Genomic DNA, 144,179 nt, shown 5'->3' on the forward strand with positions numbered 1-144,179 from the left:
GGAAAAAAGACCCTAAGGAAGTGACTCCCCAGAAATATGAGCATGGAGCAACTACTTAAATGTATGGTGGAGTACAACATCCAACCCTGCTAACAGCAACAGTAGCTCCTACTACAGATGGCCACACAGCGGCAGCAGGTGATCCAGCGGCAACAGCTGGTGCAACAGGGTCATGACCCTCTTGTAACCTTCTGGTTGGCTGGGCATGGACTTGGCAGCGGCTATGGGGCCAGTCAGACACACGAACATGGAGCCTGAACATGATCTAGAAGCTTTACATGAAACTTCTGAACAAGTGCCAGTGGCAATGTGGTGGCTGTTGTAGCAATAGCCTCAGACTTGACTAGGACGGCACAGGCTGCCAATCATGGGCTAGACCCAGTGACAGCACAGGATTATATCCAAGTTAAGGAAGCCAAATTGGATATCCAGAGGAAATGTTCTGCCAGTGGTTTCGGGAGGAACTTGAGGTGTCCAGCTCTCCATAGTCGCACAGAAATTGTGAGACTTGTGATGGTGGTAGCTAAAACTCAAGATAAGGATGGGGTACAAATGAATGAAATGGTTTATCTTGAACAATTTGCTCAGATACTCCCAGCTGGGAGAAGGGACTGGATCTTATGGCATTGGCTGTAGACAATGGCTGAAGCCATACAACTAATGGAGAACTATATGGCAGCTAGGACAGCTGCAGGGACATCCAGAGTGGAAACCCCCTGAGGTCAAGAGATCATCTCAGCTGATTATGGGGGTTGACATCCTCAAGAGCCCCTCCCAGATCCTCCCTTGTCAGGGTTCAAGAGGCCCAGGAAGTTGTGGGGATCCTGGACAGCTTGGACCAAGGAGCTGGGGCAACTCAGGCTGGATTTAGCTTGAGAATCCTCAGACAAGCCATGAACAGGGACAGGGAGGGCCCAAGTAGAAGGGTCTACCTGCGATATGGTGTTAGATCCTGATATCATCCACCAGGCTCAGGATGTTCATTGTTCATGTGGCCACGCTGGGCACAGGTATTGAGACTGCCCTTCGTGGAATGCAGTTATGGGCAAGTCTGGGCTGCAGAGGCCGGGACCAGCTAAACTGACCATCCCTGTTAAAGTAAATGGGGTAGAAGTAATTGTCCTAGTGGACTCAGGCTGTGACCAGACCCTCATGAAGGAATCTTTGGTACCGACCCCAAGGCAACATCTACCTAAAGTGTGTGGAATGCATAAAGCCATACCCCTGAACACAGATTCAGCTCACTGTGGGGGAACATACCAAAGCCCCTCATAGTCACTTTGGCTGCATCTCTCCCCTTACTCTGTCTTTGTAGGCTGAGACTGAAAATATTTTGGGGACCTCCTAAAGAAGTTTTTGAGAACCCCAGAGAACTGGGGGGGGGGGGAGGGCACTGACTTCCCTGCAACAGAAGACTCATGGTTCAGTAGACCTTGCCAGAATAGGAGAGGGAGCCAGGCCAGATGAGGGGAATTCCAGACAGCCAGATACTACTTTAGTACTCTGCTCCCACCCAGAGCTCAGAGTCACCCCCTTACCTGAATCTGATAGCCTGACCAGGTTCTCTAACTTTGTTGAAGAGCAAAAGGGAGATGAGACTTTAAGCTGGAAACTATGCACACATGGCCATTGTTACATGGGAGGATAGTGACCCCCCAGCAAACAGATTTTTCCCCATTTTGAAATCCAGGGTGAGGGGTTGTATTGCCTGAAAAAGAACCACCAAATAGTGTAGGTCTGAACCCAGCTCCTGGTTCCCTGACCCTACCCCAGGGAAATCTTCCACTTGGCCGATGCCCTACTATTTGCTGGACACCTGCACAGAGGGGAAAAAAACCTAGCTTGGATCCTGGCCTGGTTTTTCTGGCTCAGAAATTATAAGGAGGTCCTGAACTTCAGCCTTTTGCTCCAATTGCCAACTATCTTCACCATGAGGAGTGGGAAAAGCTACATTAGTCCCTCTCCCCTTGGTCAGCATTCCATTTGAGAGAATTGGAATGGACCTGGTCTGCCCACTTGAGAAGAGTGCAGCCAGGCGTTAATACATCCGAGTAATTGTAGATTATGCCACTAGCTGTCGCAAGGCTGAACCATTACACTCCATGAATACAAAAGCCAATTGAGCAGAACTACTAAAGATCTTTGCTTGGGTGAGTATGCACCAGGAGATTCTAACAGATTGGGGAACCAGCTTTCTGTCCCAGGTACTAAAGGAGTTCTGCAATTCTCTCTGAACTTCTGTCCCCAAACAAATGGATTGGTAGATCACTTAAATGAGACACTAAAAAGCACATTAAAGAAGTTCGTTGCTACAGACCCTCATCACTGGGACCATCTGCTCCCTACCACTCATGTGTGGGTGTGGGAGATGCTGCAGCCATCCACAGGCTTCTCCCCATTTTGAACTGTTGTATGGGAGGCAACCTTAGTCACCAAATACCTTCGAAAATATGGCCCTGGTTAAGGGACCTGAGTTTCAGAAATAATTAAGCACCCATCCACTAAAAATCATGCATCTCAAGTTGGGCACCCAAAATTGCTAGTCCCTTTTGAAAATCTTGGCTTAGGTACAAGTTGAGGCTCCTAAATCTTCATGTAGGTGCCTAAATAAGTGTCCTGACATTCAAAATGCTGAGCACTCAGCAGTTTCCATTGAAATCAATGTGAAAATTACTCTTGCAGTTGCACAGATGTGATATGGGGGAGAAAGCTTCTTCCAGTCAGACATGCCAGTGAACCTATTACAATCTGCATAAATCTTGTTCATCATTCTTATTAGAAATTCAGCGGGTAAAGCACTGGGCATTTATATGATCAGTTTATGGTTTAGAATGTTAATTATTACATTTTGTTATTATACTTTGGGCCTAATGTGAGAATAATTACTCTATGTTTATTGCTATTATCATTGCCCCCTTGTGGCTTACTTCTCCAGTCGTTGGAGATATAAAACACGTATAGCACTGGCTGTGAAGGAAGTAATGTGAGAAGGCAGGGCTCAAGGCTGGAGGAGAACTCTGATTATTGCACAAGGCATAGGCTGTGGCTCTTTGTAAAAGGCTTTGATTTGGCTAAAGAAAAAAAAAACTAGAAGTGGTTTGGATCAAACGTGCTTTATAAGGGCCTGATCCAAAGCAGATTGAAATCAATGGAAAGACTCCTGTTGACTTTAATGGGCTTTAAATCAGACCAGGCTCAGATTAAAGAATTTTGGGGTCTTGTGTGCTATGTAAATTTGGGCAGGGTGGGGCACCTTCCTTAAAGTTCCCCTGCCCATATACCCCACCACACACACAGACCACCAAATGTCTCTCACACGCCCCCTGTACTCCATCAGGCCCCACTTATCCTGGCAACCCCCCCCCCACACACACACACATCCCAGGAGCCCTGAAATACATTCCCTCACTACAGCCCCCAACACCTTAGCCACACCTGCAATAGCCCCCACTTCACTAAATCTTTCCACTGTCCCTCTCAAAGAACTCTACTTTCATCGATAAACTTGCCCTCAGTGCCATGTTAGGTAGATATTATTATCCTCATTTCACAGACAAGGAAACAGACATGGACAAATAAAGGCCTTGATTTTAGCTAGGCCTCATCCTGGCCCCCAAAGTTGAAATGAAATATGTTGCTCCTGCATGTGCACCCATTTAGGCCCCACTCCTCCAACAACTTAGGACCTTACCCCACAAGACAAAGTTAAGTATGTGTGTGTGTTGAGAATTAGACAACTCCTGTGTAAATTTCAGCATGCGCACAAGGGTTTGAAAGATCAATGCATTAGGATGAGGTCAGGTGTTTAGACTTCTGAACTAGTGCACAGATGTGTCTGCAGTATTGGAAGCGGTTTCTAAATATCCAGTCTTAAGTGATATGCCCAAGGTCCCCACTGAGGCTGTGGGGGAACTGGGACCAGAGTCTACGTCTCCCGACTCGCACTCCTGTGATTTTACCACAAGGCCATCCCACTTCCCTCATAAACCAATGGAATAAAGTTGTGGTGCATTTGTCCCATGAACTCCAATAAAAGGTGTGCTGGAAATATATATTAGTAAGCATGCACCTTTTAATATGCTCTACTCATGCTATTGAATACATGCTACTCTTAACCTACACATGGCCCTCTACATTAATCACAAAAGAGGTTAAATTTGTTTAATAAATGGTCTGTCTTGAGTTATTTGCTGAGTTACAGTGCTCATTACATCACAAACAGACTCACCAATAAAACTGAAAATGGTTCTAGCTAGACAGATGTCCATCAAAACACGCTGTATACTGTGGTTGTAAGTCCATTAGCATCTAGGTATTTCATTTTACTGTCGTCTGATCACCATGCAGACACCTTGCAAGTGAACAAGGCCTCAGTGCCTGATTTCTAAAACCTGAATCCAATTACTCGAACAGCTTAGCATCAATGAAATGTAGAAGGGCTGTAGCATTGTGAAATCAGAACAGTGAGTTCTGAATGCTGATAGCTGGAAGGGACTTGATGGGCTACCAGATCACAGCCAGCCAATAGTGACCTGAACAATCCAGAGAGAAAAGGTGACATACATACAATGGTCCTAAATCTCAAATTAGATCTGTCTTTGATTCCAGATGCTTAAAATTTATACCAGGAGAATTCACTATCAAGGGAAATGTTCTTATCACAATGAGTGTAAGACAATGAGATTACTTCCTTGTTAGGATGAAACAGGGATAATGTTAACAGGTCTCATTACTCAAAAAGAAAAGGAGAAAGTGATGAAGGGAGCTGTAGCTCACGAAAGCTTATGCTCAAATAAATTTGTTAGTCTCTAAGGTGCCACAAGTCCTCCTTTTCTTTTTGCGGATACAAACTCGGCTGTCACTATGCAAGGTCTCATTACTGATTTTCAGAGGCTGCCCATTGTTTGAGCTATACTGACCTCTAGAGGCTCTCTCCTCTCTTTAATCATTTTATTTTTCTATACAATTTCCTCTACGGTAAAGTTTCCATCTTCAAAAAGGGGGAATTAGATGAGAAAGGGAAAGTTGAAATCAGTGTGAAAATCTATGATGAGGAAATCTGAGCCAAATATGCCATGCTATTTTTTAGTAGCTGTGGCTGTGCAAGATAATCCTGCTCCAAAGTAAGTGAGAAACTTGGGAACATATTATGAATCTTAAAAAAATCTCAGGTTCCTGCTTTTAGCCACTTGACTACTTCTGTATATCCCAGCAGAGCTGTCAAATGGACCAGGAACCTCCTGACATTCTGTAGGGGCCAATGGAATGTTCATGGCTGGTGGAGATACAAGCAGGAGCAACAGAGAATGAGGACTGGGAAAGTCATTCATAATGATCCTTGTACCTAGAAAACAGCCTGTTTTCAGGTTAAAGCCAGGGGGTGGAGGGAGATATTTTTGTCCCTTTCATCATATACCCATCTGCAGGGACTCCCAGGGAAGAAATATCCACAAGGAGCCCCTCACAGAGCTTTCCCCCCATTCTTTTATCAGGGTGAGGATCTGTGGCCCATCCTTGTAGAAGCCCTGTGCCTCCTCACAAGTTCTGACCCTGGCATCCTATTCCTTGGTGCCCTGGCAACATGACTCCATTGGACCCAAGCTTCCGTGTCAGGGATTTCCTCTGGCCATGATGGCTTCTAGAATTCTAGAAGGTCTAGAAGGTCTCTCTGCAGAAAAGAGAGCACAGAGCCCTGATTTATTATCCTTTGCTGCTTAAGCTGCATGGGGCTGGAAGTAGTGAACCAATGTACACCCTTCCCACCACTGCCCATCCACATCTCCCTCTGGTTCACCAGTCCTTGTCCCACAGGGACACTGGACATACAGAGTGCCTTCTGAGAGCAATGGTGCTGTGGGGAAGATGTGAGACCAATACCCTGGAAACTGTTTGTTTCCCACCCTCTTCCTCTTGTGAATGAGGAGATCCACACAGAGATATTCTCTCCACGTGCAGGCCTAGGGAGAATAACGTGGGCCAAAATTTTTCAGGTGGCTGGATACCACCTTACCTGGGCTGTTTACCGATAACCAGCTAGAAGACCAGTAGCAATGCTGGCAATCAGCCAGCTGGCAGATAAAGGCCTTCCCCAACACTGAATATCCAATGCCACAACCCTCATTAGCTGTTGCCAGAACCTTATGTTGAATGTAACGATTGGGCCAAATTCACCACTGGCATAAATGGATGCAACTCCATTGATTTCAGGAATTACATGTCAATGGAGCTGTCAGTGGTGAATTTGGTCCATTATTATATAAAAGTTTGCCTAGAGTCTGAATGCAGCAACACAACAACAACAACAACAACAACAACAAAAAGCATTAAAGATGCAACCAATGTCAGCTCACTGAAGTTAGAAATTTCTTTTTAAACTTCTCGGAGAAGTTATCAACTTTTACGTAGAACATGGGGAAAAAATTCTAGGAATACAAATGAAAGATGGAATACTGGCCTCACCAAGGTCAATGGCAAAAACCCCCATTGACAACAACAGAGCTAGGATTTCACCCTAACCGTTTTAGTCCAGAAAAAAGACTCGTCTGCATTATTTCACCCTATTTTTCAACCTGAATTTTACAAAGAAATAGATGGTGCAAAAACAGTGCTTATTCATCTGCCAAAACATGAGCATCTCTCTTTAAATTGCAGCTCTGATGTCTTTATATGGAAAAAATAAAACTACAGTTAGAACATGAGTGGTAAAATAAAATATAGTTTGTAGGGTTCTCAGTTACTCCACACACATTCAAGGTAAAAGATGATTTCTAGTGACACTGCGGCTCTGCCGACTGAAAATGTAGAATGAAGAAAACAAATGGCAGTAGGCCCCACTCACAAGTCAAATGAACCATAGCATAAATTTTAATGCATACTATTATTAGCATTTGGGAAGAGTCCTGACTGCATCCTACACTCCTTTCCCTGTCAGTTTAAGTAACATTACAGTATCTGTCATAAGTTGGAGAACAAAACACCCCACCTCCCAGTTTTAAGTAAAAAGGTCTGAAATGCAGAGCATCAGCCACCTGAAGCATTCACTACGTGTTAACAGTAGCATAAACAAGCCATAAACCACTAGTTAAACAATTACTATTAAGAACAACCTTCCTTCTGAATGAGCTGCATCTGCATTTAGGTCTTACATTAAACACATTTAGTTGTGATAGTTTCCTTAAAGTCATCCCTGTGCTGGTTTTATTTCATTTACTTTCACTGTTCACATGAGTGCACATCATGACTTTGTATTTTAGTCTCTATAATGAGACTGCATTGCACAGCAGCACAGAACTAAGCCTGGATTGGATTTCTGTAGGATTTTTATGAGCTTCTTGCTCAATAAAAGTTATCTAGAAACCAGAAAAACTGCATTAGAAATGGTGGAATTTAAGATCAACTCCTAAAACTAGCAGAGTTTAATACACATTCTAAAGCCCCTAGAAATTTTATTCACCATCAAGTCTTATATTTTACATAAAAAGTTACTGTGTAGAACAGCATATTTTCACCTCTTGCAAAGAAATCTTAGTAATCAGATTTAACAGCTCTCAGACTGATGAGGTTCTGATCTCACAGGAGTATAGGTTAGAAGTAGGCCCCAAATCTCCTCTCACTATCATCCTTCTCAAAAAGAAAAGGAGTACTTGTGGCACCTTAGAGACTAACAAATTTATTTGAGCATAAGCTTTCGTGAGCTACAGCTCACTTCATCGGATGCATTCTATCCTTCTGAGCAAATCATCCTTCTGAGCAAATAGGACAGTTTGGGTGGGAGGAAAGAGATTAAAGGAAGCTGCTGTATCCATGACACTTTTCTACATGTCTTTTGACCCCAGGAGGTTCCTTCTAAAGTTGAACAGGGAAAAAGCTCTGCAAGGCAGGAGGAAACAAAGCCAGGAACGGGGCCACTGAGCACTGGTCTCCACTATGCCCCCAGAAACTCAGGGGGATTGCTCATGTAAGACACTACTGACCCCATGTGCATTATCTTAAGTGTAAAGAGACACTAAGTAAAATAAAAAGAAAAGCAGTACTTGTGGTACCTTAGAGACTAACAAATTTATTTGAGCATAAGCTTTCGTGAGCTACAGCTCACTTCATCGGATTCATGTAAAATAACTCTCCCAGCCTGAACAACAGGTGTGTGGCAGTTGCCAGCAGACAGCTATAAGGAAGCCAGGGAAGCGAGGAGGCAGTTGACCTTCAAACAGCTCTGGCTTTCTTCAGGCAGCTTAGTCAAGAGGGAAGGAGGGGCGGGGAGGAACCCATTCCCTTGAATTGATTCATCAGGACCAAGACAAAGTTCCCAAAGTTAATCCACTTAAGTAAGGAACGCTGTTACATCTATCATTAGAAGTCCTTGCAATTTGTCTACTTAGATTGTAAATATTGTAGGTCAGGCACTGTGACACCTGGTGTATTTTGTATTGCATTGAGGATGTTGTTACTGCTCACCCTTTGCCATTACAGTTTATATTTAACCTCTGTCCTTTCAAAGCAGGACCTCGTGAAGCCATGTTGCCTACTTATTTTTTCTATTCTTTCTCAGAAGAAATTTAGTCTGTTGTACTTTAGCTGTATTTGCTTTCAGGTGAAAATCCTGCAGCTGCTGTTAAGTTCAGACAAATTTCCCCCAGGCCCTGCTTTGGGCAACAAAAGCATATATGGACATATATGCCTTTCCCCAGCCTACCAATCTCAGCTGAGAGAACAAGGAGGCAGTAGACACTGGAACTGGGAGCAGGGACACAAATTCGGTGCTTGCTCTACCCCATAACAGAACAATTTTCAGTCGCTCTGAATATAATCATTTATTTATCTTTACAGTGATGATGGAAGAATGTACAGGTGTTTTCACTCAACAGCAGTATAAAAATCTGTTTATATACATTGAGTCACAATAATCTTTAATTCTCCTGATCCATCCTTGTTCTCCTGATCCATCATTATTATAAACCACAGGAAAAACAAATATTAAGTACAGGCAATATAATTCCAGTAGGTTTGCAACCTAGCGTCAAAAGCTCAGCTTTAGTTTAAGGGTACAGTTTGATATTTTAAAAAAGACTATTTTAAGTCGTAGGACACAAAATAAAGTTTGCTTTTCAAATAAGATATATACATCAAAAATAGGAGTCTAAAAAGGCATTGGTTTTAATGCTATTAGAAAGCTATATAAATGTGCATGGGTCCATTTCTTCTTACAATGAAAGACCGAAGGAGAAAGTGCCTCTGTTTTTTTTAGGAAATTCCTCCTGGGACAAGTCAGTGAAAGTACCTGTAAGTTAGAGAGAGGGGTAAACAAATCAAAAGTAGAAGTATTTCTTTGGAGAAATGATAGGTTGATCACAATATAAATAAGAATAACTTTGTTGAAACATATAGCTGTGTTTCAGTCACATTTCACATTAAGGGCCCACTTAGAAATAGTTGACAAAAGGCTAATAAATAGTTGATGTTTTAATAAATGGTTAATCAACTGTTAGAGTCCAACAGGTCAGTAAGTTACTTGTAACCATCTATAAACACTTTAAACTGATGCGCTTATAACCATCTAACTTTACTCACATATATAATATATTTATAACATCTAACCCTTTACAAACTATTTACAAATATACCCTTAAATGTGACCTGCATTTCTATGGCATTTAGTTACATTGCTCCTTAACCTAATTTTTCATTTTTTTGATAAATAGCTTCCATTTTATATATATTACATAATATATAAAAATTCATCTCAATAACACATTTTCTTCCAGTTTAAAGTTTTTAACCCACCAACTATATACACAAACTGATCACTTATTCAAAAATCCTACTTAAGCATGCAGTTAAAATGGCTGTTAGAAGAAAACAGAATAGAAAGATAGCATGCCGGCTATGTATATATAACAAATCCATTTTTCATGGAACTATAAAAAGGTCTATTAAGTTTAAATAAGTCAAATTTCTGCAGAATTATCCAATAAAAATAAGGATAATCATTATAAAACACAATAGGTCTATATTATAACCTCATTAATATCCATTTCAAAATAATTATTTGTTAGACAAAAATTTCATACTTCTGACTTATGTTTCTTGACTCCATAACTTTGACGTTTCGCAAATAAAAGAATGCTAAAGTTAGAGAAGTATCTGAGTGCTTACAAAAATATTTATAAAATTTGTTAGAAGAGGTGATTTGAGTAGAACTAAGCGAAGGATGAAAAGTATGATCATAGTAATTCATTTAAATTGAACAAAAATAATTTCACACCTAGCCCATCTATTTCTCCTCCCCCCCCCCCAAAAAAAATCAAAAGTGTAGCTTTATATATTTTAGAAAAGTCAGTAATCTCACTCAGTACAAAGGACTAAATTCACTCTTGTGCAGTAGTAAGTGGTTCACTGGGCTTAGAATAGCACTTTCTGCACTAGGATGATTTTTACTTAAGTATTTTATTATATTGCATGTTTCTATTATTTCAGGACTTTTTTAAAAAAAATCTAAAGTCTGAGAACCTTTAATATGTACCCAACTCCAACTGGCTTCAGTGGAAGTTGTGAATGTTCAGGAGAGCAATGTGGTTGCCCTCAAAGAGTTAAATGTTTGCTAAATCAAAAATGCACAAATACAAAATGCGGAATAACTGGCTAGGCAGTATACTGCAGAAAAGAATCTCAGGGTTATACTTGATCACAAATTGAACGTGAGCCAACAGTGTGATGCAGTCACCAACAAGGCTAATATCTCTCTGGGATGTATGTAAGACTCGGGAAGTAAGAGTTCCGTTCTGCTTGGCACTGGTGAGTCCTCAGTGAGGTATCCAGTTGTGGATGCCACACTTGAAGAAAGATGTGGACAAACTGGAGAAAGTCCTGAGGAGAGCAACAAAAGTGATAAAAGGTCTAGAAAACCTGACCTATGAGTAGGGCCCTACCAAATTCATGGTCCATTTTGGTCAATTTCAGAGTCATAGGATTTAAAAAATCATAAATTTAATGATTTCAGCTATTTAAAGCTGAAATTTCATGTTGTCGTAATTGTAGGGCTCCAGATCCAAAAAGGAGTTGTGGGGGCAGTCACAAGTTTATTGTAGGGGAGGTTGCGGTACTGCTAACCTTACTTCTGCACTGCTGATGGCGGCAGCACTGCATTCAGAGCAGGGCAGCTGAAGAGCGGCGACTGCTGGCTGGATCCCAGCTCTGAAGGCAGAGCCGCCACCAGCAGCAGCGCAGAAGTAAGGATGGCCTGGTGTGGTATTGCCACCCTTCCTTCTGCACGGCTGCCTGCAGAGCTGGGCCCTCAGTCAGCAGCCGCCACTCTCCAGCTGCCCAGCTCAGAAGGCAGCAGAGTAGAAGTAAGGGTGGCATGGTGTGGTATTGCCACCCTTCCTTCTGCACGGCTGTTGGCACGGCGCAGCCTTCAAAGCTGGGATCCCGGCCAACGGCTGCCGCTCTCTGGCAGCCCAGCTCTGAAGGCAGCACAGAAGGACGGGTGGCAATACCATGAACTCCCTAAAATAACCTTGCGACCACCCCCTGCAACTCCCTTTTGGGTCAGAACCCCCAGTTTGAGAAATGCTTGTCTTCCCCATGAAATCTGTATAGTATAGGGTAAAAGCACCCAAAAGACCAGATTTCACAGGGGGAGACCAGATTTCAAGGACTGTGACTCTTTTTCATGGCTGTGAATTTGGTAGGGCCCTACCTATGAGGAATGGCTAAAAAAAACTGGGCACATTTAGTCTTGAGAAAAGTTCACTGAGGGGGGACCTGATTTCTTTTTCTTCCCTTTATCCCATCATGTGGGGTTAAGTCCTCATACAAGCATCTGCCATCTTCACTTGTCCGAGACAGCACTACGGTCTACCTGCTTACCATCATCTTTGATGTAATCCATCCAATGCTTCCTTGGCTTTCCTCAGGGTCTCTTTCCTACTACCCTCTCCTACCACTTACCAGATCCTCTTCTTTCATCCTCTGTATGTGTCTGAACAGGAAGGTTGTGCTTGCTGAATTTTGTCAGCCATATCACAGACTTTGACTACCCTCCTAATGCTTTCATTTTGAAATCTTTCTCTTTGTGTAGCTCTTTTTATAGCATAGAGACATCTCATCTCAAAATACCTGCAGGCGCTGAACCTGCCATCTCTTTACTGCCATGGTTCTGCATCACACAGCACTGTGGGGCACATCATTGTTCTATACTGTTAGGCTTCCAGTTTCAGTGGCATATGCTTGTCATAAATAACACCTGAGATGTTATTCCACTCTTCCAGCACTGCCCAGTCTGGACTCTATCTCAACGTTCAAGCTTGCTGTCTTCCATAAACCAGCCACCATGGCACTTTAACTGGTCAGTCTGGTTTAATTGTCCTCTGTTAATATTTACATCCACTTTCCCTGTACCGTCTCTATTAACCCACACAATATCAGTCTTAATTGTGTTCAATTTCATAACTATGCCTGCTTAGCTGGTCACATCTCTGGTTTACTATTTCCTGTAGGTCTTGTTTCCTCTAGGGCAGGGGTGGGCAAACTATGGCCCATGGACCGGATCCTGCCCCTCAGGGCTTTGGATCCGACCTGCAGGATTGTTACCCCCGTGGCACTGCGGGCCCCACACCACTCTCAGAAATGGCCGGCTGGCCCCTGGTGGGGGGGCAGAGGGCTCCGTGTGTTGCCCCCACCTCCAAGCACCACCCCCCACAGCTCCCATTGGCTGGGAATGGGGAATTGCGTCCAATGGGAGCTTCGGGGGAGGTACCTGGAAGCGCAGCAAGGGCAGCATGCGGAGCCCTGTGCCCCCTCTCCACCAGAGGCCACAGGGATGTGGTGCTGCCGTTTCCGGGAGCGGCGTGGCGCGGGGCCAGGGCAGGCAGGCAGGGAGCCTGCCCTGGCCCCAGTGTGCGCCGCTGCCATCCCGGAGCCGCTCTAGGTAAGCGGCACTGGGCCGGAGCCCGAACCCCTCCTGCACCCCAACTCCCTGCCCTGAGCCCTCTGCCTGCATCCCACACCCCTCCTGCACCTCCTGCTGCACCCCACACCCCTCCTGCACCCCAACTCTCTGCCGCACCTCGCACCCCTCCTGCACCCAACCCCTTTCATACATCCCGCACCCCTCCTCTGCCCCAACCCCTTGCCCTGAGCCCCTTCCTGCACACCTTACCTCCTCCCACACCCCACACTCCCTCCCGCACCTCAAACCCCTGCCCCAGCCCTGCATGCAATTTCCCCACCCAGATGTGACCCTCAAACCAATAAGTTTGCCCACCCCTGCTCTAGGGGGACCTGATAACAGTCTTCAAACATGTATAAGCTGTTATAAAACAGACAGTGATCAATTATTCTCCATGTCTACTGAATGTAGGACTAGAAGAAATTGGCTTAATCTGCAGCAAGGGAGATTTAGAAAATTTTCCCTATATCTAACCTAACTATGAGGATATTTAAGATCTGGAATAGGTTACCAGGAGAGGTTATGGAATCCCTGTCATCTGAGATTTTTAAGAACAGGTTAGACAAACACCTGTCAGGGAGGGTTTAGATATACTTGGTCCTGCCTCAGCACAGTGGGATGGACTAGATGACCTCACCAAGTCCCTTCTAGACCTACATTTCTGTGATTCTATACATTATATACAATCGCTGAGTGAAAGAATTAGAACCCTTTTGTCCTGTGGTATGGGAAGTTATTTTAGAAAAAACACCAAATACATTTTTATAAAAGAAAAAAAAATAGAACTGGATGAAATGTAAGCACTTTGTAGTTCTGCAAATTCTGTACATCAGATAATGGTTAGGGACAAATGAAATCTAAGGAGGAGGAAATTATGAACTCAAGCAATTTTCACAAAAAAAAAGAAAAAAAATGGAGAAATCATTAATTTTTGTAGAATGTTCAAAAATAAGTTTGAAGCCTTCTTAGATGTTAATGTTGCAGAATTTGACCACTATTTTGCATCAATACCCACTTTCTATTCAAACAGACTATTCGCTTGAGTAAGGGTTTTCAGGACCGGGCCAAAGAGTCATGTTTTCTTCTTCTGTTGCACTGGTATCCTGGACAGCATATTTCTGATATTCTGTGTTTTAACATGCATGCAGAGATAGCAATTTAGTATTTTGTCAGCCACAATGTATGTTTCTTGATACTTGTATGGGACAAAACAGGGCTCGACTTTTGAGTGAGATGTAAGTGCCCATTGGGTGACTCAGTAACAGTGTTAAGATGAACAGCTGTTAAGATCAACACTGCTAATAACTACAAAGTTTTCCTATCTCACAGAAAAACCACCTGGAGTTCTGGCTTTACCTGATCCTCTTCTTATGCATCATCTCCATTGTCCATTTCCACATCCGTATCTTTTGTTGTATCAGCAGCCCGCGACAAGATGTCTGCCATAAGTGCCTCCTCCAGTTTTTTACGCACCTGTTGCACCCGCTCTTCCTGTTTTCTGTTTCAAAAACAGAGCGACAAACATTTGAAACAACAGCAATCCGGTGTGTATATTAACATAGGACTATAACATTTGCCTAACCTTCACTCATAAGAAAGGGTTTGCAAGACTTGGTTTTTAGTCTAAACGGAAACATTTTAAAGCTGAAGTCATGAATCCTACTACAAAACTGACTTTTCACAGCATCAGGTAAAAGGATTTTTTGGATTTTTTTTGTGTACTGTAAATATTCAGCCACCAATTTAGCTCTCACAGAGCCATCACTCAAAAACATAATTGCATAAGTTCTCAGGGCTCATCGGTTGTCACACAATAATACACAACCTCCTGTATCACAATATGGAACAGAGGAAAGAACTATAAGTGCAATGCCAGACTACATTTTTTTTCTGAGGCTTTATCAGTATGTACAGCAAGTGTGTAAGAACACCTTCCAAGTATTCGTTTCTAAAGTAGATGTTAAAAGCACTACAGAAATCATGTTTTCTGAGATGACAGTTCAAACTTTTTGTCCATAAATGTGAACTCTAATTTAGAGAGTTATAGTTTGATGGAAAAATTCCTCTAGGTTCTAAATGTCACTCCACACCTGAGAACATTTTTAAATAGCCACTAGTTTACCAAACCCCATAAAATATATTGGTCTTGTTTAATTATTCAACCTAAGTATAATGTAACAAAACAGTACAGTGACTTTTAAAAATTTTATATTATCAGAACTGAATAAATTGAAGTGCTAGTACAACAGGCAAAATTTTAAAAGTACAGTTTTTATCTGGACATTGTCTCTAATTGAAACTATTCCAAGTTCTATTCTGACTTCAGATAAAAATGTTAGTTCGAAAAGCGGTTTGATGCTACGGAAGAAGCTGCTAAACAGACAACTGTGTTAATTTCAGTTTCTTTTAAGAAAAAGAAAACAAGCCACCAAATACACAGACAACTTACATCTATTAAAAATAAGTATTTTAAAACAAACTAGATGAGATTCTGTCCTGTGCCTTGTAGAGTTTTTCAAATTTTAAGAGAATGTTACAAAACCCAATTTAAACAGATCTCTTAGAGCCACAGCATAGAACTCTTAGCCCAGGGGGAGGGTGACACTAAAGTGTCTGCCCCCTTCTGATCCTGGGCTGCTCCTGGAGGCTGAAGGAGCCCCCAGCATAAATTAGATAGTCTGGGGGTCTAAGTTACAGAAACCTCTCTATATTGCCCTACGGGCTTCAGTGCTGCGTCCCCACCCCTACCATACCCCTCCTGGACTCAGCCCCACCATTACTTTGTGAGGGGTTACTCAGAAGGCAGTCTTTTGTCTGTCTTCTGCAGTGCCTGAACCAGGGGATTCTTTCCCTGGATACATATGGGGCTTTTAAGACCCTTTATGCTGCTCTGACCCTGGCATGAAGATCTCATTCTGCATTAACTTAGGTACTTTATTAAGCCACAACCTGCATATGGATACAATGTTAGAAAAGTTTGAGATGCAATAAGCTTCATTTCATGTTTTATGTCAAGTTCACATTGTGGGTGAAAGAAGGTCTTGTTAAAACTTGATTAAATATCTTTCTGCTCAGCACATCACATTAGGTTGGACTTTAGCAGTGTTGGGTACAGTAACAATGCTAATTAATGTGATTTATTTTTAAGCAAGGTGCAGGCAATATGAACTAGCTCTCCAAAGTATAGGTCAGGAAATTCAAGAGATATAGCCAGTTAGGCAATGGACCTAAAATTTTTCTCTTACATTAGTTTTACATTGGTGTAGTTCCATTTCCTTCAGATTTTCACTGATATAAATTGGAGCAGAATCATTCAGAGTCCAGTGCATGTCCAGATCCTCTGATGATGGCACTCTATGCCTTATAACCACAGCCACACCTAGGAAGTGTTCTCACTTGAGTAGTTCTGATCACTGAAGACTGTATTTTTCTCTACTTTCTCCCCACATTTTCCAGTCAAAATTTCTTATGTGAAAAATTTTCATTTTCCCATGGGAACTTTTGAACAGATTCAAAACAAGAATTTTTAGTTTCAAACTGACACTAAAATCAAAATGTCATTTTGTTTTGATTTGTTTTTTCAAATTGAAAATGACAGTTTAAGTCAAAATGAAAGAAATTTCTCATTTACATTCCAAAGTGTTTGTCTGAAACAAAAAATTCTTTTTGAAGTTTCTCCACAAGAAAAAAACTAATTTTGCATCAGAACTGACGTTTTTCTGGGAACACTTTCAGCTTTGACAAGATCATATTTTTCAGCAGGAAAGCATTTGCACAAAAAATGTATACCTAAATCACTAGAGCTGGTCAAAGGTTGAAGCCAATCTGGACTGTAAGAAATGTGTGCTAGATGGATACACAGAGGATCCAGTGCCTTTGTTTCCATTTGCGGTGGCAGCAAAGATACTAAGAAATCTGCCTCAAGCAAAGATGGAAGCAGGAGAACTGTGAGGATGTCACTGGCACTGCTCAGCTGAACAGATGCAATCCCAAAGTACGTCCCTCTCTTCCACAGAGAGCAAGAGGAGAACAAAACAAAGCAGCAGAGGTCAGTAGAAAAGCTGATGTAAAAGCAGAGGCAAAACTGTCTTTTTACTCTAATTTTCTTACTTCTCTCTAGCACGTTGACTCAGGCCTGGTCTACACATAAAAATTAGATCAGCACAGCTGTGGTGCCCAAGGTTGTGAAAAATTCACATCCCTGAGTGCCGTAGCTATGCCTACGTATCCCCTGGTGTAGATACAGTTAGTCAACAGAAGAATCCCACTACTTGGAAAGGTGGGTTACCTACAGCGATGGAAAAATCCCTTCCACTGCTGTAGGTAGTGCCTACAGTAGGGTGCTACTCAGAGATGAGCTGCCAAAATCTTAACAACCAGTTTCCTATAAAAAATTCTTATTTAAGGGATGTGCCCCAGTATGTATTTTTTGTACCAACAGGGCTACCATACGTCCGTATTTTCCCGGGAGGAATTTTTAAATTTTAAAAATTCCTCCCAGACGGCGATTTAAGAACCAAAAAGCCTGACCCGTCCGGGAAAATACAGATATATGTTAACCATGCCTAAAGTTCTTTTTTAAAAAGATGGGCCTGAACTAGAAATGACCTCCGTTTCACATGTGTCGGTCCCCGCCACTCCCTGGGGGTGTGCTAGGGTGACCAGATGTCCCGATTTTATAGGGACAGTCCTGATTTTGGGGTCTTTTTCTTATATAGGGTCCTATTACCCCCCACCCCCTGTCCTGATTTTTCACACTTGCTGTCTGGTCACCCTAGGGTGTGCACATGTGTGGGTCCCAGCTGCTCCCTGCCCCCCTCATTGAAGCAGGTGTGCAGGGTTACTGCCCTGGGAACTGCACGGCACCAGTGGATGTGGGGCCAGCTGCAGACAGGGGCGTGGGGCACGGCTAGCTGGAGGCAGGGGGTGCAGGGCTGGCTGCGGGCAGGTCAGGGGGTGCGGAGCTGGCTGGGAGACAGGAGGGTGCGGGGTTGGATGGAGGCAAGGGGGTGCGGGGCTGGCTGCGGGCAGGGCAGGGGGTGCGGAGCTGGCTGGAGGCAAGGGGATCTGCACAGATCATGTGAAGCAGTATCAACCAAGAGTTTTATACTCTGATGCAGGTCAGCTCTTCTGTACCTACTGTAGATGACAAACAGTGCCTTGTCAGGCATTTGCCAAAAGAGAAAGGCACAAACCCAAAGTGAAGCGAATGCTTTACTTGAGAAGGAAAAAAAAATGTTGACTTTCTTGTTTCAAAATTCCACTGAAAACCCAGAAACATGTAACTTCCTACTTTGACTAACAGAGGTATTTATTTGCACAAATATCCCTCTTAAAAAACTGGACAACCAAAACCTATGGGAATTTTTCAGACAGAATGTAGCAAATGATGGAAAAATTCCTTCATCAACTCAGCTGTGACCTAAAGTGTCACAAGCAGGAGATTATGGAATTGGTGAAGCAGTCTAGATGCTTGTCCTTGGCCACTGACCTATTAACTAGTACCCAAGATCAGTTGTGTTACATATTTTGTTTGTTTTGCAAGGCCTAAATGGTGAAGACACATCTGACTTGGAACTGAAAGCTGTCCTCGCTGATCCAATTTACCTACAGTCTGTTAATTATAACATCATTGCATAAACTATTGCAAGTGCTTGAATACCTTTGGGGTGGATTTTGATGGTATCAGTGCATTTATCTCTGATAATGCATCCTATAATCAACTGCTTCAGAGATTAATGCCTAACTCAGTTCATCTTACCTGTAATGCTGGTGATATCTGGAGGCCCAATTTACTAGATTCATAGATTCATAGATATTTAGGTCAGAAGGGACCATTATGATCATCTAGTCTGACCTCCTGCACAATGCAGGCCACAGAATTTCACCCACCACTCCTGCGAAAAACCTCTCACCTATGTCTGAGCTACTGAAGTCCTCAAATCGTGGTTTAAAGACTTCAAGGAGCAGAGAATCCTCCAGCAAGTGACCCGTGCCCCATGCTACACAGGAAGGCGAAAAACCTCCAGGGCCTCTTCCAATCTGCCCTGGAGGAAAATTCCTTCCTGACCCCAAATATGGCGATCAGCTAAACCCTGAGCATATGGGCAAGATTCACCAGCCAGATACTACGGAAAATTCTTTCCTGGGTAACTCAGATCCCACCCCATCGAATATCCCATTACAGGCCACTGGGCCTATTTACAATGAATATTTAATTACCAAAACCATGTTATCCCATACTAGATATTGACAAGCTAATAGGCAACAGTCAAAAAGGTTTTAAACATTGTCTGAGCAGAAAATTGTGTTTTAAAGAGCAATGTGCAAATCACAGTCCAGGCTGTGGGTTCCAATCTTCCTATAAAATTGCCTCTGAGCCCAGGTGAGCGAAGATGGGGAAGCTGGTATGCTGCTACTAAACACCATGCACAGTACATTACTTTTTACTTCAGTTTTGTGGAGGAGCAAATGAAAAATACGCCAAACACAGAAGTGTTAACGGAGCTGAAACGTCTGTTGAACCATTCAGGAAAGTTACAGATTCAACTTGACTTAATCGCAAGGAATGGCAAAGAGCTTGTTAATTTAATCAAATAGTTTGAAAGCCATGAGATTTGTGTTCATCAGTTATACAATAAAGTTGCTGACTTAACACTTATCGAGCACTTACAGGTGAGCAACGCAGCAGCAGTGCAGGGATTCAAAACCAATGTATTAAAACTTTTATGGAAATTACAGACTTAAACGACCAAAGTAAGATTCTTTAGCCTTTTTCTTAAAAATCAGTACTTTCTACCGATGGAAAAGCAGAACAGCAATGCAAAAGTGCCCTCTGCTGGTAGTTATACAAAATATTAATTACACATAAGCAGCTTGTAATTATTCATAATTAAACCTCTTTTCCACTAGGAAGAAAAAGTAAAAACCCTGACTCTAGGTTATTTGACATTCTTGCTGCAAGTTTCCTAGTGAAGCTGAAAAATGTTTAGTCCTGAATACTAAAGATGTTAGATAACTATTATGAAATGCTTTTGTAAGTGATACTTTGTTTTTAATTTAAGGATTTTGGATTGAGTTTCGAATATGGCTGCATTTCTCTCTTTGGAGCAAATAAAATATAAGGTTGCCTGTTTTTAAATAAATACCTTTCCCAGTTTCAATGAATTCATCTTTTAAAAAAATAAATAATAATAGAGTACATGTTGAAGGCAAAATACTGGCTCTACTGAAGTCAAAGGGAGTTTTGCCATTGACTTCAATGGAGCCAGAATTTCACCCTAGGAGCTTTTGTGGATCAAGACAGGACACACAGGCCACTGAACATATGTTCTGGTGGCTATTTTTCTTAACTAGAACCACACAACACGGCTACTTGTATATGTATCTGGTGGGCAGAGGAGGTAGGAAAGTATTACACTGAAGAACATAAACTGTAAGAATGTGAATGGCTGGGGGAATATGAAGAAGCCAAACTCTCCAAAAATCAAATTACAATTAGGTTATACTAGTTTTAACTGTAGCAAAAATGCTACGGCAAGAAACCATGTCACGCCTAAATAACGGCAATCCAAGAGCAACAGTTTCAAACTCTGAACATACTTTAAACAGATTGTTTTGTTTTCTTGTACAATCAACTATCTAGCTTTTTATACAATGGGCCTAGCATGATTTTTACCTTTATATACTTTGTTCCATAGATACAGAGGAGAACACAAAATAAAGTGTTCTTTTAGGCAAATGCTGGTCCAAATAACTGTACATAACCACACTACAGTGTTGTTTGAACTTCCACCTATGATTTCCCCCCTCACTTTTTCCATACTGTGAAGGCCAATACGGCTCCATTTGATTTACTTTCTTGTTTATGTACCAGCACTGCTGTATTTGTTCTGTCAGCAAAAATGTACACAGCTCTAGAAATAGCAGTTAGCTGCTGTTATAGCAGAAGCACAAAATATGTCCCACAAAATTAGTGCCTTTTCATTTGAGACCAGTTTTTGATTTACAACCCTCACCCCATCCCAAACACACAAAGCAGTATATTCTTCATCCTAACATACAATAGGGATGGATATTCCACTTCTAGGCAAGTGTTTACAATTTCTGTAGGCTCTAATACCTGGTAAGTAGCCTCTAATAAATTTGTAATGGTGGTAATTATCCTAATAAAGAGTTACCCAAGGCTCAAACTGGCAATAATTTTACTCTGTGGAGGTAGCTGTTATGCTTGGTCTTCAAAATTCATAGCCATTACTTGCCTCTGACCAGGTGTGACCAAAGCTTTTTCTCTTCATCCCTTAATTTTTCAATGCAATTAGTGTTTTTTAGAATTACCACCTTTTTTTGCAGTGTTATAACAGATAGGCTATATTAGGATGCTACCTTTTACACTGTTTTAGTTTCATAAATGGTCTTTGTGTGAAGTTTGCTTTTCATTTCTGGCAGTAATAAAGGTTAGTTAAAATAATCCTACACAAATGAGCAGGAAAGCATTCTGTGCTTGCCAGTGAACACTCAAAAGGGCCACCGTTGAGTTACAAGTAATTTCAATTACTACACTTGCCGCTGCCCTCAGTCCTCATGGCCAGCTGTTGTGATTTATAGTTTTCTAAGAAGTGTATCTTCTCCTTTGTTAAGCTGAAAAAACCACACCTCACACACTGTCAATAAAGGAAAAGCTGCCCTACTATGAATAAAATGCTGTAATTGTAACAATAACAGGTAAAATATTTTCAGACAGAAGTCTTATTTTTTAAGTTGATGTTCCTTTAAGGGGAAAAAAAATAAATCAAACAACATGGTCTAGAGCTCTGGACCATGGACTGAAAGTCAGGAACTCCAGTGCCCCATGCTGGCTTTGAATCCAGCTCCCTGGGAGGACTTCAGCATGTCATTTTGTCTCTCTAACTCAGTTTTCTGATCTATAGAACAAAGGCAATAACATCACATTCAGATTATATGAATGTAATATTTGTTCACGGTTTTGGAAATTAAAAGCATGACAGTGAATAGAATAATTAATCATTAATGAATCACTCCTAAAAAAGAAATCCGTTTTATACTACCCTATTCAACAGTATTCAGGAGACATCTTAACTGCTGGAAGAAATGTTCAGAATTCCAGGAGTTGAAATGCTTAAAGTGGTTAGAGCACAAAACTGGGAGCCAAAACTCTTGGATTCGATTCCCAGCTCTGTCAATTAGAAAAATTGGAGTGCAAGGCTACAAGGTGAAGAGCTTGTCAGCAAAAGGACCCAGACTCCAGCTTTTCCAGTCCTGCCTACTTTATATATTGCAAAAAGCTAAATGGTGGCTAAAATAGAGCTCAGATTCTTTGTGGCTCAAAAACCATATAGAAAAATGGGTATTCATGTTTTACAAACAAATTTATCAACAAAAATCTACCCAAGGTACTTATTTGGGGCCCCCATTTCCATTGTATCTGAATGCCTCATAGTTTTCTGGTAGGGAAGTGCTATTATCCCTACTTAACAGACCGGTGACTGAGGCACTGCATGACAAAATGACTTGTCCAACGTCACAGAGGAAGTCTGTGGCAGAGTAGGGATTTGAACCCAGGTCTGCCAAGGCTCAGGCTAGCACTCTAGCCATAAGAGTATTTTTTTTTATTCTGTTAAATGCAAATATATTTAGGAAGCAACCATTTTATTCTGCAGTTTAACAGATACACTTAACAAGTTCCAATGGGAAAGTACATGATTCTGTTTAATGTTTTGGAATATGCTCTGGTTTTTCATTAGAGATGAAGAGCAAGCTCAGGATATGAAAATGCACATTTTACTGAAAATTTCATGTCTCAACTCCCTTACCTAATGTCCTCATCCGTAACAATGAATGCTTTGCAAAGGGGCTGAGATGTATTGAGCCACACTGCTGGGTTCTTTTCCACTGCAGCAGAGAGTTGCCCTGTGATAGGTGCAGAACTGGTGTGCAAAGCACTGGCGACAGCAGATAGGAGGGTCTCATCATTGTTGCCTGGTCCAACTCCTAAAATGTAAATTACAACACAATTAATTTATTTATGTCTTACTGTACACATGGTATGTATGACTTTAAATGGCAGACTTTCTCCTGTTTGCAAGACAACTATGTATAAGATGTCATCCAGATGTATGAGCATACACTTTAAGACAACATATCTAATGGCAATGATGACTATGAAATACAAATGACTTTGAAACCCTGTTAATGCAATTTTAACATATAGTAAAAACCGCCAAATATCTTCTATATTTGCTATTTGTAAAGTGCTAACTTACAAATTGGCTACAGTTTCCTCAAAGGTCAACCAATTTAATGATCTGGGTTCCTTCTCCAGCAATTATCTTGTCTTCAAGTACATTTATTAATGTAACATTTGATCTTGAAATACAATTTCTCTTTGTAGCTTTTAACGTTAATCTATACCAGTATCTCAATTCTCTTTACTTCAGTGCCACAAGGAATGAAGCCAATGCTGGCAAGTAGTAGTGAAGTCTTTCACAATTCTTTCAAATTTCTAGAGAGGTCTCCAATGTGGTAGAATAAACAGTTACTAACTGTGACCTACAACTTATTGAATTTCATATCAATTGCACTTGTGCCAAGAAAAGAGTACAACTCTGAAGTGTTCTTTATATTAGTTAAGTAAGTAACTCAATAAAAGAGAAAACCCTTTTGAGGAGACAGGTGTTTCTGCCAGCAAGTACATGTCAAGATCTGAGGGTTACTAAAGTAAATTAAAGTCAGAGATACATACTGTAACAGCTTAAGAATATTTGAAAAGCTAACTATCTTTTTTTATACATTCTGCTTACTAGGCATAGCGTAGTTACTAAAGGCATACAGTACCTTGAAGTCCTTTAGGTAGCTCCATGGATTTTATAATTTGTTCACTTACATCAGATGCACTTAGGCCTTGTAGCCTCTTTTCCCAGAAAAGCTGAAAGATGGAAAGTGAGATTGCTTGTTAGCAAAGAAAAATATATGTGGAAGCATAGCACAAACAGAATCATGTTTATATTAACATAGAGTTTATTCACAACTAAAACACGTAGGACACTTAAACAAGGAAAGTGATAACTGGTGACCTACAACTGCACCCTATTAAATAAAAAGGAATAATATCACTTTTAATATCCACACCACTTACTACATAAAGACTGGGGCATGTTTATTCTTCCACTGATTATTCCATCCAGTGATAGGAGCTTTGTCACTGACTTTCATGGGAGTGGGATCAAACCCTTAGTATTTTCTAATGAAAAAAGTTATCTGAAATACAACTCAAATTAAGTCCACTTTCTCTACCTCTGCCACCTGTTTGTCAGGACCAAAAATGGATTAGTAGCCTGAGATACTCCCACGGAAGGGTACAGATTCCTTCTTTCTACTTCTATCTACCAGTGTTATGACTTTTAGGAAATGTCTACATTACGTTTTAAAATCTGCGGTAGAGTCTCAGAGCCCAGGCTCAGGCTCACAGAGCTCGCACTAAAAACAGCTGTATGGATGTTGAGGCTTAGGCTGGAGCTTGGGTTCTGAAACCCACCCCCTCCTTAAGCTTCAGGGCCCACACTCCAGTAAAGTCTACATTGCATAGCACAAGCCCAAGACTGTAGACCCAGGCTTTGAGTCTCGCTGCTGAGAGTTTTAAAAACACAGCATACACATACTCTTAGGCTCCTCCTGCCAGTACTACTGAGTTCTTAATACAATACTAAACCAGCCATATTAGTGAAGTTCATTCAAAAAATGAAAAATTCTCAAAAAATTGGCTAGAGGCAACCTGTCCACTCACTGTGGTCTTCTTATACATGTATGAGTAGCCTACACTCCGGTTACGATAGAGCACTGCACAACTGGACTTATAGTCTCCACAGCTATCACCTCTGAACACTGAAAGCAAGTAGGAATAAGTTCCATTTTAAATAAAATTAGGCATTGACTTCATTCTTGGCAAGTTAGTAATGTACCACTTAGTTGGGATCTCCGATATAGAGCACAAACAGTAAGGGATTAGTGGCTATAACATTTGGTTTTCCCCCTCCTTCACCCACCACCTATCTTTGGAATTAATGAGTGTACTCAATGTATTCAGGCTTCCTTCATTAAAAAAAACAATCAAGTTCATATTGAAATGCAATAAACTTCTGAACAAGAATCATTAAAGAGAAACCATTTTCTCAGGAATGGAGGGCACTATCCATGGGGAGGAAAAGCTTAACGAGAAAGTCAACTGTTTTTAAGCACTGACAGGAAAATGTGACAAGCAATTGCTGTGGGGATTCTTGTGCTTGTTCCATCATGACATCTGGACCAGTGGGTGAATGATAATTTACCTACTCTGAAGGTTGCAAGTAAAAAGAGATTAACTTTCTACAGATAGTCATCCAACACCACTGCTCTCTCAACTGGACAACAAAATATTCATGACTGTTTTACAAATTGGATCTTAACTGAGTAAGACCTTTGGATCATCCAGTTTGACCCAACACTTGTGCTGATTGTAGGACTATTTGACTACAATAGTTCCACTGACAGATTATTCTAACCTGTTCTTGGACATCTCTGTGACTCAACAGTTTCCTTTGATATCCGTCATTCCTCGTTTGCTCATACAACTAAGAACACTTAATCTGAATCCTAAAATTCTTCCTGTGAACTCTCCCCCAATTTCTGAACTCTTATTTCTAGCTGAAGCTTTCTTTTCCTCATTTTCAGGCCAGGGGTTTCCTGTCTCACCCTTTTGTGAAAAAGATTCCCTCTTTAAGTTATAGCTCCCTCCCTTAAGTTATATTGTTACCTTGATGGTAGTCGAAGACAGATTATTTCCCTTGCATCTTATTTTTTTAACTGTATACATTTAGCATCCTGAGTCTTTTGTGTGTATTATTTGACACTCTCTGTATCATTAAAACATTGTATTCCAAAGAAGTGTAATAGATTTCCTCTAAGAACCAATACCGCTCTTTGGATAAAGTGACAATGCCTTTAAAATTCTAGAACACTGAAGAAATCCATGTTATAGTTACTACGAAAGTGTAAGTAGCAACTCTATAACTAAGAGTACATTGAGATATGCATAAGCAGTGAAAAAGAATTAAAATCCTTCTCATTCAGTTTAATCATTGATTTTAGTCTCAGTTTGGCACAATAACTCTTCTGAGGACAAATGAGTTATTTTAGTAAAATAACTACCAATTTCTGCAAAGGAAACTTTTTAAAATGCTTCCTTTCAAAAATTGTGCCCTGTTACTCTAGCTAAACACTCAAGGCCCAAGAACTTCCATCTCCACCCACAGAGATTACATCACAGGGTATGTCTATACTGGAAAGAAAAACCTGCAGCGCCAGGTCTCAGAGCTTGGGTCAACTTACGTGGGCTCCCAGGGCTCAGGCTGCAGGGCTCAAAATATCAGTGTAGACATTCAGGCTTGGGCTGGAGCCTTGGCTCTGAAACCTGATGAGGGTCAGAGTAGGAATATCTACACTGCTATTGTTAGTCCTGCAGCCCAAGCTGTGTGAGCCCAAGTCAATTGACCCGGGCTCTTGAGATTGGGGTGATGGACTTTCTTTGTAGGTAGATGTACCCTCAGATACTATTGTTCTCTGATGCCAACAGCTTGCTTCCCCAGATCACTCTCTCTACTCCTCACATAGACCATGAGGTGCCAGGGAGGAAGGTTAGATAATAGGGGATATACGGATGTGTGGAGGCACTGGGAGAAACATGGTTGCTCCAGGATGGATATCTGGAGAGCAGGGATATGCGAAGAACTTGGAGTAGGAAGCCCAGTGCCCAGGGAGATTAACAGTACTTCCCTACCTCACAGGAATGTTATGTGGATAAATACTTTAAGAACTGTGAGGTACTCAGATATTATGGTGATAGGGACTGTATAAATACCTAAAATAGATAAATCATTCTAGTCTGACCTCCTGCATATCACAGGCCATAGGACTTCCCTGCATTAATTTCTGCTTTAAGTCCAATAGCTGTGGATTGAACTAAAATCATGTCTTTTAGAAAAACATCCAGTGGGAAAGATTGCTAGTGATAGAGAATCCACCACAATCTTTAGTGAATTGTTCCAATGGTTATAAACCCTCAACATTACAAATTTGCTCCTTATTTCCAGTCTGAATTTATCTAGCTTCAACTTTCAGTCATAGGATCTTGTTATATCTCTTTCTGCTAATTAAAAAGCCCTCTATTATCAAATTTGGGTTACCCATATAGGCAGTTGTAGACTGACCAAGTCACCTCTTAACCTTCTACTTAATAAGCTAAATAGATTGAGCTCCATGAAACTTTTGCTAAAAGGCATGTTTACCAAAACTTTAATCATTCTTGTGGCTCTTCTCTGAAGCGTCTCCAATTCATCAACAACTTTCTTGTATTGTGAACACTAACACTGGACACAAGATTCCAGTAGCTGTTGCACCAGTGCCAAATACAAAGGTAAAATAATCTCCCTACTCTGACTCAATATTCCCATATTTCTACACTAGCCATGTTAGCCACAGCTTCACACTGGGAGCTCATGTTCAGCTAATTATCCACCATTATCCAAGTCTTTTTCAGAGTCACTGTTTCTCTGAATAGAGTCCCTCATCCTATTAGTATTGGGTACATTCTTTGGCCATTCTCCCAGCACTCCAGTGAAATAAGGAAGTATTCTTTTACAGAGAGGGAATTGAAGGAAAGAGATTAAGTGACTTGCCCAAAGTGACTCAGGAATCTGTGGCAGAGCCAGAAATTCAGCCCATATCTCCTGACTCATCAGATATAACCTACCCTTCTTCTCTGGTGGGAGAAGTAATGAGGGAATGTGAAGCCACAGTTGCAAGGATGGGTAGAACTTTATTTCCTTGCTAGGTTTCTGTTGGTGATCCTTTGCACGTCCTTTGCACTTGTACAATTAGTTTATTTGGATTTTTTTAAGTGAAGTATTTTGTTTGGCAAATCATAATAAACAATAGTTTTAAATAATTTAAATAATTTAAAATAATTTTTAAAAATTTAAAAAAAAAACAATTTTGCCTCCCTGATATTCTTTCACTTTTCCAAGAAAAATTTTGGATCATGTCTCTGTCTGGCCCAATGATTGAAGTATTTATTCACAGTGGAACAGACACTGGGCCAAGAGAGAGCAAGACCGTGAAAACAGTCCCTCTGCTTCAATCACTCTTTCATTGTTTATCCACAGAGGAAGAGCTTCAACAGGAGAGATTAAGGAAGCCTACATCAGACTATCAGTGATCAGAGCACTCTCCTGAGAGGTGGGAGACCTCTATTCAAATCTTTCTCTCCCTCTGAGAATTGAGCCTTGCTCTCTCACATTCCAAGTGAGCAGTTCTAACCACTGGGCTTAAAGTATATGGTGGCCACACACACCAGCTCCCTGTTTTGTGTAGAGTCAGGCAGGCACTTAACTCATTCCTGCAGGAAATGCTTTAGGTATCTAAGATGCTGGACTCCAGGTGACTGGTTCTTGTTTGTGGATTGCTAAGCAGATACAGGCACCTCCCTGCAGCACAGACTTATGAGCCTATCTCTGAGAGAGAGAGGTGGGGCTTAGCACACAGCCTCTGGTCAGCATCTCCCTTTGGCTAGCTGAGGCAGCTCTGTGACTAGTGTGCTTCCTCCTGTGGATAGCAGTCTAAGGTGTCTATCTCTTCCTATTCTACGTATAGGAAGCTAGGCGCCTTGTTCGGCTTTGTGGATCACAGTGTTGTTCCTGTGATTTTTCTAGGCACCTAACAGTTAGGTGCTGTAATGTTCAGTATTGGAATGCCCAAATCCCTGTGCAGATCCACTGATAGATTAGTCTCCCTATTACTGTAACCACTGAATACAAAGTGTTATGAGCTGCCAGTTTTCCTTAGCGCAATAAATGGAAACAGCCTGTTTTACACAGTTGCCCCAAAATGACTAAAGAGTAACATGACTGCATTGGCCTTTTCCATGTCATTCCTCATATTAAGTGTTACTTTTAAAAAGGTATGTAAGCATTGGAATCACTTTGCTAATAAGTGATTGCACATCCAGTTAGAACAAGTAGTCCAGAACAAAGAAAGACTAAGGGTCTCAGGGTATGTCTACACTGCAATTGGACACCATCAGCTGGCTCAGGCTTGCAGGGCTCAGGCTAAGGAGCTACTTAAATATGATATAGATGCTTGGGCTCTGGCTAGAGCCTGGGCTCTAGGATCCTCCCACCTCAGAGGGTCCTAGAACCCTATCTCCAGCCAAAGCCTGAACATCTAAACCACAATTAAACAGCCTACAAGCCTAACTCCAGAAAGTCTGAGTCTGCTGGCATGGTCCCATCACAGGTTTTTAACTGCAGTGTAGACATACCCTCAATCTTGCAAACCCTTAGCATTGGAAGTACTCGCATGGAAGTCAACAAGACTGCCTACAGGAGTTATATTGTGCAAAATTGGGCCCTAAGAGGACAGGGCAATCTTGCATATTATAATGTAAAGCATAAGATAGTTTGCAGCTTAATTACTGAAAAGCTACACTTTAATCCTTCTATGGTGACAGCTACAGAAATGATTTCTCTTTCTGATATTCCTTGCATTGGTAGTTAGAAATTTAGATTCCCCCCCAGTTACTATACAGTTTAATAGAGAAGAAAGAGGGACCAGTTGGTTGGGGCACTGGCCTGGGATACGGGAGACTCAGGTTCAATTCCCTGCTCTGCCACAGAGTTCCTATGTGACCTTGGGCAAATCACTTAGTCTCCCTGTGCCTCAGTTCCCCATTTGTAAAAAGGGGGTCGAGCAGACAGGAGCCTCTGAAATAAAACTGCACATGGAGAGGTCATGAAAATGACACCCCTAAAACCATGTCAAACTTTATGTGTGTATGTAGTCTGTGCTTAATAAGACATATTTTACCAGGTATCACAAAATGTGTGAAGTTGTTCAATACTGTATTAAATCAAGAAGTGCAATACATGATTTAGAGTCTCCACAAAAGGTTTAGCTGGAAACAGGAACTCTGCATGGAAGATGCAGGGAAGCCCTTCTTTCTCCAACTTCTTAGAGTTAACGATCCAACAATCCAAGGGAAAAACAGAACAGGCAACTCACACATTTACAAGCTCTTAGGAGTACTTGTGCTCCGTTAGTATATATTATCAGTTTTTGAGAGTTGTTTAAAAAATATCTTAACAGAAAATGGCTTTGGAAAATTGTTACAATATAATCCGTAGGTACCACTGATCAGCTAGTCAAAGTTCAGGCCCTGGGACAGAGGCACTGACTTTCTAATGTGCCGAGGGTTGTGGGGGGGTGCTCAACCCCCAGCTCTGCCCCAGACCCCGCACCCACTCCACCCCTTCCCTCAAGGGCCTACCCCGAGCACGCCCCACTCCCTCTCCCTCCCCGCGCCTCCTGCATGCCGTGGAATAACTGATCCGGGGTGGGCAGGAGGCACTGATTGGCAGGACTGCCGGCAGGTGGGAGGTGCAGGAGCAGCTGATCGGGGAGCTGCCGGTGGCACCAACCAATTTTTTCCCTTGAGTACCTGAGGAGTCTGCGCCTATGCCCTGGGGCATTTCCAGTTGGAAAGTGGAAGTCCAGTATTCTGTTTGATGCAATCATATATTTACACAGAATGTAAAAAATGCTGCTTCTCCAAATGCAGGAGAAACTAAAAACAAAAGGAGCAGCTTTTTAGCTCACAACTCTAAACCCCTTTTGCCAACAGATGCAAAATCTCTCTTTCTAGCTTTTCAGAGTCATATTTGAGCCCACAGACTTCTGCTTGACTTTCTTGCTTCTCCCTCTTTCTCTCACTGTTCATTCTCATTCTTTCTCTCTCTCTCTCTGTGAGACAATATCATATTAGTTTCTTGGCAGACTCCATTAGGCCTTATTTTTTGTGTGGCCCCTGAAACTCTCTTTTCCAAGTAACTTAAATTAAGGGTGTGTTCAAATATCAGATTGAATTAGGTTTTAACTCAACCACAACAAGAATTCACCCAGCTCATAATATAAATACATGCAACGGTTTTAATTTAATACATTATTCAACTCAGGATCAGCCACTACATCCTATTCTGTACTACTTTTCCTGCTTAGCTGCAGATTCTCAGAGTTCAACTCTCATTTCAGTGAGCACATGTGATCCTTAGGGAATGTTACAAGGCCCATCTATTGCTCAGGATTATCCTGAGGTAAGTGGGTGAAGAGAAGAGGGTCAACCCCTTTTGGAATTTCATTTTGGGAGGATCTAAGACATCAGCTGGGATATATCATCTGATTCCTTAATTCCTATGGTAGAGGATCTTTTCCTGGTTAGACTGTATGAACAACCTGTGTATGTTTAAAAGTCCAGAGGTTCTCATGGATTATTTAAAGCCACACGAAATGTGAAGGCACCGAGCTGAAACGCTGGCAAGACAAATGTGATTAGCACTTATGTCATATTATACCAGCATTAAAAAAAAAATGTAAAAATTAAAACCAGATTTTATTTAAAACAGATTTTTATTTGAACAGGTTTATTTTTTTAAAAAACTATTTAAAATAAATTTGAAATTGACAACTTATTATGATCTATTTAAATCATTTAAATACAAAAAATAATATAAGCAATACATATTTGCTGCCAAGTTTCAAAGAAAGTCAAACCACTGAAAAAGAGGAAGTCACTGGCTTAGCACCTGGAGCCAGAGTTTGCTGAAGTGCTAAACCAGCTTTAGACAGCAGTAGCCTTTTCTGCAGTTGCAGAGAGAATACTTTCTTCATTTCAGTTTATTCACCTAGTTCAGTTCAATAACTAATTCATTCAAAGTTCAGAAACCAACTGGGAGTTAAAAAAAAAAAAAAAGCAGGAAAGCTTGTTTTCCTTTTCCCAATCTATGAATAAAATCTAGGTGTGAGAGAGTATGATCTACTTGTTCTAAAATCCTGAAGGACATGGTGACCACAAATCAGTTCATTTCACTAACTACAAATACTTCCTTTAATCAGTTTTAACTGCAGAACATGCTTTGATAAACATTTTTTTCTTATTATCAAACACTTAATATTTTTATTGCATAAAACTAAAATGCTGTTTTTGTGCATTTTAATGGAATTTGAATTTCTATCCAAATTGGGCTTGACATAATAATCACAAGTAAAATATTAATCATCTAGTTAATAAGAAATGCATCATTCACCATTTTCTAACATAATATAAATGTAAAAACTAAGAATCTGAATAAATATGTTATGTAATTACTTAAAGAAGTATGTGTGTGTGTGTGTGTGTGTGTGTGTATGTATGTATGTTGTATCCTCCTGATTAGCAAAAGGAAGCACCAAATTAGTGTAAATGCTATGTTGATTTTCCAAAATCAACATGTTTTAATGGTTACCAATTAATGAGACTCAACCTTTCTTTAGGAAAATACCTAAAAAGTACAAATAAACAATAAGATTAAAATCTATTATTTAAATCAAGGTTTTCTGCTTGTTGAGTTAAATCATTTTAAAATCAGTGATTCAACTAGTTTTGACTTAAATCAATCCATCCTGAATTATACAAACAAAATGCTTGCCCTAGGCTCTTGGCACTCATATTTAAAAGCAATACACTCATGTAACTCCAGCAGATAACTGGTCAAGTCTCAAAATATTCACTACATAAAAAACCCTATTCCCTAAGTGAGACTTGTGTTCAAACTTTTGGGGAAGAAACAGGTGGGCTTTGTAGCATGCACTGGAGGTCAAAAAGTTCAGGCTAGTTAGCACCAAGGAGACCTGTGTTTTCAATGAGAGAACATGTGCTTCACAGATAGTACAGCTTTTGATTACACCTTGGAGCAGTAACCTCTGGAGACTGAAACAGAGCGGATACCTAGAAGGCAGGGATACTGAAATCCATGAGGAAGAAAGGAGTTTTGGTTTGCCATGTCATTGAATATTCTTCAGTCAGATGTGAAACACTGAACAGGCAGCAGTACTAACTTAAGCAACTGATTGGCTAACTTACTGCCTGTTGACTTGAGGTGTAGCTCTTGGGTCTCCACTGGACTGTATTATTTTTCTTTCTTCTGGGAATCCCCACTCCAGGTTCAAAAGGAAGTATGTGGCAGGAGTAGAGAGTACTGCCACAGTATGAAGTACTACCACATCTGGTGTCCTTTTGGATGGGAAGGGAGAGAGCAGTAGTTGGAAGAAGGTGCAGTTTCCTGACATTAGGCAAAATCATACTAGCTTTCAGCAATGATGAGGAAACAAGCTTTCTGCTTTTTACTGATTAAACTGCTCTTGAAGCCGATAGCTATTCTGACATTTTTCATCCAGAGTGATTCTGGGTAGCAGTCCAAGGTTGACTGCTTAACCTCAGCCAAAGCTGAGTGCAGTGCAACTCTGAAGCAGTAAGACAAGCAGCCATGACTGGAAGACTGAGGGTTTTTGGTCCATGTAACGAAACAGACAAGAAAATGAAGCCTGGAATAAGGGAAACAAAATGCTACAGAATGCAAGTAGAAAAAAATAATCATCAAAGGAGTAACTTTACCACTTTGAGCCACCTCAGTGAGACCCCAAAACAGGTTTTGGGTATGAGAGTAATTTCGGAAAAAAGTGAAGTAGCTACAAGAGGACTGTGTGAATGAGACAGACTTGAAGTTTGGCAGCATGTGGGCAAAAGCACTGTGCTTTGATGACAAATATAGTTTTAGCAAAGTGCCTCTAGATTGACTGGTGTCAGCGTACGAAAAAAAAAGTTGTTTGAGGATTTTAAAACAATTCATAGAAGCTGAAAGTGCATTCACTAGTTCAGCAGTGGGGGGGAAGGAGAGAGAAAAAAAAGAGTAGTTTGTCAGCAAGCTTCTGTCTTCAATAAATAGACTCAGTCCCCACCTAAGGATACAGCCTAGATCTAGGAACCCTGGATGTGCAGCTCTACCTTCTCACACCCTTGTGTGGATTCCTCTTTCTTGATGAGCAAGTAAGATAGAGAACCAAGAACTACGTATTCCAGATGTTCCTGAGCTGTGATCTAAAAGCTCTTTCCAGTGGCACATGAAGAGCTGAGCAGTGTCATGATGATCCTGGCTCCATCCTTTGTGTGCAACTGCTGCCAGGACACCTAAAAGCATAGAACCACAGGTGCCACTAGGGTCTGTTGCTCCATAAAAGGAGTTCCCAACTCTACCAACACCCACCCCAGAAGGAAGCTGCTGCTGCAAGGTCATGGAGGAGCTACCATAAAGACATCTGCTACCTGAAGGAGCTGCTGCCCGAAATCTCACTGCAACACCACCTAGGAAGCCACCAGAGAGATTGCTTCTGAGGCTATCACGTGACAAAGAAACTACTGGAATTGCTAAGGGGATAGCTACCACAAAGAGTACCACAAAAAGAAGCCACTGAGACCACCACATGAAAAGTCAGGCTATGAAGGAATGTTGGCAAAATCTGGTTTCAAATTCTATTGTGAGGCGGGAGGTAGATGGAGGTAAAAAAGAGAAAGGAGGCCAGACAAAGGTACTTAGAAAAAAAAAAAAGGAGTCAGGGACCTAGAGGGAGATTTGGGTTAGGATGGGAGAATAGTGAGGAACGTAGGCATAGAGAAACCACGACGCCTGAAGATAGTAGGTTGATTGAACTTGAGTTTTAGCATGGGGGAAATCTGTACGCATGTGGGACTTGTGGGGGTGGCAACATCAACAGCAGTGGGAGTTTATTTTGAATGTGTATATAGGGGAAAGCGTGGAATGGATTTTGTTTGGAGGGGAAATTGATTGTATGTGGGAGGAATTCACTTTGATTTGGAAAGAGCAATCATGAGATTGCCTCCCTACTAAGAGATGCTCTACAATATAAAATGTTGGGAAACCCTGGTGTACTCTCTCAGAGTCTAACTGAACTGTCAGTATCCAGTCCTGCCTCATTACTTTGTCCTGTAAAAGATCCTAACAGGGAACCATATCCTTGTTTTGTGGAAAGTAAGCAGGGCCTATGCACTCCACTGGACTTCTTCTATACTCGGTAGAATGTGCAGAATTACAGAATTTGAGTGTGCAAATCTATTCAAATGCACAATTAGGATAAAACCTATCATATGCAAGTGATTGCAGATGTGCAATTGCACACAGAGGTGGTAGTTGAGATCCCTCTGGACCATTTGACAATTTATATACCAAAAAGACTTCTATCATCATTTTGTGATAGATTATTTTTCCATGGAGGAGACTAATTTTTAAGAGATTTACATGTCCTATATGAAAAGCATATAATCAATTGTCAAATTGTTTCACTAATATTTGTTACAATGTAAATAACAAGTAATCTATGGCCTGTTTTGAATTGCGACTTTCCTGAAATACAAAGCACAGGGAAGTCTTTATAAACACAGTCTCTATCACAATTTATCTGGAGGTTAATTGAGAAGTGCTGGGAGAGTCTGCTTCTATCTGCATAATATTTCTACCAAGAAAACCCATCCCTAAATTTTAAAGAGGGTTTTAGGATTCCAGATTATTTTCTCTTTCTTTCTTCCTCCCTCCTCCCCCCACTTTTCTTTTAAGTTGTTGTACCAGAAAAGTCTCTACACATAGTTTGGAAGAAAGTTTTAAAGTATCTAGTATGCAACTAACTTCTTTGTTTACTGCACCATAATAAAAAAAATGTACTGTTTATAAAGTTTCCAGGAGGGACTTTTACAACAATTCAAATTTATGGTTTGAAAATCTAACAACAGACAGGCTGGAAAGGAGTACAAAGGAGTGGGAAATATCTTTGAGCTGAACTTCACTCCCATGGTTGGTCCCCTCAAATCAATCATCTTAGCAATTGTGAAAAGTGTAATTTTTTGTCACTGTTCCCCACCAATCCAGATTAGTGAGTTTACATATCACAGGATTAGTCAAGCAATTGCAGCACTACGGATTTTAAGCTTTTTGGATTTTCTGCATACTGTTAACTCTGCACTACCCAGAACCACATGAGCTTTACTGAATAGAAGAAAAAGCTAGAATCAGTGCCTTTAAAGACCCAGGGAAATTGCAGACAAGCTGAAGCCACACCAGCTTGTGCTTTAGAAGTCAGATTTAAACAAAAAGAATTGCATCTCCAGGTTCTTGGGATCTATGTGACCATTCCAAAGAGATGAAGTGCATTGGAGAAAACAAGAACACTGCTTTTAAGTTAACAACAGCCCTAGAATTATTGTCTAAAATCAGCACTAAATAGGGAAGGGGTGGGGGGAAAGAGTTTTTTAAACCATTTCAAACCCAAGTCTCCAAAAACAATAAAAAAATGTCACCGATCTTTATAGAAACCTCTTCTGCTCAGAACACCAACATTTTGCTTGGTAATTTTGTTCAGTGTGTCCTCTTACCAAGAAGTGATGCTGTAAAAGATGAGAATGGAATCTGTTCAAAAGTAACCAGGATGTCCAATATAGCAGGTTTTGTTTAGCTTTAGATCTCATTCCATCTTCTTAATTTATTAAACCCTCTCTTAAAAGGCAAAGACCTCGCCCAATTGAGTATTGAAAGTCATCTATAATGGGAATCTTTAGGAGGAAAGATTACTCTTTCACATAAAGATCAAGGGACTAGTTGTAGAAGACCTCAGTCACTAAATTTGTGGGAGGTAAGGGAGCAGACAACCAGGGAAGGGTTTTGAATCAGTCATCAAGGTATGAACTGGCAGAGATCCATTTCTCTAGAATGAAGGTGCTATAACTGCTACCATTTGGTGAATATTAGTGGTGCAGCAGCCGCACTGAAAGGAAAAGCCTGGCACTGGAAGTGTAGTAGCTCAAGGGAAACCCAAAGAATATATGGTGATAAGAGGCTGTAGACCCATGCAGTTATGTATCTTTTAGATCTGGATGTGATACACTTACATGGCCCCTGCTGAACTTCGTGGGACCAACAGTGAGGCAAGTCGAGACCTTCAAATCTTGCTGAAAGACCTCTATAACAAGATGATCCAATATGGCTCCAAATCTCTTCTTTTCTGGCTCACCTGAAGAGGAAGAAACACTACACAGGATGTAGGATCCAAATTCTTTAGATAGATTCTTTAAGAAAACAAAGCCCAATCATGTGTGATAGGTCAAAACTATTTCTTACAAGATCTGCACACAGGAACCTTGAGGGAGCAATGCTGATAGAAGCAGTCTTGATTTCATAGGAAATGAATGTTAAAAGCATGTTTGTCCCCAGAACTTAACTCTGTTCTATAATAAGAAAGGGGCCATGAGAGTGTACCGAATACATAAATAAGTGCTATAGTACTTTCTTCTTAAAACAGCCAATGTATAAGGCATCTTAATTTGATGGTAGCAACCTTATAGGGACTTGATAAATAAGATTACATTGATCCTTCAGGTACTGTTTTTAAATCTCACTCACATATACATAGCACTAATAATTAGCTAACAGGGAGTTCCTTGTGATAGTTCTTGCATTTGTTCATTTCTTTTCAAATGAAGATCCCTTTGGTGTGAAGAGATGATCAGACATCAGTAAAAGAAAGGGATCTAAATGAAATCCTGTACAAAACAGAATTTATAATAATATACTCTACTATTTTCTAAAAATGAGCATTCATCAAAAGTCTGCTTAAAGGGAATTTAATGAATTTAAGAGACACAAAACAGCATTTTTTAATGTTTTATGTAAATCCTTCTTCCAGTAAAATGCCTTTAACAAAGGTAAGGAGTACTTGTGGCACCTTAGAGACTAACAAATTTATTTGAGCATAAGCTTTCGTGAGTTACAGCTCACTTGTATGTTCTATCCCCTCCCCTTTATAAAAACAGCAAACTTTTTAGGAACAAATGCTGTAAAGAGGGCAATACAATGAAGTTTGATGCTTCATGTCAAAATACAGGGATTGTTTTTAAAAAATGTTATAACTCAGTGAAATTCTCTAATTGTAGAACCATGAAGGAAGGTACGGATTAAAGAGTTAACCTCCTACACGCTCATTTTAACATGCATGGAATCAAGCCTTTTCAGCTACTTCTCCACTACACTTTTTTTTTAATAAAAAGAAGAGACACTTAATAGAATCACATTAAGGACATAATCTCCCCTGGAATGAAATTATTCTGTCTTAAATTTAAACTAGAGCCAATTAGATCTCAGGTCACAATACCACTTTCTGAATGGTAACAAAAGGGAACTGATGACCTTCTTACCTGGCGTGGCTGTTCAGTCACTCGTTGTGGATCTGATCTCACTTTATTGCTAGGATGGTTGGTAACTTTGGTTACTGGCTGTTTGAAAATGGATGCTGTTTGTCTGATTGGCAGTGTCGTATTTAAGTCTGGTTTACCCTGTTTAAAAAAAAAAAAGGATTAGCAAGGACTGTATAACAGATTGCTGTTGGATTAACCCATTTTTATTGACTTGTGAAAGAATTTGTTGTTACTGCACTAATGAGTTCTTGGATAGCTAACCTTTCAACCAACTCACTTATTTTAAAAGAAAAAAGTGAAGTTTAGAAGTTTCACAGCTACTTCTATCTCGTGGAAAAATAAAGCCGCATGAGAGCCCATCTTTCCTTATTGGAAAATATACGTTATTTATTTAAATGACTTGTTGCTAAAGTGAGCTATTGTCAGAAAGCTAATGACAAATTCAGCCTTCCAAACCTGTTTGAAAACATAATCAAAGCAAGTAATTTAGGGTTCTAATAAACAAAAGTGTTATTCAGAAATTCACAGATCTTAAGATCAAAATGGACCAATATGATCTAAATGAACCGCCTATATAAAAATAGATCATAGTATTTCCTGTATCAAGGATCTTCATAACTTTAATTGAGTTAGAGCATCTCTTTTAGAAACATTTTAAATCTTAGACTAAATGACATTAAGTGACAAAGAAACCCCCACAACCCTAATAAACTGTTCTAATAGTTAATTACCCTCACTTCTGTGAAAATAGCTTGTCTCTATATCAATACCTTCTATAATTTTTTAAATTTTATATTTTGAATGGGTTTCATCTTGGTGTGCTGTATTTTAGGTTTTAGAAGATAAGCTGTTTGACCTATAATCTAGTTCCAAACTAGAATACTTACTGTAAAATCTTGTTTCCAAGAAGAATGAAAAAATTTCCCTATTTTTAGATCAGCCCAGGAGAAAATGGAGATAAAAATGTATCATAAGTCTGAATTTATTTTTATTTTACTGAAAAATGAATGTTTGCACGATTGGCTTTGTTGTGCTCAGGTATTTGCATTAGGTATTTTATAAGGGGATGATATTTTATTTCTCATATACCAGTGACAATATTTTTAGGATACATGATCCAGATAAGAGTATGCAAGTTTCCTCAGAAGTAGTCTTATGCTTGATATTTTGGCAGTCGTGTCACAGGTTGAAAAAAACTTCCGAGACACAGAAAATACCAAATATTTTAAGAATTGCTGGCTAACATACCCCACATACTTAAGAACTTCGGCCAGTCTTTTTGTCCATGATAACAGAGTAATTTCGGATTTTCAAAGCTTTTTATTTCAGAAATTTCAGATATGCATTATATTAATACAAAAATACATGTATCGACAAACCTGAGCAATATGTAATCCTTTACAGCACAAAAATGCGGTAGCCTACATTACGTTTACAGACAATTTTTTTTAACCAACCAAAATTGTCAGGTTTAGAACATAAAAAAATGTATTAAGTGATAATCACTATAAACACAAAACAAAATTCTTGCCACACAAGACTATACAATTAAAATGAAAGTTGGATTGTTGTTTTATGCAACAATCTAACAGCAAGGGGAAATTTGGAACATTACATTTCTGCTTAAACTAACATTTTATTGCAAATATCTGTATATCACCTATATCAGCATACAAATATTCATTGACACATGCTTAGGATGCGTTAAAACTCATTTGCGCGTACATCTTCATACTTTCCAATCACATACAGTAACGTTGCGGGGTTAGCACTTGTTCAAGATTGGAGAAACTGCGTTCAGCATCAACTGAATTGCACTGGATGGCCAAAACAACACGAGCAATCTGGCTAAGTCTTGGCAAACGTTTGTCCATGCTTTTCCAAAAACTGGAGAGAGAAGTGTCATTGATACTAAGAAGTTAATTTACAGTGTTCAAGTAAACTGCTCGCTCACCCTCAGATACAGAACTCAGCAGTGGTATACTCTCTTCATAGTCACTGAAGTTGCAGGAGAGTACACAAACTTGCTTGGGATCAAGGATTCTCACATCACGAAAAAAATGTATATGCTGGCTGTTTGTATTTAAGTATCCCTGCAATTTCTTTGCAGAGCTCTGAAAAACGTAACACTTGAGATTGTACAGTGCATTCTGTCCTCTGTACTGAAGTATTGCTGGCAGATCAGATGCAACGTTGTACACTTCTGTTGGTAATGTCGACCATGATTCAAACTTAAGTAGCGTCTGAACTAGTGGAGTTGCCTCTGCTTCAATAAAAATTAAATTTGCCACAAGCAATTCTCTCTGCGATTAAACACTTAGCTCCTCTAAAACAGCAGTCGTATCCTCCCCTTCGATTTCCCAAGCAACGAACCCCTTGTAGTACTCCACATGATGGCAGTGATAGTCTACGGCTTTAAACCAAGTAGTCCATCTTGTTACAACTATTCCAGAGGTAATGTTGGACTTTCAACTCCATAGTCAATAAGATAGTCTCTGAAATGAACACATCTGAGTAGGGGTTTTCAGAACAGCTTTTTCATTAGAGCACACAGACGGTCCACTTCTGTATACAAATGGCACCAGCACTCACCTAGTAAAGCTGTCTTGTGTGCCCACCAGGCACATGAATGCAGCTGGTTAAAATGCCATTTAAACGGTTTTTGAATGACTTTCACATGTACTTTGCATTATCTGTCACATAAGCCACTACATTTGAAAAGTCAATTTCATGGTGTACAAGGGACTTTATAACAGCTTGTGCAACTGTAGTTTAACGTGTTCTAACTCTACTGTTTCTACGAGCTTGGCAGCAGCTGGGAAATCTTCTGAAACCTGCATCAGCTCTATTAGAATATTTGCAACACACTGGTGCAGGCTGTCTGTATATTTATCCACAATTATAGCTGCTTGCTGATCCTTCAGTTCAGCAATCAGTTGTTGCTTGTTTTGTTCAAAGACGTGGGGAAGATGGACTCATCTCAGTGTACTTGCTTGCGGAATGTAGGCCCCATTTCATGTGTGCTTATTTAGGAATTCTCTCATTTTGGGATTGTCTAGTTTTTCTAGTGGGATGTTTGCACTGCAACAGGCCTTCACCCATTCTTGTACTATATCTTTTCCCTGTAATTCTAATTTTCATTTTGTCATACAAGCACACCAATAATTGTGAGCTGTGCCTTTGCTACTGTCACTTCACCACTCTTTGCCCTTCGTTTTTTGTTTTTCCGTTGCTACAACATGACATGGACCTTTAATGTGGTTGACTATGTAGTCCTTTTTAACATGGTCAAGAACTTTGCTTCAAATTGTACAAAATAACTTCCCTCCATCCATATGGAACATATACTTGCCGAATTCTTTAACACTAGCCTCATGTTTAACCATTTAGACATTGGTAGAAAACGGCTCAAATGCCTGAAGCAGAAGGTAGAAAATCATAAGGACTGGGTGATTTCAGAAATGGAAGGTAATTTCATGAAAAAAAACGCAGCAATATTGCCAGTTTCCAGAAAACACTGGCCCTACTAAGAACATCCCAGCCTTTTTCAGGGTGTACCAGTGAAAGCGTGGCTGGGTGCACATATATCTGTGCAGACACCTAATAAAGCCACACAGGATAGGTGCTCGAAAAAATGAAGTTCCCCAGGATTAAACAGCCCGAAATATTTTCCCGTAAAGTATGTTCTGTGTTTTAAAAAGTCTTGAGAGACTTTAACAATTATTTATCAAAAATTACAGATGACAGTATAAACTTGTACTTATCAAGCATATTCTTTTTAAGATTGTATTATATCTGCGCTGGAAGGGAGGAAAAGGGTACCCCATCATGCATGTTAAGGAAAAGTTAGCACATGTGACTCCATTTTGGTTTGGGGCCCACCATTGTCTAAAAGCAAGCACATCATGCACCAGGAGGAGTGTTCCTTAGATACTGCATTCCTGTGAAAATCCTCCTCCTTGTCTCCAGCCTGCCTTGACTCCCAGTATCTGTTCTTTGTCAGTCCCTAAACTCCCTATCTCCTGGCCTTTGATGTGAGGCCTCCCATCCTGATAATAAAAGTTACTGATGCATCGCTTTAGGACCATGCTGTGTAATTAACATACTGGTTTAGCACGAGAAATGCACCAAGCAGGGATAGGTGGTAGATAAGAAAAGGGTTTGTTTATTGGCTAAGGTTTCCGGTGCACGAGGGCAACATGCTTTGCCAAGAGGTATATAACCTTTGTATAATCTGTATTCGGGGTCCCCTCCTGGCTAGCAGGGGGGCACCACGCTCGAGCGTAATAAACCTGGTGTTTTTTGGGAACTCGGCAGTTGTGGACTTTGTTTATGTGCCTCAGCCTAGATTCGAACTGTGCGTGACCTACCAAGTGTAATTCGCAGCATTTGTGTGCGTGTCCTACCAGGTGTAATTCGCAGCATTTGTGTGCGTGTCCTATCAGGTATAATTCGTAACATGTAAGAAGGAAGCTTTATAATTGGCTCGGAGGTTGTAGATCAGATATAAGTGAATAACTGTTTTCAATATAAGCTTCAATATAAGTATATACATACCTAACCAGATGAGAATTATAGATAAAACTGATTTGGTGAAGTTCTTTTGTTTGGTTATAAATCCCAACTAAAGCCACATTCTTAGACCCCTTAGAATTTATAAGGGGATTATTTTTGTACTCATCTGATACTTTACTTCCAATATTAAGATTCACTTGTCTGATTTGATAGTTTCATAGTGTTTTATTTTTGTTTAATATTCAGGTTAATTCTGGTGATAGGTTTTCTTGATTAAACTTTAGTTTTAGAGTTTTAATAAAATTTATAAAATAGAAACTGATAATGAGTTACAATTCCTGAGTCATATTTCCTTCAGTAAGGAACATGGGTCCAGAACCTTTCAAGGCCTGGGATGGATACCAGCCACTCTACCTAAAGGCCTGACCAGCACCCCTAACAAATCTATAGATCTTATGCTACAAAATTTTCTTATTTTTATTCTGAATGTGTCTCTTTGAGCTTCTAAGTCGAACAGCTTAACTCAAACAGCTTCTATTTTGAGAAATCTTCTCCCTATGTAGAAGGGATACTTACAGACTCTGATCTCCTTGTGTGTATTAGTGCCATGTGTTATAATAGTGAATCCTCTAAATATTGCTGCCAATGACATGTCAGACCCATAGACCTTTACTGGATTCCTTTTAAAAACATTCACGAGTGTGTCACTTATTGCTCACATCCTATTGAGCAACTAGTTTTCAAACTGTAGAACTAGATCTCAAATTGCTTGTTCACTTTCACAAGGCCAGAGCTACAGTAATCTGGCAGGTTTGGATGTCCATGCATTGCATATATGGGCATCCTGTGTTTACAAACAGGAGGTCATTACCCTCCTCCCCCCCACGCTCCCCATGCTCTCACTCAGGAACAGAGTGGTCTCCTTTGGAGGAGGATTAAGTTACAGCAAAATAATTACTCCTGAACTACAGCACCCACACAGGGGTTAACATTTTTAATTTATGTGCACCGACTTCACACCTTTAGTTGATATGCCTCAACTTTGTTTAGTGTTTTGGTGCAGACATGCCCTAAGAAGTAGCCCAATGAATGGTAACAAATTAACACATGGTAACTTGTAAATCTCATTTTGAAGATGTTTCCAAAAGGGAAGGGTTGGGAATTTTCACGGTGGACTGAGGGCATTAGTTTGCTTTTGCTGAAGTCCGAAATATTGTTGTGCATTTGTTAATATAGTAAAGCAGCTTTGGACAATGAGGGTCACAAAAATGCAACAATGTTCTTACATTATGCACCTCTGATTTTCTAGCAGATAAAGAAATCAGACGTTTTGAGATTGTCCTGCATCCAATAAGAGTAACTTGTGTTAGGCTAATGAATATAAATGTTTCCGTCAAAAATAGGGCAATTTTCTTCTTTTAAAAATACTGTGTTGTAACCAATTTTTTCACAAATGACACAGATCTAATGGAGTCAATGGAGTTAAGATAATGGATGAACTTGGCCCCATCGTTTCTAAGTGTATTATATTCCACAAGCACTTTCAACATAGATATGAACACCAGTCTTTCACAGCTTTTCTGAGACAATGTTAAGTCTTTTGGCATTATCTCCAGAGACTTTTAAACCCAAACAAACTTTGGAATTTCAGAACTTTTACATTACAAACAACCAGGGACACTTAAAGACAAACAAACAAACAAACAAATAAAAGGCATTTTGAGTTGTACGTTCAAGACATTTTGTGCATGCAACTTGAGTTCCTTTTAAGGGAAAGAAAAAAAGTGTTCCCCTCAAATTATTCAATGAAATGAAATATACTGTGTAAGTACTGTGTAATCTTTCATCTCATTCTAGTTCCAATTTTTATTTTAAAGATATGTTTCTTTAGATATCTTTCTATAGTCATACAGGAGAGGGATAAACAAACCAAGCTGTGATACTTTAGCACACTACTAAGAGGCAAATAACAAGCTATTGTATTTTGTGTATGTGATAATACGTATAGAATCCACGCATACACTTAAAAGCAGTGAATGGGAAGCCTTCCCTGGGGAATGTAAGATTCTGGAGTTGTTAAGATTTCATTTTTTAAAAAGTTTTTAAACCTTATAGTTGCAGAGAAATGCGAAACAAGTATTAACGATGGGGGAGCATAAGATTTACCAGACACCTAACTAGCCTGAAGTCAGCCAGGGTTGGTCTGGGCTTCAAATTTCTGTGGTGCCATGGCCCTGGAAAGTTCCCAGGCTCTTCCATATCAACCACTTTCTAGTTTAGTCTGACAGCTAGCAGGTGTCTTTCAAACTATACAAGCAAAGAGTGAATCAATGTAAAAGTATTCTGTAACCATGCCCTTACCCTCTTCCTGGCCTGCTTTTAGCGTCCTTATTATCCTCACTTTTAATGTCATATCTGTACTTTCCATTGACTTCCGTGGGCTATTGAGGAAGTCCCTAACGTTTCCCACTAATTTCAGTGGGCTCTGAGTCAGTCCCCTAAACAGTTAGCAGGGAACTCAGCTATACTTGTTTTGGTGCAGCTCCCCACGTACTTCTGGATGTTCAGAAAATCATAATTAATTATAATTATGCAGTACAGTGTTTGGTTAATTTTCAGAGTACAAACTGAGAATTTTTAATGAAACCATAAACTAGCATTCATCCATGGTTCATTTCATGGTGTTGGATTATGCTCCAATAGTTGCATCCTAGTGGTGAATGAAGTAGCACCTCTGTATTTCACATAGTTTAAATTTGTATAAATTTGGAATCCTTCACGGTAAAGGACACAATGTAAAATGTAATGAAATGTCTATAAAAGGTCTAACAAACATCACTTCATTTAAGACACAAAGTAAGTTATGGTATTCAGTTACCAACATACTTGTTATAAAAAGCTCAATATTCTTAATCAGAATAGGTTTAAAGGCCAAAGACTTCTCTGCCAGGTTCTGCTGCTGCTTGATTAACATCCTTTAAAAGCAGCTCTCCCCAAATAAAGTCCCTTTGCCCTTGTAGGAACTAAGGTATTACATCATCTGTCAGGCCTGTCAATGCATCCTTGTGCCACATCTATGCTCCATCCAGCTGTATTCTTCCTTACATAATGTTTCTATGCTAGCAGAAATGTTTTCCAGAAGGCCGTCCACTATCCTCCTTCTGGAAAAGATACTTCATACTGAGTATGATTTAGAAAGTTCCCACAATATTATTTCCAAGCCTTTCCAACCAGATGATCCTTAGGTCACTCATTACATAAATGTTTGGTTAGACAGTAGTCTAATATACTTTTCTTTCAAAATAAAGCCAACCACCAATTTGAAAGGGTCGTGGAAGGCATTTTTACAGCCTAGCAGTAGCACCAAATAACTGCATTTATTAGTTCTTATTCAAAACTACTCTGAATCTTCTCTTCAGTTCTCTCTTCAGGAACCTCTCAAACCAGCAAAATAGTTTTAAATACTTAAAATGTCCAAATTAAAGGCAATTACAAAGTATTTGAAAAGATTACTATAAGATTGAAGCAGAACTCCTCCTTCCCTCCCCCCGCCTCTGACAAAGCCCATCAATCAAAAGGGTTTTATTGCTAATTCTGTAAGTGCACTGATACCTAATCAGGATGCCTTGCAGTTTGTGTAGAAGACCGGATGACAGATTGTAAGTGACCCATAAATGCTAACAGCACAAAGAAGACGATAACTTATTTGCAATATCTATATGCTGGTTTCAAGCTAAAGATATCATAAAACTTAACTAATATGTTCAATTAATGATTGCAGAGGCAAAAAAAAATTTTTTTAAACAGGATATTTCAATTACCATCTGTATATAAAAACATAGAACATAAAAGCGGCCATACTGGGTCAGACCAAAGGTCCATCTAGCCCAATATCCTGTCTTCCAACAGTGGCCAATGCCAGGTGATCCAGAGGGAATGAACAGAACAGGCAATCATCAAGTGATCCATCCCGTTGCCCATTTCCAGCTTCTGGCAAACTGAGGCTAGGGACACGATCCCTGCCCATCCTGGCTAATAGCCATTGATGGCTATATATTTAACTGTCTCAATATGGTTGAGAAAGACAGCTTAGCTGCAGTTTTATACTTCGTCCTTTGCAAAAAATATGAAACAGAGGCAAATGATTTAGAAACCACTCATGGTAAACTGTTTGTACAAGACTAACAACTAGTATAGTATGTGTGAATAAGTTTATGCACAAACATGACAAGGTAAATCTGTTAGAGGTATTGAAAAGAATTCAGCTGCAAGATTTACTAGAAGATGAACACCACATATCACTCTGCTCTAACAACTGTGCGTTAGAACTCACAAATAGCAAACTTCAAGATTAAATTTGAAGTCCTTTTTACTACCTACTGAAGAAATAATCTAGTAGCCCACAAAGTACAGATTTTAAATAGCATAGGATATTCAAAAGGATAGATTCTGCTCTCACTTACACTGCTGTAAACCCAGGATAGTTTCTGTGATTTCAAAAGCATTACTTGCAATTTGCACTGGTGTAAATATCAGAATGTGGCCCAGACGTTTATACATAAAATTCTGCAAAACTCACTGAATTAGTATCCTGGTACTACTCCTCTATTACATGTACTTTCAAAAAAGTGCATGTCTGTGAGGGGGGTGGTGTTGTTTTTTTTAAACGCATACATTAAATGTAAAAGATCAGCATGAACTGTGTGGTCCATGCCTTCTGTCATCTGCCATTAACTTAATCTTGTGGATCCATGTCCTGGAAACCAGATATAGCTTATTATGCATTTCCATGCACTGTTTAAATATATAATTGCCAATTTAAATGAAAACATTGAAAATTGTTTTAAAAACCCAGCTGTTTTGGAAAGAACTTTTGGAAAGAATCCTTACAGTATAAGCATCCTTACTGCATCTGTCACTATGGTATCTAGGTGTCAGCAGTCATGGCTTTATTCGTAATTTTCCTAACATACTGCATCTATTATCTTTGCCTGTGTGTACTATAGGGCCCCCCCCCCCCGCCCTTTTTTCCCCTCTAACCACTATCAGAAGAGGAATATATTTTCCTATTAATGAAAAAGCCCGATACGGTCTCGTTTCACAGACCCCATCTTTTAAAAAATTGCTTCTTTTGGATGCATAATTTTAAAAGACACCAAGGTTTGTATAAATATTATGTAACTGCCTCAAAAGACAAGCTTCCTGGCACATATGAAAAAATATGAAACATTTTAGCTCAGAACAGGAAGATGAACACAACAAGGGTAAAAGCTGGACAAGTGAACAGGATAATCTCTTGACATCAACTAACTTAACAGGTCTAATTTAGAAATGTGGTTTAACCCTTACTGGTCATCAGATGAACACTACTGAAATTTGTTCTCAATCACACACATGGGCCAACTCTTGAATTATTGTTTAAATTTGATGTTCCAGGTTTAGCCTCACCTTGATTGTTCCTTGTAGTAGCAGAATATTGCTGCTACTCAAAAAAATCTATATCTCCACGACAACTAAAAAGATAAATATACACAGACACACACACCCCTGAGCAGCAGGCTGCTTTATGCAGAAAAATTGCTAAATGCTCTAGAGGTAAGGGCAATTTTAGGATCTCAAGTAGCATAGATACACTTAAACATAGTGTATTTACTAACAAACCTTATTTTGATTGAGAGAATCATTCCTTAGTCTTTGTTTGTTCTTCTGTAATTTACTGGGCATCATCTTTCCCGTTCTGAAGTCAAAACTGCTGAGATCAACAGTGTTTCCCAGGTATCTTGCCAACTGAGGCTTGCTTCTGAACTTCTTACCACTTGGACTAAAAAGAAGAAAACACTTTAGTATGTTTTGTTGTGCGAAATGATACAGCCTTGACTTCTTAGAACAGGTTTCATACCTTTTTAATTGATACTTTAAGAAGCTTCCATATCTTTATTCCATGAAGCATGTTCATTATCGTGTATTTATGCATTTATTAGGCAACTGAGCCAAGTATCATTGCTCACCTAAAATCCAGTCCCATCCTTTGCTCAGGATTCTAACCTATGTTTCAGGATGATGGACACAAGTATGCACTATTGGCCTGGAAGGTAGCTTCAAATGGAAATTCAAAACTAAATGATTGCTTCAGCTACTCTAGTTAAGTATAAAAAGCCCACAATGAGAGATTAGATTCTGTCCAACTGCAAGAAGTCACTTGCTCTGTACAAGATGTAGGGCAGTAGACTAGGGCTTCAACTGACCATCCATTAAACCCAATCACTAATGCACCAACCATCTCAAATCATTAATGCCAATAGACTGATACAAATGTATAAAAATAGGATATGATACAGCATGGCGCCATATACATAATTCACTCACTAATGCTGGTATCAGAGGGTGGAGAAATAACTGAGCAGTAAGCAAGCAAGCAGCAAGATAAATGACACGATATGAAGCGAATAGTCTCAGCTTTGGACCAGCACGTACCATATTAAATGAAATGATGCTGTTTGTAGCAATATTTTGTCTTTGAGGCTTTATTTAGAATTACTCCATTTGCCCCATTTAGCTGATGAATTATCAGCAGTACCCTATTCCCACCTTTTCTTTTGAGCACCATCTGCAAACATTTGGCTTACCATCATCCTAAACAATGCTATTTCTATCAATCTGCATGCTACAGAACTTTCTTTTCCCCCATACCTGCAGCCCTTAACTTTCAATAGGTGCACACAAATGGACTCCTGCACCCATGCAGCCCTCCACCATCTTAAATGGAGCTCCAATGGGCACAAGGTTTTGCCCAAATGCACCTCTTTTCAAGACCATGGGCCAAGCCATTATTCAATGAAAGAAAGTTAACTTAGAAAAAATTAGTGCTGCCTTAATAAGACTTAGAACTGTGGTGTGTCCAGCAGAACAGGGGCTGGACACTCAAGTAAAACAGCAGGCTTGAGAGGCCTACAGCAAAGTTCTTGTGTTGCCTGTGGAGTTGGGAAGCTGACCCCCATCAAGTACAGATAATACTTCCTCATGCTGAGGGCAGGTGGTAGCAAGGTGCCTCACAGCCCTGGCTACCCTGGGAAGCATCACAGATATCCCATGACCCAGGTGAGTGCCCTAATCACTGGGCTATACACTATACTGGGAGGAAGTGTCTCACTCAACCACCAAGTTTCAAAATCTCAAACATTTTCAAGAAATGGGAGCAGCAGCACATGAGCCAGCAAATAGAGCTGGAAACAGAGGAGTCTGAGTGGGAATTTGGGGGTGGGACTGTGCGTATGTGTGCTTTCTTTTTTCTCCTTGACAGGAGCTTAGGAGGAAAGGCTAGGACAGCTACAGAGGCAGCAGTAGTAGTGACCAAAGGAATGGAAGAGTCAGTGAAGATGACTGGATGTGGAAGCTGCAGTGCACATTATCCTGGAGTGGGTATCTGAAAAGTGCTTCGTTTGTATGAAGTGCTGCCTGAAGAGCTGATAGAAGAAAAGATCTGAGGTTTGGAGACACAGGTAGAAACCATGGCTGAGTTTCAAAAGGGATTTAAGCAGATGATGGAGGGAAGCAAGAGGAGGCTGAAGAGAAAACTCAAGACTCACAGATGCAAGCTGGACTGGAGAACTGTGAGGGTAGATTGCTGGACGAAGAAAGTGGTCAATGGAAGCATGTGACTTCAAGAACCAGGCAGAGGAAAAGACTGGTTAGTGAAGGAGAAATAGAACTCAGAAACAGGTTTGCTGAGATGGAAAATGAAGAAGGGGCAGAGCAGGCAGTAACAGAAGACAAGAGTGCAAGGAGAAGAAGAGAAGAGCGGCTAGTCTTACAAGAAGACGGAAAGAGTCAATGGAGATACCCAGAGTTTAGAGCCCCACGAGGATCGAGGATGACTCTCGGAAGATTGCAAGTGAAAACAAAAGACAAGAGGACTTGCAACCAGAAAGAACAGTAGAGGGAAGGCCAGAGAATCACACCCACACCAGGAAGAGGGAGGTCTACATGACTGGGAACTCCCTACTCAGAAAAATGGAGAGGTCTGTCTCCAGAGTTGATCCACAGAACAGAAGGGTGTACTGTCTGCCGGGAGCTAAGATAAGGGATGTGTCCCTTAACGCTCCATCCTGGTCTGTCTCTCACAATGCTTTGCTAGTGACAAGCAGCAGTCCCCTCCAGGCGCTGTTATCACTTGGCACAACCACATATGGAGCCCCATACCCAACTATATTGCATGAATGCTCCCAGAGCCACTCATGAATCACACAGAGAAAGGCACCAGCCAAATTCTCCCAGCCTTATACCTCAGGAATATACTGTCTTGCACTATTCAAGAACCTTTCTTGAGCAATGCAAGTTTATTAGTTGGTTCACCACTTCATCAATGGAAAGTGGATATACACCAGCCTTTGTAAATACAGATATCTCTTTCAAAGCTATTTGCTCAGCTCCTCCCCAATAATCTAATGACCTGCCAAGCAATAGTACAATTTAAAATTTCACAGTACAATGAAATTCAGTTAATATACAGGGTAGTTAGTCTATTTGACCCCCAAGACTCAAGATGCAAATTACAAAATTATTAAGGTTGTCCAACACCTCCCATTTTAAGACCCTGTTTTCAGTTGCTTATAACTATGCCAAACATTAAACATTTTGGGCTGAAATTTTTGACACTGGGTGTCTGCCTCAAGCTGAACTGCTTTAGAAGATTTCAGCCAAAATAGTTCAGCCATTTCTGAGAACAAAGCTAGTGTTTTGGCCACACTAATAAATTCTGGCAATTTGAACAGTTCTAGTATCCCCATCCTCTCCTGCAGGGACTTGTAACCTGGTCTTTGTGCCAGTGTTGTCCCTATGAAAATCTGTCCAACTTTCACCAAGTTATAAGCCTTTGACAAAAAATTGTTTAAAAATTGCAGTTCACATTCAGTAGAGACTTTTTAAGAGTTTAATAGTTACAGTCTCCAAAGATTTCATGTGACTTGGTCATGCTCAAAGCTCTAACAGTTCCTTTTGCATCTGCCATTGCCAGAGGGACAACTGACCATTCTCCATCCCCCCACAGCTACTTCTGTCAGGACTACACATGTGCCATCCACAATTTTTGAATATTTATTTGACCACAAGAATCTGCCTAAGTATTATGTAGTCCTGCTGCACAGGCCAATTTGGATCAAGAGCAACCTGAAGTCTAACTGTTCAGGCTGGAAAAAGATGAAGTCTCCTTGATGACATTTCTCCCTCAATGGACAGAGTGCAGACAGCAAAAGGAAGACTGGATGTTAAAGCTCAATAATGTGACAAAAAACTCAGAGGCCACTTGAACCTAATATTATGCATCTCTAGAGGGGTAGCAGAAGTGCTGATAGAAACTTTTGGTCAGGTAACATAGGTAAGTAAATTCTAATGCCTGCTGCTGCTAAGTTAAGAAAGATTGACCAATCCACCAGAATCAAAATATAATTTCTTAAATACAGCTTTAAGGAAAATCCCAGTGACAATTATCTATTGTTTGCTTAGCATTAACAATGTGTATTACTGTATATTATATAACTTTTTTCAGAACAGAAAGGTCTTTAAGAAAACACAATATACTAGAAATCCAGATGTTAAGATACAGGTTTGTTGTTGTTTTTTTAAAATAAGAGGTGGCTTTATGGGCTTCAAAAGAGAAGTAGAGAGTTTTAGAATAGATATGAAGAATGAGATGATGGTGTTGGCTTGATAAAATGGAAAAAGGAAGTCATTCAATGAATTGGGAACAGTGTGGAAAAGAGATAACAGACGAGAGCAGAGGAAAGAAGTTCACAGGTGATGGAAGTTGGTATTTTTAGCCAAACAGATGGGGTAGGAGACAAATTCCAAATATTTAGCCCCTCATTCTACAATTTGTTCCATGCAGGTGGACCTCAGCACCTGTGTGGAGCCCCAGTGACTTGAATGGGGTTCCCTGAGAATACAGGGGTCAGTACCATTTGCAAGACTGGGGACTTAGCTAATAGTAAACGAGCTAAGAGTAATTACACAAGCAAATCTATTGAAGAGATATGCAAAGCTGTTGAACTATCTATCCTTTGGAAGAGCACAGAATCCTGCTAATCCAAATGTTGTTGGAACACCTAAGTATTTGCTTTACTATCAAACCACAAAACAAACATCCAGAAGTAGTGTCAAAGCAATGTCCATCTGCCTATATGTCAAAGCAATGCGGTCCAGCTTTTGTAGTTGCATTTAAAAGGAATCTATTAAAGAGGTTGTTAATCTCAAAGTGCTACTTTCAAAAAATAGCAGCGTAAGTAAAGCCACCAGTTGGTCTTGATTTGTTTACAGTTTCTTTTCAAGAAAGAAGAGCTACTTTACAATTTTAGTGGACAACATCAAACTGTTCAGTTTTTAAAGTAACTTCTTAATATGTAGAAATATTTAAGGCCCTGTCTACACTAGGAGGGTTTTGCTGTCTAAATATTTTGGCAAAATCCTCCTAGTGTGGATTCAGTGCCTCAAACCATAAAGTTTACTGTATAAGCACAGTTATAAAGATAAAACTGCATCCATATGATGGTTCATATAGCTATGCTGGGTTGAAAAATTAAAAAAAAGTCATATCCCAAATTGACATAACAATATTTAGTGCAGATCAGTGCAGAGTAATTTTTATTACTGTGTTCGGATTTCAGAAGAGGCACATTATAAGCAAAATATACATACACACATGCACGCACACATACACACTGTGGGGAGCCACGTGTCCAACAACAATGAACTTCCCCCGGAATTTTTCTTTCAACAAGCTTTTATTTAAGAAAGAAAGATCTCCTACCACAAATTTGTAGAATTCAAAGGAAGTCTATGATTATCTGTTACAAAGCTATTCAAGAAGAGATCTGTTTCTTTTGAGGTACTGATGCAATTATCCATCCCATTCACCACCCCAACATGATGTAAACTTACAATCTGCTTTATGGTATTAGCAGTATAACCACAAACTGAATTCATGTATTCTTTTAACTGTCAAATGCCATTTGCACTTTTTAGCACTGTAGAGTGAATAAAAACATGTCTAATGAATAGGAGGCTGTTAGTTTGTTTCAATAGAGCAAGACAATCTTTTGCTTTATTTCAAATATTTCTTATTTTTAAATCAAATCTCAAACATTTAATAACTGTAATATATTTACCCATGTTGCCATGGATATGTGTATATTAAAACATATACATATTATAGATAGCAACCTGAAATATGGATTTAAAAATTTTAAGTGTGGGTTTACTCTGAAAACGGCATCTCAGGTTTCCAAAATTGCTCTGATGCCATGTTGCTTGTCACAGTGATTTCGGTATCAGAGAGGTTCAGTTTACGACATCAGCCTATAAACACAATTTCATCTACAAAAAAGCTGCATTTTTTATTCCAATGTATCATCACTATTAAAGGCTCTGCAGGCCAAACTAGGCCCTCAGTGACACCTGTGCAAGGCCCATTATTGTCAAATTATGTCATGAGTGATACCTGTGCAAACCCATTTCTTTCAATGGTTTGCACAAACATAACTCATTGAAAATGAAAGTAGACAATTCTGCTGATAATACATGAGAGAATAGAATGTAGATCACAATTCCAGAGTTGTACTGGCTCTGTTTTGCTACAAGGAGGAAAAATCAGTACAAACTTATTTTTGTCATTAAAATAAGATCTGGCTTTGAATGCACAAAATAAATCTTGAAGAGGGGCCGGACACTACAAAGAGATGTCTCTGGGGAACTCAGGCCCTGGGGTTCACCGATCATTACAGGCAAGACAAAGTTAAAATTGGCAGAGTCTTGAGGATTTTGCTGGTGAAGCAGTCAAGACTGGTGTGGCATAGAGTTGACGCAGTCTAATTTCCAGCAAAGCTCACTCTCGCTAAGGCAGAGGGGTAACACACTAGCTTAGGGTTCTGAGCTGCCCTGAGGAAAACATCACTGAAGAACCCTAGAGTCATAGGCTGTTTAACTGTACTTGGCCCATGCTGATTTACCTTCCTGGATTTTCTTTTACTTTAAATATGGTATTACTGACATTTTCCTCACAGTTGAAATGGAATGGAATTAGACAAAGTTACATTTCCTAAACAAACCCTGCACAATGTGCTAAACGCTACTACACACTTTTTATATATTTTGTATGAGTAGTCCTCTTGACTTCCACAGGAGTACAGTTAAGAATGTTTGTAATGTAAGTGTGAGTGATATACATCTCACTGTAACCATCTGCAAGATCAGGGCCGAAGATATGGAATCTACTGTGCACTATCTGTATTTTCATTACTACTTCCCTTTCCTTTTCAAATCAATGTCTGCTATATCCACGGATTAAAACAAAAACAACAATGTATTCGTATACAAAGGAGCATGGCTGATGGTCCACTAAGTGAAGGCAGGCCACTTATCTTTCTTAGTCCAAAAAAAAAAAAAAAAATCCTGTTTCCCGCCCCATATTTTTAATATAATTATACTTTGGCATTTCACTAGTGCCATCCATCTGATTATTATAAAGCACTTTACAAATATTAGATATCCAAACATCCCTATATGACTGCTACTATTAGAGATGGTGAAACTGAGGTACAGAGATGTTAAATGATTTATTGAAGGTCACATAGCAAGTGACATAAATAACTGCTCAATTTTAGTGCCCTGCCATGTATAATGAAATCATCAAATTGCAAGCCATGAATTGCCTGGAAAATTTTTAATTTCAATTTTGTGGTGCTTTGGCAGAAGATCTGCATCAAGTGCTGACAAAGCTGGAACGAGTCCTAAAATTTGAACCATTTACTCCTAATTCTTTCCCAGATAAAAAAGGCAGATTTTTTAGGTTAAAAACCAGATTATAATCCTCTTCATCTTTAATACATATTTTTTAAAACCCAGAGTTTCTTATTATGTCTTCCAGCATAAGCAAAATACTTTTTCTTATTGAGATATGGACCACAGTGCACAACTAATTAAAAATAAAGCTACATTTTCATCTGGTACAGTATTTCTTAAGCAGTATTTCCACCCCATCCATATTTTTAATAAACAGTTGGATTATAAAACTTATAAATTAAGTCAGTAGGACTAACTGGCATCTATCTCCAAGAAGGGCAGACGCCGTCCCACACAAAAATGCTAGAGGGCTCTACACTGTATTATCAGCTTGTCCACATGACCAACAAATTATCAAACCATGTTATGTGAATTTGATATTAAAATTCTGTAATGCAATGCTGAACCAAAGTGGATTTCAAGATCAATAATCATATTGATTACAACTTATTGCAATCCTGTAAGAGTTCTGCTTAGCCACCATCATTTACTTAGTTGGTCATGCTAACTGAAATTGCTTTTAAAACTTTTTCTTGTTTTTTCTTGCCTTTAGAAAAAACAAACAAGACCCCAGTTCTGCAGTGAGCTCAGCACAGAGCCACAATGAGGTCACTCATGGCTCACGGCAGAATCAGGGTGAAAAACTGGTAGTATGGGCCCAGATGCACGTAGGTATTTAGGCTCCTAACTTCCACTGAAATCAATGGATACCTTTGCAGAGCTTGGCCATAATGGTTATTTCAATTAAACTGCTTTGTCCTCCCCTTATTTTAATCAGGGACCTAAAATATAAAAAACTGAGCATATTAAGATCCCCAGAGTTCTAGCAAGACAGAAACAGTTACAAAGGACTAAACCGTTTAAGTAGTGTTTTTCCAAATGGTTGTTTTAGGATATATCTGTAATCACTTAGTTGTTCTGAATCAAATGTTCCTATTAAAATAATACTGTCCAAAATAAATGTTTGTCTTAAGCAAAATCTGGCACTTAAATCTGTGAACAGTGACTTTACGTGTAAAGTGCATCACCAGGCCCACAATCAACAGGGAACAACTTAGAAAATAAGAATCATGTTGTGGGCCTCAAGTTTAAGCTTTCAGACAGGCTTCACAATAAGGTGGTACTGCAGCAAGAAAAAGCTGATCGTGATGCCACATGTTATCCAATCATCTGCCACCATATTAGCATACGGTTAGTAGCACAAATCAGACAAAGGCAGTAATACAAGAACAATGGCAAATTAAACTCCTTTATAAAGAGGTTTCCAATAAGATTTATTTAAAATGCTAATGGAAATCAATGCTTCCCCTTCCACAAGTATAGACACTTCTTTTGTCTAGTGGCAACACATGATGGGTCAAATGATCCTATGTGCAATGCTAACAGAAACTGGCTTCTAAATACACTGACAAATAAACTGCCCCCAGTAGGACAGTGAAAAGGCTAAGCCCTTAGTCCTTCACTGGGCTAAGAGAAGAGAGTAAGCCCTGCCCTAAAACACTACTTTAAAGTTAGGGAGAGGCCTTCAGGTGTGACTCATTAGAGACAGCCATAAATAGAAGAGCTCTGGTAAGAGGTTGGCCATAACAGAAGGGAGTTTCCTTTAACACAGAGCAGTGTGGACTTGTGTCTGACTGTATGTTCTACAGCCAAAGCACCAAGACTTACTACTTTTCTCAAAAGAGAAAGGAAACAAACTGTAAGTTGTTTTTCAGTGCCTCTAATGCAGGGGTTCTCAAACTGGGGGTTGTGAGGTTATTACATGAGGGGTTGTGAGCTGTCAACCTCCACCCCAAACCCCGCTTTGCCTCCAGCATTTATAATGGTATTAAATATATTTAAAAGTGTTTTTAATTTATAAGGGGGGTTGCACTCAGAGGCTTGCTATGTGAAAAGAGTCACCAGTACATAAGTCTGAGAACCACTGCTCTAATGAGACACATTCAAAGAATAAAGGTAAAAAGAAAGAGTAGGGTTTTTGTATTATTGTTGTGATTGTGATAGTAATATTGAATATAGTTACAGCTACAAAACTGTCCATCTAACACCCATATTTTCACATACTTTTAACTTACTAACAAAGTGTTTCAATTTGTTTGTTTGTCTAAAAGTGAACTCTTCAGACAGTTTAGCAACTTTAGAATTGAGAGTAAAAACAATATTTTGCTAGAACGAAAACTCACTTCTGAACATTATTTACTCTAAATTTAAAAATACTGGTTTTAAAATAAGAGATCCAAGTTTGTGACTGTTTCTCTTGGCACAGCTGTGAGCATTCCATTTAATTTCATTTTCCCAAAAGGAGAAAAAAACAAGAGCAATTCAGCTTGCACCATTTACAAGTAACACCTATTGCTCAGGGGCTCATTTAGCATCAAAGATGTTATAAGTGTTTTAGAACCTGATTCTGCAATAAGCTGTCGGGGACAAATCATCACTGACTTTAATGGGAAGTTGCATGAGCACGTGGGCTCTTCCATATGGAAGTCAATGGGGATCCTGCAACTAGTCCATCCGCAAGGAGTGCACTGCAGGACTGCAACCTTAAACTGCAGCTGATAGCTTCACTTGTGTAAGGGGATTGTTGCCCCCTTACTAACATTCAGTAGGGGTGTTTTAGTTGCTAGCTCCCAGTACTAAAAAGGGGGAAGGGTCAATGGGGAATCAGGACCCTGAGACTGACAGCCCCCAGGAACAATGGGGAGAGGCCAATGCTCCAGGTCAGCCTGAATGACAGGGTGGGCAGGCTAATCAGGGAGTCAGGAGGCCAGGGAGGTCCTGTCCTCTGTATGAGCTGGAATTGCCTGGGTCAGACAGAGTGGGGCCGAGCTAAGGAGAAAGCAGGGGCCTGAGCTGAGCTGGGGAGCAGAGCTGTGCCAGATCCAGAGGGACCAGAAAAGCAACCCAGAGAGAGCAGACCCTGTCCTGGGAGCAGAGCTGCAAGCCCAAAGCTAGAGGCACAGCCCAGAGAGAGCAGACTTGCCCTGGGAGCAGAGCTGCAGCAATCAGAGCCAGAGGGGCCAGAAAAGCAGCCCAGGAAGCAGGTCAGTGCTGGGAGCAGAGTCACAGAAGCAGCCTGCAGAGCAGACCTGTCCTGGGAGCAGAGCTGTAGCAACCAGAGGCAGACAGGCCAAAGAAGCAGCCCAGGGAGCTGGAGGCAGAGCAGCAGCGCTGAGACCGAGTGGTGGAGCTGGGGCTGGAGCAGTCCAGAGCTGGCTGTGGTGAGCAGCTGGGGAGAGCAAGGGGGACCCTGGGCAGCAGGCCCAGCACAGGGAAACGCCTCAGCAAAGAGGCTCTGCAGGCCAGGCTTGGATTGAAACCCCGACAGGGCGGGGGTGACACTGGGAAGAAGGGTCCTACCACTTAGAGCCTGAGAGCATGTGGCCACCACCAGAGCAAGTGTCCAACCCACAGCATCCCTGCAGCACAGCCAGGGCCTAAGAAGAAGGCCTGGGACTTACAAGGAACAGACTATGAACTGCCCTGACATTCCAGAGCCATTGTTTGTGATGTTCCCTGCCACAGAGCGGGTTGATGTGTTTCCTTTAACCTTTCCCATTTTTCCTTATTCTTTTTAAAATTAATTGTTGATTAAATAACTTGCATTTGCTTTAACTTGTATGTAATGGTCAGTGGGTCAGAGAAGTGCTCAGTGCAGAGAGTGTACACTGGAGTGGGGACACCCTAGCCCCTGTCCTAGGTGACCACAGCAGGGTTGGGGGTCAAGCCCCCCAGGAATCCTGGGCCCGGCCTTGTTGGGGTTACAAGGACTCTGCCAGACAGGAGAGTGGAAGGGGAGCCCTCAATGGAAGGGAGGCCACTGGGTAAAGGAAGTGGGAGCAACGACTCAGATCCTTTCGCTAGCCTACTTCACCGGGGTAGTACAGAAGCCAGGAAAGTTCCCCACAATAGCGGGACTATTCCCCCACTTACACACATAGGTACAGGGTCTACTAGCCCTTGCTTCAGAATTCAAATTTACAATACTCCTGCTTCAGAAACCAAGCTTGATGATTTCTCTAGTTAAATATCTGCACTGTTAACAGCCTGTGCATGCCTGCCACACCTGTAGTAGTATAAAGTCTGAATTTGCAAATGCACATACACAGAATTCAGATAAGAATATATATATAAGAGGGTGGAGTGTAATGATATGTCCCAAGCTGGCACTAATTCAAGCCTGATCAATCCAAGCTCTTCAAATGACCAACAGGAAAAAATCACCATGGAGGGGAAGACAGGTGCTGTGACTTAAGCAGGAAGTGCTTTCTGAAGGCCAAAACAGGCAGGAGGACAGCCTGTCAACTTTCCCCAAACCAATTATCTGCAGATCCAAGACATGGCTGCGAGAACGTGACTTCTTGAATATTTGTTTTTTTTAAACAAGTCACTTGCTTTCAGTTCTTCCCAATGACGTGTGAGAATGTGAAAGTGTCCTACTCCCGTGGATGTGTACATGCGCAGGGGGGAGGGGAGATGGGGGGGTTGCCAGTGACTAATGGGGTGGGGGCAAGTGCATGTCTGAGTGGGGGTGTCCTGGCCCTACTGGGGGGGGAAGGGTGCCACGTAGGGGGTCCGGACCTGGAAGGGGCAGAGGGGGTCTGTCTGACACATTCTGGCCCCAGTGGCAGCACTGCCTGGTATTATTAGTGCTGAAGCCAACACTGGGAGTTGCATCTCCTCCGGGGGGGATGTGGCTGGGGGCGCGACCCCCGCGTCCGCTGCCTGGCGCGGAGAGCCTGTGGGGGTGGAGAGGCCTGTGCGGGGAAGGATGGGCGGGGAGCGAGGAGGGGAGCCTGCCCGGGGGAGCTGTCCGTGTCCCGGCCCCGGGTGGGGGGTGGGGGGGGCGAGGGGGCCTGTCCCGGCGGGCCGGTCGGGGGGAGGAGGGGGGGCGGGGGCCGCCCAGGCGGTACCTGAAGTAGTAGACATCGCTCTTGCCGGCGCTGAGGCCCGACTTGCGGATCACCTCCTCCTTCTTCCAGCCCGGGGGCAGCGCGGGGCAGTCCATCCTCCCCCGTCTCTCCATGCACCGGGCCCGGGGCCCGACGCGGCAGCGGGGCGGAGCCTCACCGCAGCGGCGCTATGGTGCCCGGACACGGCCGGGGCCGGGACCCCCTAGCGATGGCGACGGCTGCGCTCTCCTCGGCGTCTGGAGCCCGGGCTGCGCGCGCAGCTGCCTCCTCGCCGGGCGGCCGCTTCCGTAACTGAGCCTTGGAACCCGCTGTCATCGGCTCCCGAACGGGGTCATAGAGCGCGTTCTAGAGGGGCCAGAGCGGCCAAGCCCGAGGCCATGGAGTCGGCTGCCGGAAGGCCAGAGCAGCCATTGAGAGGCCCCGCGCGGCTGTGCGCTGCAGATGGAGCCTGGAGAGGAGCCGGGAAAGCTAGCGTCTCAGGAGCTGGAGGCGGTGCTGGCAGTCGGGGTGCACCCCCGGCTTGAAGTAGTGATAACAGACACCAAATAGAGGGTTTCCATGCCATCATCAGCCCAGGCGCTATAAACAGTGTTGCAGCACCCCTGGGTGTAGGAAGCTAAATGAGTGATTACAGCAGCCAACCGTGTCAGCGCTGTAAAACTCTTCCTGGAATAGCCAGCGTGCCCAATGCTTGAACACCCTACAGTGCTGTAGCATTACCAAGTCTATCCAGATCAAAGCATTCATCCTAGAACAGCCAGAATTACGCAGTTCATAGCCCCGACTCTTAACAGGGCCATCAGTTGGTGGGGAGGCGGGAGAGGATGCTCAACAATTTGCAGCCACAGACATTAAATTCAATATTAATATACTGGGATTATATTTTCCTCATGATCATTTTAAAATCTATTTTACATCCTCTGAAATATAAAGTGTCACAATAGAAGATGGGGTGTTGGCTGGCGGTTTATAACACTCAAAAATCCATGATTTTTGTGCATTTTGCTAAATGAAAAAGATTTAAAAGTAAAGTTATGAATGAATATAAATAGCTTATTGTACATGTTTGGAACACAATTTTCCTTACAGCTTTGAGTTCACAGGGAGTATGGATAACCAAACTGCCACACGGTCAGGTGTGTATACTGGTGATGTACTGCCGGAAAAATGTGTCCCCTGATGGATCGTGTGTAACCCATAGTGCACATGCTTGCAGAGAGAAAGGGAGAAGCTGTTCATTGATTTAGTTTACTGATTTCCTCTTTCCTCCTCCACGCCTGATTTAAACACACATACTTTGTCATTGTAACGATAACGGAGGAAGGAGGCAATATGATTAGGAAAACAAACATACTGTATTAGCTTTGTATACTGGGAACTTCTATACTACCTATTTGAAAACTATATTGTCTGTGGTAACAGTACAACAGAGTTCTGCTTGGTTACAGCATTGTTGGAAATGGACTGGGGTGGCAGTGAAGTATCCTGCCTTAAGATTTTTTTTTAAAGTCTTTTGCTTTTTTGTATGCCCTGGTTCATTTGAAAGTAAACACATTTGCTCTGCTTATTTGTATATATCACAGTAATAAATTGTCTGTAGAAGGGATGATTTAACAGAACCGAAGAAGTGAAGTCTATCACAGTTCAGTAGAATTTTATCATGGGTCTCTTGGGAACCAAAAAAAGTTCACTACAAACCACCAAAAGTTCACTACAAATAATCACTGAACATATCCCACATATTCAGGACTCCCTGGAGTTTTTTAAAGACCTTCTATGCAGATCTAATTAATCTGAGAAGTACTTAAAGCTCTATGGTGATGGAGGTGATAGAAAACCCGAAAATAGACATAGAGCTAAAAGTATTCAGACACAAGGGGAACTCAAATGTGAAATTGTAGAAATACTAACTGTGGTATATAACCTATAATTTAATTCAGCTTCTGTGCCAGATGATGGGAGGATAGCTAATGTGATCCCAATTTTTTTAAAAGGCTCCAGAGGTGATCCCTACAATTACAGGCCAGCAAGCCTAACTTCAGTACTGGGCAAATTGGTTGAAACTATAGTAAAGAACAGAATTATCAGACACAGATGAATACGATTTGTTGGGGAAGAGTCAGCATGGTTTTTTTAAAGGGAAATCATGCCTCACCAATCTACTAGAATTCGTTGAGGGGATCAACAAGCATGTGGACAAGGGGGATCCAGTGAATATAGTGTACTTAGATTTTTTGCCCTCACCAAGGCTCTTAAGCAAAATAAGCTGTCATCGGATAAGAGGGAAGGTCTTCTCATGGATCAGTAACTGGTTAAAAGATAGGAAACAAAGGGTAGGAATAAATGGTCAGTTTTCAAAAAGGAGAAAGGTAAATAGTGGGGTCTGTACTGAGATCAGTACTGTTCAACATATTAATAAATCATCTGGAAAAGGGGTAAATAGTGAAGTGGAAAAATTTGAAGATGATACAAAACTATTTAAGATAGTTAAGTCCAAAGCAGACTGAGAAGAGTTACAAAGGGATCTTGGAAAACTGATGACTGGGCAACAAAATGGCAGATGAAATTCTATGTTGATAAATGCAAAGTAATGCACATTGGAAAAACCTAATCCCAACTCTACATATAAAATGATGGGGTTTAAATTAGCTGTTACCACTGAAGAAAGAAAGTCACTGTGGATAGTTCACAGTGGAGTCACTGTGGACAGTTCTTTGAAAACATCAGCTCAATGTGCAGCAGCAGTCAAAAAAGCTAACCGAATGTTGGAAATCATTAGGAAAGGGATAGATAATAAGACAAAAAATATTATATTGCCTCTATATAAATTCATGGTATGCCCACATCTTGAATACTGCGTGTGGATGTGGTCGCCCCATCTCAAAAAAGATATATTGGAATTGGAAAAGGTACAGAAAAGGGCCACAAAAGTGATTGGGGCATGGAACAGCTTTCATATGAGGAGTGATTAATAAGACTGGGACTTTTCAGCTTGGAAAACAGATGGCTAAGGGAGGGATATGATAGAGGTTTATAAAATCATGACTGGTGTGGAGAAAGTAAGTAAGGAAGTGTTATTTACTCCTCATAACACATGAACTAGGGGGTCACCAAATGAAATTAATAGGCAGCAGGTTTAAAACAAAAGAAAGTATTTCTTCACACAATGCACAGTCAACTGTTTGCCTGAGGATGTTGGGAAGGCCAAGCTTATAACAGTTCCTGGAGGATAGGTCCATCAATGGCTATTAGCCAGGATGGGCAGAGATGGAGTCCTTAGCCTCTGTTTCCCAGAAGCTGGGAATGGGTGACAAGGGATGGATCACTTGATCACCTGTTCTATTCATTCCCTCTAAAGCACCTGACATTGGCCATGGTCAGAAGACAAGATACTGGGCTAGATGGACCTTTGGTCTGACCCAGTATGGCCATTCTTACGTTCAAGGGGGAGAAAACAGTTTGCCTAGACTTCTCATTCAGCCTTTTGAAATTAACATAACAGAAGATCTGTTGAGGTAGGGAGTCAAAAATAAGAACGTTTGCACTAGTTGAAGGTACACATTACTATCAATGACATCTTGCAGCAACAAGACCTAACAAGGAAGAAATTCTGACAATGTACAGTAATGTGGCAACAATCTAAATCTTTATTCCAATGATGTCTTCACAATGGATACTTGGGAGAGAAATGTATTTCCCTAAATCATTTCCTAGTTTGGAGAAAGATACCTGTATGGTTTTCACACCACTAGAGGTCACCACACGCCGCCCAAATGAAACGTGACTAATAACAAATTAACCTAAGCTACTGGCTTCATGGTGGCTGTCTCTTGTGATTTTGTAAACTGTAGGTCTTTTGTACTGACTGTGGTTTTCCAGCCCAACTGGGCTATTTATAACTGACTGTTGCAGGGGTTTTTTTTAGCAGTTGCAGGTTGTGTTATTTTGTGCTGTTTTGCTGCCCTGCTTCCTCTGGCCCTGCTGCTGGGGAGTCTGGAGGGAGCCTCCTGATCTGCCCTGCCGAGATGCCCCACCCCACTGTCAGGGTCTCTTTTCTCTGCTTTCCTTGGGTGATGTTTGTTTGCAGTGTGCATGGAAGATGTTGCTGCCCCTTAGTCCATCCCCCCTTCTCCCCCCTGCGGCCTGCTCCAGTGCCCTGTGCTCTGAAGCGCTTGTGCTGCCCCTTCCCCCATCCCCATGGAGCTGCAGCTGGCTGCAACTGCTAGTCCAGACTGGGAGTCTCCTGATCTGCTCAGAGCCATGTGCAATGTCAGAAACTTCTCCCTGACAGAATTTGCTGCTTACGTTCCTCAAAGCAGGAGCACACCAACTGAGCATGCTTGGTAAATCTGCTGAAGCTGCTGCCCTCACTTGAAATCAGATTCTTCTGCCTGCTCTTGACAAGTATTAAAAGGGGGAAAATCGGAGGGGGCTGAGTGGGTGGGCAGAGTCTGAGCAGGGGGCAGAAATTAACTGGCCAGGGGGGTCAAGTAGCTGGAGGCAGGGGCAGGAGAGAGGCAAAATGAGAGGGGGGGTAGCAGGCAAGGTTAAGCCCAGGGGTGAGGGGCTGCCAGACGGTGGCAAAACCCCTGCAGGGGAGGGACAGGGAGGGGAGTAACAGTTACCCTGATGGGATAAGCTACCTGCCATGTGTGCAAAAACAGGGTTAAAGGCAGAGGGCTTTTTTATTTCCTCTCTCACAGGACAGACTAGGTCTCAGCACCGACTTCCTAGGGCTGGGTTCTTAAAGGCACAGGCACCGACTGCCTGAACAGGGAAGCTCCTCTCTATCTGATATACTGACGTGTTACAGGTTTCAGAGTAGCAGCCATGTTAGTCTGTATTTGCAAAAAGAAAAGGAGTACTTGTGGCACCTTAGAGACTAACCAATTTATTTGAGCATAACTTTTCGTGAGCTACAGCTCACTTCATCGGACTTGATTCAGTGAAATATTTTACATACACCCCCAAAAACTATGTGTCAAAAAGTCTCATAGCAATTCACAAATGTGTTTTATCTGCTGTGGTAACTCCCTGAATTGCACTCCTTTCCTTGTAATCCATTTGAAATATAGTTTTGCTCCTTTTAATTGTGTACTTTTAAAAATTACTCTTATGACTCTTAGCACTTCATCATTTACCTTTGTTATCTTTGTGCAAATGCATGTCATTGTGCTATTTAATTTATATTTTAATAGCAAATACTCATCGAAAATATTTATAAGTAAATAGTTGCTAGAAGTTTTAGCAATGCCATCTGGGTTTCTAGTATAGCACTTGTCCTATATATGTCTCCCATTGATATCAGTACGAGCTGTTCATATGTTTCGGAGGAGATTTATGATTAAATAACTGTGTCAAATTGAAATAAAAATCCTAATTTGGCTGAAAATATCCATTTAAAAACAGCTAAAAGATTTAGAAAGGTAAGTTAATGGATGAATACAATAAAGGAAATGTATATTTAAACTACAGGATCCAACCTAATAGTTTTGTAAAACACATTTTAAAAAATCTTTTATGTCGTTAAGAATGTAATGCTATTTGGGAAAAGAATGAATCAGCTGTAGAATAACTCACTTGCTTTTTTAATTTAATTTAAATCAATTCAGCAAATGCAAAGACATCTCTATGCTGTACCTAGTTGTAACATGGCTTGCTCAAATAATGACAATTTAATATTGTTTCTTCCAGTTCATAACATGATTGAAGAACTTTTAGATTTTTTTCCCACCTTTCTTCATAGGTCAGGTTTTCAAAACCTTTTGTCATTTTTATTGCTCTCCTCTGGACTCTCCCCAGTTTATCCACATCTTTCCTAAAGTGTGGCACCCAAAACTGGACACAGTACTCCAGCGGAGACCTCACCATTGCCAAGCAGAGTGGGACAATTACCTCCCATGTCTTATATACAACACTCTTGTTAATATACCCCAGAATATTAGCCATTTCACAAGTGCATCACATTATTGACTTATGTGCAGTTTATGATCCATTATAGCAGTGGTTTTCAAACTTTTTTTCTGGGGACCCAGTTGAAGAAAGTGCGGAGCCGGTGCTTGGGGCAGGGGCAGCGCGCAGAGCCCCATGGCCCCCCTGCTTAGAAGCCGGATCCACTGCTGGCTGCTTCCGGGATGCAGCGTTGGAAAAGGTAGGCACTAGCCTGCCTTAGCTGGGCAGCACTGCCAACAGGACTTTTAGCGTCCCAGTTGGCGGTGCTGACCAGAGCAAGGCGACCCAGTGCCTTACATGCTGTGACCCAGTACTGGATCATGACCCGCAGTTTGGAAAACACTGCATTATAGTATAATGTATGAATGTTGACAGTGACTAAAAATATTACCACCTAATGCCTTCAGCGATCTCTGCTCATTTCTCAGTAGACAAGGGTTCACACATTACAATGAATACTTTTAATTGTACCACTGGTGACAGCCTCAGAGATGCCAAGGATTGGGTGGACAGAGAAGAACATCAAACGAGATCCCTCTGCTTCAGGGGAGAGGCACATTAGAGGGGCAATGAGGGGAAGCTTGCACAGCCACACTTTGGACATTGGATAAAATAAAAACCAATTAGACTACTCCTCTGAGTCCTTTTCTTTGAAATTTAACTGGATGCTGGGCTGATATTTGAGATATGCCAAATTCAGATACTGTGGACAACCTAGTGATTGATTTGGTATTGTATTGTACTAGCACAGCAGCACCTGTTTGGACCACTTTTGATTTCAGATCTAGTGCCAATCTCACTAAAAGTTAGGAAAACAAAATATGTGATAAACAGTCTCTGAAGAGGAGGATCAGCTCTGCATTTAGCCTACCTTTATATCTAGTTACTTTCAGGAGAAGGCTTTGCATATGGCTCTGAGCATAGGACCCAAGGTGTTCATATATTTATGTATACAATGACCGGGTGAATGAAAACCATCTGACAGGTTTCAGAGTAGCAGCCGTGTTAGTCTGTATCCGCAAAAAGAAAATCCTTGCAACAAAGCCTGTTGCCAACTGTGTCCACATATCTATTCAGGGGACACCATCATAGGGCCTAATCACATCAGCCACACTATCAGAGGCTCGTTCACCTGCACATCTACCAATGTAATATATGCCATCATGTGCCAACAATGCCCCTCTGCCACGTACATTGGCCAAACCGGACAGTCTCTACATAAAAGAATAAATGGACACAAATCAGATGTCAAGAATTATAACATTCAAAAACCACTAGATTACAGACCTAAAAGTGGCAATATTATAACAAAAAAACTTCAGAAACAGACTCCAGCGAGAGACTGCTGAATTGGAATTAATTTTCAAACTGGACACCATTAAATTAGGCTTGAATAAAGACTGGGAGTGGATGTGTCATTACACAAAGTAAAACTATTTCCCCATATTTATTTTTCTCCCCTACTGTTCCTCACACGTTCTTGTCAACTGCTGGAAATGGCCCACCTTGATTATCACGATAAAAGGTTTCTTTTCCTCTCCTGCTGGTAATAGCTCACCTTACCTGATCACTCTCGTAACAGTGTGTATGGTAACACCCATTGTTTCATGTTCTCTCTGTACATAAAATCCCCCTACTGTATTTTCCACTGCATGCATCCAATGAAGTGAGCTGTAGCTCACGAAAGCTTATGCTCTAATAAATTTGTTAGTCTCTAAGGTGCCACAAGTTCTCCTTTTCTTTTTGAAAACCATTTGTTTCACTGATGTTACTGCTTTTTTTTCCTGGTTTCTCTATCATTACTTTTCCCATTTCCCTCCCACTGGTCTGCTATGGTTTGTACATGTTAAACTTAGTCACACTATCAAGCCCATCTTTTCTCCTGGACTGGTGGGTCTGGAAAAGTTTTATTAAATTTACACATATGGTATTGTGTATTTTGAATGCTAATTTATCAGGGCTTTGGATATGCATTTACTGAGATTGTATACACCTAAATGAATCCAGCCCCCAAGGAATGGGAGTGAATGCATGGATTCTTAATGCTCTCGGAAAACTACACACAAACTTTCCTTAAATTACAAATCACTAAACCTATTAGTTCTGTGCTAAAGTTTAAGCAGACATCAGCAATATCTACATATACAAACTACTGTAATAATACCTAGCTCTTATGTAGCACTTTTTATCTGCAGAGTCAGAGTTTAAGGTCAGAAGGGACCAGTAGATCGTCTAGTCTGACCTCCTGTATGTCATAGGTCACCAATACCTGCACATTAAACCCAACAATCGAAATGAGACCAAAGTATTACAAGTCATCGGAGAATAGACTAATTCATGCCACAGTCAGAATTGGAGAGACAAAGGCACACCAGTGCGCAAAGCCCCTGCAATAGCAGGAATAATGGGAGGCAGAAAATCCTGGCATGTGACCCATACCTACATGATGCAGAGGAAAGCAAAAAAAACCCCAAGGTCACTGCCAATCTGACCTGGCGGGAAATTCCTGTCCAACCCCACATAGGATGATCAGTTAGACCCTGAGTATGTGAACAAGAACCAGACAGCCAAGCACCTGACGGAGAATGTTTGGTGCCACCTCATGGCCCTGGCCCATCCCACTCAGTTTCCCATCTCCATCTCAAAGCACTTTACCAAGGAGGTCAGTATCATTATCCCTGTTTTATAGATGCAGAAACTGAGGCACGGAGAGGTGAAGTGACTTGGCTAAGGTCACTCTGCAGGCCAGTGGCAGAATCAGGAATAGAATCCAGGTCTTCTGAGTCCCAGTACAGTGCTCCATCCATTAGGAAATACTGCTTCAAGTGAAAATCAACTATTGTTACATCCCACTATTCAAGATAATATTTTGCCAATTAAGTAAAATTAATAGTTTTAATCTGTATTTGCCGGACACTGGTATACATCACAGTCTTACACACAATTATGGTATGGGATTGATTTCATCAAGAGATTTTGTTGGTGTGGTATGCATTAAAACATATGATGGAGGTATCTTTACTACTAACTGTAAATTATAAACAATTTTTGCGTGTATTTATCTATTTTGGCTGTGTTCTGGAAGGTTCTTTATTAGTCATTATAAGATGCATTCTGCCTCCTACTTGCATTTAGTACCTTGTTCCACCCATAGTCCCATTGAAATAAAAATGCACACTATGGGATTAGCTGCACATTTACGTACTACTCAATTTTAAGTAAAAATAGTGGGATTGAACCTCATTCTTAGATCAGTAGTAGCTTAATCTCATTTTGTTTTATGTACACTAACTTTTAAGAAAAAAAATGTTTTGCAAATCTTTTTACAGGCAGTTTTGTGAGGTGTATACCTACTTTAGAAGCATGCTGTATTATAAATCGTTTTCCATGAATGTAAGAGGTTACTTCTTCTGTAGTAACACTCCTCCTGAATTGCATGTTAGTCATGAGATTTAAATTGCTAAGGGTGATGAATTTGTTTCTATTACTTTGTTAGATAAATGATAATCTTACAGATCAATGTTGCTAAATCTAAGGTTTGTTAACTGCATTTCTAGTATAAGCCACATCTTTTCATAGACGCAAGTATTCCCATTACCAATAGTTTTCATTTTGTGGGACGTTTAATTGGTATTTGTCTATACGATTTTCCCTGCTTCACCCCCCAAAAATGTGAAGAAATAAATAGACATTGCCAATAAATAGAGTTGAGTTAGGAAGCACTAGAATGGTATCAATTGGGGAGAATGAGGCAGGAAAGAAATTAAAGCTAAAGCTTTAAAGCTTCTTATGTTCTATACTATTACCATTATTTTGTATCACTTTTTTGATGGATTAAAAAAAGATATACATTACTTACTTGATCCAGTTGCTTTGAAAGTATTTGTAAAGCAGTGGTAATGTTTATTTAAAAATATAAAATTTTTTTGAAGGTAGCTGTTAAAGGTGAATTGCAAAGGAAACAAAAAATGTTTGGTTAGCCTTTAAGTATAAAGTAGGCCTCAATTTAAATTTTGTTAAAGTCCTCTATTAAAACAGGAAAACTAGGATTCAATATTTCTACTACTAAAAAAGCAGAAAATAGCTTTTTGGAAAAACTAACATTGAGGCTGTCTTGTACAGCATAAAGAGCACAATCTGTTTCCTTTGCAATCCATCTTCCATGCATCTGGGAAGCATTGAAAAACAGACTGTTTGGCAGACCTTGGATATACAAAATAAAGATGACCAACAGTTCCCTTTAGAGTGTTTCTTTGAGTCAGTTTTTCTGACACACGCATTTGGGCACATATCAGCTAGGGGGCTAATGAGGGCAAGTAACAGATCCAGCCGGTCCATCTTTGTTGGAACCACTGTTACATAAAAAAAAAAAAAATTAAATAGAAAGTTGATTAAGTAAATAATATGCACACACAAAAAGCAGGGAACAACTATATTATTTCTGTTTTAGTCCTCATTCCTTTGTGTGGGTGTGGCATTTGGGTGATGGCAACGTAAGGTGTTTTTCACACTGGGTACTTCATTTGATCACTGAATAAGTACACTTTTCAAGCACTATCTCTCACGATGTCTGACATAATAGAGCATGACAGTGGTGTTGTGAAGACCACTGCAGTTAAGGTGCAACACACAGCAAGCATAGCTTCCTTCCCTTCTCCCCCAGTTGCATTTACTAATTATTGATGTTTGCCAGCTGAGTGACTCTTCTACCCTGAAATACTGCCACACCTTATGGTCTTGGACATAAAGGATCAAATCTCAAAGGTGGTTTTAATAAACTTTCCTGTCAAAACATACATGCTCTATTAGAAATCTGCATTTAGGGGAACTGTTTGCACAATCATAGATATCTTTTTGAAATCTAGCCTACAGAATGTAATTGCTAGAAATACATATATTGATAACTGTATTAAGTTTTGTATTGTATCATTTGGGGAAAGAAACATTTCCTTTTTAAAAACTACTTTCAAGTCAACATGACTGACTTGTTTAATCAATAGATTCTTCATTTTTAATTCTGTTTTTTGCTCACTTAGCTGTCACTGTGGACTATCAAAAATGCCACCCATCTCCATCTTGCATCCGTGGTCATAAAAACCCTTGTGGATGTGTGTATTCACCCCTGCCAGAATAAGCATTAATGTCTTATATAAAGCTAGGTCTCTGAAATACAGTAATCTTCTACCTACAAAAATTAAAACTGATCTCATTTTGACTTAGATCTATGAATTTCTGTAGTACTAGTTGTACTCTGGGGACACTTTGGATTTGATTGTAGATCCAAACTTTGTGGCTCAGACCTGCCTCTTCTAACATTGTGATTGAGAGCACCATCACATGAGACTTGCATGTGATTACACTGGTTTGCTGAAGCTCATTTTCTATGAACTCTGTGTATGCTACATCCCTTCACTTTAATAGAGAGGATATTTCAGCACGTACATTTTGTGGATTATATTCAAAGATTTATTCCTCTCCAGAATTCTCATTGTTGGATAAATACATATTTTATTTTAACATTTCAGTTCCCTTTCTTACAGGAATCCAGAACATTCCAAACTAATAGTGTTTATCCAGCCAGAACAGGAAGCAATGCTTCTACCTTCAGTGGTGGAGAGAACTTTGCTTACTACCCTCATAAATCTAATCACTGAAGCAAGGTCTGGAATAAAGATGCTAAAGAATTATACACCAATGCCAAACATAAGAGGAAAGTTGTATACATATAAATCATATGCAGCTGTCACCTGGGTTCATTTTAAAATTAAAGAATTTGAGATCTTTAATATTTTAAGTGTGGTCTATATAGAGAATGTAGATGTATAGTTTAATTTCATGTACTTCTGTTAGTAGCAGAAATGATGACTAAGCATAACAGTATATGTTTTGCTATTTTTTAGGAAAAAGCTTTTTGCTTTTTTTTTTTTTAAATCAGAACCCGAGTTGCCATCAAAACACATAAAATAGAGTCAGACTTCACTGTAACCTAAAGATACAGTGATGTGTTCTGTAACACACGTTCACATCATTTACTGTGTAAAGTTATTGTGAGAATTTTTTATGTAGCAATTGTTAATTAGTATGTTCCTCTCAGGAACTAGTCAGTATTTAGGATTTAACCATAATTTGATTTTGCCCTGGAATTAAAAGCATTGACATTTTAATAGTAAAATATCTCATTAGATTAGTACATCTCAAAGTTATTTTATCTTGAATAAAACAGGCAAGGTATTAACAACTGTAAACGTGTTTATTACAAGTTACTTTGCAACAATAATTAGCTAAGATTTAAACAGCAATTTTGTAATCAGTCTTCATTGGCCAAGATTTTTTTAAAATTACATTCCTAAATCAACATTGAGGTAAATCAGCAAAGTAGTTAAGCATGTTCTTAAGTATCTTTCCAAACTGGGACCTCGCCTAATCAATGGCTGGAAATGCTGACAACTGTCTTGGTGGCTATTCCTACTACAAATAGTAAAAGCCTATTTGTGAGTTAGAACTGCCTGTAGATGATGCTCTGTTCACATTACTGATGTGTTTTACCTCTAGCAGTTAGTGACTAACTACTAAGAAAGCAGTACTATTTTCTCTATATTCCATTAGTTTCACAAGCCCCACCATTCAAGTCAGTATTTTCTGTATTTTGAGTTTAAAAAATGTATTAACAGCAAGAACACCCATGCCCTAATGGATGCCATTTGGTTGATACAAGAACAAGTGTAAGTGTTTCAAACTGGTTTGCAATGTTTTAATATGGGTAGTAACAACTGGAGGATTCATCGCATCTAATGTGCAATTTAGGGGAAGGCAGTCTCCATTGCTGCTCTCTTTGGACTAAATAAAACATTAATCTGCTAGTTTAACACAAGAATACATAGTATTAATCACTTTTAAAAGGAATTATCAATAGTTTTACACTATTAATTGTTGAGGTGGTCTGTTTGTTTCTGTATGCTATTTTGTCACATTACACTTTAAAATAGTACATTTCTTTAATGCATGAATATGATTGTATTACCTCCAAGTGCCAGGGCTTATGGTGTCCTTATTTTTACACCAGTCATCTCTGTATTATGTATATAATAATCACTTTGGTTTAAAATACCTTAATAAACTGTTAGACTGTGGTGAACACATCACATTCTTTTTTCCTTTGTTTGTTTTTAACTTTTCAGAAGGTTTATTCATGTGCATTTTGGAAACAGGTTTTAGATTCTTCCATTCAGCCAGGAGTTCCTTTTGCATTTCTGCAGGTAGTTCAGAAAAAATATTTGGGTCAATATTAGGAGGAAATACAATTCTTCCTTCTCCTGATGCTTGCTCTCTCTGACCTTCATCCTGAGAGGCTGCTCCAATGGGCTGCTCTTGTGTGTCTGAACTGTGGGGCTGAAAAAAATGTTGTTGACTTTGCAAGTTCAATACAATTGAATCAGTGGTACTGAAATTCAGTGATTCCTTAGGTACTTGTTCCATACAGTCATCCATTAATGCACTTTCAGGGTACTCAGGAGGATCCTGTAGACTGAGAATACAATTAGGATTAGGGCTGTGTACCATGGCAGTCTCCATCTCACTGGTAGATTGAAAGTGTTCACTGCATACCAAACTGCTGATACTATGATCTGCTCTTCTGGAATTCGGGGTAGTGTGCATTTGTTCTTGTGCAAAAAATGGTAGTGCTCCTTTAGAAAAAGGTAATGGCTGGCTCAAAACATTCTGTGTATGGATCCTTTCCCCAGTTTTGTCAGAAATAATTTCCTCTTTAATATCTTCTGGAAGCTGACTGAAGACTTCCTGGTCAATGCCAGCGGGAAGCAAATGAAGTGGGCAAACAGGAATTTCAGGTTCTTCTGTGCAGCTTTTGGTTTCTAGTGAAGATTCTCTAGTTCTTATTCTTCTGTCTGGTACAAAACTGCAGGAGTTCACTTGGTCTTGTGGAACACCTTCCATTTTCTACAGCATAAAATATATTATTTAGCTACACAATGCATATGAAAAATATTAAATGATTAAAAGGACACCATGTCATAAATACAATTATACTGATAGTGATCCCTTAAATCCTGCTTCCACAAACAAAACTTACCACTGAATCACCCAGCAACAAAGATTTTTCTATTCAACCTAGTACTTAGAGATAGATAATGGACCAGATATTTAAAGAGTTTCGCTGCGGTTGTAAAACAAGTACCGTCTGGCAGCCCAGCTACATCAAAGTCCTTCAATATGCCTAAATACTTATTTACAGACTGTATCATTAAAGTTTGCATCTAAAGAAAATTTAAAAAGGACAAAACTTTCAAACCAAATTATGTTGCACCCAGAAAAGAAGAATGAGCCTCTGTGTAAAAGCAATTATCAGAGAAAAGAGAAGATATGAGAGCATGGACACCTGAGAAGTTGGGATAAGGGTAGGGAGTTAACAGAGCTGGATGTCTGCATATAGGTTGTATGACAGATTGTGGAAGGGTAGGTGGTCAGCTAGGGACAAATGTGCAGTGAAAAAAGGAGAGAACCAAGAACAAAAGATATAAACTTTGCACATCTCACCTAACGGAGTAATTGCATACCAAATACTGATCATTATAGACACAAGATCTGTTTGCATGTATAAATGTGTGACTTGAAGTCATGATTACTTGTATGTAACCAAGGACCAGAATTTTGATAAATTAACCTCAAGTTTCTAAATACAAAGTAGATCTTAAATGATCAACAGTACAGTGACTCACAAATACTAAGAATTAAAAAATACAGAATCATAGAATATCAGGATTGGAAGGGACCTCAGGAGGTCATCTAGTCCAACCCTCTGCTCAAAGCAGGACCAATCCCCAATTTTTGCCCCAGATTCCCTAAATGACCCCTCAAGGATTGAACTCACAACTCTGGGTTTAGCAGGTCAATGCTCAAACCACTGAGCTATCCCTCCCCTCAAAGACATCTGGGGTGAAGTGCTAGCCCCACTGAAATCAATGAGAGTTTTACTGTGTCTTCAATGAGGCCAAGATTTCAACCATGGTCTTTTGTCAACTTCCCTATATTTCCATTAAAAAAAAATCTATATTAAAGTAACACATCATAGTTGATTTAAATTATATAAGTGAGATTTGAAGATGAAATCCTACCCTTAATTCCTAGCCTGAACAGGGTGAGTTAAGAGCATATGGAAAGTAAAGCAACCCAGTGTTTGAAGACACCCTTATAGCTAAGTGCAAAAAGGTAAATTAAGGGCACTTGAACACGATTAAATTCAAGCTAAACAGTTAAAGATATTTTATGAGAGAAAGAAATATTTAGGTCACTTCAGTTCCACCATGACCTATAGATCACACATTACAGAAGCACTGAGGTTTTCAAAAATGGATGCTGAAAAATTAGGCTCTTAACTTCATACTTAGGTATCTACTTAAGTAGCCTGATTTTTCAGACGTGCTGAGCAGGCAGAAGAGCTCCCATTAAAGTCAGGGGGAAACCTAAATTTTAGGCATCCACTTCTGAAAACCTTGGCTCCACAAGCTCCTCTCTTTTTTCCACAGTAATAAAGTTTCATTGCCTAGTATTGTCCCATTCAAGACATGGTAATTGAAAACAGATTAATACTACCAAAGAAGGATAGCATAAACTCATCTTGTAAATAGCTTGTACTCAGGAGAGCCCACAGAGTCCTTCATTTTTACTACCGAGATGATATTTGGGACTATAAAACTTCTTAAAGTATTAAGGATACTACAGCATATATATATATAGTCTCAGTCTGAATTTAGTGCACTTGATTTGATTGACAGTTTTTAATAATCTTCAACTTACTTTGCCAGCACTTGAAGGGGGTGACGACCGAGTTAAATAAAATCCTATGGATCCTTTGGCGAGGCTAGGCAGAGCTTTAAGATTTGAGAAGCAGACACTCAGAAGGGTAAGATGAAATGGCATCTCCACTTTTATCATCTTTCTAAACAATTTCATAAGGATACCAACCAGTGGGGCTACAACGTCATAGGTTCCTGAATATGAAATGTAAACAAACAGCAGAATTAATTTAAATCTTTCTATAGGGGGCTGAATGGAATTAAGGTTTGTGCATGAGATAGTCTGGACTTTTAACACTTTGCACTAATGCAAAATAAGTTAGCATTTACCCTAATTGTTCAATGCACTGAAAAAAATCTCAGTTCTTAGGAAATGTGAGGGATTGTAACTACAGTTGTGCCAAGTAAGGCAGCATTTATTTGATCATCTGAAAATAAAGAGAGTTAAGTTTACAGTTTTTGACACTTAAAAAGGTTTTCTAAAATAAATTTTATGGTTGCAAGAAGTGCCAGATTGACAACCCTAGGGACATGCCCACGGAATCTCTATAGCATAGACATTAATGATACAAGCTCTCCTGTTCTGCCCTGTCATCTCTGTTGAGAAGTGATGTGATAATTGGAAAAGTGGTCAATTTAAACAAACACAATTAAACTAACATCCTGCAAATGGAAAAGGCCTTTTTATACAACTGAGAGTAGCTCACTCTCCATTTCTATTAAATCGTCTTCAAACGGATCCAATTAATGACAATGACAATTTGTGTGATCTGGCTATCTGACAACAAAGAGCTTATTGACCACTTATTTACTTTCGCAGGAGTGTGTGAACCTATCAGAGGGTAATACATTTTGGTCTCTTCCAATCTAGATCGGATTCAGAGGTGAAACCCTTTACTAATTCCAGTCTATGATTACAGTATTTTATAAAACTCTCTACTTACTAAGAGAGAAAACATAATGATACTGAATAGTAGTGAAGTGATTGGTCAAATATAGGGAAAAGATCAACTCCATATGAAGTGGCAAATGAAAGACTAATCCTTATTTAGGATGGACAAACCCTGGCTTCAGAGGAGGAAGACTGTATACATGTCACACACTGTTGGATAAGGAGCGATTCAGAAAGCTCCTGAAATCTTATAGTTAACAGCCACACAAAATTCCTTTCACTCACTCATCCCTTGCATGTAATTTCTCTCTCTTTTCTTTTTGGACAGAGATGAGTTACATTTAATTAATTTTTCAACATCAGGGGAAAAGACAGGCAAGTATATTTTGTGCCTGGGTTAGTACACTCCCAAAACAATCTTGCAAGGCTGAGTTAACAACTTTGTTACTTATTGAACAAAGTTATTCCTGCCAGGAAGTCCTGTTTTTTTAACAGTGTTTCACTGAGATACATCTATCACATAAAACCAATGCAATACGCCTCTACCCGGATATAACGTGACCCGATATAACACGGGTTCGCATACAATGTGATAAAGCAGGCCTCCCCCACACCCAACGGTCTGGGAGGCAGGAGCTGTGGGGGGGGCATTTTGGGGGGCCCCGCAGGCCCAGAATGGCCTGGGTGATTAGCCGGGGGCTGGGAGCAGCCTGCTCCACTTCCCTCACCCTGGCCACAGCCATGTCGTTGGGGGAGGGATCCCCCCCCCGCACTCACCGGCAGCAGCGGAAGCGGAGCAGCCCAGCCCCAGCCCGCTCCACTCCGCCAGCTCCCAGCCGCAGCGCTAAGCTTCCCACCACCGGTGAATGCGGGGGGCGTCCTTTCCCCAACCTCCCCGCACTCACCAGCGGCAGGAAGCGGAGTGCCACGGCTGGGAGCTGGCTGAGTGGAGCAGGCTGGGGCCACGTTGCTCCACTTCCCACCACTCCCGGTGAGTGCCTGTCATGGGGCGGGGCAGTCAGGGGGCAGGGAGGTTGGGTAGGGGTGAGGTCCTGGGGTGATTAGGGACAGGGCGTCTCTGGAGGGGGCGGACAGGGGACAACGAACAGGGGGGCCAAAGCAAGTTCGATACAATGTGGTTTCACATATAACACGGTAAGATTTTTTGGCTCCCGCGGACAGCGTTATATCAGGGTAGAGGTGTACTTTAAATTAAAAACCAGCATATGAAACATTGTTCAGAAACCTAGATTTAAAGTAACTTAAAGCAAAGCAAAGGTAACGCTTAATACCTGAAACTTTATTGATACTGAAATTAATAGACTGATAAACCTTCCTTCCCAGAAGGAAGTATCATTTCATTGTTCCTATGAATGTGCCAAATACTTGGGCATTTCTCCAGTTAAAGCAACCCTGGTTAAAATTTCAAACAACATATTGTGCACCAAAGGAATCCTTAACCAAACTAACAACTGACCAAATACTTTCTGAAAACAAAATTTCCCAAAAGCTCTTACCTGTCCCAAATTTCTGAACAACATGAGAGGGAATAGGACACTGACGACTCTCCCGACTAAACCATTTATTGGTAGATGAAAATTTACGGATGGTTAATCTTATTGTATGTGGCTTTCTTCCATCTTTGGATATTCTGAAGAAAATAAAGGTGTGCAGAGCAATTAACATTACCACTGCTTTACAAATACTTTCAAAGCAACTGGATCAAGTAAGTAATGTATATCTTTTTTTAATCCATCAAGAAAGTGAAACAAAATAATGGTAATAGTATAGAACATAAGTAGCTTTAAAGCTTTAGCTTTAATTTCTTTCCTGCCTCATTCTCCCCAATTGATACCATTCTAGTGCTTCCTAACTCAACTCTATTTACTGGCAATGTCTATTTATTTCTTCACATTTTTTTACAAATGGTTTCAATAAATAGTTTTTGTTTAGCATTGCACACAGCTGAAGACTGGTAGAAAAAAACTTACTGTTTTATTCACTTAAGGAAAAAATCTCTACATTAGTAAACAAAGTGGTGGAAGCCCCATTGCTTGAGATTTTTAGACATGGACTGCTGGAAGTACTAGAATATGGTTCTCAACCTAGAGATGAAACCATCTTGTCCATCCCATATTGCTAAGTGGTAGTAAGGTCCCAGTATTAAAAGGCAGTCCTGGTATGTAAAAGGTTGAGAATGACTGTACTAGAAAATATGCTGAAGGGAACAATTCTGCCCTGACAGAGTGGAAGGCTAACACCCTCCACCCCTGTGGTGTCCTGGAATCCTGGATCCAAGCCCTGGGTTAGCACAATTTGTGTGTAGATGGAAGGGGAGTTAGGCCTGAGCCTGAATTTGAACCCTCAGCTTACACTGAAGTGTAAACATACTTGTGGTGGCTACATAATCAAGACAGGAGATAAGGGGAATGAATTAATTCTTCCTGTCTGTACAAAAATAAATGGAAGTATCTTGATGATGATGTGGGAGAAGCAGAATTTGGATACTGCCTGGATGTGAGTGGTAATGGAAAGCGAAGAGCTGAAGATGACCCCGAGGTTATAAGCCTGAGTAACCGGAATGATGATGGTGTTGTCTGCGGTTGTGCAGAACAGTAGAAGGCAAGATAAGGAGTTCAGTTTTGGCCACGTTAAGCTTAAGTTGATGGCACAACATTAAAGAGATGTCAGAGAAACCGGCTGAGATGCAAGGTCTAACCAAGAGAAGCAGTCAGAAGTGGAGAAGATGCGAGACAGCAGCATAACAATAGTAACTGAAACCATGCAAGTGGATAAGATTACCCAGGGACAGGGTAGAGAGAGAAAAGTTTCAGTGGAGTGGAGAGGGTGAAAGCCAGACTGGGAGAGAGGAGCAGGATGGAGTTGCAGGAGGGGAATTTGAGGCCACAGCTGTAGAGGACACATTTCACAAGTTCAGAGATAAAGGTAATGAGGAAGTAGTTAGAGAGGCAGGTGGGGTTGAGGGGCAGCATTCTGAAGATAGGAGAGACCAAAGTATGCTCTGCAAAAGATAAGACAAACCTTACATATGCCCAGTGTTCTTTCAGGTCACAAACTCAGTCAGCAATAAGAACAAATGAAGACAGTCACCTGTCTAAAAGTTTAGCAAGTAGTTCTTCCATTTTCTTTTTAACTTCCACTTCTGATGAACATTTTTTAAAAGAATCTTCATCACTAAGGGACTGTAAGAAATGCAATAGTCCTTTTAATTTTGTGTATTATCAAGTGACCAAGCAAATTCAAAAGGTATGAATTTGAAAGGTATGAAAGGTATGAAAGGGAATAGCTTTTCCACATAATTCACATATTAACCTCTGGAACTCATTGCCACAAAATACCATTAAACCTAGAGCTCAGCAGGATTCAAAAAAAGATCAGACATTAGTAGAGGTAACAAGAATATCCTGAGTTATAATAGTAAATATAAATAAAATTAAAAGAATTTTGGAAGAGATATGAACTGCCATGTCCTCTAACTATGGGGAGTTGGGAAAAACTTTCCTGACTGGCAGGATATCTCGTAATTGTAGGATTTCTTGTAACTTACTCTGAAGCAGATAGTACTGACCATTGTCAGAGACAGGATCCCAGAATAGATGGACTACTGGTCTGATCCAGTATTACAATTCCTGTGTTCATTATGACTGGATGTCAGCAAGCTCAGCAAAACTGTACTCAAAGAGTGCAATCTTTCTCATTCTGAAAAACTGTATTTTCATATGTCATTTGTACCTGAGGAGGTCCTGAGGAGGCCACAGGGGAGTCATCCTCTCCATAGCTGAGCTTTTGAATGTGCTGAGCAACTGAAACTCCTAGTTCCTTTTCTAGTATTACAGGTGAAAAGGTCTGGAGATCACGCACACTGCTGAGACCCAGCAACTCTAGGCGCTTGGTAGTTTTATAGCCAATCCCTAGATGAAAAAAGTGTGTGATAACTTGAGTAAAATCTCTTTACAAAATAATACAGTACACAGGAAAGTCATTTAAAAGATTAAGATATGCTTAGCAAGTTGTATTTATAATTTATATATTATATAAAATACTAAAAACTAATTTATTATTTGGTTAATAAACTAAAATACCTTTTCCCTATAAATATAATTTATAAAGTTTTGCCATATAAAACTAGCCATTATCAAATATAATTATTTTAATTATAGAACTGGAAGTTCTTTGAAGCAACATTTTCAAGTAATTGAGACCCACATTTTAGTATTGAGCAAATTTTTTTTCAAAAGTTATATAAGTACTGATATCAATATCAGTGTTGGGGTGTCAATGAAAACAGTCTGAGATTTATACATTCTTTTTAGGTATTTGCAACCCAAATGCTGCAGCACTTGTGTTAGTGCAGAACCAAAAAGTGACATGAACTAGAGAACAGAAGTACAACAAACTAGTACAGTTTCACTGACTAGTTTGAATAAAATGCAAAAAGTAAATATAAATATGAAAAAACAGATTTTAAAATTCTTTCAGTTTTAAAAGCATAGTGTGTATATTAAAATTATGAATTCTCACAATGTCTAAATGAAAGATTGTGGCACCAATATCTTACCAGGCACTTTTCTGATGTGATCGAGGCTGCCTACTAGGTCCTGACAGCTTTCAGGTAGAAGAACTGTTTGCTGATTTGGTTTGAAGGTACCAGATACTAGTTTAGATAGTAATTTGTTAGAGGCCACTCCTGCACAGCCTGTAAGACCCAGTCTATTGTACATGGCTTCCCTCATCTCTGCTGCAATCTGAGATCCAATGACAAGTCTTATATGCATCACATCATGTAAATTGACAGCTGTGAAGACAAAAAGGAGGTGGTCACTTCTCAGCATACAATGACCACTCAAATCACCACAGGTCCATTCGCTAATAAGATTCATGTGCTTATAACCTATTAAAAACTTTATGGGAAAGAGTGTGGTCTACTGGGTAGACCAAGGGGCTGAATGTAAGGACTATTGGGTTCTCTGCCATAGAGTAAATATTTAACCTCAGACAAGTGATTTAACCTCTTTGTACCTCAGTTACCTCCTCTCTAAAATTAAAAGGGTAACACTCTAGCATCACAGAATTATGGTGAAAATTACTTAACGTTTGGAAAGTACTTTAAGGATAAATACACTCTATACATGTTTAATAGATATCAAAGAAAAATATTTAAATATCATCATGTAACAGACTCTTGCCTCAATATAACCAAATGGAAAAATTAATGAATTAGAGATTTAGGAGTAGAACATTTGTTTAATTAAGATAACTGGAAGGTGTCCATCTCTGTTACTCAAGGGTGAACACTAATGAAATGAGACCTTATTAAGGCAGTTCTTTCTTGGAACTGTATTAAAAATTATAGCAACAGTTGATATTAACATCTGGTCTGATAAAAATCAACTGCTCTTTTCCTTCATTTATGAAATGAATATAAATCTTGCTATGCCAACTGTGTGCACTTGTGAGCTAGAAGGATCCTAGTGGAGAATATGAATCAGTCCAATTTCTACAGTCAGCCCCCAGTGACTTCAGTACAAGTCTCCCATGCAGTCACCCTGTACAGCAAAACTTTTTGCTCTGTTTTTTGGTATACATTAAGGATATGTTTGATGAAAATTTCAATTAGCTGACACACAGTAACTAAACACTTAAAACTAAATTGTCATGAACTAACATGAAAGCTGTTACTTTAAGCTCAAACTAGATATTTAATTCTACATTTAACTGTCTTTTTTGAAGACCACATAAACAAAAGAATCTATTCTCTCAACTCACTGTGCATGCCCAACTTCCACTGACATTAATATACGAAGGTACACATGCCATTCAAAATGAGATTCTCAGATATGAAATTATGGTATATTGCAAGTTGTTTCCTGGCAGTATAACCATAGGGAAAATAAAAGTTTTCCAGACAATACTGTATTGAATAGGAAATGTGTTATCATGCAGTTTTGAAAGTTTAATAAACTTAGTTATCAAGATACTTTTTGTACTAAATTCTACTAATATTTAATAAAATATTTTAGCAAAATAGGGAATAACCACTCACTTTGATTATTATACACATGACCAGACACAGACACTTTGGAACAGCCATCTCTCTGCAGCTGTGCTAGTCTCTTCTCTACCAACTCTGTGATATCCACAAAATTTTCATCAAATCCAAGTCTTTCTACCAGTGGACTAAATTCTTCCAGTAGCTCTATGGAAAAAAGCAAAGTATGTAACTGGGACAGGTATGACAAACACAGGGATCTCTTTAAACTACTGTATCCACTTTATAAATGTTAACTGTATCTCTCATTGTTGCAAGCAGTGTTGCTGTAGCCGTGTTGGTCCCAGGACATTAGGGAGACAAGGTGACCTGAAGAAAAGCTGTGTAAACTTGAAAGCTTGTCTCTCTCACTACCAGAAACTGGTTTAGTAAGAGATATTACGTCACCCACCTTCTCAGCTGTATCTCAGTGAGCCAGGAACTGTATGCAGGCTGGTGGGGAAGATTACCAAGCTCCATCTAGGACCTAAAATCACTGGGGGGCATAATTACTACAGACTCTGGGACAGAAACTCTTACAGAAAGGTACCAACCCCACGATTAATTGCATATACTGGTTCAAACCAAGCCCTAGTTTTGATCCAACAAATTGACAAGACTCTTTAACCAAGATGGACACCCTCCTTAAGTGTTTGAAAGAGTGGAACCCAACAGGGTCTGTGACTGAATGCACCCATGTATTCACAACCTATACACCACTGTAATAATCTTTCTACAAAATATGCCTTGTGAGGTATCACTTGAAAACTAATAACTTGTTCGTCAATAATATCATGGTGAAAAATGTGTAGCAACATTATACATAAAGTTATGAACATAAGCTGAAGTTTTGACTGAAATGTGTTTAGCAGACAAGTCTGTGGAGTGGGTAAACCAGCTGAACGACAAACTGACACTTCTAGCCCTGTGTCATTGAAGTCGATTGGCAATCCCTGGTCAAGTGGCCATTCTTTGGCAGCAGAAACAGATGGATTTGTACTTTAACAAACATGGAACCTCTTTCACCACAAGACCCCATGTCTCCATCCTCAGAGCTGGAAGGAACTTCATCTAGGCGTAACCCTCAGGAAAATGCATTTCAAAGGGTGACTGGACAATAAAAGGGAAGTACAAAAACAGCCCAGGTACCCTTGATCCTTCTCTCTCCCCAAAGGAACCAGCCTTTGGACTTTGGGAGGGGTTCTGACCTGAGAATTTGGTCAGTCCTGTTGCTGGGAACATGTGGTAAGAATTTCACCTTAAACTACGTCTCGTTTGTTAAGTTTTACTTATTAGAAAGCATTTAATCTTTATTTCTCTTGTAACCATTTGTGATTTCAATACCTTATACTTGTACTCACTTAAAACCTCTCTCTTTGAAATTAAATAAACTTGTTTTATTATTTAAGCAAAACTAATCCAGTGACATCTTTAAACTGAATTGTTCAGTAACTCCAATTAAAGTACCATACTGTCATACATTGATCCCTTACAGGGGCAACAGATCTCAAATATCTGAACTGTCCAGGAGAGGGCTGGGCATTGCAGAACACAAATTTCTGGGGAAAATTCGGGTCTGGAAGTGTATTGGTGTCACTCTGTAAGTAGTAACCAAGGCTGCTGGAAGCTAGTGTGTGGCTGGTGTGTTGCTGACAGGCTGTTGGAGTCAGAGTTGCTGAACCAGGACTGCAGCTATAGACACGAAGGGTGTAACCTACATGCTAGAAGGCTGTTTGTGGGACCTACAACAGCAAAACATTGTGAAGCACCCAAGGTTGCAGGGCAGGAGGTGACAACCCCTCACTAGTCTGGATTGGACCCTGGAATGTTATTGGGTCTCCATAAGGAAAATGGGGGGAATCTCTAGTAAGCTAAAGTATGTGTTTAGACTTGTTATTGTTTTATTATGTTTTCTCTGTAATATTTTTGTCCTAAAATAAATGTACTGTGCTCTGCATACGGCTGTTTGGTCTCTGGTAAATCACGGTCTTAGCCCTTGAGAGAAAGCTGAACTAGGGCAGACCTGCGGGAATAATCACAATGAATTGCGGGACGCCGCAGCCTACATGTCAGGTCTGGAGGGAGAGGGACACAGGTCCCTGTCTGGAAAGAGCTGATGGCTAGATCCCTTGAAACTTAAGAGAACATCCCTTGAGCAAACTACACAGGAAGTCAGAGGTGCAGTTGCTCTGAAATTGTGACAATAACCACATAGTGTAATAATGTAAACTTGGGACTTCATATTCTCTACAATCCACAGTGGATTTCCCACTGATCTAAGTGCAAAATTTGCACAGAACTCAAGGGGAGAACATAGCTGCAAGGTAATACTATTGAATACCTTATTGTCTCTTCAGCACTCAATGAGAAAATCTGCTTCCCTTTAGGCCACTGCTATTTTGCCCTTTACTTCCTTTCTCTGCTCCTTTCCCTTTTCTCTTTGAGAGTCTTCAAGGTTTTAACTTCTGTAATTCTTTCCCTGCAGCAACTCCAAATTCCCAATCCTGTGGACTTCATTATCAACCCCTTGAAGAAGATTAACAAGGGACAGGGGAGTTCATACTTCTGAGTCTCTGACTCAGGCTATCTGCAGTCTCAGGCAGATGTCATGACATCAGTTTCCCCTCAGTTCATTTTTGGAAGGTTCTCTCTGCAGCCATGAGGGCTTGAAACTTACCTTTCATTTGAAAAATATTAACATTAAAGATTCTGCAGAATCCTAGTATGTCATATAGGCCATTTAAATACACCCAGCTGTCTGAATCCAGCATGCACCTCTAATCTAGATAATGACTGAGCCCAACTGCTTAGTTTGTGAAATCTGATGGAATCAGAGATTGAGATGGCATCCCTACAAACCTTATGACAATTTTCTAAAGCTCACATAAAATCAGAAACGTTTATGGAGGAAATTTTTTTTACCATAATAAGTATAAGTACAGTACTTATTTCCCACTATTAAAAAATTGTTAACCTGTACCTGTAACCTTGTACGACATTTCTCTGTATTGTGTCAGGTCCTCTCCATTAACTAGCACTAGCTCTGGGCATTTTTCTTTAGCATCTCTGACAGACATAAGTTTCTGAATTCCAAGTTTCCTGGCTTCATAGTTACAGGTAACTACCAAGTATTTCTGCTGAACACCTGGAAACAAAGGTAAAAAATCGTAACACTTTACATTTACATAACATTTTAATGAGTCACTTGTTTATTACAGTACTTCCATGCCAATGGTTTACACTTTGCTATCAAAGCCTGTAATGCAAATCCCTCAATCAGTAAAAATTTAATACCATTTTTAAGAAGAAATACACCATAATTTTATTGTGTAAGACTGCCGGAAGCAGGACCCTGGCTCATGGTCTTAGAACATTTTATGGTAATAAAATATTTTTTCTTAAATGCCATATTAATTTTTCACTTATTAAAAAGGTATTCTCACTATTTTTGGCCCTTATCATGCAACCTGATGTATACATGGGCACATCTGCATTAGTATAAAATTAGTTTAAAAATATTTACTTCACTCTTTTCTTCCATTGATTAGTTAATTCACATGCAATAGTACCAACAGTTTTAAGCTCAATTGACCCTTACAACCAAGTGGAGTAAGTTATGAAAGACAGAGTACAAGTAAAAAAGTATCTTTGTCTTTCCCAACCACATAAACATAAACCAAACAGCAATAAACAGCAACATATAAATTTACCTAAAGGTCTGTCTCTTAATTCAGGATTACGGATCATTTCTACTTGTGCATAAAAGCAGTCCAGGTCAGTGTGCACAATTACCCTGTGTGCTGTACTTCCTGATGGTACAGTCTTGCCATTACCTGCTGCAATGAAAATATACAACCAAGTTTAAAGATAACATCCTTCTTACCCTTGTCAATAATGCAGCAAACAATCTCACACATGAAAACTATGCTTGGAAATCAAGCACTGTGTGGCAAAGTAGAGAGAGTTTATAAATTAGACATTAATTCGGTCAGAAGCCAATTGGCACAGTGGTTTGGTATCAGTAAAAGATACTGCTGTCTACATCCTGAAGACCTCTTGTAGATGGCCAGTGCCACCTCGATTCTTTTTTACTGAATAATTTTATAAAGTTGTATTTCTGATACAGCACCCTTTACATTGTATGCCTTGGTTTATTTTAATTATTGCTAGAAAATGTATAAGGATTTTCCTACTCTGTTTAGAAGCATCCAGTGGGTGGGCACAAAAGTGACAACACCAAATATACTTCCCACCTCTTTATCTCTGAGAACACACCTGCCTAGTATCTCTACAATTTGAGCTTCTCTACTGCTGCAGGTTTAAATAAATAACCTGTCTATGAAAGAATATGCACATGAACTCCACCTACTAGCAGCCCATGAATGATGCAACCGATCATCAACCAGAAAGCAAAAATGCTGTCAAGTGCAAAGAGCAAACTTTATAGAAATACATTTTTAAATTATATAGTAAGGCCCATACTATATAATTTCAAAAAAATATATTTCTTAAAGTTTAAATCTGTTATGCTGGTTCTTGACCCAAAGATGAAAATTTTCTTAGGAAAGTTTGAGAAAAAATGTACTAAGCTACATTTTAATACTTAAGTACAGATTTAATGATTTTAAAAATATCAGATTTTCCCCCTTCTGGGGACTTGTTTTTTTTAGATGAAAGGGAACACACTTTAAGTTATATGAAAATGTGCTGAAATGTGCAACATTTAACTGTTTCAATCTAAGGTTTCTAATTCCATTGAATTGGTGTTTTGCATGTTCCTAATGTGAAACAGGACTGAGCACTCGGAGCAGCACCATTTTCTAGATATTATTATTTAGATGGCACTTCACGCAGATGTGGTGTTTTACAAGCAAATATGACCCCTTGGTTCAGCTACACTGTTACCATTTAAATAGGTTGGAAGCATTAAATTTGTGTTGGTAAATACTGATTTCCCTATACACACACAAACCAACAACAAAAATATTTCCACTGATAATAACTGAAATGTACAGACAAGCAAAGTAACTAAATTTCTGTTTGAGAACTTATTAGTGTGCGATCTGAGAATATTTACTTTATATATTTTGACAGCTGATGTTGACAATTTGTGTTTTACCCGTTTTAAAGCCTTAACTTTTTTAATCTCACTCAGTCTACTGTCATTAAATTATTGTCTGCCACCGCCCGATTGACCCCCCCCCAAAAGTGAAAAATTAAAAACTGCTAAAACCCGGGGGAAATGCTTAAAAATAAGCATGGCTATTAGCCATCAAAATGATAAAAAATTAATCGAATTCTGACAAGCTCCACATTTGAACCAGTCCCAACACCGATGGGGCTGTGTGGAGACCAGGGCAATGGGGGACACTGAGAGGGAAACAGGGAGGCGAGGGAATGGGGAGACGCTGGGGGGGAGCAAGCTGGGCGCTGGGGGCAGGACGGATCCCTGGGGGAGTCGCTCAGCTCCGGGCGGGACAAACACTCGTGTCTCAGGGGCCCCAGCTCTCGACGTCTGTCTGACTACGTCGCCCGGCGGGCTCCAGATTCTCCCCGCCGGCAACAGCTCCAGCCCCCGCCACCCCGTTTACATTGTGCTCCGAGAGCGGCGGAGGAGGCTCTCGCGAGCGCTGCATGGCTCCAAGGCCCGCCAGGCTCCGGGCAAAGCCAATCCGGTTCCTCCTCCTCCTCCGGGAGCTCCATGCGGCCGCCGCCGCGGCGCAGGAACACACTGAGGTGAACGGCTCCCGCCCCGCCCCCGAGCGAGCGGCCGGCCGGCCGGGCCCGCAAGCGGCGTTCAGCCCCGCGACGCCGACCGGGGGCTGGGCACCGCGAGCGCTTCGCTCGGAATCCACCCGCCCGCTTTCCGTAGCCACGCCCACTGAGGGTCAGCCTGGGGTCAGCCGGCACCCTCCGGCCGCGCAGGGGGTGGGTCCAGGCCGCGGCCCTACAGCGCCCTCGAATTCGGCCCGGTACTCAAACCGCTGCAGGCGGGAGACCAGGGAGCTCAGCCTCACCCACAGCAGCTAGGCTGTGTCGGACGTAACACCGCCACTTCCCCACACCCAGCCCTGGTCTGGCGGGCAGGGTCCGCTCCTCAGACGAGGGCAAGCGGGGTATAGGAAAGTCTTGGCTCGGCAGCACCCTTCACGCCCCTGGCAGGTGTCCTCGGGTGGTATTGCAATCAGTAGCACTGCGAGAGGGGCCACAGACGGCCCTGGAGAGATAGGTAGATAATCTGCACAGACAGCAACAGGGACATGCGGGCGGGATGAAGAAAGAGGAGAGTTACTGCAGTACAACGAGTGGGGTGAGATAGGCACATTTGAGTGGCTCAGTTTGATAGATAACATATTATTGGGTCCTCTATTGTAAACATAATTGAGGACGTAAGTTTTCGGGAGGGACTTAAGCGAGGAGCGGATACTTTCCCGGGCACACAGGCTCCAGCTCAGCTCTCTGAATCACAGCAGCGCGTGTCTGCGGCGGCGATGAGTGGCGACGGCCCGCGGGGCATTCTGGGAGTTGTAGTCCCCGGCTCGCTTCCGCGGAGGAGGTAAACTACAACTCCCAGAAAGGAGCGCGACCGTGTGCTCCTGCGCAGTGAGTAGCCCAGCGCCGTTTTGAAAGAAGTGTCGTTGTACTTTAAACTAGCGGGCGGCAACGGCGGATTACGGGTGTTGAGGGGAGCGGAGGTTGCTGCTGGCTGTCCCGGCTGGGTATGCGTGCCTTAGAGCCCCCGCGGGGTGTCCGAGCCCCCCACTGGGCTCAGCATTGTAGTCTCCCCGGCCGGAGCGGGCAGTGGGGCGGAGGGTCTCCGCGGGGGGGCGGGCGTTGGGGGTCGGTGCTTGGTAACAGCCCTGCCCTCGTGTGAGGTGACCAGGTTGGGTGAGGCTGTGATCTTCAACGAGGCTTACGGAAGCTAGGTGCCTATTTTCATGGGATTTAATTCCTTTCGGCTTCTTTGAAAATCCCAGCGTCAGCCTTTAGTACTAGTCTAGGTTTATGACCCTTCAGTAAATGTCAACCCATGGGATTGTTATAACCAAGCCAGTTTAAAGGGGCTTTCTCGTAATTGCATAGACAGGAAAAGCTCTTCCAATGCCTGTCCAATGTCACCCACACCTGTAGTTGGCAGGGTTCTTTAATACACCGTTCCCAGTACTGTTGCATCTAAACTGTTCTTGACTTCCTGCAATGATAGTGCTTTTATCACTTTGATCAACTGAACCACTTGCTTATACTGTTAAAACCATTTTTACTAATCTCTTCAATTTTGTTCTGTTGTTTTTGGGGTTTTCTGTGCTAGCTGTGATGTCATAGACTGACATTTTGGGATGTTCCAGCTGAAGGTAGTGGTCTGGCAGACTTTAATCTCTTCATGTGCTAAATGCCCCTCTTGCTAAACTGGGGTTAGTCGGGATCTTTCAGTACCAAATGTTGTTTGGAAAAAGCTAATTTAACAGTGTGGTGTCCGCACAGCATATGAGGTGCCTTTTGCATATGAACACTGAGATTTGTTCACTTTTCTCTGTCCAGATGCAGACTTATTTTTGTTCTGTGCTTTGAATGCCTTTGTTTTTCTCTTATTGCCTACTCATACATGCATAAATCATAAACATTTTTTTTTATTTTTGTAAAGCTATGAGGTCAGTAGCTAGATTGAATATCTGGCTTAGAGCTGAATGGACTTTGTTAGCTTTTAAATAGTGCAGCTATCAAAATTGGTGAAACTCTTACTGGAAATTAATAAACATACAGATGCTTGATTTGGAAGTACAGTGTATGAGAGGACATCATGAGAGGTGATTGATTATGTTTTTATTTCTTTACTCAGACTCTTTAGAAAGATGAGAAGAGATTCCATTAGACATTTGGATAAAAGCCATGGCATGCTCGTTTGAAAAAGACAGCATTTACTTGCCTGAATCTACTGTGTCTTCTCTCCTAGCAAGCTGCAGCCTTAACAGTAGTAACTCCTACTCAAACGGCTCAATTCAATACAAAGACAAGGTATACAACTCTGCATCTCAGGCTTTAGAGGCCTATATTGAAGATTTTGATCAAAGTCTTATGTCTTCAGAAGTAAGCACTGGAAAAATCTGCATAGGTCAGAGTACTCCTAAAGATAAGTCAGCAAAGTATGGTTCTGTACAAAAATACGGTATGTTTCCTGCAAATGAAGCTTAAATTGTGGTTTTGTTTAATATTTTGACATCTCTCTAAAGAGAACATCTCATGAACTGGTTCTGTCATCTTTTACATTTTCAGTCTATTCTTGTTTGTTATGTGTGGCTATAGATACTGTTATTGAAACTTTTTTTAAATTCCTTTTTGGAATTTGAATCTGTCAAAAAGTCTTAACACTGATCAGTAATCTATTTGATTTAATGAATATTTGCTACATAAATTCTAAGTACATATTGTGTAATAAATGGTGCTTAGGTAGTGATACCTCTCATTCTCTGTAATAGTCTTCAGTAAAAATGAATTTTTACATCTTTTTAAAAAATAAAACCATGTAAATTTGAAATTAGAGATGTATGGTGGAAGTGGAAGAAGTCTACTACACTTCCTCAGTTTCATCTCCTGTCTGTACAAGTTTTTAGGTATATAAAGGAACTGGATCTCCTGGACTGCAAACTTGGCTGGCGTGAAACTGCACTTTCATACTGTGCTGTTTACTTCTTAGTTTCATATTAAAGATTAAATGAAACTTTTGTAAATAATAACTTAAGATTTGAAATCAAAAGTAAATATAAGTAAAAGGTGGAATACCGCTGGAGTGGTGTATTACAAAGAGGCTACAGAATTTTGGTCTAATTTTAGTTGTTAGGTTTAGTGTGTTGGTGGCCTGTAATATATACAGGCACTAACTACATGATCTAGTGGTCCATTTTGGCCTTAAACTCTGGCTGAGTTTGGAATAGCTGTTATTGGCAAATACATAAATATAGTGCAAGTCTTACCACGGGAGTGAATAAAACCACTGTTTGTTCTATATATGCCACACATTATATATGAAAGCACTGTTTTAGATCCCAATCCTGCATCACTTACTTACCTGCTTAAAACTGAGAATGTGGGTAATACCACTCACATTACTAATGCTTAAAGTGAAAATGTGCATGTTTGCAGGATTGAAGCTCTCACTTTTTAAAAAATGAAGTTTTATTAGGTCTACTTTTGTGTATCTGTTGATCTGTAGTGCCTTTAGTTACTATCAGTCCAACAGTGGTAAGCTTAGTGGAAATCAAATTTCAAAATAGCTTTCTGGACACCCCCCCTCCCCTGCAAAAAAGTGTTTTTTAGATCTGAGATTGAGCTCTTAGCCAAAAGCTAGTGTTAAGGATACTTTCCAGCTTTTCAACAAAACTCATCAGATTGCATATGTCACTGTGACACAATGGACTTAAAGCTATTTTAAAAATAGAAAACATGTCTGTGATACCGCATTGAATATTGCATGTCCTGGATCTTAAGCAGGTGTCATTTTATGGAAAATTCTACATTTTGGGGGAAAAGAGGAAAAAATTTTGGTAGAATGACTAAATGAGTAACTGATGGTGTTTGGAACTAATCAGAGGCTAAGAATGTTAAAATACATCACTGTGGGGAAATAGATTTGTGGTCTGATGACACAGTCATAGGTACAGGAATAAACTGACTGCTCTGCAGCTGATTAAATATAAATCATCTCCACAATATATGATGTGCATGTATAGAACATAATATTGTAAATCAGTGCCTAAACTTAGATCTTGACAAGGATTCAATTTCTGTTCCTAGAGTAACATCAGAATTATATAAAACTAATTTGTTTGAGCACCTCTTAGATGCTGATGGTATTATCAGTTCAGATAGTTGGGGTCACTTGTTACTTTATCTGAACTAGAGTTTTTTGTCTGAACCATAGGCTGCACCATGACTGGGAACAAATGTTTGTAAAGGTGTTGCATTAGCCTTTACAGCTGTGTTTAGTTAACACGAGTTTATTGGCTATCAACTAACTTTAACCACCACCAAAAACTCTAGTCAGAAACACCTGGAGATGTGTGGGTGTGAGAGAAACCGTTTTAGTAGCATGCAGTTTCTTTATGGTTAGGTAAGGCTGATATTTTTGTTTAATAGCTTTGATTCTAGTGCTTGCTTAAAAACAACTTTTTCTATTTTAAAAAAATATTTTCTCTTTCCTTTATATATTGAAAACACTTTACAAACTGAGCCCCCAATCCTGCACTGAGCCTCATTGATGCTTTACTGAGCATGTCTGCACGTTAAACATTTGCAAGACTGGATGTGTTTAACACAGTAGATTAATATATTACGCAGTTGAAATTGGTGGAAGATTTTGGGTAGTAAAAATACCTAAAATGGAATTTGGCTAGGAAAGTAAAATACATTTTAATGATGCCATCAGAATCTCAGTTTTAGAAATCTATTCTAAAAGACTGAATTCTGACCCTGCATATCTTGTGAGTTCTAGTATGATCACAGGCTCAGGTTCTGTAGCTGCAGGCTATTGTCTTGTCCTTTCAATTCTACTTTTCTCTTCTAATATACTTGCTGCACTTCAGGATAGACAGGGAATCAGCTTTAATATTTGTGTATAGGTGACAGTCAGTACTCTGCCTGAAATATTACAGATGTATTAGAAAAATGTCTAACCTTGAAGGCATGCCCTAAAATTGGACAAGTCTGTTTCTTTTGCTGACACTAGATCCTACAGTATTCATGTTGTAAGATTTTGGGGGGGCCAGGGACTGTCTTATGTCTGTGAGACTCCATGTGCACTTGTGGTGCTACATAATGTGATAACAGCTACAATTTACATGTGATAGCAACTTGGGCACTCTCTGTAGGGGTTCAACATTTGTACGTCAAAAAGTAGTTAGCTGTATTCCGCTGAATGCATCTGATGAAGTGAGCGGTAGCTCATGAAAGCTTATGCTCAAATAAATTGGTTAGTCTCTAAGGTGCCACTAGTACTCCTTTTCTTTTAGCTGTATTCTGTGTCCCAATAAAACTTTAAAATTAAAAAGCTAATTGCTGAAAAGGTTTCAGCATCTTGTGAGTTCTGTGTATCCTGTAAATTGTCATTTGAAATGTATTATGGGCAAAATGGTCAGCTGTACACATGCATTACGCAGATTTTTAGGTATACAAATGTTTATATACGAAAGCAATTCTTTGAAAATACAGCACTCAGCCCTGGTCTACAGTACAAACTTACGTTGGTATCTAAGTTCCCTGTAAGTTGCGCAGCCGCCTTCTTAGCGCTGCACGGATGCTTAGGGAACCCACCCGGGGAACCTGCTGCGGCTGGGGGAGGGCACCCGGCCCCAGACCGGCCAAGGCCGGGGCACCCCTCCCCCAGCCCCAACTCTGCTGTGCCCGGACTGGCCAAAGCGTCCCTGCCCTGGCCTGGACCAGCCCGGGGAGGGGTGCCTATCCTGTGGCCCTAGCCTCGGAGCTTCTGCAGCAGGGAGGGGGCATCTTTTTCCTCCCACTCCCCGCCTCAGGTGCTGCTGCGGGGAGAGAGGGCTGTGGGAGTCCTCTGTCCCCACTGGAGCCCCCTCCTGCACCCCCAGTCGGAGCATCAAACGAAATGAGGGCTAGATCAATAATGCCTCCAATCCAGGTGATGTGTGAAATATGCTGCCATTTATAGTCCTGCACTGAAGTCAAAATACTTCTTTGAATGGTGCACCGTTTTGGTTTTATGAATCAGATAAACAGCAGAAAGAAGATGATAGATTTCCCACAAAACCACCCCCCTCTACAGTTCCACAGGCATAACATGAGTATCTTGACTCATGGGGAGTAAGACAAAAGTTTTAAATGATTTTATTTTGTTCATTTTTGCCACCAATATTTTGAGAGAAGTGGAGTCAGAATTGATCGACTATGATGCTTTGAAACATCAGTCCACAATATTCACATTGTAATTTAGTAAAAGAACTGTAACGTAAAAATGTATCTATCATAGGTTTTTCAAGTACATGGTTTTAATTTTTTTAAATTTAGGAAAATATATAAAAACGGTTTCTCTGTTTTTCAGCTTTGGAGGACTTTAACCAGCAAGTAAAACTCGACTCCATTGCCTCACCTTTTATAAGACAAACTGTTTGTGACCCAGACTTGATTAGTCTCACCACAGATGATCTACTAGCATTTCCAGCAGATGGATCACTGCCTTTTATCCACAGGATACCTTCTGGGTCAGGGCTTCAAAGCGGGAAGTGGATTAGGAAGTCACTGAAAAAATCTCCCTTCTATGCTTATCAGACTTCCTCATTTGATGTTGAAAAAGACTTTGGTTTCCAAGACAATGGCAATGCTGTGGATAATCGAAATCACTACAGAGACATTGACAAAGAGAAACACAATGTGTATAAATCTCACAAATATAATTCTATATTTTCTAAAGAAAATGCAGGGGATTGCCTTTTTCAACAACACTCTAAGTCCATTTCTGTCAAGAATTATCCAAGGTGGCTTACTAGCCATAAGTCTGACTTGAATGTGTCGGGGATAAGTAGTATTCCTGATTTCAAGTACCCAATCTGGCTAAAGAGTCATAACCTTTTATCTGATTCAGCTAATCAAAGTTTTATTCAGACATTTAACATACAAGATGAATTTTCCTCTTCACAAATGTGTGAGAATCTGAAAAAATGCCACATTGTGGATAAATTGGACTGCAATTCTTTTGAACAAAATAGTTATCTGGATCCAACAGGTGACAGTAAAGTAACAGGAAATTGCCGATATGTCAGACCAAGTGCAGACTTCCAACCTGGCAGTGGTCTCTCAAGACAGTCCAAACAGCCATTCAGAGGTAACTGCATTACGCATGATTTGTTTTGAATGTTTCTTGAAAATGTTAAATGCAAAATGTTACTCTTCTAGTCACACATGGCAGAACATGCTCCTCTTATATTGCACAGTGTGAACCACTGCTCAGTAAGACTATTCACACCTATCCTACGTGGGGGAGTGGTGAAAAATCCACGCTCCTGAGCGATATAGTTATACCGATGTAACTCCCCGTGTAGACAGCGCTATGTCAACAGGAGAGCTTCTGCCCTCAACATAGCTACTGCCTCTCGGGGAGGTGGATTAACTACAATGAGAGGTCTTCACTAAATCGCTACAGCTGCACCAGTGTAGTGTCCATGAAGACAAGCCCTCAGTAAAGTTAAGGTAAATCAACTAAAGTTCTGAAGTCAATATGTATAAATTAGTACATATTTAACCTCACCCACCCATCCAATGAGTGCTGTCATTCAGGAGTAAAATGGGCTTAGAACACTGTAATTTAATCTGGGAGGGTTAAGGTCTAGTCTACATCCAAAATTTAGGTTGACCTAGACACGTCAGTCCACTGAGTGTGAGAAATTCATGTCTGTGAGAGACATAGTTAAGTTGACCCAAGTCCTGGTATAGACACAACTAGATCAAAAGAAGAATTCTTCAGTCAACCTAGCTACCGCCTCTTGAGGGGGTGGATTTACTACAGAGACAGGAAAAACCTCATGGTCTAGAAAGTGTCTACTCTATGGTGCTACTGTAGCACAGCTGCAGCGCTATAGCTGTACCGCTATAGAATCCATAATATTAACATCCCCCTAAGTTAGAGTGAACAAAGGGCACTTTACTCCTAAATGAGAGTATCCATACAGGGTTAACACTGTTTTAACTTCACACTTCGAGCTGATTTGCCTTTGTGACCAGCCTCTGCCAGTTTCTCCCAAACAGCAGACGCAGATACTGCACTGAGAATACCTGTGACCAGCTGTAGTAGGAGAGAATGGAGGGAGCTGTACATTACTGTGCCCGTTTGCAGGGTCGGGGGGAAAGGATTCATTGCCCTATCCCTGCAGGGGGCATAACATGGGGCAGTAGCTCCCTCAACTCTTTAGGGGATGAGAAAGCCGAGCTCACCCCATAACCAATTTGTTCCCAGTTTCCGATCCTCCCTGGGAGCACCATGTGCAACAGGAGCTCTTTCAATTCCCAGGGTGGGGGGCAGCTTGCTGAGCTAGACTCTATTAAAAAATCTCCCAGCATGTGGTGCCAGTAGCCCACCCCCAACAGCTTTTTCCTGTTGCTAGCTAATGTGGTTAGTCAGGTAGCTCAAGGGGTAGAAGTCTGCGTTGCAGTGTTGAGGATTCAGCATTCACATTGCTGGTAACGTATGGTTGGGATTAGATTTATTTAAAAAAAAAAAAAAAAACCTTGGAAATTCTATAAAATCTAATTAAAACCATTATTTTAGTTGGCAAAGTCAAGCACTCAGAAGTTAGGAAATGTCAGATTTACAGATGCCTGCATAACTTTAGTTTTCACCCCTTTGCGTATACGTATTATAATGCAGTTTTTAATTATATGATCACATACTTTTTTTTTTCTTCCCCCACAGGACCCCTACCTCACTCAGTCCAGAGGCTGGTTGGACAGGTAGTTGAATTAGGGTTGCACATGAAAACGTAAATCTGCCACTTCCTAATTTTTGAGTGCTTGACTTTGCAATCTAACTAATGCAGGTTTTGTATGTAATTACATATGGGGTGTGTATGTGCAAGCAGAACTTCTTGAAGTGCCTGTTATGTAACACTATGAAGACCTATATGCCAGCCACTTAAGAATCCTCAATATTGACATATATTTGATTAAATGAAAATCTTAATATCAGAGGGCTTTATAAAGTTAAGGAATCTTAAATGCTGTATTCTATAAATGAGTTATGGAAGGAAACATCCTACTGCATGGAAAGGCTGTGGCTATGTTAATTTTTCCTTCAATTCACATCTGACACGGATGGTGCAATTGAACAATAATATGCCCTACAGCAGGGATCGGCAACCTTTGGCACGTGGCCTGCCAGGGTAAGCCCCCTGGCGGGCCTGGCTGGTTTGTTTACCTGCCGCTTCCACAGGTTTGGCCAATCGCGGCTCCCACTGGCTGCGATTCACTGTCCCAGGCCAATGGGGGCTGCGGGAAGCGGTGGCCAGCACATCACTTGGCCCGCACCGCTTCCCGCAGCCCCCATTGGCTGGGAACTTACAGCTTGGAATAGAGGACTATTTGTTCTATAAAATCATATGGCAAGATTTTTAAAAATAGGTACCTAGAGTTAGTCTCATAGTTCCATATTAAGAGGCTTAATTTCATATTTAAGCAAAATTTAGGCACCACATTTTGAAAATTTTGGCAATAATGTCTGTGAAAGAGGACAGACTATTTCCAGCGTCTTACAAATCATTTAGACTAAGTCTGAACAGTATCATGTAGTAATGAAAGTGAAATTGCTGACTTGAAGAATCGTAGTGAATAGTAACTGGTGATGACGCTGTGTTGTGTTTTTAGATGACCAGATTGAGTTGCTTATCTTGAAGGCAAAGAGAACTCTAGAGTCTTCTGTTGAGAATTTATCAAGTGCTCTGAAAAATGATGGCAGCCCTTGTACAGTAGATATACTGGAAGCAGAAAGATCATGGGAAAATGTGCCAGTTGCTTTGTGAGTAAACTAAACAAAAATAACCATTAAAACAATTTGTTCTTGAAAGTGTATCATTGCCTAAGTATATATGTTGTGTATACTATAGATAAGTGTTTCTCAGCCTGTTTACCATTGTGAGCTGCATATGCAGCTCTCTGTGTTATGTGGGAGACACACACACACACAAAACACACACACACACACAAAACACACCACCTGTATGGCCCTGAGGATGTCACATGGACTGCAGCTGTGTGCTGATTGGACTGCAAGCAGCCCACAGGTTGAGAACCATTGCTATAGAATATTTTAGATAAGCATGATTTTCTCACATAAAAATGCTAAGGAAAGAGAAGGGAGTTTTTTTAAAAGATGCAGCTTGAATTGCTAAGATTTGGATATTTTATCATATGAGGTGGTACACTACTGTCTCCTGTTCAATCATTTTATCAATTATTAGGTTTCTACTTTCACTAAACCCACAGTGATCTATTTCTGGATCCCTAGTTTTGTAAATTTTGTTAGTGCAGGGAAAGTTTTGATGTAAGGCAACACGCTGACATTTGTTTATGGAGGGAACAGTTGATAGCTGTGAAGGCTCCTGGACAGCTTCAAATATGGGTCTAGATTCTTGGGCTGGGTGTTTGGAGTAGTCCTGGATGTAAAAAAAGGATTGTCTTCTACAGGACCAAATAATTTGACCTACACTGTAGGGGAAAGTAAACTTAAACGTTTTGATGTGAAAATGAAGACGGGGAGGATTAGCTAACCCAGGAAATGAGGTCTGTAATATAAATAGGATGTTTTGATGAGTTGTTTGAAGGAGGAAAGTGAAGATTTTTGGTGCATTGGTAATTGGGTATTGTTCCAAATATAGGGAGCAGAATGAATTCGGTATAGTGGAAAGCTATGGTAAAAAATGTTAATATCTTATCTTCCTTCCCATTAAACCCCCTCCTTTTTTAAAATGACTATGAAGGTCTTGTCTACACAGGAAAAAGTGGAACTTAATCATCAGTGGTGGAAAGAGGTGAACCCTGTCTGCACCCAATCAGTACCAGTGGTGGAATTGAACTTGTGTTGAATCACATTTTGGCTAGGGTAGGCATGGAATCCTAGAAATGTAGGGCTGGAAGGGACCTGAAGAGGTCATCTACTCCATCCCTGCACTCTGAGGCAGGGTTAAGTATACCTAGACTATTCCTGAGGGTTTGTCTAACTAGTTTTTAAAAACCTCCAATGATGGGGATTCCATACCTCCTTAAGTAACTTATTCCCTTGCTTAACTGGTTAGAAAGATTTTTCCTAATATCTAACCTAACTCTCCCATGCTGCAAACTAAGCCAATTACTTCTTGTCCTACCCTCGGTGGACGTGGAGAACAATTGATCATGGTCATCTTTAAAACAACTTTTTATATATTTGAAAACTTACGTTCCCTTCCCCAGCCTCTTCTCCTCTAGACTAAACATGCCCAGTTCTTTCAACCTTTCCTCCTAGATCATGTCTTTGAAACATATTATCACTTTTGTTATTCTCCTCTCTATCTCCAGTTTTGTTTTTTTAAGTGTGGTGCCCAAAACTGGACATAGTACTCCAGCTGAAGGTCTCACCAGTGCCAAGTAGAGCGGAACGGTTATCTTCCGTGTCTTATGTATGATACCTCTTATTACACCCCAGCATCTTTTTCACCACAGCATCACGCTGTTGACTAAACTTCAAATTGTGAACCACTATAACCCACAAATTCTTTTCTGCAGTGCTGCTACCTAGCCAGTTATTTCCCACTTCATATTGTGAATTTGATTTTTTTTTCTTAAGTTCAGTACTTTGCATTTGTCTTTATTTAATTTCATCTTGTTGGTTTCAGAGCAATTCTACAATTTATCAGGATCATTCTAATCCTATCCTCTACAACCTCTTCCAGCCTATTATCTGCATATTTTATAAGCATATGAAACATTAGTCCCAATGACATGTGAATGTATCTTATAGCAATTTGAGTTTGTAAAGCTGTTTCATACTTTCAATTGCATGTTTAACTTTTTGTTTAGCAAACCTCCAGTACCTGTACACTGTGAGGAAGATGAGAATGCCCTACAATCCCCCAAGGCTAACATGGTTAATGAATTCCTTGAAGACTGTTTAAATAATGACAATCAGGTAGGTTAAGTTGAATTATATCTATCTTGTAATATTTCTTGCTTATAGTAGTCTTAAAGGAAATCATAAGACTTTACAGTTCTGTAAGTTGATTCTAGTGCATGTGCTAACATGGGCATCAAAAGTACATAAGACCAATAAATAGTAGCATGAGGAACACTTGTAATTGGTTTCTGTTCTAGCTTTAATAATGAGTTAACAGCAAAAGGAAAAATTGTAATGGCTTTAAATAGTCACATAATTCTAATGATTAAACCCTACATTCTGACCTTTCCATGATCAAGGATTGCAAATAAATAGCGGCTGGTCTTAACCTATTTTGATAATAGTAATTGTTTCATTACTTGCTTGAATTTTCTATCCTACATTTTAATATTTTTTTATCTGAAGTGACTAAATGGTGGCGGTATCATTATCCATATAAATATCTGATCCTACTAATCTCTTAGCTTCAGTAATAGCTTTTGTCAATCAGTTGAGTTCCACAGCTTGGTTATATATTGTTTTTCCTCTTGTATTAGCTGTATTGTTGCCTTTTAATTAAACTAAATATTTCAGTCTACCTCCTCTAGACCAGTAGTGCTCAACCTTTCCATACCACTGTACCCCTTTCATGAGTCTGATTTGTCTTGTGTAGCCCCAAGTTACACCTCATTTAAAAAGTACTTTGCTTACAAAATCAGACATAAAAATACAAAAGTGTCACAGCACAATATTACTGAAAAATTGTTAACTATTGTAAAAATGAGAGAGTAATAAATCAATTGGACTATAAATATTGTACTTACATTTCAGCGTATAGTATAAACAAATAATTCTGTTATTGCTGGTGCTTTTTATGTAGCCTGTTATAAAACTAGGAAAATATCTAGATGAGTTGATGTACCCCCTGGAAGACTTCCACGTACCCCCATGGGTGCACATACCCCCTGGTTGAGAACCACTGCTCTAGATCATTATTTTGTATAGTTTCCCTTCATATTCATCTCTTCACTAAAGAAAACATTCCTGATGTTTTCAGTCTCACTTTTGTTAACTGAACCCTTTCTGTTTTTTGTTTCCTAACGCAGTGTTAATAAATGTTCTGTATATAAATAAGTTCTTGTATTAGTAATCAAGTTAGCGAGATCATTATATTGCATGTTGGTATATACAGCATTTTGCCATTTACAAAACAGTTTATGGATTCCAAGGTCAGAAGTGGGACCTTTGTGATCTCCTGTATAATACAGTCCAGAGAACTTCTCCAAAATAATTCCCAGAGCATATCTTTTAGAAAAACATCCAATCTTAATTTAAAAATGGTCAGTGATGAAGAATCCATGCTGACCCCTGGGAAGCTAGTCCAATGGTTAATTAGCCTGACTATCAAAAATTTATGCATTGTTTCCAATTTGAATTTGTCTGGCTTCAACTTTCAGCCATTGAATCATGTTATAGTGATGATATTAGGAATTTACATTAGAAACTATACTAACATATATTTGCATTTCACTTGTGTGCTTGCATTTAAGAAATAAAGGTTTTCTACAAAACATTCCCAACTACACATGTTTTTCGCTGACGTTTTAAGGACACATGTAGAGCTTTTCTTTTGCGGGGGGAGGTTATGTTTTAGCTTTTGTGACTTTAACAAATCCCAACATTCCTTTTTGGAATCTCTGAAAAAAGAACATCTTCATGTTGTTTTATGTGACCAGGTCTTTCCTAAATCGTTTTCTTTACAAAGTTTGATGTAAGGATTATATCTATTACTCTTGGGGGAATTCTGCTCCCAAAAATTTAAAATTCTGCATATTTTAGTTGTCAAAATAACACTCAATAATAATGCCAGTTTCAATTATTTTGGTAATTTATTTCAAAATACCTGTCCGCAACTATGACTGTAACAGTACAGACACAAAAAAAAATAGAGTTGAGGAAACCCCTACAACAACTCAGTTCTTGTTTCTCTTTCCCCCTCCCCCCAGAGCCCAGTAGGGGGGCCAGGCACCCACACCCCCTACCCCCCCCCCAGCCCAGCTTCAGGATGGCCCCCAGCCCAGACACTCACATGCACCCCCTGTGCCCCACCCCTCAGAGTTCAGCTGTGGCCAGACAGCCCCGCCAGTCCAGACATACCTACCCCTCTCCCCCAGAGCCCAGGGATCCAGAGAGAGAAATAGCCTGATGCTGGGTCCTGGGTTTGTGTGGAGTTTCCTACATGCCGCTTCCTTCCTTCAGGGCATGTTGAGAATTGCAGTTGCCTGGATCCCTCCAGTGCCCTCCCCGCAGCAGTGTCTTCTACTTGCAAGCTGTGCTGTGGTGGGTCCAGTAACACCTAGTGGTAGCCAGCAGCTCTGCAGCCTATTTCTGTGGAGGAAAAGGAAATTCTGCACAGAACACATTAATTTCTGCACAAATTGTGCATGCTCAGTGGCACAGAATTCCCCCACGAGTAAGTATCTGTACCAAACTGGTACCTTACACAAGAGGAAGGTGCCGTGGTCTTTGAGAAGACCATCTTCCTGGTTTGCTAGTTTCTTTTGACCCAGCACTCCCTAACATGGAAAGAATTGGTTAAGATTAGGTTAAATCTTTAAATATATCAAATCTTTATATATCCTAGGTGACTCTTAAAGATCTATAATTTGCTTTGATCCTAGGTTAAGTAGTACCCAGTGATAACTTACACTATGGGCTTATATGCACATGCTATTACCAGCTACACAAACATATCCACTTCGAAAAAAGCTAGGACAGTTTTTTCCTAGCAGGTGTCCCTGTTCTGGTGTTCAAATGTCCTGTTAAGGAGACAAAAAGAATAAAATTTCTTAGAAAAAGGATCTGCTCTTTAGTTTGCTTGTCTGTAAAGCTTCAGAGTCAGTTAGCAACTGTAGTTTGGGGAGCCAGGCAATGTCTTCTGGCTCGGGTACTGACGTTCTCAGGCTGCAATGTCTCCATCTACTTTCTTTGGAAGGGGAAGTAGAAGTTGTGATGGATATTGCAATCCCATGCAGTATCTTTGGGGGCTGCTGTATCAAATTTATGAATGGCTTATGTACGATTGTGTTCTACTCCATAGGGCAGGGTTACCACAAAAAGGTTTTACTACCTAAAAGCAGTGTGGGGTGTTTACCCTGAAGATTGTTAAATAACTCCGGAGAAGCACCACCTGGTGTTTGCGTATACTGATTCAAAGTTGGCTTTCCAGAGTCTCAAACAAAGAAAGGGCTTTTGGTATAAAAAGTTGAGCTTGAATTGATATGGCGCCTTCTTTCTGCAAGCAAATGGATAGGACCTTCTGTTCAAGGGGAGCCCTAACCCTTCCAGAAGCATTGGAAAGATTGTGGCCTACTAGGCTGCCAGAAGACTAATGGGTAGCTCCTGGTGTGTTTAAATCTGTTTATTTTTAATATTTTCTCAGTAATACTTTATCTTAAGAATAAATGTGCTTGCCTAGAAAGAGCTGTGTGGTAACTTGTAACTCCTGGCAATATGCTGTTCATAATTCTCAGAGAGAGAGCAACACACAGACATTCGCTGTTAGACTGGTTTGCTGGGTATATCCAACTGTAAGGCAGGGATCTATGAAGCCTTAAAACCCTTGGTCAGAAAGTAATGGGACAGGGGTTCCTGATCAGAGATAAGTGGATCAGAGATAAGTGATAGCTGGAGACCTAGCACCTAACTTGACACTCCTGGATTGGACTACAGAGGGAGGGGATGCAAGTGGAGTTACCCTGAAACTGTGCAATAGGAATATCCGCCTTCGAGTTGTCATTGTGGTGAACTTCTTCCTCATTTATCTGGTCTTTTATGAGTGAAACTTGGGCTGGTATTATCCCATAGGCCCTTGCCTGTAATTATCTGATCGGATCAGAGGATCACAAGATTGTCACCCCAACAGCATTGCCCAATCATGAGTAAGTGATATCGGTCTGACGCTGGGTCCACTTTTGTGATTCTCCTTTTAGGGCACTGTTTCTTAGTCACACCCATGAGTCTGTTTTTCCCAAATAAGTAACATTGAGGAAATAACTGGAGATGTTCTCAACCCCCTGAAGAGTCTCAGCTGTTCACCTGAGACACTGGAGTCTGTTCCTGGTCATAATTTATTACCAGCTGTCCTATGACTTACTAAAGTGCACAAATACAAAAGTAGTTCCTTCCCCATTTACATGCTTCTACTTCCCCAAGGCGGACAAGGCCTTATAAATAAAATAATTTGCAGAACTGTCACCCTTTGGGGAACTGAGTAAAAGTTTATTTCACTCTTATTACTTATTAAATTCATTAACAAACTTATTAAAAATACTGGAGGTCTACATTATTATATGCCTGTATGTGCTAAATTTTTGCTTTCCTGCCCCCCTCCACCCTGGAAACACAAAATCTGGAGTGAGGAGGCCTTTTTTTAAGGAATTCTCATGCTATCAGAGAATTCTAATGTCATTTGAAATACTGACATATTGTACTTAAAGTTTATAGCGCACGATTAATCATTCTTAATTAGTCTAACATATAAACTTATTTGTAACAATTACACAATTTCAGCAAAATAACTATTTTTCTGCATAGCCTCATCTGTCTCAAAGTCTTCTGCCACTAGTATTGGCAGAGGTCTTACAATTCTTTGAGCAAAATTTGAGTGTGTGGATGAAGAGACAGAGCTTCTACTGTAACCTCGCACCTCACAGTTCTTAGGAGTAACATCATATGAAGCGGGGGGGGGGGGGGGGGGAGTGAGTTCACAGGATGCAGGGCCAGCCTTAGGGATAGGAGTATATAAACTGGACTCCGAATATGTATGTCTTATTGCTGGAATATAAAATCTGAAGTGTCATGGATTACCATTTCCTCCTCCTTGTCTTTTTTGTCTAGCAGAGTCGCAAAATTGGAATCCCTGGGGAAGAAAGTTCCTCTAAAAGCATCAACCATCTCAACATTTGACTCGTAGCTTGGGGGTGTTAGACCCGCAATTGAGGTCTCCCTATGGGCTGGGGAGCAAGCAGATACCGGACACAGTGTTGGTATATAATACTCTAAATGCTCTTTATTGATTACAAAACAAACCTTATTCACTCCACCTTCACACCCCAAACATAGTATACCAGAGTCCAAAGGTCAGAATGGTCCTGATGGCCAGTCAAGGTTCCTTCCATCAGGATAAGATCAGAAGATGCGGGAAGCCGATGAAAACCACACCTATATCCACACGGGTCTCTGAATCAATAAGTAATTCTGATTTGCAGAAATCATAGGCATCCATTTATAGTCCATTCCCTTGTGTCATCAGTTCTTTGCCTTTGGAATTTTGTGCAGGTAGAAGGCCTAGTAAACAAAGAGACAATCTTGGGTGTGCCACCGTGATCCGAGTCATGCAATTTCCTACAATTCTTATACAATTTTATAATCAGTCCAGCTGGTGTTATTTCGTTTTCTGATGATTTTCCATATTTTTCTTGAAACATAAGATTGTTTTTGCAGAAAGAGTTCTAATAGTCCTTAACCTTAAGTCCTTGCTTCGATTGCTAACTTGAAACACACGCATTCATGTCTGGCACGCATCATTCATACCAGGCCTCCATGACCTATACATATTACATGGATATATGAATCACTGTGTGTGTGTGTGTGTATATACATATCTCCCAACATTCCCCCCTCTTGATACAATAATTAATGGCATTAATCATGTATCACTTTATAATTTTGCAAGCAATTCAATTTTATTGATCACTTGCTCTAAAAGTTCTTGTCGCTTTCTTATTCCATTTTCCACTCTCTTAAGTTCTGTTAGTAACTCCCTTACCCACTGGGTAACTGATACCTCCTCTTCTGGGTACAATAAAGGACTCCACAATCTCCTAGCCAGTACCCAATTGATCGCTAGTTCGGATTGCCACCAATTGGCAATTTATCGACCCAGTCTTTGCCAGTTTCTTGTACTACTTTACATAGAGCTTATTTAATAGTTTGATTCATCCTTTCTTCTCTCCCTGATGATTGAGGATGACAGGGAATATGTAGTTGTTGCTTTATTCCTAAGGCTTTTAATAAATTTTTAATTGTTCCTCTTACAAAATGTGGCCTATTATCTGAATCAATTTGTCAAGGTTCCTCCCCCACTCTGAACTCTAGGGTATAGAGTGGGAAGGGCTAGCTACCTGAGAGGACGGTACCTAAAGCAGAGCAGCGCTGGGGAATAGGGCAAGGGAGCTAGGGAACTCCAGCCTGGTAAACGCCACAAGGGTCCAGTTATAGTGGCAAAATTCCAGCGGTTTCCTTAAATAGTTAAACCCTCCTAACATCACCCTCAATGTATGAGAATCCTCTGGCCTTGGTAAATTCATTAATGATTTCACCCTTTGTTGATCTACCTGAATTCCTTGTTCCCCTAGGGTCACCCCCAAATAATTCACTCTCCTTTGCACTAGTTGGGCTTTCTCTTTATTAGTCTTGAAACCCGTTTCCTGGATGAGTTTCAACACTTTCAGTCTGCTGAGTCACCTCCTCTTCTACTTATGAGGTGACACCTCCTCATCTTCACCGCCTCCCCATCTACATATGAGGTGACATTCTCCCGGTCCTCTTTGGATAATTGATCCAGTGTTCACACCTCCCCTCAATTTCAAATACTTCCAAGTGATATTCCGAATCACATCTACTCCTTTCTTTTGCTTTTTACTCCTCACCTCCTCTTGCTGAATTTCAAAGGGCAAAATGGATGGAGTTGATTAATGTATACTCATCTGCGTTGTTCATCCAAAGGAGTAGCAGCACAGGAACTAGCAAACAATGGTGAAAACAGGAGTTTGAGTGGAGATCTGTTGTTGGAAAAAGGAGACAGGCCCCAGTTCCTTGGGGGCAGTGAATGAGTTCTTGAGAGTATGTCTTTGCTCGGTGGTTTGTTTTCAGTTTGTAAAGTTTGGTAGGGGGCAGTGTGTTGAGACAAGCAGAGCATTAGATGATAGCTAGGCAAGCCCTACCCCCAGTCAGGGTTTAGCTGTGATCTAATGCTCTGCTTCTCTCAACACACACACACAAACATGGTTCTCTCAACAAACATATAAAGGCAGCCAACTGGCTAACCAGAGGCAGAGGAGCCATCAAACGGAGCTGAGAAAACTGGAGAGTTATAGTGGGAGTTTGGGGGAGGGCGTGTCTAGTGTGTGTGTGGTTTTTTGTTCTGCTTGTTGTTTATGGGAGCTTAGGAGGCTGTGACAGCTACAAAGACCTAAAGAATGGAAGAAACAATGAAGACAACTTGGTGTGGAAGCTGCAGGATGTACATCATTCTGAAGAGGGTACCTGAAAGGTGCTTCGTTTGTATGAAGTGCCGCTTGATAGATCTGATGGAAGTGAGGATCTGAGGTTTGGTGGTGCAGCTAGAAATAATGGTTGAGTTTAGAAGGGGATTTGAGCAGATGATGAAGGGAAGGAGAGAGGAGGCTGAAGGGAAAACTCAAGACTTGAAGATGCATGCTGGACAAGAATACTGAGAGGATAAACTTCTGGATGAAGAAAGTGGCCTGTCGAAGCATGTGACTTTGAGAACAAGGCAGCAGAAAAGACTGGCTAGCGAAGAAAATAGAGCTGAGGAACAGGTTCACTGAGTTTGAAAATGAAGGTGAGAGGCAAGCAGTAATAAAAGATGGAAGAGCAAGGGAGAAGAGAGGCTAGTCCTACAAAAAGAGGGGAAAGCTAGAATTTGGAGCCCCAGGAAGATAGAGGATGACTCTCAGAAGATTGCAAATAAGAACAAAGGACAAGAAGATTTGTAGCCAGAAAGAACAGAGGGGGAAGGCCGGAGAATCGCACCAACACCAGGAAGAGGCAGGTCTACGTAATTGGGGACTCCCTGCTAAGAAGAATAGACAGGCCTGTCACCAGAGCTGATCCGGAGAACAGAAGGGTGTGTTGTATCTTAGCTCCCGGCAGATAGGATGTGGATCTGAGGCTGAAGAGGGTCCTTATGGCAGTGGGAAAGAATCCACAGATTCATTCATTTGGGAACAAATGATATTGCTAGAGTCTTGCTGGAAAACTACCCCAGGCTGGAGAGGGCGCTTAAATGAAGGCTCAAGTTATGTTCAGTGGGATTGTACCTGTCCCTAGAGGAGGAGAGCAAAGGCAAAACAAGATTATGATGATCAACAGTTGATTAGGCAATGGTGCTATAAGGAGGAATGTTCGACCACTAGAAGACATTCCCTGACAGAAGACTGTTCTCATGGGATGGACTCCACCTAAATAGGGAGGGAAATAGACTTCTCAGCTGAAGTCTGGCACAACTGATTAAAAGAGCTTTAAACAAGGAATTTAGGGGAGACGTTTGGGAGATGCTCATGTAATATCCACACTTGAGCCGAATGTAGATCAGGAGGAAAATCAAGTAAAAGATGATAGAGCAATGGAGAAAGGAACAACAGAGGGTAGGAGAATGGACAACAAGAGGAAATTTTAATGCCAATACCAATGATAGGGCGATACTGGCAGTAAAATGACTGTACCTAATCTGGTGAGGAATCTGGGTAAGGTCAAACAGAAACAACTAAGATGCCATAAGAACAACCATACCAGATCAGACCAATGGTCCATCTACCCCAGCATCCTGTCTTCCAACAATGGCCAATTTTTTAAAAATTGGCATCACATTAGCTATTCTCCAGTCATCCCAAACGCAAGCCGCAAGGCCAGTTAGACAGAAAGAATTGCAGGGTCTCAATGTGTGGATAAGATGATGTGTTGGGAAAAAGAATTTAGGTTTATTAGGAGCTAAGGAACCTTTTGGAAAAGGAGGAGCTTATACACAAAGGATAGGCTCCACTTAAACCAAATTGGAACCAGATTGCTAGCATGTAAAATTAAAAAGTTCATAGAGGTTTTAAACTAAGGGTTGGGGGAAAGCTGACAGGTGCAGAAGAGCATACAGATCGGACAGAGAAAGCTGTTGAGGGTGGATTTATTAAAGGGGATACTTTATATGCCAGTAAAGAGGAGAGGAGTTGATAAAGGACATGTAGAAACTGAAGAGAAACAGTCAAACGAAAGAGTCCCATTCAGTTACGTCACACAAAGGCAGACAACTAAATATAGACAAATATTATAAGTGCTTGTTTACAAATGCTAGAAGTTTAAATACTAAGCTGGGTGAATTTGAGTGCCAGCTTTGCGTTTGGCAGGCTTCCTACTTCTGATGGACTTACACGGTTTTTTTGCTATTACTTTTTGTGTCTTTTTGCTAGTAGCTCTTCAAATTTTTTTGGCCTGCCTAATTATACTTTTGCATTTGACTTGCTAGAGTTTATGCTCCTTTCTATTTTCCTCAGTAGTATTTGACTTCCAGTTTTTAAAAGGATGCCTTTTTGCCTCACCGTATCTTTTACTCTGCTGTTTAGCCACAGTGGCATTTTTTTTTTGGTCCTCCTACTGCTGTTTATTTGGGGCACACATTTAATGTGAGCCTCTATTATGATTATTTTTAAATAGTTTCCATGGCGCTTACAGGCATGTCGTTCTTGCAACTGTTGGTTTGACTAGCTTCCCCATTTTTGTGCAGTTCCTCTTTTTGAATTTAAATGCTACTGTGGGGGTTTCTCGTCCCCACAAAGATGTGAAATTTAATTGTTATGGTAGTGATTTCTGAGCGGTTCAGCTATATTCACCTCATGGACCAGATCTTGTGCTCCATTTAGGACTAAATCAAGAATTGCCTGTTCCTTTGTAGGTTCCAGGATAAGGTGCTCCCAGAAGCAGTCATTTATGGTGCCTACAGATTTTATCTCAGCATCCCATCCTGAGGTGACATGTACTCAGTGAAAATGGGGATAGTTGAAATCCCTCATTATGATTGGGTTTTCTGTTTTTTGTAGCCTCTCCAATCTCCCTGAGCATTTCAATCACTGTCACCATCCTAGTCAGATGGTCCGTAGATATTCCTACTGCTAAACTTCTGTTACTCACGCAAGGAATTTCTTCCCATAGAGATTCTATGATATAGTTTGATTCATTTAAGATTTTTACTATATTTGACTCTATGCTTCCTTTCACATGTTTTGCCACTCCCAGGCCAGCTGCAACCTACTCTGTCATTCCTATATATTTTGTGTTTTTATCGCATCTATAGTGTGGAAAAAATCCATGCAAAGATAACTCTCTAGTCAGTTTCATAGCTTTTCCTTATAAATCACAATTAAAAAAAAATTCCTCTCATCTTTCAACTATAGTAATCTGAAGTGTTACTTGTTAACAAAAGTAGGCAAATAATTTTCAAACAGAGGTGATATTTGTTCTTAAGCTACTGATGTCCATTCTAAAAGTAAACATTCAAAATTAGAAAATGTGGAAATTCACAGTTCAGGTTCTAAACAACTCTTTTCCAAGGTGTTTGCTTTCCAAGTGTTGGGGAACATATGGTGTGCGTGTTATGGGTGAATGTGGGATTGAGTTTGGCTCTGGATTTATCGTATTTTTTATTAAAATTGATATTTGGAGTTGTCAGCTAAGAATTTTTGTGTGTGCCCAGCTATGTTCATTATTAGTGTAGCATCTATCAAATAAAATCAAGACCTACTAAAAGCATGATCTCTCTACCAACTTGCTGTCAGACAAATTCCTATATTCCTTTATCATTTCTAGACCTGATTCCACCTCGTGGGAATGTCTACACTGCAATTACACACCCATGGTTGGCCCATGTCAGTAGGCTCGTACTATGGGGCTGTTTAATCGTAGTGTAAATGTTCAGGCTCCGGCTGGTGCTTGGACTGTGGTACCCCACAAGTTGGGAGGGTCCCAGAGCCTGGGTTCCAGCCCAAATCCAAATACCTACACCACAATTAAACAGCCCCTTTGCCAACCCCTGCAAACCCGGGCCAGCTGTGAGTGTTTAACTGCAGTGTAGACGTACCCTCTGTTACTCAAGATCTACTGCACTGTATCTACGTTGGTTCCATGGGCTACAGTGCCATACAATTGATGTAGTGGGGAATGAGGCCCTCCATATGCTATTTCTATAGACTGATAAAAAAGTAGTGGAAAATCCACATAGGTCACAACTATCAAATTGTCCTAAAGAAAAATTAAAAGTAGCAGGTCTGATTTTTAAAATATTATAGCTCTTGTTTTATTGCGAGATCAAAAATCTTTCTGCTTTTTGGTTTTAGGAAAATACCTTTTCTGGCGGTAACCACCATGGGCCAGTTGAAGCTTTAAAGCTAATGTTGTTCAACCTACAAGCGGTTCATGAAAGCTTTAACCAGAATAAAACTGCTGAACAAAATGATGAATTTAAAAAAGTAAGCAGTTTCTTTTTTACATTGGGTCTTATTGATATTAATATCCTGTCTAATTTTTCTGTGGGACTGTACTTGTAAAGGCTAGAATTCCAGCCAGCCTACAAAAATGTGACCACAGTTACCCATATTCATTCAGGTTGGAGATAAAGACCTATTTTGTCTTCTAGTCCATATACTTGACAATGTAATATTGTTCCCTAAGTAGCTTTTCTACTGTTCTGTCCAGTCTGGTGGAACTCATACCAGTTCTGTTGAGAAAACCTAATGGAGCTCCATGTTAGGAAGTTTTTTCCTGATACTCAGTATTCAGCCTACAATTCCCCCTTAATTTCTAACCACTTCTCATAGTCCCTTGGACCACCCTAAATCGTTTTCTCTCTCTCTCTCCTTCCCCCCCCTCCCCCTTGGTGTTAACAGGGTACAAATATCTGAAGAGTGTAAACATGCCCTTCCTTTGTTATAAGTTAGGCATGTTGTACATACTATTTCAGTGGTTTTCGACCTGTGTTCTGCAGACCCCTGGGGAAACTTAAGATTTCCAAAGGGGTCCACGCTTCAATTCAAAAATTTGTAGTGGTCTGCTTTTAATCTTTTCCCATAAAGGCCCCAGTTCAGGAAAGCACTTAAACACATTTAAACCTATTGAAATCAAAGGGACTTAAGCACATATTTAACACTAAGCACATGCGTAAGTGCCTTATTGAATTAGGATGTACATAAGCATGATCTTAAGCATGTTCCTGAATTGGGGCGGAGCCAGTTTCTCTGCCCCCCCCCCCCCCCACACACACTTTTTTTTTTTTAACATCTTTAGTGAACTTTGGTTTATCAAAATATCTCTATAAAGAGATGTTCAGAAATTAATATTTCAAATGTGGTCACCCCCCAAACCATATGGACAAAAACTGTCATGTTTTTGATGTGATCCTTTACATGCAGTCCATAATTTCTTACTGACTCTTTCTGCCACATCACACTGCAAGATTATGTCCAACTTCCTGTCCCACTCGCATCTTTTGGTTTCTTTCATATTAGATTGGATAGATGGTAAACTGTATTTAAGAGAACAGGGCTAGGTATCAGGAGATATTTTATTCTATCCTTTATCTAGCTCTAAATTTGTTTCCTTTTTATAAACTTTTACTCATCTATTGATCTATTCAGACATTTAATTGGTTCTAGAATTCAAATGTCTGCTTTAGATCTAGAATGTTTAATATCTTTGTATATTAATATTTTATAAGTGTTCTTCAGTGTTTCAGTTTACACACAACTGTATGCGAATCGTCTGTGTATCCTTCCCTGCTTCAGACTCTTTCAGACCTTTAGTAGTTTGAGAGTGTTCTATTCCTCAGTTATATGAAACCAGAATACTTCCTCTGACCAGTTGTCTTTGAAACTTCGTGCTAGCTACTGTAGTGCCTCTGAAGAGGCTCTCCATCACGTTTAGTGCAAGGATAGTAATTTGGTCTGTTTAACTCAAACACACTGATGTGTAAACTGAGCACGTAAGCCAACATGAGCTGTCTTTTGCCATTTTGGTATATAGCAGTAAAATTTTACCCTATACAGTATCTTCTTAGGCACAGGAAGAAAAGAAGGATTTACATGAGAAACATGGCATTTCAGAGTAAAGGGATACATTGCCTAGTATTTGGATTTGCTTTTTTATAGTCGCTTCAGAAAGGTGGAAAGCCTCTAAGCATATATTTAGATGAAGAAAAATGCATTTAATTGTCCTATATTACAGAAACAAAATGTTTTTAATAAAATCTCTTTAGACGTTCTTTATCTACTTGTTATTTATCATGTGCCTGTCGCATTATGCTAGTATCCTGTCCTATCTCCCAAAGCAGTGTTGGAGCAGGTCAGTAATTGGATGGAAGACCTCAAAGAACATGTGCTACAAAGTAATGTTTAATTCAGAAGATGAATTAAAACACTTCTCCAATGAGACCATCATTGTTATAATGTACTATGCTGCTAGAGATGCTGTCTTTCATGCATAATGTGTTCTAACAAAAATATCTTGACCACTCCTTAACAGACATGGCAATTTTCACCAGGGCAAGGAATTTTAGCCATACTAAACTTACCCTGTTTTGAATTAGGCAATTGCATTTTGCTACCTTAATTTTTCTGCAGTTTCAAGTGGATTTGATGCAAATTAGGAACAGGTATTGAAGACTCTGTTATGTTGCAATGTGTTAAATTCTTCTACTTCACCCACAAAGCTCGATTCAGTGGCGAACAAGCTGATCCTTATAGTATGTGTATACTTTGTAAAGTTGTCAGAGATCCTGTGGGGTGAAAGATGCTATATAAATGTAAACTGTTCTCATCTATCCTGTTAGTCATTTGTTTATATTTGACAGATTTCTTTTTTAAGCTTTCAGAAGAAGCAGTTTCTGAATTAAAGCTGTGTGATAATGATGTGATCCCTATTACCAAGTCCCTTCGAAGGTAAGTGTACTAATTCTCTTTCTCCGCACAATTAAACATTCCTCCTGTCTCAGTCTTGCTTGGAAAAATAATTTAAATTAGGTTGGATATGAGAATTATCACTTGGATTGGAAACTAGCTGAAGTGTAAACAAAAGTTAGTTGTGAATAATCAAAATACATAGCAATTTATGGATCGAAGGAGTATCTAGTGAGCTGCTGTAGGGTTTTATCTTAATATTTACATTATATCTTTTGGGAATCTTAAAATTTGCAGGTGAAAACTGAAGTAATAAAAGAACTTGGAGAAGTTAGAAATATGGGACAAGGAATTTTTAAAAAGTGATTCCACCTAGAAAACAGTTTTTTAAAAAGCGGAATAACCATGTTACATTATAACTTTAGATGGGTGGAAGAAAAAAACTTGTAGGGAATAGCAGGCAGAAAAATTAGATATGTACTTGTAATGCAGTGCGGTCGCAAAAGTAGTCAATGTAATTCGATGCGGGGGGGGGGGGGGGGAGGAGGGTGTAAGTAAAAGCATACTGTTGCATCAAGAGTAACCATAGAGTTGATCCTTCCAGAAAACAATTTACTGTGTGGGAAATCTTCATTGCTGTTGTCCTTTAGTTCTTTATAACTTCAGGGAAGCATCATAATGAATAGCATACTTGAGAAAACATTTTCCATACATGAAATAAACATGAGTCCCATTTAAATAAATGCTCATAAATTGGTAGGAAACCTCTTGAACACCAAAAGGCAGATTGGAAAAAACAGACTTCATAATAGAATCATTTTAAATTAATAACTGCTAGATTATAATTCTGTTTCAACAAACTGTCCATCTTCACAGCATACTACACTTTTGTATTATAATGTTAAATAAAAGTAAAATGTAAAAAGTGAAAATAATATAACTCTTAGGTACAGAAACAATTTCCTAACATAGCGTGGTGCACTACTTTAGCATCCTAATTTGACTTTTAGACCAAAGCCTGGTCTATACTACAAAGTTAGAGCAATGTAAGCCTCCTTGCATGGACCTAGTTGTGCATTTGTGCACGCTTAAATTTGTCTCCCACTGATGTAAACCCTCCATTACGCTGGCATAGTAACGCCACCTTCCCCAAGTGGTAACTGAGCTGTGGTCAATGTACTGAGATTGACACAGCCTGAATATAGACACTGCATTACCAATGTTGACCCTAACAGTCCTCCAGCACCTGTCCCACAATGCCTGACACTGACCACTCCAGTCACAATTGTGAACTCCACCCCCCAGGGGTCACCGTGACTGGAAGGCATCCTGCTCCCCTGCCTTTGAAGCCCTGCAAATTTTTGAAATGCCTTTTCCTAATTGTCCAGCTTGGCACACCTGGCAGCTCGCCATTGCTGTGTGCGACTGACCAGCTGGCTACATGCTCCAACTTGGAGTAGACCAAATCTCCTGGGCCTATAGGGAGAAGAGGCTGTGCAGGACTATAATGTGGACATCTACTAGCAGATTGCACAGAAAATGCAGGAGAAAGGGTACAACAGGGATCAGCAGCAATGCTATGAGAAAGCAAAGAAACAGCAGCAGATGGGTCACAAGGCCAGAGAAGCCAACAATCAGTAGGGTGCCAAGCCACAGATCTGTCACTTTTACAAAGAGTTGCATGCCATACTTGGTGGAGACCCCCACCACCACCACGCACATCACCCTGCAGTTCTTTTTTTTATAAACCTATCTCATTCTCTTAAATAAGTAATAAAAAGAAAGGACCAGTCCTCTCCATTAAAACTCATTGACTAAAATGGAAATAAGATCAAGCCAGAAGTTGGCAATTCAGATTTATAAAATTTAAAGTATTAAGTGTGGTGTTAGGCAAAATCATTGACCCTAGAAGAAGCTGAGGTGTTTTTATATAACACAGACTAAAATGTCATCCTTACTTGCTTTTAACAGTTCTAAATAGGGAAACTAGACATCTGTAGCAAGAATAAACAAATGCAGTGTCACAAAAGTAGTTGTCTACAGTTGAATTGTCCCTTTAAATCAACATTTAACAAAACGTTTAATTTGTTTTCACAGTTTTACATGTCTGTGTATTAATTTGAAGAGATGCCTCAAAGCTGATTAAGTGGTGTTAAGGAAATACTGCCATTTCTGTTAAATATATGTAACGTCAATCGTAAGATACACTTGTTGATAAGGGTTTTGTTTTTTTAAATGTAGGGCTTTACACCATTTGTCCCGGCTCAAAGGCCTAGTTGAAGATACCAGTGGCAAACAAGATCAGAAAGATGATCATCAAGAAGATGGAAAGGAAAAAACAATCTACAAATAAGAAATATTTTGTTGGAAACTGAGCAGTCTATATAATTAAAATATTAGTACCTGTATAATAACCATTAACTTTCCTTTGAGAGCAGTTTCATAGGTCAAATATATTTTTATTTTTTTAAAATTTGAGAGAAGTGTGTATTATTTTAAAAGTACCATGCAGGATTTCTATACTTTTTTAGCATTGAGGTGAAAATTTCAAAATGTATGAGTAATAAATATAAAATCTAGTAAAATCTAATATTTGGCAAGATCCATACTATAAAGAATATTTATTTTATTAAAATAACTTGAGCAATCAAGGAAAAGGCTCTGTGGTCTAAAAATAATTCAGACACTCAAAATGCTACACCACATTCAGTGACCCCATTACATCCCCCACACTCTGCTACAAAATTGATAGAAATAAGGAAACTGAAGAGTGAGGTATAAACTTAGGCAAATAGAAGGGCTTTGCAACAATATTACATAAAAGCTCTAGGATCATTGCTTTCTGATAGAACTTTATTTTGACATGATTATAGTCAGGGGAGTAAAGCCTAGAGACTATTGAATTTGCTAAATCTAGAAACCCTTCTCTGGCATTTCTCAAATACAAGTTATGTAATCCCCTTTCAACCACTATTTCTAGTTACAGTAAGACAATATCATGACAGATATATGGGATGAAACACCAAAGCTCCTCAAGAGGCCAAATGAGTCTAGCTGTGCTCTATTTCTTTGGACAGAAGTGCCATAAAATAATATCACCTAACTTTGAAAAGTAGACCTATTTAAGCATGCATTCGCATAGCTGTGCATTATCCTCCATGCACTTTGTCAGTTGAGAGAATTAATAGCTAAAGGTCAGTTTACCTTTTTGTACTAATACAGTTGTATAAAATCCCCTCAAACCAAGTTGTCAGTAAAGAAGTTTGAAAAGAACCAAAAGAATGCATTTAAAAGTTCCAGTATGCTGCATCAATTCTTCAGGCTAGAGCAGTGTTAAATAGATCGTTCAAGGAAAAGTTAGTCACTTGAAGCCTGGTGCAATTATGTTTAAAATTTAAAAATAAAACAAGAAATTTTTCAAGTGCCAGGATGCAGGAATTCTGTATTTTAATTATGCCTGTTGCATACTTCCTAGAAAATAGCTGATTTGGTCTCTAAAGATATACGTTGGTAAATATATATATATATTTAATGAATTAGATAGGGGCTCATTATGTCTCTTCACCACTATGTACATGCTTGTGGCTAAGTGTTAACAAATACTGTTTTACTTCTACAGCTCACATGAAAACATTGTTTGGTATTTGTCATTTGCAGTATTTTGATTAAAAAATATTGTCAGCAGTTATGATTCACTATATATACACTTCATTAATATCAATGTGCATACTTTTTGTCCAGGTTTTCTCAGTTAGTATGTAAATTCTAAACCAAATGGGTAAAGAAAGATGTCTGATTATTAGGTAAAGTGGAGTATCTGTGAGTGGAAGTAAAGAATAGACCACTTAGCATATGGGATAAAGCATAGTTTTTACACATTTTAATTGGCACACAATACATATAAATGTCTGTGGTTCCAACAAGTTCCTTCTGGTGCCAGCCTTCATGGTTCTGCTTTTTATACTAGTCCTGCATAATTGAAATAGCTGGTTGGAAAGTGGGGGGACAGGCTGACTTAGTGTATTGGTGGTAAAAGTACAAGAAGGCTCTGATTCCTAAGTCCAGCCAAGCTCTGCTTGGCACAGGACCCAAGAAAGGGTATGCCATTCTTGTAGTTCCCTGATCTAGGAATCTCAGTGTTGCTGCATCTTACAACCCAGCTCCTTATGGCCCTAATGGGCCCTTCCATTAGAGAACAGAAGTATAGAGATACGCTAGCCCAGCTTTCTAGTTTGCTTGCTTTATAGCCCTTTCAAACTGGTAGAGCAGCACAAAAGGATATGTACCAGGCTCATGAATTGGGCCCAAACCCTTTGACCTGCATCTGCTTGCTTATATCTGTCCCAGGGTAGTAATGCTGTCTGTCAATGGTCAGTGCAAAAGTTGGTGTCAGTCAAGTTGTGTGTGAACTTGCGTCCACATTAAAAAAAAATCACATTTATTACTGAGAAGACAAGAATTGGATGGGAATGAAATCTGAGCAATCACCACACCCCTATATGGTCCCTCAAGGTCTGGGTTGAGGTATATTGACAAGACATTTATAGGAGGCCTTTACAGCAGCTCTATAAGCTATACCTGTTCTGTAACTAGTCCAGTTTCCTAGGATGTCAAGCCAACGTTGTATCATTACTAAATTCACTGTAAATAAAACACCAGATAAAACATACATATCTGTAAATGAAAACAAATGATTTTCTAGAAAGCCACTGTCACATGTACATATGAGACCTCACTGTACAACAGATTTGTGATAAACTCAAAGCTGCCAATCTGAAGAACTGAAAGATACCAAAAGAAAAAAGCAGGATGATTAGTAATAGAAAGGAGAGAGAATAATTTCCCCCTCTTGGCTCCCTGCAAGTTAAGAATGAGTAAGTAGATGGGGAACACCTATCGTTGTGATGGTTTTAAATACCACTTGACTGTATCTGTGACTTTGCAAAAGGAAGTCTGGTGATTGTCATAATATGAGAACTTCTGGCTCTGTGCATATGTTGCAAAAGTTTGGATTACACAAATGTGTATTGAGTAAAATGTCTGGAAGTAGAATCAGGGTCTGGTAAATGAGAGGACTGTTCTACTGGGAAAGATTGTTTGCAAACGCTTTTACACAACAATATATTGTAAGTACACCAATGGAGATACTAGATAATGTAGTAGACCCTATCTAGTATCCATATTAAGACAATCTTAATACAGGGACTAGGTAGGGTCTACTACGTTATCTTTGATTTTCAAAGATGATTATACTAAAGATCTTGAGACTTTGCAGGAAATCTGATGCTATTTTTCAATAGATTTAGTGTGACAAAGGAAATACAGAGAGGGAAGATGTTTTTCACCTGATTCTCCTCTGCTTTGCACAGTCATTCATATTTCTGCAAAGTGGATGTAAAATGCTGCCATTTTGCTTTTTTAGTATTGTACACCTACTTTGCATTTATTTGGTGTGGGTATAAATGTTTCCACAAGGGTTAAAGCAGTGGAGAATAATGTCCTTTGACTCTGAGGTGTTTAGAAGTCAGTGTACCTTTAATAGGGCACAGGGTTAGCACATCCAATTGTTGCTGATTTTCAGAAAAAGCAGTAATATAAAAAGCAACAATGCACAACTACTTTCCATGTATTTGAATACAAAATGAGAACCCCCAAAGCATTTGATATTACAGAAAAGTGACTATAGGAGTGTTCCATAAAAATGGGCCACAGCTCCTACTATCAGAAATGTTATACATTTAGAAGCCAAAATAGACTGAACCAAACAGATTGTGCGCGTCTCTCCACTGGAATAGCAATACGTTTTTGGATAAAGAAATCTTAGATCCCCTATGTTGATGCAGATTAGCGGGCGCCAGTCATGGTAATAGCTCGTATGAGCTGACTAGAATATGTGGTTAGAACAACCCTGGAGAAAGGAAAGAGCATTATAGTTGGTTAAGTACCACCTTTGCATCTTGTTGGGAAATTATCCTAACAAAGAATTGTGCTTACATAGATGAGGATTTGTCAGAAAAGACTTTTTATTAGAGCAATTATTGTGTCTCCTCACTTGTAAAAAAATAATTATGTAAAATCATTTCTGATTCAGTCAATCTGTTCGGTAGCTCAGGATGATTGAATTTCACAGAGGGTTGTGTAATCAGTTTCTTCCTGGTAACTAAATCTTCTTTAATGAAAATTTACAAAAGTGAATTGAGAGAGACATGTTGGGTGAGGTAATATCTTTTATCAGACCAAGTTCTCAAACTACATAGAGCTCTTCTTCAGAGCTGGAAACTTTGGTCCGATAAGAGATATTACCTCACCCAGCTTGTCGCTTTCATATCCTAGGACTGACACACTACAACACTTGAAGAAAAAGGAAATTGACAGGTAGGGTCAATGTTCGTTCTAATTTTTCCATCCATGTGCGGAATAAATTTTGTTATGTGCACCGAAGTATGTGCAGATGTGCGCCACCGGTAGAAACGAAAAACGTTACAATAGGATAATTACTCCAGCCAGGACAGGTTAGGCATTTTAGAACTCACTACTCAAAGAATTAAATTTAAGTGTAAGAGATTAAAAATTATGAAATGCACAGACCAGTCAAAAAACTAAAATAACACACTTTGAAAGAATAAAATTATAGAGAATATATGTGCATCATGGGAAGTACCAAGAAGTAACAACAGTAATAATACAGGTATGTGTTGGTAGGTGAGTGTGACCCAGAGACTGACTGTGTGTGTGTGACACAGAGACAATGTGTGTGCTGGCTGCTGGGGAAGTTTCTGAGAGATGCTGTGTGCTGTTCAAGGCACTCACTGAAAGCTGTCCTGAACCCTGTCTCACCTCCATTGCTCTGCAGAGATGGGGTACATGGGAAGGGGGGAGGGGAGAGAGAGAGAGTGTGTGTGTGTGTGTGTCTCACACACACATGTAGACAGAGAGACTGTGAGCTGGCTGCTGGGGAAGTCTCAAACCGTGCACTGTCTCTTTAAGAAAGGCACTCAATCACCGTTCAGTGTGGGTCACGCCTTCATAACGGTGTATATACATCCCTGCTGACTTGCCACCTCTTCAGTTCCTTCTTACTGCCTCTGATGGTCATTGGAGCTGTTGCTTCTCTCTCTTGCCACGGAAAGTAATCCCCGAGTGGACTTTCCTAGTTGTACCTGTAAATAGTTTAATTAGAGGTAGTTCGTGTTCTTAGTATAGGATAGTTAGATAAATCTCTGTGGGGCTTTATTCCCCCCACATTCTCATGCCCCTTCCTGGAGACTGGGGCATGCCTTGGTCTCAAGACTTCAAACTGTGCAAGTCCTGCCAGAAGCCTATACCCAGGGGAGACCCTCATGACTCCTACTTAAAGTGCTTGGGGGAAGCACCAAACTGGTAAGTAAAATCTGTACAGGCATCCATCCAAGGACCAAAAAGGAGAGGGACTTTAGGTTGAAACTTCTTATGGAGTTGGCTCTTCGTCCTCAGCCGGCACAGACCGTGTTGGGCCTGAAACCCAGCACTTGCGTGGGGAGCACACCGTCCTCAGTGAGGGAGGCTGCGGCGCCGACAGGAACTCTGGGTCCAGAGACCTGCAGCACCGCCACTCTCCAATACCCAAGGTGAGCTCTGCAGCATCCCAGCACCGCTCGCACTCGCTGGTGCTGTACAAAAAGCAGAAGAGTGCAGAGAGGGGGCGTTTGCCCACAGGAAGAGCAGTGGAGTGTGAAGGTGCCTGTGGAGTGCTTCCCGGGCTGGGACACTCAGCCCCTGCTCCGGCAAAACCAGCACCATTGACTCTGGCCTCACAGGCAGGTCCATTGAGTCCAGTCTGTTGGACTCCCCGGAGTGGGAGGGCCAAATAGGGGAGTTGGATCTTCCATCCACCCCAGACAGGTTTGAGACCACCAGGGACCTCATAGTGATCAGGGCCCTGCAGTCCCCAGCACCGGCGCCACACAGAGGAGCCATGTTTTCTAAGGGTAAACCTGCCATGATGCAGCACCGGTTGCCCTCCCCTCAGCACCACTCTCTGGCACCATCCCTCTCAGCGCCGCTGTGGTCACTGAGGTCAGACTCATCTTTGGGGTTGGAGCTGGAATCGTACATCTCCAGATGGAGCCGACACTGCTCTTGTCATCGTTCAAGGCAAGAGGACAGGCAGCAAGTTCCCATGATGCTCTGGCCACCACAATGGCAGGTGCCTATGAGGTGGCCTTTGTGGACCCTGTGGGCGTATCACCAAGTCCAGGGGCCAAGCTCCAGATCCCTATCTATTGCTTTAGACAGGTGGGAGCCCCGTCATCCTCCATGGTGCGAGAACCTCCATAAGGATCAGAGCCCAGCGCCCAAGCTGGCTCCTAGGCCATCACTGAGGCCAACACTGAGACCAAGACCAGGGTCGGTACCGTACTTGCCACCGTGCAGGAGGTATCAGTGCGGGAGGACCCTGCGAGTCAGAGGATCAGGAGGACATGGAGCTGCTAAGGACATCATCCTCTTCTTCCCTGGTCGAGGCAGTAGCAGGCTTATCTGCCACTTTGCCAGCCATGGACAACAGAGCCCACCAAGAGCTACTCAGAAGGGTAGCACAAAATCTGGGCCTCCAGGAAGAGGACGTGACAGAAGAAACGGATCCCATGGTGGACGTTCTAAGGCCTGAGGGTCCTTCAAGGGTGGCCTTACCCTTGATCAAGACCATCCAGAATACCACGCTTCTACCCCTCTCAGTCAAGACAAGATTACAGTAGTAAGAGTGGTAGGAATAATAGGTGAAAGCCTCCACAGCCCTCTTCCAACCAGGGCCAGTCTTTAACTCCCAAGCAAAACTTTTGAAGGTGTGCCCAGGGGTGATGCACCAATCGCAATCCGGATCCTTCTCCCTGTTTTGTGAATCATCTATCCCATTTCTGCCGGGCCTGGGCCCAGATCACCTCAGAGAAGTAGGTCTTGCACAAGGTAGAACTGGGATATTCTCTCCAATTCTGTTCCCTTCCTCCCTCCTACCCACCCCTCTACCCCATATCTCTTCAGGGACCCTTCTCACGAGCAACTTCTCATACAAGAAGTGCAAGCGCTCCTAGAAGCCGGACGGTAGAGGACATCCCTCAGGAGTTCTGGGGCAAGGGTTTCTATTTCCGATATTTCCTAATCCCAAAAGACAAAGGTGGGCTAAAACCCATTTTGGATTTGCAGAACTTCAACAAATTTGTGAAAAAGCTGAAGTTTCACATGATTTCTCTGGCTTCCATTATTCCCTCCCTGGATCCGGGGGACTGGTACACCGCTCTCGACTTGAAAGATGCATGCTTCCATGTGTCAATCATGCCGCCCCACAGGTGGTTCCTCTGCTTCGCGGTCAACAACATCCATTATCAGTTCATGGTTCTCCCCTTTGGGCTATCGGCGGCCCCTTGGGTGTTCACCAAATGCATATCCAAGGAGGCGACAGGTACAAGTTTTCCAATACCTAGATGACTGGCTTGTCAAGGGCCGTACCAAAGCCCAGGTGGAAAAGCACGTGAACCTCATACAATTGACCTTCAAAGTGCTCGGGCTCATGCTGAATGTGTTGAAATCAACTCTAACTCCCACCAGAGGATAGAGTTCATCGACGCTCTCCTAGACTCCAGCCAAGCCAAAGCATTCCTTCCCGAGTCCCATTTTCTAACTATGGGAGCCATCATAGAGGACCTAAGGTGATACCCTAGGGCCTGAAGCTGCTTGGTCACATAGCCCCTTGTACCGTATGTAGTACAGCACATGAGACTTCATCTCCAGCCTCTTCAAGCCTGGTTGGCCTCAGTGTACAGGCCATCCTGAGACCGCCTAGACAAATTAATTACATTTCCTCCTCCGGTTATTGAGTCCCTCTTGTGGTGGCTCAACCGGCAAGTGGTGTATGTGGACCCCACCCCTCAGTGTCTCTAGTCACGGATGCATTTGCAATGGGATGGGGGGGTGCACTTAGGAGGACTCAGGGTGTGCCCATAAGGGCCGGGAGGAGATACGAGCGGAAGGAGGACACTCAGGCCTAAGAATAGTAAACTATGCTTTATTGATGGAAGGAAGAACTAACTTACACTCCAGTCTGCGCATGGAGCCCCTAGGACGCGTGGAGGGGCTGCAGGGGACTCTGGCTGTTTGGGACAGCTGATCAGGCAGGACTCCGCTGGTGGGGAGTCCTCTGCAGCACTATATTCTCCACTCTTATCTTGGGGTTACATGGGGTCACAGCTGGTTACATTCTTATATGTATGATTTATGCTTATTACATAAACTAACTTGTTTACAGGCAAAAATATGCTGAGCTATGCTACAGTATCTTTTGGCAGGGTCTGTCAGACAAAGTTCATTGAAACTGCCTGCATCCTCTGCTTACATCCAGTCACGTACTCAGTCCACCACTTAGCTCCTCGCCAATCTTCCGCAACCTTGCCCCTACACTCTACCCCTTGGCGGACTGAGGTGTATTAGTTACTGCCACTGGGGGTTGGCAGGAAGGCGGAGGAGAAATTCACGCAGCATTGAAGAATGACAAACACACCTACAAAGCCCAGTAGTCTAATCAATAGCAGGAGCCCGATGCGTCTCCCCCAGGTGCTGAGATCCAGAAGCCAGGAGGTTAGCCACCGCCAAGGGTCATCACATACAGAAGCCTCAGAGCCCATGTCATGTAACACCTTCAAGTGGTCCATCATATTATGAACATCCGTCTCAATGCACTTATCCTGATTTGAGTAAAAACAACAACTTTCATTAATCAAGGCACAGATGCCGCCTTGAGCGGCTAATAAATAGTCCAACGCCAGACGATTTTGTAATACAACTTGCAACAAAAAGCTACTTCTAATTGCAGGGCTTGGATTGCATCTATGGTATTATTCTCTATAACCTCTAATGTGGCTGAAATATTTACAATAGCCCGCTCCAGTTCGACCACCCCTGGCCAGGGGAGGATAGCGTGGCCAAACTGATGGAAGCCTGTGGGTCTCTGCACAATGGGGTTTGGGCTCCATCGTGGACGTGCCACCAATATGTAATTATGCACTGCATGAGCGTGCATGGTTTGCATTCCATATGTATAGGGGAGGAGCCGTCCCAATGTGCACCGTCCACACCATTGGTTGGGTAGGGTTTTATATGCTCAACGGCCGCATAGCCAGTACACCCCAGGCACTCCTGCTGTGGGGAGCCATGTGCTATCTGAGGCATTGCGACACCAACTATCGGAGCTTTGGTTACACTGAGACCAGTAATGTGCACGTGAGGTTTGCCCATGCCTAATTGTGCTGAGGGGCGATCTTCATACGGGGGCACTGGCATTGTAGGAATATAGAAAACCATGGGTATGTAGTTCCCCACTCGCCCCAACGCCACCACCATGGCAGAGGGTGGTGCCATTGGTATAAGTCAAATTGGTTTCGGAGGAACTGGAGTAATCGTCACTCGAAAATCACGCCTCTCCTGCCATCCACTCACTGTGCATTTCTGGTGGGCCAGCAGTAACATTAAATTCCCCGGTGTCTGGCAGGTATTCTGCTATCACTGCACATGAGAAAAGGGGAAGTTTTCTGATGGGACGAGTGGCATCCGTTGCTGAAGGCCGCTGAACACACCAATACGCGTCCCCGGTATAACTACCGGTGTCCTTTGGCGCCGGTAAGGGGGTGTTACAGTATACTTAGTGAGAAGGGTGGTGTCGTTAAGGGCCCAGGATTCATTCCACGGCGTCCCATTGAATGCCAGCTCTTGCCAATTGGGGGGCATGTGCGCAGTACCAACAGTCCAATTTGTTACCTGCTAGCGCCACCAATTGCATCCACTGGACGGCCTAGTTGTGGTGCCATGTGGCTGGGGCACCTATGGCAGCTACAATTAATTCAAGGATTATGTTGTAGAGAACATGCTGTAGGGCCATCGCAGGTGTCGGCCTTCAGGTGGCGCAACCAGGACACTCCACGGGCCCACCCAAACTGCAGTGCGGCGGTTATGGTTGCCTGGAAGAAAGACGCTTAGAGGGCACATAAATTGGGGTGTCTTCCCCTTTTAGCAGTACGAGGTGAGTGTCCCCGGGACCATCAGCTAGGATTTCCCCTTTGAGCGGGTTATGTTTGGTGGGGTCGTGGACAAAAACTGCACGTCCAGTCGAGCCAAACCCTCCCGCTCGAGTGCTGGGTGCAAGCGCATCCACTTCCTGGACATCAGGCAACCCAATGCACTCGCAAATCAACTGCACAATATGTTCGCCTTGGCGAAGGGTTACTGCCTGCGGGCCATTGTGAACCAACAGCACCTTAACCTCCCCGGTATAGTCAGCGTCGATTTCTCCCACCGCAACATCTATGCCCTTAAGGGCCAGACTGCTGCGTGGGGCAATGCGCCCATAATAGCCTTGTGGTAGTCCTATGGCTAAGCCAGTGCTTACAAGGTTCCGGCTATTGGGCTGTAGAGCGAGACCCTCTTGAGGGACCCCCAGATTGAGACCAGCACTTCCCGGGGTGGCCCGAATGGGGAGGTGGGCTTGCAGGTGCAGGCGCTGCACTCCCAACACACAGGGCCGCTTAATGACCTCCCCCTTGAATCTAGCGTACGGGGTGGAGCCATACAGAGGGCGGTCATTGAGCATAGCCATGGCCTGGCAAAGATTACAGCTCCACCTGGCCAGGGACTCAGTGGGAGATAGTTTGCGTAACTGTTCTTTAAGCAAGCCGTTCATGCGTCCAATGAGCCCGGCGCCCTGCGGGTGGTATGCGATGTGGAACACCCACGCAATCCCCCGTCCCCTAGCCCATTCTCTTACTTCCATTCCCGTAAAATGGGTTCCCTGGTCACTTTGCACCTCAAGGTAGGATCTGTAATAGCGGATGAGTTCTTCCAACCTCTTTATAGTCTGCTCCTGTGTGGCGCTTGCACATGGGTATACAAAGAGCAGACCTGAATATGTGTCTACTGCAGTTAGCGTGTATTTATGTCACTGACTTTCAGGCAGCGGGCCGATGTAGTCCACCTGCCATACTTCCCCAGATTTCTGACCTCGCTTCAGGTACCCCTTCTCTGCTTTTAAGGGCTGGGGGTAGAGCCTGGTACACTGTGGGCAGTGCTGACGGGCATCCCGTTGCGCACCGATCGTGGTCTGCAAACCACGATTGGTGGCCCATTGCATTGCTTTTTCCCCTCACAGATGACCACTCTTTTGATGTATCCACTTGGCCAGGCCGGGGGCAGCTACTCATATACTGTGCCTATGTCATCTACCTCTCTGTTGAACCGGGCCTCCTCTGATTCCCCCGTCAGGTGGGCGTCTACAGGACGGACAGCAACAGGCCTCTGGCTACAGGCATCCCAAATGGCAGGCCACATGTCGTAACCCCAAAGGGGTTTGTCATGCACCTACCAGTCAGCCGCATGCCAGACGGCCATCCATTGTGTCATGCCTTTGTAGACTGCCCAGCTACCCGTATACAGATAAAGGGGCCACGGGTTCTCTGTGATGGTCATGAATGCTGCCCGTAGCTCAGCCCACTGGCTAGATAGGCCAGGGCTGGTTTCGAACAGTATTTCCTCAAGGCAGGGATTATATGCGGCCGCTCGCCACTATCGTTCTGCCCCCCTGTACGAGGCCGATCCATCAGTGAACCATGCAACCTCTCCATAGCGCCTTACCTCCAGGGTGGGGGGCGAGGGGGATCCACCACCCCGTCAATACTGGGTGGGCAGCTTCTATTCAATATAGTCTGCTAGCAGGGCAGGCGGTTGGGGCCGCTGGGGGGGTGCCATCTACCTTGTTTTGGGGCCCCCCTTTCATCGGGACCCCACCCCTTCCTTGGTACGCTGTTCCGGCTTAAGCTGTAACCAGCATTTTAACAGCTCAGCGTTGGTTTTCCCATCCACTTCCCCCAGGGGAATCCCTCCTTTCAGGAGGTCTTTAAACATAGTATTGCGGCTAACCCTCTCCTTTTGCTTCACATTCACCTGCAGCAGCTTTGTGATTTTCGTCATACTGTCAATTTCCGATAATTGCATCATGAGCTGTGCTGCATCCCCCACCGACCCTACGGCCCCCTCAACCATCGGCAGGATCATCGCCTTGAGGTGGGGGGGGGGGCGTTCCGCAGATGCCAGGTGCGGATGGTACGGGTCAGCTTTACAACGTCAGGCCCTTCAAAATGCTCAGCAAAGATGCCGGTGAGCATGCCCAGCTGCCAGAGCTGGCTAAACCCCTCTGGGATGGAGGCCCACTGTTCCAGCCCATCATCCATGTCTGCGGGCGAGCTCCAGATGGTTTTGACAGCCATGGTCAACCATGCCATTAGGGAGGGATACGGATAATTCGCCTCCGAGTTGGCCCCTATCTTGAGACTCCTACGAAGGAGGGGGGTCTGTGGTGAGCGAGCCCATCCTGCCTAGATCAGCAGGGTAAGGGTCATCGCATCTGCTCCATCGTCCCACAACCATAGCAGCCAGCCCAGCAGCGATTCCTTAGGATGCTGCTTGAAACGCTGCACGAAATCCTGTATCTCCGAGGATTTATATTCCCGAATAAAATCCCTTCCTACCATTTGATTGTTCTCCCCGTGTGGTCCCTCGTATCATGTCTCAACAACAGGCTGCAGTTGTGGGTACAGCCCCACCTTCCCGCCATCCCCCTCCCCGGGAGACTCGTCCTCGTTTGTCTCCCAAATATCCTCATCTCAGGTCTCTGGATCCCAGTTGCTTTTGCGCACCAGTGCGCATATGGCCAGGGGATGCACGTCTTGCCATCCTCCCTTTCGCCGCCGGTGGTTCGCAATGCAAGCCGTCATAACCGCGCATCGGTGCTCTAACCGCTCGGCCTGTTCAGCTGTACTAGTGATGACTTGTTGGGTTAGTGAATGGGCCTCGTTTGCTTGCTGCAAATCAGCCTCTAATCTTCCTATCCTCTGGCGCTGAACCAGCAGTGTCTTGTCCACCGCGTGGCGCACGGTCAGGAAGACCCATCCCAGGTTCCCCTCTGCTTTTCGCTCTGTGGGTCCTACTTTGTCCAGCCGGAGCTTGGATATCAGTTCCTCCAGCCTAACTGGGGTAACCCCCGGCTCCTGCTCTAGCTTGGCCATGCGGCGGGGGCAACCAACCCCACCAGCTTGCAAGCCACTGGTGCCCACCGTCCTGTGGAGGGCCACCCGGGGATGCGGCTCTCTCTCTCTCCCTTATCCTTCCTTTCCCAAAGAGACATCCCTCCACTGGTATCCTGTTCGTGACGCCAATTGTGCCGGCAAGGGCCGGGGAGGGGGAGATACCAGCGGAAGGAGGACACTCAGGCCTAAGAATAGTAAACTATGCTTGAAGGAAGGAAGGAAGGAAGAACTAACTTACGCTCCAGTCTGCGCATGGAGCCCCTAGGACGTGCGGAGGGGCTGCAGGGGACTCTGGCCATTCGGGACAGCTGACCAGGCAGGACTCCGCTGGTGGGGAGTCCTCTGCAGCACTATATTCTCCACTCTTATCTTGGGGTTACATGGGGTCACAGCTGGTTACATTCTTATATGTATGATTTATACTTATTACATAAACTAACTTGTTTACAGGCAAAAATATGCTGAGCTATGCTACAGTATCTTTTGGCAGGGTCTGTCGGACAAAGTTCATTGAAACTGCCTGCATCCTCCGCTTACATCCAGTCACGTACTCAATCCACCAATTGTCTCCTCGCCAATCTTCCGCAACCTTGCTTCTACACAGGGTTTTGTTGCACATCAATGTCAGGGAGCTAAGAGCGGCCCGTCTTGCTTGCCCAATGTTCCAGGACCATCTGGAGGGCAGATGTGTGTCAGTGTTGACCGACAACACAACAGCAATGTTTTATATAAACAGACAGGGTGGTGCTCTCTCCTCTCCCCTCTGCCAGGAAGCCCTCAAGCTGTGGGACTTCTGCATCACCCATTTGATACATCTAGAGGCACTGTACCTTCCAGGTTCCCAGAATGAACTGGCCAATCATCTCAGCAGGTCATTTCACAATCACGAGTGGTCCCTCTGCCCGGATGTTGTGATCAACATCTTCCAACGGTGGGGGTTTCCCCAAATAGATTTCTTTGTAACAAAATACAACAGGAAGTGTCACCAGTTTTGGTCCTTCCTGAATCACAGCCTGGGCTCACTCTGACGCTTTTCTCCTCCCTTGAAAGGACCATCTACTCTAGGCATTCCTCCACTTCCTGCTTGTGGACAAGGTCCTTGTGAAGTTCAGAAGGGAGGGACCATCAATGATCTTAATAGCACCACCATGGCCACACCAACACTGGTTCATCACCCTTCTAGACGTGTCGGTGGACACACCGATAACCCTGCCCCTGGTCCTGGACTTGATCATGCAGGACCACAGCCACCTCCAGCATCCCAATCTGCAGTCTCTCCATTTCATGGCATGGAAACTCTGTGGCTAAACCCTTCGGAGCTCACATGCTCAGATCCTGTTAGAGAGGTCCTTCTTGGTAGCAGAAAGTCATTTACCAGAGCCACTTATTTGGCCACGTGGAAAAGATTCTCTATTTGGGCATTACAAAAAGACACTCAACCCTTACAGGTTTCAGAGTAACAGCCGTGTTAGTCTGTATTTGCAAAAAGAAAAGGAGTACTTGTGGCACCTTAGAGACTAACCAATTTATTTGAGCATAAGCTTTTGTGAGCTACAGCTCACTTCATCGGATGCATACTGTGGAAAGTACAGAAGATGTTTTTATACACACAAACCATGAAAAAAATGGGTGATTATCACTACAAAAGGTTTTCTCTCCCCGCACCCCACTCTCCTATTACCAGCAGCTTGTATTGATATTCCAAGGGAGATCTAGGCTCTATTCTGCAAGCCTTGCTCACATGAGGAGTGCTTACGTTGATGGGCACTAACGAAAACTCCTAGCTAGCTAGCTAGGAGTTTTGAAAGAATACAATGTGTGTAACTCACGAATAAAGCCTGTGGTATCAGGCCCCTGGTGTGAAGCGCTTCTAAGATTTATTCATAATTTCATAAACCTCAAGCCTGAAGGGACCATTAGAGCATCTAGTCTGACCATAAAAGAGGCCATAAAAATTTCATTGAGTTACTCCTATACTGGGCCCACTAACTTGTCTGACAAAAGCATACCTTCAGGAAAGGTATCCAGTCTTGATTACACAGGTATCATTGCATTAACTATTGTTCTGATTGCTAACTAATAACTTTGGTTTTTAAAATGTCTTGTAGGAAAGAAAGAGCCACTGGTCGCTAATGAACATCTTTCTAGTTTGTCTCTTGGCCTGCATCATCTCCACCATCATAGGAGTGCTGATTATTGCCTTGGTCTGCATTAATAACACTGGATTTATGACAGAGATAAACATTCAAAAGCATAAAATAACCTCTCCAAAAAGCCCAATAAGAATGTCAGACAAAAAAAAGTAGATGTCAAATTCCAGTTTCTGAATCATCTGGGTAAATCTAAGGTGTAGCAGTTGTTCTTCTTACAAAAAGTAGTATTGTACTCAATATAGAAGTTTGGAGGCAAATTTTCAGACTGGCCTGTTTTTGTTGTTGTTGTTTTGGTTCTCTCCTTTTCTGTCCACAGAATTGCAGGCACAAAGAGATTATGATTCATAAATAATCCAAAATGCAATTTACATCTTTTGGATATATCATTATTTGGACCTACAAATTAGATGTCTAAATAACCAAAATTACAGAGTTTTAAAAGGAAGTCAGCTTTTGAAATTTAGCAGTGAAACTATACCATGTGAAACCATGTTAAACATTTTCAGAAAGCTAGAATACAAATAGAAGCCATTTAGTTGAAACTGGAAGTCTTGAGAACCGAGCTAAAATGTATTCTTTGATCACAAATAAAAATGAATGTGATGGTCTCATTTTAGGCAGCAGTAGCCTCACTCACCTTGCTGGACTTACAGCATTAGAGTTCATGTACAAACCAAACAGCTAGATTACTTCAGAGTTTAGTCTCTGTATTTCAAAACTTACTGAATTTTTAGAAATTGACCAATTTGAGAAGAACTCCAGTTTTCATAGAGCCAGATGTTAAAGTGTATGTTTTGACTCTTTTTTTAAATCCTTAAAAAGTATATTTATATCGATTTTTCTGATCCCATGTTCATGTTTATAAGGGTTTTCCCACAAGAAAGAAGATGATTGATTAGACAGTGGGCAGTTAAACTGATATACAGTGCTGTCAAATATACAAATGAAAGGAACTAAAAAAATAGCAAAAAATTGTCTATTTCTAATTTCTTCCAATTCTGATATTGTTAGGCATTAGATGTAACTATAGGAGGTGCAAACATACACAAAAATGTGGTTTTCAAGATTACAGTGTCCCGTAATACACTTCCCTAATGTAAGGTGACTTTTTAAAATTCCTGGATTTATTCTAGATGGAGTACAAATAAATGGGAAGGAACAGTCCCTAGCACTAAGAGTTCACAATCTAAGACCCTGATTCAGGAAAACATTCTATTTAGGAAGGGTGCTTACACATGTGCTTAATTTTAAGCATGTACTTAAGTGCTTTCCTGAATCAGTGTCTAAAAAGACAAAGAAAGAGAAGGGGGAAGGGAGTACAACATAAAAGTAAAGTGGTCAAGGTGATGATAGGCCATGTCAGCCTTATATTTGTTTAGTTTTTGATAGCAGATACACACTAATTGACTGGTGAAATCCTGGCCCTACTGAGGTCAGTGGGTGTTCTTCCATTGACTTCAGTAAGGCCAGGATTTCACCCCAGGTCTTCCACTTTTTTTGTTTGATGTACCTACAAAGTGATTCTTAGCCAGTAATTTTTCTGAGAGTTTTGTCCTTAAAACCATTCCTTATCAATCATTGTAAAAAAATGATATTATAGCAATTTGATGTATAAACGTATGTGTGGGATCATCAAAAGTGTACTAAACCCATAGCTAGAGAAGCCTCACCAAGAATTCCCTGCGTTTCCCACAAATCTCATATCTCCATATAAAGTAATGTTCTGAAATATTCCCTCAATATTTTCCCTTCATTTCCCCACTGGCTTTGCCTTTGTCCAATACTTATAAAGAATAACTTATAAGATGATTTGCTAGGTATTTCAGTTTCCTGGGGGTGATATTCAATGGGCAAGATTTAGGTATGATGTAAATGATTATCCGAGTGATGAAGAAATGGAATTTGGAACAAGCATCAACAATCAGCGGTCTAAGATGACTTTTGGAACATTACGGATCAAGAGCAAAGGGCTCTGGGCCCCCCATTGGCACTTTAATGCCAATGAACATGGCTTTCTCTTAAAGGTACAACCTGATTATTTTAATTTCATCTGTTGTAAGTTTTTAAGTAAAGCATCATGCCCGCCTATGGTCTGATATACCAATGCTAAATAATAATAAAGACGGCATTATCACTGGTTAACGTGTGTCACATTTTCAAACCTTGGTGCCTGAAATTATGTTCTTAAGTGTCGTGATTTGCAGACATACTATATGCTCACAGCTCCAACCAAAGTGTAATAGTTGCAGTCCGTGGAAATTTTGTGTACTCTGAACTTTTAAAAATTCAGCTACTTATCTGGGTGCCTGCACATGAATTAGGTGCTTAATATTAGGCACCCAAATTTGAAAGTGTTTGTTATATCTCCTCTGACTATCCATTTCTCTATTTGTAAAATGGGGATAGTAAAAGTTACTTACAGTACTAACTCATGGGGTATTGTGAGGAATAATTAGAGATTGTACATAATTGTGAAAACAAAGTGTTATGTATTTTGAAGATTGACTCTTGGCTATACTTAGAATACTAACAATATTTTTATTATTAAGTATTTAATATTTCTATCATAGTAGCACTCACAGGCCTCAGTCAGGATTGGGGAGCAATTGTGCAAGAAATTCCACAGACACATGGTCCTTATCCCCGATAGTTTGAATCTTCTTAAACTATAATCATAACATTAATAGCTTTCTCTAAATAACTTAATGTTTTGTGTGTGTGTGAGAGAGAGAGAAAATTTATTAAGTGTTTCTTAAAGAAATTGGGCCTTCCAACAATTTATTGCTGAATGCACTATTCTTGCTTTGGTCTCTCAAAAGCTGAGTAAGAGTGGGACTGTCACCAGAGTGGGCTACCATCAGTCACATATATGTTTGAATTATTAAAATGTAGGCAAATACAATTTATGAGCTCACTATGGAAAAACCAATGTTTGTTTGCTTCTTTCATGATCTTGTTCTGTCGCTCTGCCTGTGTTTCAGGGTAGTGCCTGGATTGATGGTGTTGATGCTGGTGGTAGCATAATAACTACATACAATGTTACCACGGGCCAAGTGATTTTCTTCCCTAAAAACACATTGCACTGGGTAAAGAATGTGGGAGAAGATGACTGTTTGTTCCTGCTGTTTTTTACAACACACGAAGAACTTCAAACCTTGGATGTTGATGACGTGTTTTTCTCTACACCAGAAGACATAGCAGCAAGATCATGAAAGGTTTGAACAGTAGCATATACAACTCTGTCCTGCTGAAAGTAATCAAAAAGGGCCCAACCATGCCCCTTATCAATTTGTGGAGGATCCCCTCTTTGCCTGGATCTCCTATCTCCCACCTGGAAGGATTTGTATGTCCCCAGTGTAGCAATGTCCTCTCATATCGTTAAAACTAGTCCTTGTCACAGTGGGGCAAGGGTCCCTGGAGCTAGCATATAGGCTCATAGTATCTGCTGGATCCATCGGGATCTGCAGGTTCTCATGGTGGAAACTGTGCATTCCATAGGGAGAGAGCAAACACTCCCTCCTTCATGGAACAATTTGTAGCATCTACCGAGATGAGAGAGGACTTACATTTTGTTTCAGTTTCAAATCTCTTTAGGATTTGAATAAAGTATAAAATCAAGTTAAAATATGTATAGAGCTAGGAATTATATGGGATAATGCATGGCAGCAAGTCTTACCAGATCAGACCTTCAGTATGTCTTAAAGGTGAAAAGCACATTACTTGATCAACTGCTCTACTTTCCCTGTTTGCTTCATGCATTTGCTAACATAACATTTTTATTGTGTGTATTTTAGCCTCAAGGTGGAGTGAATTTTATAAGAACATTCAAGAAACAAACAGAAGATCAGGCCATTAACCTTCCACCAAACTTAGTAGAGCTTGTTCAGAATGCCAGCTATGTGCAGTCTCCAGACAAGCTTTTGTGGCGATACTTCTATAATCTCAAAGGTACATAACTAAGAACTTGGTATATAAATGGGGTATCTGTTTGTTTTGAAGGAAGTACTTTTTCACACAATGCACAGTCAACCTGTGGAACTCATTGTCAGGGATGTTGTGAAGGCCAAAATTTAACTAAGTTCAAAAAAGAATTAGATAAGTTCATGGAGGATAGGTCCATCAATGGCTTTTAGCCAAGATGGTCAGGGATGCAACCCAATGCTCTTGGTGTCCCTAGCCTTCTGACTGCTGGATGCTGGGACTGGACCACTTGATGATTGCCCTGTCCTGTTCATTCCCTTTGAATCCTCTGGCACTGGCCACTATTGGAAGACAGGATACCTGGGTAGGTGGACCATTGGTCTGACCCAGTATGACCATTTTTATGTTGATAAAATAGAGTAAAAATTAAATGTCATAGAAGGGAGAAATAGTAATATAATAGTCTAGAAACAATTTGTAATTTAATAAAAGGGACAATATTAAGCAGAGGCCTCAGGCAGTCTAATAGGCCTCAGAGAGGCCTCAGGCAGCCTCTGTAATACTTTGTCTAATTTCGGTTGTTGCATTTAGTGTATGGTCTCTGAGGTTTAAGCCTTTGCTTCTTGTCACAAGCTTATGCCTGTGAGTGACCTCACATTGCAGCTGCCTTAAATGTCTGGGGGAAACTCACGTGCAGGAGCGCTGTAAGATCTACAAAGACTTACCAAAGACCTCATCAAAAAGAGTAGAGACACTAGCTCAGATGTATCCTCATGGAGGCAGCATTTTCACCTCCCTCGGAGCCGGGTAGTTCAGTTGCCATAAGGAGTGCCCTGGCTACTGTTTGGGAGACTCTGCGCAGTTCCTCCTCTCCCACAGCGAGAAAACACGCTCCTTCTGCTTCTCAAGAAACTCGGCACTGTCCAACATCCCGGGTGCTGAAGAAAAGTGCTTCAGCGAGGGAATCTCAGCACTGCTCTCTATCATCGGTAAGAAGGAAGCAGAAAAAGACTGATAGAGGTCGATCTCCAACACCAAGGATGGCGGGGCAGAGGGATTCTAGTAGAGTGTGATCCACGTCGGGCCACTCTGAGGTTCCAACAACCTGAGTGGCGCCATTGACTCTGGCCCTGGAACAGGTACCATTGAGTCTGGCATCCCTCCAGCTGGCCTCCTTCCCCTCTGCTTCAGACTGTTTTCCATGGGACATTTGAGTAGAAAAGGAACTGAGGGCAGTTCAACTGCGTATTCCTGTGTAGCCTTGGTGTGTGACATGAGGAGGAATAGGGTGCATGTGCAGATCGAACAGACACTGCTAAGGGAAAATCTCATATCCGTGGCTCAAGAGGCGCATTAGCACCTAAAGTGAAGCATCCATAGTGACACACATCTTGAAAAACCCAGTTACTGCACAAGATGAGCAACCTCTTCTTCTGTAACTTCAGGGAAAGTGCCAGCCTGTGAGGTCCACTGTAGTATGGTCTGGGAGTATGTGTATTTAACTAATTTTTTATTTTATAGTTTTCTCTCTTTCGTATATTGCCAATAAAACTTATTTTGATGGGTCCCTGATATACCTGAGGAGTTGGCTGGTGCACTCCAAGGAAAGCTGAACTCTGTCCTCGGGGGAGGTAGAGCAAAATGAGCCAAAGGCAACTCTGTCTGGAGAATGTTTCAGTACTCCTTAGACTGTCAGTGCCAGAGAATGAATAGAGAAGGCCATTGTAGGCACAAAGAAGTCCAAATTACCTAAAGGAAATAAGGCAACAATTACAACTTCCTGGGACTTTTAGTATGCTCAAGGTATAATACTACAGGCCTTTTAACATCAGTATGTGAATAAGGACCTGTCTAATTCAGGCACATGGAAAATGTTGTCACCATGACTGACCTGTTTAAGGTGAAATGTTGTCCATCTTTGGAAGGTGTATAGAAAGCACTACCTTATCATCTTCAAAATGTTTTGTATAAAGTGGATCAGCCTCTAGTGCATGATGCTCACACACTGTGCACTCAATCCTGCAAGGTGCTGAGCATTTCCTGGGAGATGCTGAGCACCCTCCACTCCTAATAACAAAGCACCTTGCAAGATTCAGGACAGCTGAAATCATTGCCATCAGAACAATTACTTTTCATGATAAAAAGTTTGAGCTCACAGCTAATGAGTGAGTGGCTAGAAAGAAGCTTTCGGTGTTGCCATTAATATCAGTGAATACGTTCCGAGTTACTAGTCTTAGTCTAAACTCAAGAAGAAATTCTGATTTCAGATTTCTTATTATTTGTACAATTGTTGCTTGCATGTGTCAGAGTGGGATACTGTGCAAGTATAAACCGCTGGTCAGTCTGTGTTATGTATCCCTCACCGGTAGCTGCTTCACAAAGGATAGGAGTCTATTAACTAGCTAAAGGTAGAGATGCTCATGCTTTTAGCACTGGATGTCCCAGATTCAGTCCCCACTGTGGACTCATGATCTTGGTCGATAATCAAGCAACATTAGCTAAAAGCAAATCTTCTGGCAATTAATTACCAATAACATATGGGAATATTTTCTAGTAATTCTCATTTAACTGTCATTCATTCAGATTCAACAGAATTCAAACTTCCAGAGGGAGTAATTCAGTGGGCTCGCTTTCGCAAAAATGGAGTGGGTCTAAATGACAATGAGAAAATCTTCAGTGACTCACTGCAAATGGTATGTATATTCAGTAGAGCATTCTCGTTGCTGAAACGTAAGGTAACATTGTGAAGCATGTGAGTTCGTCATCATTGTCACACACAGCTAAGATGTTGCCATATGAATGTTGTGCTTATTTTGACTTCCAGCATGAAAATAGTCTTACCTTAGGAACTATCAGGATATACAGCAATGGACTACGGCAACCTCATTTTCATTTCAATGCTAACGAGATGGGCTATGTCATTAGTGGCTGTGGAAAGGTAAGTTGTTACATAAACTAAATGAGGGTTTTGTCTGAGTTAGGGCTGCAGGATTGGAATGGTTTCAGAAAAATTTCTGATTCTTGTTAGTACTGTAAAACTCCAAAATCCACACCCTTCATCTTAGGGTTAAATTTTCTCTGAGATATGCTGATGGAACTCTAAGTCAAAAAGAAGTTACACTACCACAATGGAGAGAAAAATTAGCCATTATTGTTCTGCATTTAGGGAAAAGGCAGCAAGCTGCTTCAGGTAGGAATTCTTATGGTCTTAGAAAGAGGGTAGACAAAATAAGAGGGAATCCTGTTGATTCAGCACTGCTGAGGAACCGGCCCTAAGCAGGGTAAGTTAGTTGCAACAAGATTTAGGAGACAATGTTTCACTATGTCCCTATCACTACATGTAAGTACGATATAGAAAGGAAAATGGGGTGGTCTTGATTTTATGCCAAGAGGAAGGCCCAGATAATCATTATTGCTCTGATTAGTACTAATTAACATGACTTACCAGGGTGCTTGAGGCTCTGTTTTGACATAATACAAACAAACAAAGACACACTAAGATCATAATTGAAAACCACCCTCTTTAAACTGAAGCTGATAAACACAACAAAGGGATCTGATGTAAAAGAAGGGAAGTAATGGATGGGTTGAAGGTATCAAACACATAGCCCAGCAGTGGTCACAACCCTTTGAAAAACAAAGAGGTTTAAAGGTTCTTTTTAAGGGTCCTGCATTTCATGTGAGCTGACCCAAGTATTGCCAAAATTCATAATGTTAATAATCCACCTGACAAGGCGAAGAAGTTGAAACTTCTGATGAACCCCTTTTCCATATATGGGGCACTGAATAATAATAGCCACAATCTTCCCCTGTGGATGCCGGCGTCTGTCTGGTGCTCCACTGACGCCATTGGGTCTGCACTAGCAGATCTCAGTTCAGAATTGGAGCTGTAATTCTTAATTCATCTTATGATGAGTGATCTTGACGTGTACTGTTGGATATTTTGAACATTTTCCAGCAAGGAATAATCGCTGCATCTCTTGTTTAGGTGGGAATTATTGTTTCATCTAAAATTACCACTGACTTTGATATTGGCATTGGAGATGTCGTATTTTTCCCCATTATATCAAAAACACATGTGATGAGGATTTGCTTCTGATTCTAGCATTCAGCACAGGCAACCAGGTGAGAATACATAATGGCAGTTACTGTATAAGCAGGAGCTGAGGGGGCGGGAAGCATAAATTGGACTTATTCCCTGATTGGTTGCCTTATGCTTTGCTACCCACCCAGTAACGCTCAGCTACCCTGACGGTGAGCTTCACTTCTGGTGTGAAGGGCCTTCATGAGGCACCACTAAAGCACCACCTTGGAGAGGAAAAAGAGGAACGAGACTATGTACTGTGTGTGTGTGCGCACACGCAAGACAGAGAGAGCTTGTCTGCTCGTCATGCTGTGGGTGGATCAGCCTGCAAAGGCCACTATAGCCCCTGGGTACCACAGAAAGGGGGATCTGCACAAGCATTGACCAGGCCAACATGCTTGATGGTGAGCATGGGTGGCGCCACGGACCTGTGATTACACATATCCTGTGATAATGATATCCAGCAAAGGAGCGTGGAAGCAACTGCTATTCTAGCTTTGTTCCTTATTTCATAGGACATTTACCGTTTTAAGTATTACCAACTCATTAACCGGCCATTGTGTGTGTGTTTATGTACACATGCTCACGCGCACACACACAAACTTTACACCCTCAATCTCTCTGATTCAATAATCTACTTGTATTATTAGCATTAGAAACTATTGAGTTTCAAAGAACACAAACATTCTTAAACACATAGCTCAGAACTTTCTCTGTTCCCATTCCAAAAAAAAAAAAAAGGCATGTCCAGAAATGGTTAAGATTTTAATAGCTTTGATGAAAAGTGTTATGTAAGTGGTATGCTTTTTATTGTTTTATATTTTTATTGTGTGTGCTATAGCTCTCATAAACTGTGTGGTTTTTTTACTCCGTCTGTGCTGTTAATAGTCTTATAAAAGGATCATCGAATAATAAATTATTTCTATTTGAAATATGGTATTTCTGATAGCTGCAAACCCTTGATATGGATGACTACTTCCATGCCACAGCAGATCATATTCTAGCCCAGCTTTTCTTCAAGAAGCAGGAGGAATTTAAGAAGATCCCAAGGTTTAGTGAGGACCAGGCAATTAACCTGTCATAGCAGCTAATATTAATTGCCAAAGATAATTAAATTTCACTGCCTTATTTTTAAAAGTACTTTTTGCCTTTCTTGCTGTTTATCCAGGGGAGCTGTTCAGAAAACAAAGTAATCTCATTTTAACTTTTATGTAGTTATTTTAGTTGGTATTTGAGTAACAGCATTGTTTAAAGTATTTTGTAAATAAAGGTGGCTCCTGCCACTCAAATACATTTTCTGTCTGTATTTGCTCTGTTCCGTCTATTAATTCATGCACTTCATCTCACTCTCCTTTTCCCACCAAAGTACTGAAATTTACATTGCTACACACAATCACTGTATTTAAACTCCCCACCCTTCATGTACCGTGTGGACACGGTTCTTTGTCTCTTGACTGGAACTACTTATAGTAGCAAGCACTATACCCAACTACCCAGTATTTTCAGGATTAAGCTCTTAATTGCCCTTTAATACATTCAGGCCATACCTGCTTTCCCTCCACTAACTGTAGCCCAACAGATAGGGCACTGGATGGGGACTCAGGAGACGTATGCTATTCTACTCCTTTTACCTTAGAGTCAGCCTGGCTTAAAAGAGTCTCTTTTCTAAGGCACTGTGAACATACTTTGGAGTTAATCCTGTAGTCACTATAAATTGAACTCTACTATTGCCCTTTATTGCATTGTAATTAAGTGACCATCGCCTTGCATTATGGAGTAAGTGGGATTAACAATCCGTGAAATGCATTTGTAGGAAAAAAGTGATTTTTGTCCTGTCATCCGCATTTCTGTTGTCCAGGCAGATTTGAATCTCTATATACTTTTTGTTTTGACTAAATAATTAGCTTATTTTCTGACCTTTAATTCTGAATCTGAGTTTTAGACAAACTAATGAATACAGCCCAAGGCCCCAGTTCAGGAAAAAAAACCAGAAAAAACAAACCCCAACGTACACATGTGTTTACCTTTAAGCAGGTTTGTAGTTCCATTGATTTCAATTTCTAATGTATAGGCATACCAGTTGTATTACTCAGAGTCGGAGTGATAGAGTTTAAGGCCAGAAGGGACCACCAGATCATCTCGTCTGACCTCCTGTATATCACAGGCCACCAACACCACCCAGCACCCATACACTGAATGCAACAACCGAAATTAGACCACAATATTGCAGCCCACAGGAGGCTGCCTGAGGCCTCTGCCATGGCAGGGAATTGATCATGGATGTAGCTGGATAACTCTGTAGTCTTTGTCAATAATAATAATTCTATAGTTGCTACAGAGCTCTCTTTAGCTCTTTGCAATGTTTTAGTTAAGACACTGGCTCCTGTTGCTGAAGTAAATGATTGTGCACTCACTGTACTAGCCCCAGTAACAGGAGTCTATATGCTGTCATCGCTCTGACTGGAGTCCTTTAGAAGTCAGTGGGTGATGGCAGGATAATGACCAGAAACCAGAGATTACCAGTAGTATAAATCCATAAGGGCCAGTCTCTGCTATCAGTTACACCAGTGAAACCCTTGGTCCATTAACTTACATGGATTTGCATGTGTGTGTCTGACAACAGAATTTGGTCATTCATCATGCAATGTTTAGCCACATGATTGCTCTTTAGTGCTCTATAGTGCTCTCCTGCTTCTTCCCGATGGAGTCAGAAACGAACCAACTGCCCAGAACACAAAGACACAGATCCTCAGTTTGTGCAAATCAGCACAGATCCATTGAAATCCGTTCCATTAGCTGAGGTTCTGGCCCAAGGAACTACTGAGCAGTGGTGGCAGGTGGACTTTGGGGCAGGTGGGGCTGCAGGAGAGTCAAGCCCCCATTTCAAGAGGGAGCAGCAGCAAAAGCGGGGAGCCTGCTGGGTGCTGCAGGAGTTTCAAGCCGTATGAGAAAAAGCCTCCAGTGGCAGGGGAATGAACTTCCTCCAATTATTTCTCTCCATTTCAGGTATCTCTTGACTATATCAATGGATATGTATGCCTTTGTTGGATCTTCGGGGATTTGGGACAGCTGACCTCAGCATGGCACAACAGCAAACTATCCCAATGCATAGGAAAGATAGGAAGTATGGTAAGAGACCTCTTGGCTTCACCAGGAGATCTTCAATGACCTGAAACTCAAAAAAGAGTCATGCAAGAAGCAGAAACTAGGTCAAGTTACAAAGGATAAATATTAAAAAGAAAACACAAGCACGTAGGGACAAAATTAGAAAGACCAAGGCACAAAACAAGATTAAACTAGCTAGTAATATAAAGGGAAACAAGAAAACACTTTACAATACATTAAAAGCAGGAAGAAGACCAAGGTAGGCCCATTACTCAGTGAGGAAGGAAAAACAGTAATAGGAAATACAGCTATGACCAAAGTGTTAAATGCCTTTTCTGTTTCAGTTTTCACCAAAAGGTTAGCAGTGATCAGACAACTTACACAATGAACATCAGCATAATGGTAGGAGCTAAGGCTAAATCAGGGAAAGAAGTTATGAACTACTTAGACAAGGTAGATGTCTTCAAGGTGGCAGGGCCTGACAAAACACATCCTAGACTACTTAAGGAACTGGCTGAAGAGATCTGAGTCATTCAACAATTATCTTTGAGAACTATGTAACGCTGACCCACACAGGGGCATCAGCAAAGGGGATCAAACCTGGGACCTCTTGAGCTTAATGCATGAGCCTCCACTGCCTGAGCTAAAAGACACATCTCCCTTAGCCAAAGCTGTAGCATGCTGATCAATCTCTAGCTGGTCGGCCCACTACTAGAGGGAGACAGCAGGCATGGGTTACATCTATAAAAAGGGGAATACAGACAACCCAGGGAATTATAGACCAGTCAGCTTAGCTTTGGTAGCCAGAAAGATAATGGAGCAATTTCATAATTACAGGCATCTTCAATTTTGGCTTTGTATCATCTAAACTGCACACATGTTGAAATAAAAAATTAATGGCTGTTTTCATGTCTTTTACAAATCATGAAGGTATTCTTGTTTGAATTGTGTCATCAGTGTGCTGTCCCTAGGCCTATATAAAAATGAAATGGTATTGTGATTTTTCAAAGCATTCTAATTAGGCCAAATCAAATCAAATTTCATGACAACACTTAAAGGCACTTCTGCTTAGTGAGGACTATTTTCAAGCCAAATTTCTACTTTTATTCCTAGCTGTTTCAGCTACAGAGCAGTTTTAAAAAATATTACGCAAATATTTACAAGGGGAAGAGTATTTTTTTCTATTCTCCTTGTATTTTTTTTAAAGAGGGAACTGAGGTTATTTAGTCTGCAGAAGAGAAGAGTGAGGGGGGATTTGACAGCAGCCTTCAACTACCTGATGGGGGATTCCAAAGAGGATGGAGCTAGGCTGTTCTCAGTGGTGGCAGATGACAGAACAAGGAGTAATGGTCTCAAGTTG

General features: G+C 41.0%; 4 protein-coding genes across 5 annotated transcripts; 2 read left to right on the plus strand and 2 right to left on the minus strand.

Annotated features, from left to right (window-relative positions):
* Window positions 1–8,816: 8,816 nt before the first annotated feature.
* On the minus strand, window positions 8,817–60,608 carry MBD2 (methyl-CpG binding domain protein 2). The gene is made up of 7 exons (XM_074953895.1): window positions 60,380–60,608; window positions 48,297–48,456; window positions 38,121–38,258; window positions 23,801–23,891; window positions 22,780–22,957; window positions 14,303–14,444; window positions 8,817–9,277 (listed from the first exon to the last, which is right to left on the minus strand). The coding sequence occupies exons 1-6, from the start codon at window positions 60,490–60,492 to the stop codon at window positions 14,315–14,317; spliced, it is 810 nt and encodes a 269-aa protein (XP_074809996.1). The 5' UTR covers window positions 60,493–60,608; the 3' UTR covers window positions 8,817–9,277; window positions 14,303–14,314.
* Window positions 60,609–72,580: 11,972 nt separating this feature from the next.
* POLI (DNA polymerase iota) lies at window positions 72,581–89,120 on the minus strand. Of its 2 annotated transcripts, none has more exons than XM_074952370.1 (10): window positions 89,102–89,120; window positions 86,795–86,920; window positions 86,065–86,229; window positions 83,100–83,252; window positions 81,615–81,851; window positions 80,789–80,967; window positions 80,147–80,238; window positions 78,553–78,686; window positions 76,145–76,338; window positions 72,581–74,287 (listed from the first exon to the last, which is right to left on the minus strand). In XM_074952370.1, exons 2-10 carry the CDS (start codon window positions 86,829–86,831, stop codon window positions 73,421–73,423), a joined length of 2,058 nt encoding a protein of 685 aa, XP_074808471.1. In that variant the 5' UTR covers window positions 86,832–86,920; window positions 89,102–89,120; the 3' UTR covers window positions 72,581–73,420. The 2 variants fall into 2 exon arrangements, with proteins under 2 accessions (XP_074808471.1, XP_074808470.1); XM_074952369.1 differs by lacking the exon at window positions 89,102–89,120 and adding an exon at window positions 88,676–88,856.
* Window positions 88,965–117,857, plus strand: C5H18orf54 (chromosome 5 C18orf54 homolog). Its single transcript, XM_074952371.1, has 8 exons — window positions 88,965–89,687; window positions 90,922–91,248; window positions 95,146–95,925; window positions 98,457–98,607; window positions 100,644–100,752; window positions 111,903–112,034; window positions 114,424–114,497; window positions 116,697–117,857. The coding sequence occupies exons 2-8, from the start codon at window positions 90,972–90,974 to the stop codon at window positions 116,806–116,808; spliced, it is 1,635 nt and encodes a 544-aa protein (XP_074808472.1). The 5' UTR covers window positions 88,965–89,687; window positions 90,922–90,971; the 3' UTR covers window positions 116,809–117,857.
* A 12,847-nt stretch (window positions 117,858–130,704) lies between these two features.
* Window positions 130,705–140,798, plus strand: DYNAP (dynactin associated protein). The gene is given in 11 exon segments (XM_074953756.1): window positions 130,705–130,893; window positions 131,665–131,854; window positions 131,857–131,903; window positions 133,527–133,733; window positions 134,691–134,924; window positions 135,504–135,657; window positions 138,214–138,323; window positions 138,455–138,568; window positions 139,619–139,685; window positions 139,688–139,755; window positions 140,664–140,798. Coding segments are annotated over 11 exon segments (1,515 nt in total).
* The last annotated feature ends 3,381 nt before the right edge of the window (window positions 140,799–144,179 follow it).

This window comes from Natator depressus, chromosome 5 (assembly GCF_965152275.1).
Source record: "Natator depressus isolate rNatDep1 chromosome 5, rNatDep2.hap1, whole genome shotgun sequence".
NCBI classification, from domain to species: domain Eukaryota; kingdom Metazoa; phylum Chordata; order Testudines; family Cheloniidae; genus Natator; species Natator depressus.

Bases quoted from the DNA above. Each gene is read 5' to 3' on its own strand.
- MBD2 (XM_074953895.1), bottom strand. From the start codon at position 60,492: ATGGAGAGACGGGGGAGGATGGACTGCCCCGCGCTGCCCCCGGGCTGG. The intron at 38,259-48,296 runs GTTTGTTAGTAA...TTTTTTAAACAG, and splicing joins ATTCTCTCAATCAAAATAAG to GGTAAACCAGACTTAAATAC. The intron at 22,958-23,800 runs GTACTGTATGCC...TTTACATTTTAG, and splicing joins GCTACCTAAAGGACTTCAAG to GAGTTGGACCAGGCAACAAT.
- POLI (XM_074952369.1), bottom strand. From the start codon at position 88,787: ATGGAGCTCCCGGAGGAGGAGGAGGAACCGGATTGGCTTTGCCCGGAG. The intron at 81,852-83,099 runs GTGAGTGGTTAT...TTGTCTTCACAG, and splicing joins TCATGTGTATAATAATCAAA to CTGTCAATTTACATGATGTG. The intron at 80,239-80,788 runs GTACAAATGACA...CATTTCTTACAG, and splicing joins CCTCCTCAGGACCTCCTCAG to TCCCTTAGTGATGAAGATTC.
- C5H18orf54 (XM_074952371.1), top strand. From the start codon at position 90,972: ATGGCATGCTCGTTTGAAAAAGACAGCATTTACTTGCCTGAATCTACT. The intron at 95,926-98,456 runs GTAACTGCATTA...TTGTGTTTTTAG, and splicing joins GTCCAAACAGCCATTCAGAG to ATGACCAGATTGAGTTGCTT. The intron at 98,608-100,643 runs GTGAGTAAACTA...CTTTTTGTTTAG, and splicing joins GAAAATGTGCCAGTTGCTTT to CAAACCTCCAGTACCTGTAC.